General features: G+C 37.6%; 1 protein-coding gene and 1 long non-coding RNA gene across 2 annotated transcripts; one reads left to right on the plus strand and one right to left on the minus strand.

Moving 5' to 3' along the window:
• Positions 1-15,051: 15,051 nt before the first annotated feature.
• LOC128560385 (transmembrane protein 229A) lies at positions 15,052-19,878 on the minus strand. The gene has a single exon (XM_053553979.1). It carries the CDS (start codon positions 17,064-17,066, stop codon positions 15,960-15,962), a length of 1,107 nt encoding a protein of 368 aa, XP_053409954.1. The 5' UTR covers positions 17,067-19,878; the 3' UTR covers positions 15,052-15,959.
• A 2,641-nt stretch (positions 19,879-22,519) lies between these two features.
• Positions 22,520-73,164, plus strand: LOC128560386 (uncharacterized). The gene is made up of 4 exons (XR_008372945.1): positions 22,520-22,583; positions 23,067-23,189; positions 66,900-67,076; positions 72,660-73,164. It is a non-coding gene; the product is annotated as an uncharacterized LOC128560386 (long non-coding RNA).
• The last annotated feature ends 71,015 nt before the right edge of the window (positions 73,165-144,179 follow it).

Raw genomic sequence — 144,179 nt, forward strand, 5'->3', positions numbered from 1 at the left:
ACATTCATACCATAGCACAGAGACACATAGAGAAAAGGTGATGGAAGCAGAGATTGGAGTGACACATCTGCAGATCAAGAAATATTAAAGGTAGCTGACAAACACCAGGGGCTAGAAGAGGCGAGAAAGGATTCCTCCTGCAGGTTTTAGAAGGAGCATTATACTACTGACATCTTGATTTCAGACTACTAGCCTCTACAACTGTGAGATAATAAATTTCCAGTGTTTTAACCCACCCATTTCGTGTCACTTTTTACAATAGTCCTAGCAAACAATTAATAATATATATGGAGTATAGAGTTGTGGAACTCCATATAGTAGCCACATGTTACAATTTCACTTTATATTAATTAAAATTAAATGTAATTTTTGATTTATCTCCTCGGGTACACTAGTCTGCATTCCTGCTGTTTAGTCATCACATGTGTTTAGTCATCACATGTGTTTAGTGGATGTTAGGTAGTACAGGCACAGAATATTTCTCACTGCAGAATGTTCTATTGGACAGAACTGGTATGAAGTTGATCTTCAAATTATTTATCAACATTTAACTAGGTTAGTGAATGGGCCTATTTAAAGAAGATTGGTATTGGAAAATAAAGTAGTTTTTCAGAAGGGTAATTTTGAATAATTTCAATTGCTGACCTTTTCCCATATTAGAAGTTTTTGCTTTTGTTTTTTAATCAAGCTCCTTAAACTATTTAGGGGCAGCATGTTGGCACCTGCAGAATCCCTTATCATTAAGGTACCCATACTACCTCAAAGACATAATTTTTGGGCTAAAGTTTAAAAGTATACAATTAATATATTTTCATAAAATTCACCTCCCTGCTTCAGCAGAAAGTTGTCACTCAGATTATTTTTATTGTTTATCAGAGGCTAATGATTTCTAATATAAAGAGAGATACAAGAGATGTGCCCCTTTACTGTGTTGTGCTTTAAGTGGGATGAGGAACACAGTAAACATTTAAATTAAAAATGGTTGTTCCTTAGGAGACCCTCATCTTCTGACATTGCATCTAATTGCCTGATATGCAATTTGCACACAATTTCCAAAGTCAATAAGATTATCTGGATTCGAAAAAAAGTCTTTCATTTTGCTAAGAAAGCCAAATACCTTGTTATCTATGTTAACTACTTTATGCACCCAAGAGCAAAACATTGATAAACATATTTGGTGTTATAATTAGGAATTCATGCTGTTGAAATGGAAATATACCACCCTATAAACTTAATGGAAATGTAATTATTGATTTATAATACAGGTTTTATAATACATTGAAAATTGATTTTGTACCCTTAAATATCACTGGTCAAATATTTTAAACCCTTTTCTCAAAACCATGTGCCATGAAATTAAGTGAATTGGTTCTAAGTATAGTTGCCTTTCACAGTCTATGTTTCAGCTCTCAGAAAGGCCTGGAGACAGTGTCTGTGATCAGATGTTTTGCAGAGAGCTAATTTTCTGATAACAAAGTAGACAGTTGTAGAAGAAAAAGATAAAAATGGGGAGGGGAATGACTTAGAAATCTGTGTACAAATTCTAAGAAACGTTAAAAGCAGGCATAGAGCTCTTCCTCAGAGAGAATTTGAAAACAGTAACAATTGAATTATGTAACATCAGCAGGATAAAAATAGCTGGATGCTCCATCTTTCTTTTTTTGGAAACTCTTCTCTGTCCAATGACACAGCCCTGAACTTTTTGAGAGATAATATTACCTAAAAAGAATATTGAAAGGAAGTGCTGTTACTGTCCCTTACAGATGATGTCTCAATGACTTCATCTATGAGCTGTAAGACAAAAATAATACCATCAGAGTTTTTGTAGGAATTAAAAGATAGTAAGTGCAATAGATTGAATTGTAGTCCCCCCAGATTCGTATGTTGAAGCCCTCATACTCAGTGTGACTTAATGTGGAGATACAGGCCCTTCAGATGTAATTAAAGTTAACTAGTTTGAGGCCAGGCCCTGATCGGATAGGATTAGTGTCCTTAGAAGAACAGACACCAAGGAGCTCAGCCTCAACATGTGGGAATTCAGTGGAAGGTTGGCTGTCAGCAAGGCAAGAGGAGTGCCATTACCAGAAATCATCTCTGCTGGACTTCATCTGCGACTTAATTCCTGTTGTTTCAGCCAGTCTGGTGCTGCAGCTGAAGCTGACAAGTGCAATCAGGCAGGGTATCAAGATAGTCAGACTTGCTCATTTTTTATTCCTAGAGCATTTTTAGTATCAGCTACTTAGTAAGTGCTCAATAAATCATTGTTAGATAAATGATTGAATAAAAATACAAAAGTGAGTCATTGCATACAAATTTAAATTTTCTTTGAGTAGAGCTGAATTCAGAAGCTTTCTCTGGGTTCTTTCTTCATTTATACTATATATAAGAAGGGCAGCAGGCATATTTTAGTACAGCTAGCCCCAGGTCCTTCCCCCTTTCTATCCTATGTCTCTTTGACCTTTCTTTCACTCTACCTGTCAGTGTAGTTGTTTATTAGTTTATTTATTTATTTATTTTTTAATTTTTTTGAGACAGAATCACCCTTGGTAGAGTCATAGCTCACTGCAATCTCAAACTCTTGGGCTCAAGCAAGATCCTCTTGCCTTAACCTCTCAAGTAGCTGAGACTATAGGCACTTGTCACAACACCCGGCCACTGTTTTTGTTTTTTTTTTTTAAGAGATGGTGTCGCACTCTTGCTTAGGTTGGTCTCAAACTCCTGACCTCTGGCATTCCAACCACCTTGTCCTCCCAGAGTGCTAGGATTACAGGTATGAGCCACCACAGTGTAGATGTTTAGAGAATGCAGCTTGGGATCCAGATGGCCTGAATCCTGCCTCTACCACTCTGGCTTTGGGAAAGATGGTCAATTCTCCTGTGTCCAAGTTACGGCATCTATAAAAATAGAGGTAATAGCACCTATCTCATCAGGTTGCTCTGAGAATTAAATAAACTGATACATGTTATGCTTAGAAGCCAAAATATGAGCCCTCAATAATGTTAGTAGTTATCGACTGTTCCTAATTACAGTTTAACTAGGAGTTTTTATATCTTCTTTTTATCATGTATCTTCATTTTCTATATTGGGTTGCATTCTTTCCCACCAACATCTATATTTGCACAAATTTCTAAAATTAGAATAAAGAGGTCTTTTTTTTTTTGACTCCACACCCATATCTATGTATAGGGCAGTTTTTTCCCTACATTTTTTAGTCAGACTTTTCAAACAAGTTATTTGTGCCATTGTCTCCATTTTCTTAGATCATACCTCTCAATATATTTTAGTCTAATACCCTCCCATTGCTGTCTACACTGTGACTTTCTAACTATCCTGAAATATGTTGGTCACTGGTCCTTCTCTGAGCTGAATTTGATGACACTGAATACATGCTCTTCCTTCTCTTCTTGCTGTGGTCTGAAATTTGGGTCCCTCAAACTTCATATCTCACAAATGAAGTTAGTGTCTTTCTAAGCGAGGCCTGAGGGAGTTTGTTTGACTCTTCTACCATAGGAGGATGCAAGGAGAAGGTGCCATTTATAAATCAGGAAATGGGCCCTCAACAGACACCAAATCTGATGGTGCCTTGATCTTGAACTTCTCAGCCTCCCAAATAGTGAAAAATAAGTTTTTGGTGTTTTTTAAGCTACCTAGTTTATGGTATTTTGTTACAGTAGCCTTAGATGCACTAAGACATTTATGTTGTCAGTGAAGCCACACTCACTGGGGTTCTTGCCCATCTGACTATCCCTTGGAGGCTTCTTCTTTTCACTTACTATAAAGTCCTCAAGGCTCTGAGTCTATGATCACTGACATTGATTCCAGGAGACTCAAAATGTCACTATGGCCCTCAGTCAAAGGGGCTTCAGGAGGTCAGGCGATGGAGTTTTAGCTCGGGTCAGTCTCCCATTGGGTGCCAAAGTCATCCTGTAGTTATTTTCTCAGTTACAGAATGCATCACTAGCATAGACATCCTGACCAACTGGTAGAATCCCCAGTGATTCCCTGACCTGTGGAGTGACGGCTACTATGGTGGGAAAGACTGATTGGATGTCATTAGAACTGCATTTACCTGGAAAAATGGTGAAATCAAAAGCAATCTGTATCCCTGGAGGGACTGTAGAGATTAATGTCATTTCTGAGGACTTGAAGGATGCATGGGTGGTGATTCCCACCACATCCACCTTCAATTCTTCTGTCTGGCCTAAGAAACAGATAGATTTCAGTGAGTGACACTGGAGTATTGTAAATTTAGCCAAGAGGTAACTGCAGTCACAGCTTTACCAGATGTGGTTTTATTGCTTGAGCAGATTAACACATACCTTGCCACCTGTTTTGTAGCTATTGATCAGGCAGAACCCAGGAGCATTGAGGAGGGTATTATTGGGGGTATACCCCATTTGCAAACTTAGAACTGCCCATGCCTCTGCTCATCCACACTAACAGGTCATGCTTGGGTGCAGAGGCAGCTATGTCTTCAGCATTGGATGGTTAGAAGAGGGGAGGGCCCCATCTCCATGTTTCTTCCTGGGCTGTGCAACTTTAATATTCTAAAATGGTTCCTGGGCCTGTGATCTGAGAGTGTGAGTCCTCTTTCAGGCAAAGAACATGAGCAAGATGCTAGGTAGATTTCTTTTCACTCCTATCTCATTTCACTGCAGCGTACAGCAGGGTGGGAGGGAATTGTCCTAGTAGGTGTAGGAGATGTTGGTCTCCATATCCCTTCTTATCTGGGTAGGGCTTCATTCACCCAAATAAGCCTGAGGGTGGGGTGCTGCCATCTTCAAACTCTCAAAATGGTTCCCCGGCCTATGACCAGACAGGGGGCCCCTCCTCAGATGTGCTGTGCTGGCTGGGGAGTGCAGGTTGTTGGAAGCTTGGTCCTACAGCAGCCAGCTGGAGGATGGTGAGCACCACGCCCAGTGCATGCTTGAGTGCCTGTTTTTTCTGCCCCTCCCCAGCCAGACAGGGGAGGCAGTTTTGTCAAATCCAAATATATCCCTAAGGGGGATTTGACAGCCCAATGTCAAACTCTCAAAATGGTGCAAACAGAAAGGCTGAGCCCCCACCCAGGCAGGTATCCTGGTGAGAAACTTAGAACATGCTGTCTTCTTGAGTCTCAGTCTCAATAGCAGCATCTGGCTCCTCTGTCCCTCTTTGGAGCCCTGCAGTGGCCAGAGCTGCCCAAGGCTCCTTGCTATCTAGGCTCTTAGCACAGCCACCAGCTCTAACTGCACTAGGCTCAGATGCCTGTGGGATTCTGCATGCGTCCCTTTCTGGAACAATGTTTCTGTGCACTCTCCGAGCAGCTCCCTGCGTTAGGCCCAAGACCTGCATGGTCACAGGGTTCTCTTGTAGTCAAGATTGTAAATGCTCATCTTGGAGAATGGAGCTCTGGGAGCTTCTCTCTTACTACGTCACCACATCCAGAGCTTCTTCCAGCTGTTAGCCAGCCCCAGGCTAGGCAAGTTGCCCTGAATTCTCTCCTAACCCACTTTTGGTGCTTTTCAATGCCTGCCAGGTGAATCCCAGTGTTCTCTCCTAGAAGATCTGTTTGAAATATGAGAATCTTCTTATTATGGTTCCTTTCTGTGAAGGAGGCACATACTATTTGTGTCTAGTTGGCCATCTTGATCCTATTCTCCCTGGAATGGCCTTTAGAAGATTCAGTTATAGCACAAGTGAGGTGGTAATGCCTTGCAGGGCTGGAACAAGATTCAGCATCATATGAACCATATGGCTATTTATCCCATAGCCAGGATTCACAGGTCCAGGAATGAAAGGGTGGACCTGGGAATGGCACCAGTTCCCATTACCCATAGTGACCTACTAGCAAGTTTTTGCTTCCTGTTCCCATGACCTTATTCTCTGCTGACTTAGAGGTCTTAGTTCCAATGGGAAGAATGCTTCCACTAGGAGATATAACAATGATTCTATTGAACTCTTAAGTTACGACTCCAGTGAGTTACTTTGAACTCCTCATATCTTTGAATCAATAGGCAAAGAAGGGAGTCACTGTGCTAGCTGGGGTAAGTAATCCTAAATAACAAGGGGAAATTGGACTACTGCTTCACAGTGGAGGTAAGAAGAGCATGTCTGAAATACAGGAGATTCCTTAGGAAGTCTCTTAATGTTACTATGAGCTGTGATTAAAGGCAATCGACAACTAGCTACAACAACGTAATCCAGACAGGACTACTGACTGTCAGACCTTTCAAGAATGAAGGCTTGGTTCAGCTCATCAGGGAAAGAACGATGACCAGCTGAGATGTTTACTAAAATCAAAGAGAATACAAAATGTATAGTGGAAGAAGGTACTTAAAAATACCAGCTATGACCACGCGACCAATCCCACTATAATTGTCATGTGTATTTTCTCCTTATTTTGTTATGAGTATGTACATGTATGTATAGTATTTCTGTACAGCAAACAGCTTTGTTTTCTTCATTTTTCCTTTATCATGTAGCATCAGATGTATTGATTTTTATATCATAATATTTAAGTATTGTTAATTTTACATCATAGTTTTTAAGTTACAGGTTATCAAGGGGAAGAGTGAATATTCAAGGGCTTTACTTCCTCTTCTGGGAAAGGGATTAGCATATTTTGGGTTACAAATAGGATAGTTATGTCACAGTAGGTGGAATTATGACTTTTTTATTGTTTTCATTTAGACATTCAGTATAGTTTAAGATGTTTTGGGGTGCCAAATTAACAAGGGGTGACTTGTGATAGTTAATTTTGTGTGTCAACTGACGGACCATAGAGTGCCCCCATATTTGGTCAAACATTATTCGGGCTTTTCCAGTGTTAAGTGTTTTTTGATGAATTTAGCAATGATATTGATAGACTGAGTAAAGCAGATTGTTCTCTCCAGTGTGGGTGGACCTCATTTAATCAGTTGAAGGCTTGAATAGTACAAAAAGGCTAACATCTCCCACATAAGAGGGGATTTTTTCTTCCTGTCTTTGAGCTGGGACGACATGCTTTTCCTGTTTTCATACTCTAAGACATAAGTCCTTCCTAGGTCTTGAGCCTGTTGGACTTTGGATTGGAACTATAACATTGGTTCACTTGATTCTTAGACTATCAGACTTGGACTTCGGACACTGATAGCTCTCATCGCTCTCTCTTCTGGCTTACTGATTGTAGAACTTGAGATCTGTAAGCTATAATTATGTAAGTCAATTTCATATAATAAAATTTTCTCTCTCTCTCACACACACACACACATAAAATTGGTTCTGTTTCTTCAAAGAACCCAAACACAATCTGCCAATAATAATTGGGATTGGAATATCAAGAAATGAATTAGATTCATAGACAATAAAACATAAATATTTATCATGTGGAATTCCAAGCAGTTTTTTAAAATTCACTGATTTTGAATTTATTTTTATTTTTCTATTCAAAAGTTGCCAAAATCCAGAAGGCTATCATCAAAAAAAAGAAAAAAAAATGGTGAAAAATCAACAGACATCAACAAGCTGCAAACTGAGCAAATCAGTCTTTAGAGAAGAATCATGTAGTAAACATACATTTGCCACTGGTTCACATCAATATCAGTTTTCCTTTTAAAATTCATAGTTTGGAAATAATATTTTAAAGAATGGTTAGGTTATCTGACTAACCTATAAATTAAAAACCCCACAATGTAGCTAAACCGTCTTAGAGAACTAACTGAGCCCTGTGCCTGGGGAAAGAACCTGCTGAGCAGAGAACAGAAGAACATGAATATGGAAACCTGTTTTCTAGGTACAGGTGATTCTGTGTATATTCCATAAATAAATGTGCTGTTGAAAACTCATGTTGCCATTTTGTGATATTCCCAATTCCTACTTTCATTATTGAATTATGTCTGACATAAAAGTTCAGATAAGTTCATCAACCAAAAGTTATTTGAGCATCTATTCTTGGCTAGATTCTTTGCCAAGTGTTGAGAAAACAGAAAATGATTCTATGCCTACTCATAAAAAACAAAACAGAGAACAGGAAAATAAAAGAAACAAAGAAATGAAGAGTAAATTCAATGGCAACTTACCTGTTCTTCAGTGTACTTGCTTTCATTTCTAACTTACTTTGAGGTCCTAGTCATGCGGTATGAGAATAATGCAGCTCCATGCCCATTATCCTGATATGAATGGGTAAGTGCACAAGGAGGACCATCTGGGTTAGTTCATAGGGAAGAGACTGAGGGTATGTAGACAAATGAAAGTTCAATTGAAACAACGATGTGATTGAGCCGCATAAAAAGCTAACCCTTTGTAAAGTTGTTTCCGTATTTGCAGAAATGTTTACATGAAGGTAGGGAGTAGTTTCATTGGTGTGTATTTCTTATATTTCACTGAATGATTACAGAATATTTAGGAGTTAGATAATTAAGCTACACCTGGAAACTTTCTTCCAACCTTTGATTCTTGGTTTGTCTATGGATGGAAAACTTGAAAAAATAAGTGGAAATTATAGATGTGGTCTCACTATTAGCAACTTTCTAGAAACCTAAGCTATAGAATAAAGAAATGGGTTGGTCTGGGAGATATCAGTAAGTACAATGATCTCTAGTATCAGAAGTGTACAGAAAGAGGATGGACAGACAACTATCCAAGATGATTTAAAAGGAATTACTCTATTAGTTGAGGGTTGAAGTAAATATCTCCTCAAGCTCTAAGTTTCTATTATTTTATTCTATTTATTTATTTATTTTTTTTTTTGAGAGAGTCTCACTTTTTGCCCTCGGTAGAGTTTCCTGGCATCACAGTTCACAGCAACCTCAAACTCCTAGGCTTAAGCACTTCTCCTGCCTCAGCCTCCCAAGTAGCTGGAACTACAGGTGCCCACAACAACACTCGGCTATTTGTTTTAGAGACGGAGTCTTGCTCTTGCTCAAGCTGGTCTCGAACCTGTGAGCTCAAGCAATAAACCCACCTCAGCATCCCAGAGTATTCAGATTACAGGCATGAGCCACCGTGCTGGGCCAGAGGTTCAATTATTCTAGATTTTTAATAAGTTGTGGTCTGTTTACCTGTGCATTGGGTAGACATTTCAATATACTATTATCAGAACTTTTATATTGTGTTCAGTAAAATCATCACACACAAAAAAATCCCAGAAATTCCACTTATTCCATATTGACAAAATAAAGTATATAAATATTTTCATACTCAATCAAACCTAGGGCTATGTAGTGTTTTCTGAACATAAAATTTTCTTTAGAATTCTTGCATGATGTAAAGACCTAGAATAACATTTGTATATTTGTATTATTAATATTTTAGCCATAGAAAAATAACACAGGTACTCTAAAGGTTATTGAACACTATCTTTTTCAATATATATTCAATTTCTGACTTTTTGTTTCTGTTTGTTTGTTTACTGGAAGCATAATCCTTAAAAGTAAGTACCATGATAAATTTTGTTAAACTCTTGTTTTTAAATATTGGGAATCTGAGTACTTGGCTTGATCTACTGTACTCCAGGGAACAATTTTATTTATTTTTCTTCCTATCCATTCATTGTTTCTAATAAAAGGTCAAGGCTGAAATAGTTATCCTTTAGAAATGTACAAAATAATAGCTTAGTTTGTTCCTAAAAGTTAGTGGGTAAACAGAACAAATGATATAAAATTCTTGCATGCTCTCAATATTAACAATAACTTTTCAAATATTTGAAGTTGTGAATCTGAGATTCTGTAAGACAATTTTTATTTTCAGCATGGATACTAAAGGTATGATATTTTAATAAAATATCTTGTATGTAGTATAAATATTTATTGAAATCAAAAGTTATCTCCTTAATATGATAAGAACATTGGCTTGGCGCCCTTAGCACAGTGGTTACGGGGGCACAAGCCACATGCACCTAGGCTGGCAGGTTTGAACCCAACCCGGGCCAGCTAAACAACCATGACAAGTGCAACAAAAATATAGCTGGGCATTGTGGTGGGTGCCTGTAGTCCCATCTACTTGGGAGGCTGAGGCAAGAGAATCACTGAAGCCCAAGAGTTTGAGGTTGCTGTGAGCTGTGATGCCATGGCACTCTACTGAGGGTGACATAGTGAGATTCTGTCTCAAAAATACAAATATAATATGGTAAGAACACTTTTCTTGGACGGGTATGTTGATTTATGGCAACTTTCACCCTTCTTGGCTAGGCTACTTGTCTCTGCAACACCATACATCTCAATTTCTTTCTTGGTGCAGCTGTTTAGGTCTAGGGGGGAAAGTTACCTGGAAACTCCACAAGTTGATATTTTGTAGGTTGACCAAAGCAGCTACCCAAAGGCTTCTCCTGAGTTAGAGCAGGTTGAGAATCCAGTGACTCAAGCACAGTGTCTATTATTTAATCTCCTATGCCTTCTGCCAATGCATTGTTGTTGTTGTTGCAGTTTTGGCTGGGGCCGGGTTCCAATCTGCCACCCTCGGTATATGGGGCTGACGCCCTACTCACTGAGCCACAGGCACTGCACTGCCAATGCAGTTTTTTTCTGAGGTAATTGTAATTACTGTCAAAGATCTCAAAGCTCTGTTCCTTAGAGTAGTTGAATGAAGTATAATTTAAAAAGATATGATCAGCAGACCATAGGCATCATAAAAATAACTGTTGGGACCAAAAGGAAAACAGAACCCTCCAAAGGTATGCTGAAAAATCATAATGAGTACTTATGGCAATTAATTGGAGAAAAGGCCTACAAAAATTATTTAATATGTACATGGCAGCCTTCAGAATAAGGACCCAAAGGTAAATGGGAATTGTCCACTATTATGCTTAGGTTCAACAAAGCATGGACAGTTGCTGGATGACAAAAAGGGTATAGTCTAATGACAATAGACTAAGTTGGGGAACCTGGTATGACAGTAAGGCTCTGTCTAGATTCTTCTTAGCCTCTCTGAACACACATTCATTCCGTCTGGGCATGGAGTAAAACCCTGTCTGGGATGGGAGTCTTGTGACCTATAGTCAACCAAGGTAAGTCAAATAATTTCTTAATGGCAGCTTTTACAAAGAAAGGTGAAGGGAAAGTTATTGTAAATATTTTTAGGTTTTATGACTGGCTTTGGGGAAAAGGTTTTCTGGTTTCTATGACCTGCCTTACAGAAGGATTCTAGTTTTTTATGGCTAGCCTCAGGGGAGGATGGGCCTGAGAGACAGAAGAGCCAGAGAAGGTCAATGCTGATTTTTTTAATTGAAAATAATTTCTTAAGAAAATGTTTTCTGGTAACAAACCATCATGATAAATGGTATGTATTAGCTCCTGAAAGCTTTGGAAGCATTCTTATTCGTTGGTGGACAGTGGGGTTTGTCACCTCAGTTGCTCACAGCTTTCCTCCATTTAGTCTTCCCAAAAAAAAACACAGTTAAAGCCACCTTGAAGTACAAGCTGAGCTGAGAAAGCGTCTTTCAGAGACAGAAACTCCTGCCTTGTGTGGAAGGCTGTATGTCATTAACTTTCGTGGTTTCATTCAAATTTTCATTCTCCTTAATCATGGTAAAGATATAAAGATATACTTTGTTCTAGTTGGGAAAGTTGATCTGCATGACTTTTGCATTTTAATAGAATTATTAAGAAGTAAGATGAGGATTAAACCTTTCTCTGTGTCAAGTACCAATCTCTATATTTCAGTTGTCTGCCAACTTACTTGACAATTTTTGTGAAGATAATTGTGAAATTAAGGAAATAATTCTCTATTTTATATATCTTTATGTGAGAGAGAAAAAAATCTCTAAGGAAAAATTTCTCTAACTATATCACAGGTTAATTCACAATTTGGGTTGCTAGTGACTGGAAGCCACTGCCTGAGTGCTAGCCTGATGCCCCTCAGTGTTAAAAATTAGAATGAGGCTAATTCCAGTGAATAGATGGCCACACAGACAATTGCATCTTTGTTGGTTCCTCTGGTACCAAGCCTAAGAATAGGAAAAAAAAAAAAAAAATCAATGCAACACAACTATCTTTGACTTCCATTTTTCCCTTCAGCATAAACTGAGGCATGTTTTTCTTGGAGGGAGGTGGGAGGGACTTTGTCCCCTCTTCCTTCCTTCAGTAAAGGAGTTTAACTCCATTAAGCACTGGTAGAGAGAGAGTTTTTAAATTTAATTTAAAAGGTAAAACACTTTTAATATAAGGAGAGATTGATTTTATTAAAATGCTTTCAGATTCTACAAGACAATGACTTATTTATTACCCTAATTCTAAATTCTGAGCATAACTTCCTTTCCAAGAATATGGATGTTTTATGTGTTTGGAAGTGGAAAAAGAACCAAAGAAGTCTACTAAAATTCTCCTTCACCATCCTTTTAAAACGGAACTGGTCCATCACGCCAACAGAAACCTTTTCAAGAGTAGAAATTCTTCCTGCCCCCAAAAGGAGCAAGATTATGTACTTAGAGATGTTTCTTACCAATAAAGGACAGGTTATGTTTTCCTAAACTGTCTTTTGCTGAGTTGAAGCAAGAAATGCCAAATATTTATAATAAAGTATTTATACTTAAGTACACTGAAACATTAAAATGTTTGAAATACCGAAAAGGATTATTAGCCTTGTTGGAGTCTTGTATGTCATAGGAACTTTGTTTTTATTGTTAACACAAAAAACTCAAAAAGTAATATTCCTTTTTAGATTCAAAGCCCACATAAGATTGATTGAAAATATAAAGCACTTCCAATCAGAAATTTTAATACTGTATAATTAAAACATTACATTTATAATTATTGTATAATTAAAATATTACATTTGTCATTAGTTTTTTTCTAATTTTTTTTACTAAGAAATTTTTTTAGAGTCTGATGTGCTTGGTAAAACTCAGAATAAACATCTGTAAAAATTTAAGTTTTGGTTGTTTTAAACTCTTTCAATGACACTTATTCTGAGGACTATATTAAATGTATAGCAATAGTTATATATTTTTCCTACATCATGGTATGCAGTACCTTAGTTTTTGACATATTATTCTGATACTTTTATGCTGAAGATTACCTGACTCTGTTTCAGAGCCCCAGTTAATATTAATGCAAAGACGCATCATGTAGGGATTAGAACTAGGCTCATTGTCAGTTATGCATCCTGCTATTAGCTCCCTTGTTATTTACCATGGAACAAAAAGACAACAGGAAAGTCTTTTTGCTGCGAGTGTCTGGCATTTATGTAGCTACCGCTCCACGTGTAGTAGTGGAAGGGAAGAACAGTACAGGTTGTAAAGTAAAATCCCTAAAAGATCCAAAATCACTGTAGTTAGTAGAATGAGGCATGACCACATTGCTGTTAAGAATAGACCCTGGAGCCCAGAATACTTTGATTCAGATCTAAATGCTTAACAGCTGCATAACTTGGACAGTTACTTAATCTATTTAGGCTTCAGTTTCCTTGCCTTCACCTGTAAAAAGAGGACTGTTGGAGGTTTAAGTAAATATATGTATATCCATATAAATATCTAGCTCCTTAAGATATATTCATGATATATACACATAGGTAAGATATATATTCAGTTAAGATGTATGAACATGTTATTCACTTAATTATATATACATATACATACACAGCTTGCCAAAGCTCCTGGGAGGTGGTAAGAGCGACCTAAATGTTAACTATCATGATACTGCCTTCTGTATTTGAATAACTAATGAATAAAAAAATTAAGAGATCTGATGATTCCTTTTTTCCTCACTTTTTCCTTAAAGATCAAAAGTTGCAGCAAATAATCACTTTTAAGAAGTTGAGTATACACAGCATGAGAAGGCTTAAAGCAAGGTTCTGAGTTAATAGACAGGCTACTCACTTCCTGAATTCGGAAGAACTAGTTCTTTGTAGAACTAGCAAAGGGATTGTTAATAGGCTTTTGTTTTAGAGGTGATGGATTCCAGGTATTCCCCCTGGAATTGCCTCTCATAGGCAATAACAATTGCCTCTCACAGCCTATTACTAAAACAGCAGCTTTGCAAATACCTGTAACCTCATGTAAATCAAAACACTAAAATGTGAGCTTCTCAAGGACAGAGATTTTGTGTTAGTTCATTGTTGTACCCACAGAGTTCACGTCAATCCTGGCAAATAGTGGAGGCTCCATAACTATGTCTTGAGTGAACTAAATGAATGAAAGCCTTGACCTTTCTTTATAAAATTAAGCATTCTTTCCTACTTCCTCTGATGGATTTCTGACCTTGAGAACGCTAGTGGGCAAGTCAGCAGGGCCAAGGAGGGGCATGTGAGGTGATTGCACAAATGTGTACATTTAGCAAGTATTTCAGAAGTCATGAATTTGGTTAAGTATTCACAGGAATGTGGCCTGGGAAGTGTTATCATATTTATCTCAGATTCATGGGCACATTTGAGTTACAAATATTTTTGTCCAGCATCTGCCTAACTTTAGTGTCTATACTTATTCTTTTTTTCTCCCCCAGGTTTTCAGAAATCTTCATTCTATTACCAAATGTCATAAAGAACTTTTCTTAAGTGAAATTGTCTGCAAATAGCATACTGCTAAGTTTCTACTTAGCTTGTCTGGCTAAAATAATGTTCGACATGATCCATTTCACAGGAGGGGTTCCTTATATAGCATTACTCATAATTTAGCTCAGAATCTCAAATAGTAGATTAAAATAATACCATACTCATAGAACTATACCTAACTTAATCAAATTTAAATACATATCCTTTTCTACTGCCATAGCAAACATTTTTTTAAAACGGAACAATGATCCTTTTTTTCTAGCCTAGGCAGGCTGATGATTGATAGGATACTACTCATTTCTACACACCATTAAGTTTTCCTAATTATAAATGAGACATTATTAGTCATCCTTTGCCAAATCATCCTATCTTTTATAAATATAATTAAAAAAGCAAACAACATTATTGGTGGTTTATACATCTCATTTTTTAGAGCTTCCAGACATTCATAAGTCACCAAAAGATACCATGGATTTATAATGCACATGACCACCTCAGAGTTGGCCCAGGAACTCTGGGCCCAGAAGGAGAAAGAGAAATGTTTACAAGTAAGCCACGCAGAGATATGATGAAGACATATCTGCATTTACAGAAAACAAGTAAGCCTAATGTAATTAGAGTGAACATTCAGGTTCATTTTATTCCAATGTATTTTTCCTGCCCTTGAAACTCCATGTTGAAAAGGGTCCTTACAGTTAGAACACTATTAAAAGTTACACAATTTCACTTGGCCCTTGGACAGGACATATAGGGTAAACATTTTATATTATTGCACAATAAGAAAAATTTACAGCCATGGATAACACAGGATCTGATCAACATTAACACACTTGGTTTTTAAGGCTATGCCACATTGGAAAGCAATCATTTCCAGGATGGAGATCAAATATCTTAACACAGTGTCACCTGTCTGAGTTGCTAGAAGAGATTTCTCATTTAAAAATTTGCCAGCTTCTTTTCACTTGTGTACTAGACAGAGGCACTTTAAGAGCTATTAACTGTGGTTTCAGGAGTACTATTCATAGAGTTCCAGCAGTCATTGGTAAATATGGCCATGAATTAAAATGAAACTTGATTAAAAAGAAAGTAAACAAATCATTAAATCAGAAAATTTCACCAAATCTTCTAAAAATCACTGTTCTCTGATTTAAAGAACTTCCTTTTAAATTATTTTTGAATTAGTAGCTATCACTTATCTATGTCCAGATAAGTAAATACTACAGCTTTCTGGTGTTAAGGTATGATGGTTTTGCTGTTTGGGCTTGTAAAACTTTTGAAATATTGACAAGTTAAGTGCTTTGAGTTATGTTTTTAGTAATTTTTCAAAGTTTTGTATTATATATAGGTTCCTAACAGTCAGAAGAACTAAAATGTAGAGGAAAATATGTCGGAAGTGTTTAGTAAAGTGTATAAAAATTAAAAGATTAAAAAACCCACTCTGCTTTAAATGTGTAAAAATAAATCACATTCCTTTGGGGGAATCAGTGACTTTTTTCTTTTCTTTTCTTTTTTTGGCTTTAGTTAGTCGGTACGTACTGTACCTGCCACAACACGTTGGAAAGTAGGTCCTGGTACACACTAAGGAATATCCAACCGGGTAAATACATCAGAGTGATGAGGCCCAGGAAGTTGAGCGGGTAGTGAGAATAGTCCCAGGAACAGGCCCCGCACGTGCGGAGTCCCAGACCCCAGGACAACTCCCACACGTAGATGAAGATCACGTAGATGGGCACGCGCTTCCAGGCGCTCCAACCGCGCCTGCAGTGAAGATGGAAGTACAGCTTTTCCACCACGAAACTGCAGCTGCCGTACATCAAGAAGGACCAGAGCGACGTGTGGCCGCCGGTTGCTCCGTCCCCCTGCCCCAGCACGTTAAAGAAGAAGGTGAAGAATATCTCATCTAGAAAACCATGCATTCCGAAGAACAGAAAGCGGAGCAGGTCCGGCAGCCCGGGACCGGGAGCTCCTCCGGCGCCCTTAGGCCCTCGGGGTCGTCGGCGCCGGGCACTGGCCGCGGGGGCCCGGGCGCCGGGAGGGGCGGGGAGCGCGCTCCTCCGCTGTTGCTGCCGCTGCCGCCCGTACCGCAAGCGCAGGAAGCGCTTGAGGAACACTTGGCAGTGGTAGAGCGCCAGCACGTACTGCAGCGCCAGGTCCAGCGCCCCTGGCGCTGCTGCGCCCCCCGGACCCCCGCCCAGACTGAGCAGTACCGCCTGGCCGGTCAGGGTCTGCAGCCCCACGTGAGCCGACGGGTAGAGGAGGAAATTGAAGACAAAGGCGCTGGGACAGCGCCGCTGCTGCAGGTAGACCTTCTCCAAGGCGAAGTGGGTGAGCGAGTGCAGCAGGCAGCGGTAGGGTGAGGAGAAGCCGAGCATCCGGGGGTCCGGGCTGCGAACGAAGCTCCGAGCTGAGGACACCAGCACGTCCAGAGTGATCCCGTGCATCCCATAGAAGTAAAGGCGCATCCAGGCGGGTAGCTTGGCACCCTCGGCCGGCGCTTCAGCAGTGGACAGCGGCTCCGGGCAGCCCGCGGCCGCTTCGCTTCCTGACCCGCCGGTCGCCCCCGGTCGCCTCGCCGCGCCGCCTCTCCGTGCCGGCCCCTCGCTGTCCATGTCGCTACCCGCCATGGGCTCGCAGGCTGCCCAGCGCCTGAGCCCACGTCACCGCTGCAGTGCTGGCTGAGCTGCCAGGCCGAGCGGCCGAGCCCGCGCCGGTTCCCAGCCGCTACCGGCCCCCGGGGGGCGCGCAGGGAGCTCCGTCCCGGCCGCGATTCCTGCGGCAGTGGGAGCTGGTGCGCCCTGGCGACGCGCGGGCCGTCCGGCTCCGGGAGTGTCCCCACCGTGGCCCCGCCGGGCCCTGCCCTTCCGGGCGAGGTGTAGCCCGCCAGCACCCGCGCTCACCGTGCACGGCCTAACGGGCGCCAAGGCCAGACGAGGGGAGGTGGCGCCGGGGCTGCGAGGAGCAACGCAGGGGCTGGTACAAGCCCCATCCCCTCCACGGCTCAGCCCTGCGTCTCTGCCGTAGGCTCTGGAAGCGTAACGCGAGCAGCCGCCGCCCTTCCCCTTGCCCTCCGCATACCCCTCGCTGCCTTTATTGATCTCTCCCGCCTTCACCGGCCCCGGTCCCCGCCCCGGCCCTCTGCATTGAGTCCTGCGGGGGTCTGTTCGGGAAACCCGGCCCGGCTTCAGCCACCCACTTCACGCGCTCAGCACCCGGGGCTCCAACCGTGTGTGTGTGTGTGTGTGTGTGTGTGTGTGGGAGGCTTGCAGGGCGGAGGCAGCGAGTGGAGAAACACCTAACAGGTGTAACCGCCAGCTGATGGGCATTCCCTGTATCGCGCAAGCCAGGGCCAGGGCCTGGCCGGCGGGGACGAGTGGCTGGGTGCCACTAGCCGGCGGCCGGGCGAGAGACCAAATGTAGTGCATTTAGTGTTCTTATTCAAAGCCAGCTGTGTCCTAGTCACAGGGAGCGGAGAGTCCAAGCCTGCCCGCCCCAGCGTCACCCTGCATCTGAATTGCTGATGCACTTTTTCAATCTCTTGTTCTGGCCGGGTCTGCTTTCCTCGTTTAGTTTACTCAAGTCCAAGGAGAGAGATTCGAAGTCCCCCAGAATTTATAAAAGAGTTTGAGGCCAGTTGGGTTGGAGTGGGGTGTGGAGAAGAAGTGCCTTGCTCTGGCTGCCCTGGGTCTCAGGAGGAGAGCGGGACCTTTCTCATACCCACACACCCCAGCGCTGGATTTCTCTTAGAAGAACTGGGTCATCTCAGGAATGGAGAGTGAAATGGAGGACCAGGATTTTCTTTTCTACCTTGTGTTCGTTTCTTCGTTTCTTCCCTCCCTCCCATTCTCCTTTTTTTTTTTTGTATGTAAGGGAAGAGGTTGGAGGGGCTTCAGAATTTGGGGGTGTTGGGCTCCACCATTTTCTCCAATTTTCAACCAGTCTTGGAATTGCAAAGAGTCTTAAAGGTAAATTGCACTGATAAACTCGGTCTTTCCTCTGCTCCCAAATTAATGTCTAGGCAGAAACTAAGTAACAGTTCTCATCTGTAAGGAGTTCAGAGACCTCCTGGATGAAAGGCTTTCTGGGGATTTTTTTTTTTTTTTTTCTTTCTGGAAATAAACATTCTGAGGCCGATCCTCCCTCTCTAAGGCAACCTCCTCCCCACCCTCTCCCTTATGTTACAATCTCCAGGAGCTAAATTGTTTGTGAATTTGCTAAGAGAAATCAGTTTGGTGACTAGAAAAATTTTTACTGTGAAACCAACATTTGTATAGTCAAAGTACTGATTTATTTATTTTTAAACCTAGTTAGCATGTTTTCTATTTGCAGACTTTCTTTGGCAACTGTCAAAAATCAGTGGGTGGAAGTTGTCATGTCAGGGACAGAAAAATGCCAGGTGACAGGGTGGTCAAACCTGTTGGGAAACAAAGACAGGGCTGGTTGCCCAAGGGCTTGAACAAATGATGATGAAGAAAAAGTAAACATTTTTATGAGCACCTGTTAGGTAAAAGATGCTGTGTCTACACCTGGAGAAAAATGATGCAGTCTCTCTTTAAGAGGTGTATAATCTGGTTGAAATCATATGATAATTTGTTATTCCTATATAAAACCTGCTTATGATTGTTATTAATAACTATAATCAGTTAGTAGGACAAAGTAAAATATTCATTTTGAATTATTAATTTATTAAATAAACTCAATCCTGGGCCCAATTTATCAGCTGTTATAAACAAATGCACTCTTCCTTTTTTTTTCTTTTTTGCAGTTTTTGGTAGAGGCTGGGTTTGAACCTGCCACCTCTGGCATATGGGACCCACCCCCTGCTCCTTTGAGCCACAGGCACCGCCCAAATGCACTCTTCCTTAATGATAGCAATTCAGGCGAGAGAGCATGTAATCATAATAGCACAGATAACAGTCATTCAAGCATACATACACTAGCAGTCAACTTTGAATTGTTTTCAAGTGATAAATTAAACTTCAAGAGCCTAAGTCTTTTGTTTGTTATAACTTTTTGTAAGGATGCAAGGAAAATCTTAAAAGATCTAATTCTATAGTTCAGTTTCAAATTCATCCCAGGGAGAATAGAAAATTCTTTTGGATTAAAAACAATTAGCTTCTATTTTTATATTTTTAATTTTAGCATTTTAAAAATTGCTGTTTTATGTACTTTATGTATGTTTTAAAAATTACAACAATATAATAGAACATGTATAAAATTTATATGTGTGTATGTATACCTATGAAACATGCCAAAATTTTTAATAAGTGATTTACAATAAAATGTTTGGGCTCCACACTCCTTGATGTAGCACTCTAGCAAGTATGACAAACTACTAAAAAAAATCTCACTCTTCTAGGTCCCTTTCTGAAATTGTTCACTGTTTTTCTTAGGAGAAATGATACAAACTGTAATTGAGCAGTTATAAAACCATGGTAGAAAATGAAGCTATTGTCTGTCACTTTCTTCATGTTTTTTTTTTAATATTCTCATTGTGGCCTTTCTTAGTTATACCACTTCAGAACTTGGGATAACTTAAAAAAAAATTGTTGAGGCCAGGTGCAGTGGCTCACACCTGTAATCCTAACACTCTGGGAGGCCAAGGTAGGTGGACTGCAACTCCAGGAGTTGGAGACCAGCCTGAGCAAGAGCAGGATCCTGTCTCTAAAAATAGAAGGTGCTGTGTCAGGAGGCCTGTAGTCTCAGCTACCTGGGAGGCTAAGGCAAGAGAATCACTTGAACCCAAGAAGGTTGCTGTGAGCTATGACACCAGAGCACTCTACGGAGGGTGATAAAGTGAGACTCTGTCTCAAAAAAAAAAAAAAAATTGTTGAATGTATTCTTCCTGAAAATAACACCAAAGTAACTGATTGATAAGACAAAGCTGAGTTTGTGCCTTACTGTGATAAGGGTGTTTTCTACCTTGATGAAGTTTTAATAGCCTCTTGGAAAGAGGGCAAAGTTGGGTTGAGGTTTTTGATGACTGGTTTAAGATAGATCTTTCAACATAAGGGCTTGATTAGAGTTAGGTAAGATTATCATATAATAGTTCGCAACTTGTGGACACAGTAAGAAGAGAGTTGTGAGGTGAGAGTTTCAAAAAGAGAGTTGAGAATAAATGGTGAACTTTTACCTCCCTGAGTCAGGTATTCCTGGAATATAGTAAAGTTGTGTTGATGAAGACATTGTAATAGTGAAGTCATGTTAAGAAACATGGACATTTGTAATGTAGCATTTCTGTAGACAAGCTTTGTGGGTATAGGTGTTTGCTCAGTCTACTGGCAAGACCAGTTTGGGTCTCACGAGGAGAATAATTTGAGTAAGGACAGGTACGGTTAATGAAGAAGCAAGACTGACACTCTGGGATTAGCTAAATTGATGTTTATCCCCGGTGTGTATCTGGGAGGTTAGAAGTGGGATGGGAAGGGAGGGAGATTGACTGACAATTCAGTAAAACCGTCCCTATGTGCTATATATGTAAAATGTTTGTATGCATATACCTATAGCTTCATTTACTTTGTCTATACTCTTCTTTCTTAATTTCTTTTGTTAATCTGCTAAAGTTTCAAATTAAAGAACTTCTACATGTTGCTTAAACATCAGAGCAAATGCAATCAGGGTGTGACTATTAATACCCCTTGCCAAAGGCAGAAAGATTATGTAGGAGCATGCCGATGTGTTTGAATATGACACTGTCAGGGTATCATCTTGTAAACCTGCCCTGTCATTCTTATTGTATGTCTTTACAGAACTTCTTTTTACTATATTCCTTTTATTCTTCCTTCTGATCTGATTAATGGGGAGTCACATAACTCCCTAAGGATAACAGAAGTTTCTTTTCTTTTCTTTTTGTTCCTATTACTTATGGCTTTTTATGCTTCTTTATTTAGTTAATTTTAATTCTGACCTTCTTTTTCATCCCTGAATTTTTTTTTTTTTTTTGTAGAGACAGAGTCTCACTGTACCGCCCTCGGGTAGAGTGCCGTGGCGTCACACGGCTCACAGCAACCTCCAACTCTTGGGCTTACGTGATTCTCCTGCCTCAGCCTCCCGAGCAGCTGGGACTACAGGCGCCTGCCACAATGCCCGGCTATTTTTTTGTTGCAGTTTGGCCGGGGCTGGGTTTGAACCCGCCACCCTCGGCATATGGGGCCGGCGCCCTACTCACTGAGCCACAGGCACTGCCCGATCCCTGAAATTTTTTAGAGCTCATAGTTTTCAGCAGGAATGCTGTCTTAGCTGATGATTATTTCTGTGATTTTACTGAGTGGGGCTCCTAAGAAACAGAATTCGAATAAATTCTTTTAGTTCATGAAGCTTATAAAAAAGAAAAGTAGGAAGTTACTTTGGAGAGGCTACTTAAAAACAAAATTTCACCTTGCAAAATATTCAAATTAGGAACACGCCCTTTGTGTGATCTTTGCCTTCCAGTGCATCACCCAGAGTCTGCAAGTGGGATTATTTTCCCCATCCCAGTTAACTCCATTGTGTTTCCAAAGGAAGTAGCTTATTTTAAATAATTATCCTCCCTGACATTGGTTAGGGCTTTACTGATAACCTAGGAACTTACTGAAGAGAAGCTATTCCAGTTAGTAGATACAACTTACTGAATACCTACCTATCAGTAGTGCACTCCACATACACTATCAGCAATTCATATAACTGCTTTCTCTCTCTTTGAAGATGTTGAAACAGAGGCTCAGAAAGGTTACTTACTCAAGGTCTTGTAGCTAACCAATCCAAAGCCACGCTGTGAAGCCATTTTCACTTGATACCAAAGCCCTTTGTGGTTTGCTGGGCTACCTCTGCACATCATATTGAAGCCATCTTCAACGAGTTATAGTTGCAGATTCAACAAGAAAAGACATCAGGTATGTTTATAGTTCTTCTAGGGGTATTCACATAACCCCTAAGCCAGCCCCAGTCACCCCCTCTCTTTTTCTATCCTGCATTTTATTTTAATCAACGCTCTATGCTGTCAGGTCATTTTGTATCTTTGTTGTTGTTCTCACATTTACTTATTTTATCTCATATTTCCTTCTAGGTTTCTTTATAAATCAGTAAATTGCTATTTATTTGTAGAACTGTGGCTACGTGGAAGGCCTTGCTGTCTGGCACTGTTGTAAGAAGAGGTTGGAAATTAGGTAATAGGAAAAGCAGCACAAAATGCAACATGTATTCCTGTCAACTGTCAGCACATGTTACTAGATACACTCTGCTATTCCAGTTTTTAACACCTCTATTTGTAGTTATCATAATTGAAAAAGCTCAGCTTGATTGAGTGCAGTAACTTAACAAATAAATTTGCATATGCACATCTGTTTAACAATCCATTTGTACCTGGTGAATCTCCAAAGCCTTAGAGCATGTTATATTTTAATATATTCAGTATAGAAAATAATGCAAGTCACTAAACATGATTGCTATTCTGAGACTTTGGAAAGTCCATTTGACTTTTCAAAGCTGCCTTATAGTGAAGTGTGATGGCAGGTGGATCAAGGTAGCTGAACAAACATCTCAGTTAAAGAACAGTTACGAAATTGAAATCAAATATCGTGAATCTTGCCTTGTTTCTTTTCATTTTATTTTATTTCACTTTATTTTGTTATTTATTTATTTTTTTTAAGAGAGAGGAGCTCCGTTACTAAGTCTGGAGTGCAGTGGCCCACAGACACAGATTACTATAGCCTGGGACCCTTGGGCTCAGCAGTCTTCCTGCCTCGCCCCGCTCCCAACTGCTGGGAATATAGGTATGAGTAATTGAGTACGGCCTGTACCATCTTGTTTCATGCATTTGTTAAGCCCCTACTGCATTCTATGTATTCTGCTGTGAATTGAAGATATGAAACTGAACACCACATGGATCTTGTCCTCATTGAAATCACAGATTAGGCTAAAGTGTTAATTTTTAATCATTACTAGCGAGGCGAGAAGTTCCAGATAGAGAGAGCTGTACACAGCACAGGAGCTGTGTAGCTCTGGAGGGATCTGATTGGGTGCTAGCATGCAAGGGCTACCAGGGGCCATCCTCATAAACAAGAACCCCACAGCTGATGTCCTTTAAGATGCAGGCTGGGGCAGTGCACTTGTTGGTTGTTTGTTCACCTTAACCCTGGTCTCCTGTAGTCTCCTACAGAGGTACGGAGGTAGGATGTAGGGGGTGAATGGGATTTGTTTTATGTTTCAGGTGCAACTACATTAAGACCATAATGAAAGATTTTTTCCTCTTGCACTCCAGTGATACAAGACTATTTAATCTCTTCTGGAAACTGACCTTGTAGTAAAACTTTCAATCAATCACCAGGAGTAAAGCTGACACATGTAAAGTTTAACACTTAGTTATTGTACTACTTAATTCATTTTTTCTCAGTCTTTCATTTTATCCTCAATCTTGTGATGACAGCGCTATTTTTATAATTCATGCATTCAAAATGCAACTTACTTAATGCACACATGCGGTTAGTGGCAGAAGTGTTTCTCATCCCAAATCTGAAAGCTCCTTCCACCAGCAGCACTGATGCTCTTAAAAAATGTCTCCTGTCCAATGAAGGGTTCTCAATGCTCCCCTTGGCTGTCTGAAACAAGCTCTACCATCAGGGCTATCTTAGTTTATTCAAGCTGCTATTTCAAAATACTGTGAATGAGATGTCTTATGTACAACAGAAATTTATTTCTCACAGCGTTGGAACCTAGGAATGTCAAGAACAAGGGGCTAGCAGATTTGATATCTAGTGAGGGCACATTTCTTAGTTCATAGATGTCACTTCCTAGATGAGTTCTTCCATGGAAGAAAGGGCTAAGGAAGCTCTCTGGGGTCTCATATAAAAGGACACTTAATCCCAAACCTTCATGATCTAATCACTTCCCCGCCTTCTAATATCATCACCTTGGGGGTTAAGATTTTAATGTATGAATTTTGGGGGGGTGGACACAAATATTCCAACAATAGCAAGGACTCAGAAGAGAAGAATTATTTTCATTTAATAATTTAATAATAAAAACACAGGTGAAGGATGGCTGGGTCGGCCTGGTTGGTCCATAGCCAGACTCAGCCCCCTTAGGTGAGGATGCAGCTCCTCCTACACAGTATACTCACTGCCTTCCTTGGCTAAGCTGCTGGCTGTGTTTCCAGCCACCTAGAGATGAGGTCGTTTGCTTCGTCTGTAAGTTATTAGGCTGCACCTGTTTGACCATGTTTCTTCAGAGACTGGTCACGTTGGTGACATTGCCACTGTCTGTGATTATAATTGCCATAACCATTGCTTTATATATTTATTATACTTTTATCACATATAAATTATATTTAACTTATAATACCTAAATATTAACATAAGTTTGATATAATGCATCTAATTCATTCAGCAGTTATTGAACAGTTTTGGGCAATGCTTAGTACTGTGCCCTGGACATACAAAAGTGAATATAAAGTCTGTGTCCTCTACCAAAGACATATTTGTTTATTGAAGAAATTGGAAATACATAAAAGTAAAGAGGAAAACAAGTATATATCACCCAATATATCACAACTTATAGATACCTATTGTTTTTATTAATTTAAGTTTTATTTTTTGTAGAGACAGAGTCTCAATGTTGCCCAAACTGGTCTCAAACTCCTGGTCTCAAGGAACCCTCCTGCTTCAGCCTGCCCAAGGGCTAGGGTTACAAGCATGACCCACTGTGCTTGGCGTCACTCTTAATATTTTATTATAAGTCCTTTTGACAGTATCATAATAGCACCAGAAGGAAATTGTGTTATGTACTCCATTTGTAATTTGGTCCTCTCATGGTTAGAGAGCATGTTTTCTTTCATTGTACAGCCTATACCATCATTTGTAATGAGTACAAACCATTCCTTTGTATGGATATTCTGTAATTCAGTTACTCAAGCCCAAGAAACTTCTGTTATTATGAACTCCTATATGATAAGTATTCCCTTACTGATCTTTTTCATGCAACCATGTTTATTCACCTAGAATACACTCCTTAAATTTCAGTTGGAAGATCAAAGTGATACACATCTAAGGCTTTGGTTCTTTTACTAAATAGCTGGTTCTCCAGAAGCCATCCTGAAACCTTTTGTTAAATAAATACAGATTGGATATCTCTTACTCAAAATGCTTAGGATTGGAAGTGTTTTTGGATTTTGGATTTTATCAGGCTTTGGAATATTTTGTGTTATACTTACCCTTTGAGCATGCCTAATATAAAGATCTGAAACCCAAATGCTCCAACAAGCATTTTCCTAGAGTATCGTGTCAAAAAGTTTCAGATTTTGGAGAATTTTGGCTTTTGGAATTTTGGAGTATGGATAGTCAACCTTTATATCCCTCTGAGGGAACCAGGGAGTTATAGATGGAGAAAGATGGCCTTGCAGTAGAATCTTGGTTTTGAGAATGTGTGTGGTGTGCTGTAGCATAGGTTGCACTGAGGGTGTAGTAATAAAGATAACCTTTGAAAAAGTATAGTTAAATAAAATATAAATGTATTATTTTGAATGATATACTGTTACTTCCACCTCTCCAGGTATAAAATTTCAGTCCTCGTCTTCTCTAAAGCAGATTTTTCCTTCCTTTCCTTTCTCTCTCCTTTTCTTCCATTTCACACACACTAACATTTTTGTACCAGTTATGATCTTTACTCTCCAGCAGCTCGCAGTGACCACAACTGAATAAATCTTATGGCACAAAAAAAGCACCGAGTGGGGCAGCGCCTGTGGCTCAGCGAGTAGGGCGCCGGCCCCATATGCCAAGGGTGGTGGGTTCAAACCCGGCCCTGGCCAAACGGCAACAAAAAAAATAGCTGGGCGTTGTGGCGGGCACCTGTAGTCCCAGCTGCTCGGGAGGCTGAGGCAAGAGAATCGCGTAAGCCCGAGAGTCAGAGGTTACTGTGAGCCGTGTCACACCATGGCACTCTACCCAAGGGCGGTACAGTGAGACTCTGTCTCTACAAAAAAAAAAAAAAAAAAAAAAGCACCGAGTGTATTTGTGCAGGACTTGACTCCAACTAGAAGTCAGGGTCTTTCTATTCTTCCAGTATTTTTTCCTTGACTCTTTAATATCTCTCACTTAACCCCCATATTCAGCAGTTGCTGTGTCCTGCCTGTTTTTACTCTCCAATATTTCTTTAAATACATTTTCATAATCCATTATCTCCTTTCCATTTCCAGAGCTGTCATCCTTATTCAGATCTTTTTTTTAACTAAGCCTGGACTATTCTAGTGTCACTCTGATGTCCCCAGCACAAGTTTCTTGGCCCTCCTCCAAACTGTCCACACATTGCTATCTGTGTAACCTCCATAAAACATGACTTTGAAGATTTCATTACCCTGGTCAAAAATCTTCCAAGGTGTTTTATTACTTATAGCAGAAAGCCCAAGTTCTTTACCTTGGTAACCAAGATCAAATAGTGACCTATTTTTCCAACCTTATTTTTTCCACTTATCTTTAGTAGCCTCCACTGAGCTCCTCTGACTTGGGTAGATCCTGTCTATTCTCCAAAAACTGTTCATACTGGTACTCTCCTGAGCTGGGCCTGAGGTCATGTGCAGGGACTCACACCTGTAATCCCAGCACTTCAGGAGACCAAAGTGGGAGGATCACTTGAGCATAGGAGTTTAAGGTTGCAGTGAACTATGATGATGACTCTGCACTCTAGCCCAGGCAACAGAGAGAGAAAAATTCTCTTTCAAAATTTATGAAAGAAAAAGAAAAAAAAAAAAAAAGCTGGGGCTGACTATACTGGGTTGAAGTATTTCAGTTCTGATATGTCACCTTTAACAGTTGAACACTTACTACTTCTATTGCTATTCTGGATTTTTCACAATGTCTCATGCTTATGTTTAGTTGTATTGAAAACTCATTTGAGTCCCAGAGACTGTTGGAGTATATTGTAGCTCCTAGCACAAAAACTTGCACCCAGGGATCATTCAACTTCTGTAGAATCTGATGTTTAAAATGAGCTGCTGCTCCTGGATGTGGGATACAACTATGACAGGGACTCTACCTAACAAGTACAAACATTGTAACCAAATTATACTCTCACATTAATCTGAAATATAAATAAATAAATAAATAAAATGAGCTGCTGTTTGGACAGGTATCAAGCTTCCCTGATTAGATTACGTGTAACTACGGTCTGGTAATATTAACATTTATTAACTAGTGTTATTTTTCCTACCCTTCCACATTTCAGTTTCATAACCAGTGCTGAAAACATTTAACCAGCTCAACCAGACAAGTTTTCTTTCATTCCTTCATCCTTTCCTCCTGCTAGGGAACTGTAGGGAGGGGCACGCCTCTTTCTTTCCTGATAAGAGGTTGCATAAATCATTCTATCATGTAATTCTTTTTCTTAAGAATATTGTATAAAAAAAACTATGGCAAGGAAGGGCAGAAAGGAAGAAGGAAGGAAAAATGTGTGCGGGGACATGTGAAACAGGTGTGGCTGTTCCGGCTTCTCTCAGCCTTCCTCACTCCCATGTGGCAAACATAACGATTGCAGTGTTTTGCCCACAAGGCCCAGCCTTCGCCTCAGAGCCCTATTTAACAGAGTGGTCCCAGCAGATACCAATAACCAACAGGAACTGGTAAGACAAATGAATCCTCCTTAGTCAAATTCCCATCTGGAAGGTATATGAGTATTTCTCTCTCTTTGGGGAAATGAAATGTATGGAAATTTGCATTTACTGTGTACAGATATACTCAGATAATGGGGATAACTGTTTATTTTATAAAGGTTTTCTTCCTTGGAAGCAAATACAGTAGAGTTCTTTGAGATTACAAACTTTCTTAGTACATTAAATGTATTATTTGATTTACACATAATTTTTTTTTAATATTGAATGACACGAAGAGAGTTTCTGTTGGTGTTTAAGGCTAAACATCACTTTTAGGAGCCATAATAAGCAACTAGCTAATAAATGGGTTAGAATTTATGTAACATTCTCAAATGTTCAGCCTTCAACATTGACTTTCAACGAAAGTATTAACGTAGTAGGTCTATATTTCATAGCAGGGATCTGGCTTGGTCAACGCTGGTCACATAGACACAGTTTTCTGTTAAATCTATATAGGACTTTGTTGTTTACAAAGTGGTTTATTGATTATCTCGTTTCTCTGCACTATGTGGTATATTAAGAAGTATTATTTACTGGTAGAGAAAATCTAAAATAGGGAAATTGTATTTCATGAGTTAAAATAACTTGAAGGAAGACTGGGAACAACTGTAGCTGGTTTTTGAATTTAGTCTTTAATTTTGAAAATATGAAATATTTTCATATTTCAGTATTTATGAGGTACAAAAGCTATGCAGAGAAAAATATCTCTCTGTTATCTCTCTCCCATCCACTCATGTTCCCTCTGGGATACTTTTAGTATAATATTTGTTCTAGTTCCTTGGCTGTCCATTCAGAGACATCCTACACAACATACTCTTATATCTTTTCTGTATACAAGTAAATAGAAGCTTCCTCTACCATATTCTATGCCAATATTAATTTGTTGCACATTGTGACATTGTATTCTGCACCTTTTTTCACTTATTAATTTTGTTGTTGTTTTTCACTTATTAATTTTGTTTTTTCACTTATTAATTTTGTTTCATTCCAGATCATAAAGAACTCCTAAGTACAGAAAGAACTCATCTTCCATTAAAAAACAGTGTTAAATAATATTGCATTGTTTGAATGAATCATTTTTTACCTAAGTAGGCCCATACTAAAAGCATTGAAATGATTTTAAATCTTTTGTGATGATAAAAAAAAAATGCTACAATATAGAAACCTTGAACACAAGTCATTTCACCCATGTAGGAGTATCTATGTTAAAGGTAAATCTCAAGAAAACATGCCATTAGATGAAATCGTGTATGAATTTGTATTTGTAATAGATATTGCCACATTATCCTCCAAAGAAATTGGATCAATTTTGTACTCCCACCAGCAATTATGAAATGATCTATTTCCACACACACTTGCCAAAGATATTTTAATATACTTTTTGATATTTGCCAATCTGGTAGGGTGAAAAATAGCACCTCATTGTAGTCTTCATTTTCAATTATCTCCTGATATTATGAGTGCAGTGGGGCATTATGGAAAGTTCTTATAAACAGAACTATTTGTCTTTCCTCTTTTGTGAACTATCTGTTCATCCCCTTCCATTGGGTTGGTATCTTTTTAAATTTATTGGCAGCAGCTACTATTAGAGAAATTTGTTCCTTATATAAAGCAAAGACTTCTGAATCTAAATTTCATGTTCTCACCACTATATTAAGCAAATAAGCAAAGCATAATTTCTAATAATGGTGTCTCTAGAACTTGCAAATCATTTGCATTATTTATCTGTTTACTTGTAATGATACTCCCTATTGTTTCTTTACCCCTAGAGTTATTTCTTCCCTGTAATTAGTTTACAATGTTAATAAATTTCAACTTCTCTCTAATTTTCCTTATTTTTGGAACCTTCCAAAAACAGACTAAAAATAATCCTACCAGTAAGACTACTTATTCATACCAAGAGGCAATTCTTTCTTTCTGAAACTTTTTGCCAGAGTATTCAGAAATAAATGGATTTCTCCTCAACCACCTCTAGGATATCAATAACATTTGGGCTCCCGGATTTCTTCAGAGATAGCAAGCTGTATTTCCTGAGCTCATCCCTCAGATCTAAGCTGTGGTAATCATCCTGTTCTGAATTTACCTCTTTAGGATGACAAACCTCTCCCTCTCCCAGAAAGAAAACTACTGCCCTACTCTGTCCCATACTCTCCTTGTCCAGAGATGAATTTTAGGGGATTAGGGCTAGCCAAACACAAATTCTGAAAACATAAAGAACAGATTGTAATTGGCAAACCCTTTGTTTTGAAGTTATTCATGTGGGCTTTTAGCAGTAAGACAAAGCTCTCTTTGTCCTGGAGAAACAGAAAGAACCACTTAATTCATCAAGTATTTAAATCTACTTAAATATGGTGGGTGGGCTAATGCCTGAGTGCTGGCTGGTACAAAGAAAAGGCTGTGAAAAACTCATTCTCAAGCCATATATCCCAGAATTTTGCAACCACAACAAGTACTGAGGTGAGACATTGAGAAGCATTAAAGAATTTTGAGAGATTTGTACAGTGGGACTAATTCTAGGGTTTGGGATATTAGGACTATGAAAAAAAAGCATAAGGACTCAGGGTTATGTTTAGCCTGCAAAAAAGTTTTCAGAGTTATTTATTTATTTATTTTATTATTTTTTTTTTCAGAGACAGAGTCTGACTTTGTTGCCCTTGGTAGAGTGCTGTAGCATCACAGCTCACAGCAACCTCCAGCTCTTGGGCTTAGGTGATTCTCTTGCCTCAGCCTCCCGAGTAGCTGGGAATATAGGTGCCTGCCACAGTGCTCCAGTATTTTTTGTGGCAGTTTGGCCCAGGCCGGGTTCAAACCCGCTACCTTTGGTATATGTTGGTATATGGGGTCAGCGCCCTACTCACTGAGCCACAGGTGCTGCCCCTCAGAGTAATTTAATAATACATTTCTGTGAAAAAGATGGTGCCCAAGTGGTCTTTATCTGGGGAAACGGGAAAATGCATTCATAAAACATGAAGAATTTAGTTTAGAAACAAGATAACATTTTGATTGAATATGTTTTATTTAATAATATAAGCATACATGTATCTACATACATATATGATACTTTAAAAAAATTAAAGAAAAACTTATTTTCCTATGCGTGGGATTGCTTTGCAATGGTCAGAGAGCTAAATGGTTTCCTAACAGTGATCATGGGTATGGCCTCTGACATCAGATTACATCCTAATGTCACTGCTTTCCCATTTGGATGAACTTGGGCAAACCTCTGTCTTAGCTTCTTCCAGCCTTGTTTCTCATTTCTAAAAAGGGATAATGAGAGTATCTATCAACTGGTGTTGTTATGAGGATTAGATAACATATGTGCCCTAGTTATGATTGGTTTTGTTTTGAAAGGCAGAACATCCAAATATGAGTGATGTGAAAAGGAGACAAACTATTTTTCTCTCATGCATAATTTCCAGTAGATGTCTTTGGCAGGTACAGCATCCAAATTCTACCTTACCCAGTTGCTCTATTGAATATAACTTACAAGCCTAAGTACACATGTGTCTATTATACTCATCTAGTTATTGTCTGCATTGTAGTCATCAAGAATGGTAAGAAGATTCTTTCTTGAAAACGCTACCTGAAAGTTGCACTTCCATTCCCAGGCCACTGGTCAGAATTTGAGCAATGGTGACATCTAGCTAAAAGGGAGGCTAGGAAGCATAGTGTTTATGCCAGGTAGAAAGATATCTAGCCACAAACAGTGGTTCTATTAGTATAGATAAAAGGGATTACCATAAATGAATATAGTTGTTGAGGGACAACTTCTACAGTGTGCAAAACACTTAGCCCAAAAATCTGGCAGCAAGTGAAACTTCTGTGTTTCCATTAAACCGCATTTAGTGTTAAGGTACTGAGATCAGATAAATTTGTTGAAAACAGTACAAATCTCTCAAATCTTTTGTTATCACAGCAGATTCAGATTCAGCTGAGCTGTTTTCAGCTGGATGTTCCACAGGCACTACCAAGTGAACATTTTAAAAAATGGAGTCTTTATATCACCATTTATTCCCTCTCTTCCGTGGTTTGCCTAATAAGAGGACATTTGCTCAGCCTTTTGGATTCTTAGTCTGGGGTAATGGCTTCATTACCCTTCCCCTTGGGAGTTTTTCTCTCTGGTCCCTTTTGCTTCACTTGGAACATCTAGTCAGTTTCAAAGCCCATTCATTCTCCTTAGGCTATGTCCTGCAAACACAACGTCTCTCTACCCTTATTGTCCATTAGCTCAACTTCACAACTCTTTAGAATAGTTCACAAGGCCCTTTATCTTCTGATTCCAATTTATTATTTAGCTCAACACATCTTCTACTCCTGGCTATTCCATTTAAAAAGATATTTACATTTCAGTTTTATGGAAAAATTTGAACAAAATATCCTTATATAATAAAAAATATTATTTTTAACAGATTGTGAAGAAAAAGCTAGATAAAACCATTAGTTTTATGTTGCTATACTCAATGCAAAATCAAAAGCTATTTTCTGAATGGGACACCTCTATGTGTGTCCTAAAAAATCAAAAAGTTTCCAAGGAAATATAAACCATGCACATTCCCTTCATTTGGGTCACTTATAATCCTCCACATAAGGCTAATATGCTCTAAAGAAAGCGAGAACATTTCAGTTAGCTTGTTCTGTTCCAATTTTCCTCCTATACTCTGTAAAAGTTTTGCAAATGACTCATAAATTAACTCATCTCTTATAATAAAAATACTCTTGTTTTGTAAGCAGTTGAGACTTAACTATCTGGTTGTAAGTTTTCAGTTATTTTTCTGTCTGATTTATTAAATGTTCAGTCTCTTTTTCTTTGACATTAAAGAAAAATATCTGTATACGAAAACAGACATGTACAGAAAAATCTGTACAAGATTTGTAAGTAAAGTTATAAGTGAAATTTGGCTAATTTTTATAGACCCATTTTAGTTGAATGTTTTACCTATTTCAACTTTAAAGTATGCTTAAGTTAATATAATTATATTATGTAATGATAAACTTTGAACTGATTTATTTCCATTCAGATTTCCACTATTTACAATTTCAATCTCTTGATATTAAGTATCATGTAAGACATAGGTAAGTAAACATACATCTTTGTTGGCTAAGAGATTAGATTTAAAGAAAACATGAGTTTCCTAAACAATTGTTTTATAAGCCACTAACAGAGACAGGTATCTTTTCCCTTATGATAAATGGAGGAATTTCTCAGTATATTCATTAAACTTTAGTATGAAATTTAAGGTACTGAGACCAGATAAATTTGTTGAAAACAGTACAAATCTTTGGATGCCTGGACCACCATCTTTTTATAGTCTTTACTGTACTTTAGATTATTCTTTTGAAAAATTTTTGGGAGAATAAATTGGGGATTTATTGGGACAATAACATGTGAATGTTACTTTTTTTTGCATTATTATTATTATTACTGCTCAATATTTCATTGCAGCAATCATCTGATTTCTTTTCGGAATGTATTTATCTTTGTTCGGTCTTTACGAGGTTTTTGTTTCTAGTCCTTATCGTAAACATTGTTATTGTTGTTAAATTTTAAGCCTTTTTAATTTTGTGAAGGCAAAAAGTGGAAACCAAACAAACACATGTATATGTATAGAGAAAATTGAAAAAAATATTAAAGGATACAAAAAAATTTTATTTGGAGATAAACTCTTTCCATTGTAATTAGAGGACAGTGGAACAAACCATTTTGTTACTAGTGTTCTCTGAAACTCTCTTGTTCAGGTGGAATATACAGCTGACCTCTGAACAATATAGGGGTTAAGAGTTTCAAATTGAAGGATAACTTTTAATTCCCCCCAAATTTAGCTGCAAATAGTCCGGAAAGCATTATTGATAATACAAAGAGTCAGTGAACACATTCAGAGTAGTATTTTCACGTATTTTATGCATTCATGATATAACTAACTTTTCTTGATTTCCCCCCATATTTCTAGGCTACAAGTTTTATGTGAGAGTTTTTTCAAATTGTTGCAAATCCCTCCAAAATTTTCCAGTATATTTCTTTAAAAAATTATGTCAAACCTGTGCTCTTCACTGGACAAACTGTAGTATTTGAAATGATAGCTTGTATTTCTGCTTAAAAAACTAAAAAGGAAAGGCTATATAGGAGATAAATTATTTTTCCTTGAGTTCTGCTTCAGCACTCTCCTATTAATTCCTTCGTGTCATCAATTAAGGGCTGAATGGAATCAAGCTAAAGATCTTACCTTAGTCTAAGAATTGTCATAGGAATTGGATTTTTTCTGTAGTTAAATGTTTCCTTGCTTTTCTTATGTAATATATGGATGGGGGAATGTGATTCTAAATTTATCTAATTATTTTCTTAAATACAAGTAAGATTATTCCAGAGTTGCAAGATTTAAAGGGAATATGTCAGTACATTTTAAAGGCCATTTGCAGTTTGAGATTATTTTCAGAAGCCCCTTTCTCAAAGGGCAATAACTTAATTAATTTAATAAAGAAAATGAATTTTAAACTGTTTCTTTTTCAACGACTTGCTAAGTCACTTAAATGTTTGCATTGGAAGATCATGATACAACAACATAATTCTTTGCGTATTTAAGTGTATACATATATGGATATATACAAACATACACGTATGGATATATACAAACATATGCACACATGTATGTACGTATATTTAATCTGTATATTAAAACTCAACAGAAATGTTATTCAACAAATCGAAATATCCATGAAATACCCCCATACTTATTATAAGTGTAATAAAATGAATTTAGGTCATTTTTTTTTTTTTTTTGAGGCAGAGTCTCACATTATCACCCTTGGTAGAGTGCCCTGGTGTCATAGCCCACAGCAACCTCAAATTCTAGAGCTCAAGTGATTCTCTTGCCTCAGCTTCTCAAGTAGCTGGGACTATAGGTGCACAATGCCCAGCTATTTTTAGAGATGGGGGTCTCACTCTTGCTCAGGCTGGTCTTGAAATCCTGAGGTCAGGCAATCCACCGGCCTCTGCTTCCCAGAATGCTTGGATTACAGGCGTGAGACACCACACCTGGCCCTCAGGTCACTTTTAAACAGAAGATTACTAACTGTGGATAACTTAGAATTTCTGTAACTATCATCTAAACATTTTTTCTATTTTTTTGTGATCTGAAGAATTAAAATTCTGTTCTCTACCTCTTGCTCTCTCTCTCTTTTTTTTTTTTTAACATGGAGCAATCTAAATCATGAAAGCTAATTATTGGAAAGACAATGTCTGCTTTTACTGCAGCAATAACAATCTTATGGAATAAACAAGTCATATGCAAGTAAGTGACAGTTGTCCAGATGAATCATGATGTTCACAAGGTTACCCTTTTATTAAGCTCTTTCCATGTAAATGCCCAGTCCTTTTCTAGTGGGTTCTAAGTTTTGATCCCCTAAATTTATACCTAAATGCATTTTCAAGGAACTACTTGACCACCTTATTTGAGATGTGGTTTTTAACTTTTTTCTATTTCTTTTTTTTTTACCAGAACTCTTGGAACTCCCACATTTCTATAAGCAGAAAATTTTAGGTTGTCGATAATCTATATAGTATATAAACAGAAGAAAGAAGAGAAAATATTAATTTATATAGATGATATGATTGTCTCTTGGGAAACTTTATGGAATGAATTTTTAAAATGTAATTATAATTTAAGACTATTCAATATAGTGAACTGCTATTAAATAGATACCTTTTTTACATGTCAGCAATAACTACTTAAAATGTAACTTAAAAAAATCCCATGTAAAATTCTAACAAAATATATATCTTGGAATAATCTCAACTAACAAGAACTGTGCAGAAAAGGTCCATAGTAGAAAAACTACAAAATTTAATTAAAGGACAGGAGGAATATTTGAATAACCTATGAATAAATAGTGAGCTATAACTGTTTATAGATGTTGGTACTATCATGCCAATATGGCAATGTAATAATACCATTATCTCTAAATTAATCTATAAATATTTTCCCAGAACTTGACAAGATTATATTTAAATGTAAGATCTAGTGGAAAAACAATAAAAACGGATAACTGACCAAACCGAATATTAAAATATATTAGAAAACAGAAGTATTTAAAACTCCTCAGAATAGATTATCAGTGGAAAACCAATAACAATAAACTCAAATGTATATGAAATTAATGGTGGTCTAAAAGGACCTAGGTGCAACCACACTTCTGTAGCAATGAGCACCCCTACCAATCCCACCCACAAGAACTACGAATTCATGAAGAAATATTTGATTCCAGGAGTGCTTGGGACATCCAGCACCTGAAGGCAAGGAGGCCCTTAAAAGGAGCTGGTTTGATGAGTGAGTCCCCCTGACCACCTGTGGGACAATGTGAGCATCAAAAAGAATATTGGCAATGGATTATGACTAAATAAGTAATAATAATCATGGTGCTTAAAAGAAGAGAAAGGACTGGTGAGCTCTTCTTACAGAAGAGTGCGAGTGAATATGTGCTAACATATTGATGGAATTAGAAATCCTCAGTATAATAATTGATTCAGATGTGAATTACCAGTGGGTACTAAAACTCTTTGGTGAAAAGAGAGGAACAGAGCATTCACATGGTATTAAAAATATCACAGCATGGAGTTACTTATGAATTATGAAGGGCAAAATGTATTTTTAAGTGGAGCAATCTATCTTGCTTACATGCCCGAACTTAACACCACGGACAATGGGGCAATCAGTTATGATTGGCTGTCTTAATGGGATGCAATCAGAACACACAGTGTTACCAATGTGCTGTGTTTGCCAGTGTTTATCCTGAATCTAATCTACAAGACACTAGCATAGACATTAAAAAAATCAAAGTAATGAAAAAAATGGTAGGGGGGAAGTGTTCCAAATTAAAAGAATTTATATGTGCATATCAAGTAAGTGCAATGTATGAGAGTTGACTACACCATGATTTTTTTGAAAGCATCCTTTAATGGCATTTTGGAGACCATTTGGCAAATTTGAATACAGATAGCATATTAGATGATATTATTTAGTTATTGTTACATTTCCTTCAGCATGATAAAGATGTGATTATTTAAGAGAATGTATTTAATTTTGGAAATTCACGTTTAAGTATTTAGGAGTAATTAGAAAGGGGAAGGAAAGAGGGTGAAAATATGACAAACTGTTAATTGGTGAATGTAGCAAAGGGCACCTGAGTGCTTATTGTAAGAAAACTTATTCTTATAAGTTTTCTGTGGATCTACAAGAGCTCAAAATGGGAGAATTCTGTTTGACAACTATCGTATTTTGAATAAATAAGAAAAACAGATGCATTTTGGCATCTGGAAATTTAGAAAAATGGAAGTTTCATATTCCTAATTGCTCTCTCCTTCCAGCTGGAGTGTTGAATGCCAGTTCGAGGAATGACTGAACTCGACGATAATGGCCTTTGGAAACCATTGCTGCCGGAAAGGAGGAATGAGATTGTAGGAGTTGCTAGGAAGGAAAGGATGAGGAGAAAAAAAGAGGAGGGAGGATTTTATAATAATTATGTGAGAGCAAAATGTTACACAGTAATGCATTGCTTAATGACAGGGATACATTATGCGAAACGTGTTGTTAGGTAATTTGGTGGTTACGTGAGCATCGTAGAGTTTATCTACACAAACGCAGGTGGGATAGCGGACTACACACCTGGGTAGTAGCCTGTTGCTACTTGGCTACAAGTCGGTACCACAGGTTACTGCATTGAGTATTGTAGGTTATTGTAACACGGTGGTATGTTTATATCTAAATATATCTAAACATAGAAAAAGCACAGTAAAACAGTCCAAAAGATAAAAAAAATACAATGTTTAGAGAAGGTGAAGATATATACCTGATACAGTTTTGGATGTTTGGCCCCTCCACATCTCAAGTTGAAATTTGATCCCCAGTATTGAATGGGGGGCCTGCTGGGAGGTGTTTGGGTCATGCAGGCAGCTATCTCATGAGTGGCTCAGTGAGTTTTCACGTTATCAGTTCATAGGAAGAGCTAGTTCTTTAAAAAACCCAGGCACTGCGTCATCTTTCTTCCCCTCTCACCATGTGTGCCGCCTGCTCCCCCTTCCCCTTCCGTCTTCAATACAGGCTCCCCGAACCCTCATCAGAAGCAGATATGGGTGTGATGCTTCTTATAGAGTCTGCAGAACTGAGAGACAAACCTCTTCTCTTTATAAATTACCAAGCCTCAGGTACATCCTTTATGGCAATGCAGATGGGCTAATCCAATATCCAAACCATTAGTCATTCTAAAGGATAATTAAATGAAAACCTATCACGGTCAAACACATATGGAGTGCTTAGCAAATGTTTATGACCTTGCTGTGATGCTGGGAGTTGATGTCTAGAGTACTTGATATAGAAAAGTAAAAATTTAATTATGATAGAAAAAGTAGAATCATTTTTCTTACATTTAATCAATTCATTTTTATGTTTCTGAAAAATATTAATTATTGTATGTTAAATCTTAGAAAAAAGACATAGGCAATCGGATAAAATTATTCAGGCTTCTGGAAAGAGGATCATCAATAAATGTTCCAGCAAGATTTCAGTAAAACTAGGCATATTGTAATAAAACCAAAATTGATACCCAGAGAGATTTGATGTTATATGTGTTAAACAGCCTGAAATGCCACACAATCTTTTAAATGAGTTAATTGCAGTTTAGAAAATATAAATAGAGCATTTGCCTTATTAAAAATCATGACTGCCTGCTTACTAAGCTTACTTTAAAGGGATCTCTTAGCATTTTATTCCCTCTTCAGCTAAATATAATGTACTGGGGGATATATTTAAAATCTTATATACATCACATGTAAGAGCCTCAATATTTTAGATTTTTTTCAATGAAGAGGAAATAATACTCCTCAGAGCCCTTTAATAGTATTTCTATATAGGTCTTCCACAGTATACAGTGGCAGAACATGGCCATCCATCCATATGTACAGAAAATGAGGGACAAATCAGACCTTACTCACGTAAGGGGCACAGGCGGAATGGTGATATTTATGAATTTAAGGTATGATGTATCTTTAAAAATGATGTATTTGGAACAAGAATACTTATTCCAAGTGTAATCCCTAGCTCTACCTGGATAGTTTACGGTGAACCTACCAAGCATTTATAGGAAATCAGAAAACTCACCTTTCAGAACATTTACCAAACATCATAATTTTTGTTAATGATATGTTTCTTTTAGACTGTGAGCTGTGTGAGAGCAGGGTCTAGCTCTAATTTTTGCTATATTAGATACTTACTTCGTGAATTCCTTGAGGTACTGGATTTTTCTTTTTAGGTAAAGGGAGTTTATCTAGTTAAAAGAGATCTGAAGATAATAAAAAAGAGCATCTGGATTGGGGAGTAGGTATGCGTGTAGTAATGTGCGTATGGAGTAGTAATTTTAGTACACAGAGAAATGGAAACTGAGAAAATGGAAGAGAAAGGACATAGACTGAATTTGGAAATGAACTAAAAAAGCTGCAGATAGATTCTCACGAAGCATTAGTGAACAGAACATAAGAAAAAAGAAAAAGGACCTCTTTGAAAATATTTTTGAACTAACAAAAGTTCATAGAATAAAAGATGAACTGGGATACCCAGCCCTTCCTTTTCCTCTGCGTGGGTTGTACTCTTCTCTCCTCCTCTAGTTGGGTGTGCTCAAGAAAAAGAGATTATTTTGGCCATTTGAGGATCACTTTCACCACACCTTTTCATTTTGGAGCAAGTGCACCTAGAATGTAACCAGTTGTTTGGGGCAGGTTTTGGTAGCTTCCAGTAATTGTGTTATAACATTTTATTTCATACAATTTGATCATTTATTTATGGTATATTACTAGAATAATCCAGTACTTCGAAGCAATATGAAGAGCACAAAAGCCTAAAACCTGATAGTCTGCATTACATTTCACTTGCAAAATTAGTTCAGTGAGCAAATACGCACTTGGAAGTTCCAAAAAATGTGAGCGGGGAAGGCAAACTGTAATGCCTGAGTTTAATCGGAACATCTCCATATCATCCTGAGCAGCACGTTGGAGCAGTCTGAGAAATTGCTTTTTCTGGCTGACTGCTGTTTGGGTTTGGAGAGAACAAAATGTGTCCAAGAAAATATGGTAGCAGCAATGGCTGCTTGTTAAAGAACATAATGAGGACTAAACACAGTTGTTGCTGAGTTATGAAGGATACAAGGACCCGGTGGCTGGTTAATTCCCTTGGTCGAATTTTGGTGTAAGAGCAAGCTCTTCTCTGCTTCAGACTTGCCATTGGCTACTGTGGGTATCAGAATTTGGAAACCGCTGCTCTTGTCAAACTTTATGTTGCTTAAAAAAAGTGTGTGTTCTGGAGTTAGGAAGTGACTTGTCCAAGGTTGTTCAGTTGATTATTTGCTCAGATTGACCTAAATGTGAGCTTAGATGTTTTGTTACTCTTTTTTTTTTGTTGCAGTTTGGCCAGGGCTGGGTTTGAACCCACCACCCTCGGCATATGGGGCCGGCGCCCTACTCACTGAGCCACAGGTGCTGCCCAGTGAGCTCAGATGTTTTGACACCCAGTTTAGTCCTCTCACTGCTGCCCTGTGCTGCCTCTATGAAGTGCCAAAGACTAATGGACAGAGGACACAAGGTGACAAACGTATGAATTCATTCTCACTCTGAGGCTACAAGCCAAAGCATCTGTTTTTGTGCACTACTAAGAACCCACCTTTAAAAAACAAAACAAATTGGTCTGGGATTTTGAATCTAGACCCAGGTAAGATTTAAAATTCAATAAACTTTGTTAGTAACATGTCCTAAAATAATAGACTAAGCTTTTAATGGTTTCTAAATTCTGATACCCCCAGTAGCCAATGTCACATCTGTGGTCATGACTAAGCTTTGTACCAATAGCATGATTAGGTGTAGGTGACATAATTTAAAGAACAAACATTTTTACTTAGTATAGCTAAGGATTTAGTATATGTGCTGCTGAAGTGGGCACATAGGGAATTTAAATACCATGTAACTCAACAAAGAGTAGTCTCTAGAAATATTTTGAAATATTGAAGCAACAAGGCTTCTGAGTACCTCATCATTATCCCTTAATATGCCCAGGTATAACTGAATTGAGCCTTGGAATAGGAAATATATGAAACATCAGGAGGAGGATTAATTTTAAAATCCACGTAACGGTTTTCTCTTGCTGCTGTAAAAAGTCACTACACTTGATAACTTAAAGTAAAAATTTATCATTGTACCGTTCTGCAGCACAGAAGTGTCACCTGGGTCTTTCTGGGCTAAAATCAAGGTGTTAACAGGACTGAATTTCTGGAATCTCAGAGAAGAATCCATTTTCTTCCTTTTTCCAGTTTCTAGAAAGTGACCACTTTTGTTGGGTATCTTCTTTCAAAGCCAGCAACACTGGATCCCTCTGGCTTTCTTCTTCTGCCTCCCTCTTCCGCTTTTCAGGATCTTGTAATTACCTTGGATCTCTATCTGGATGAGCCAGGATAATCGCCCCGTATCAAGGTCTTTAACCTTAATCATATTGACAAAGTTTCTTTTGCTACGTAAAATAACAGATTCACAGAATGTGGACACTATTCTGCCTACATATTCCATAGGTATTTTTTATAACTATGTGGAGCTAACCACCTAATAAAGAAAATAGGGTATGGGGTAAATACATTAGTACTACTTAATTTTTATAACTATTCCATATGAAAAATTACTTCAAATTAATATATGCACATAGTTATAAAAATTAGGCTGAAAAGTTCTTCATCATGTCCTCTCATTTAATTAATGATTTTGCTAGTGCTATGTTTGATGGTGTCCCCTACAGTTCAGGTGCTGGAAATTTAATCCCCGAGGCAACAGTGTTGCCAGGTGGGACTTTACATGATTAGTTCATGAGGCCTCTTGCATCATGAATGTATTAATGCCATTATGGTGGGAGTGGTTTGGTTATCTTCAGAGTGGCTTCCTGATGGAATGGGCAAGTCTGGCCCCTTCTCTTGCTCTCTCTTCCATGGCCTCCTGCTGCTCTGCCTTCTGCCAATAGATGATGCAGTAAAAGGCTCTCTTTATCACATGCTTCAACCACAGAATGCTCAGACTCAAAAACTGTGAGCCAAATAAACTTCTATTATTATAAATTATCCAGCCTCGGGTCCTGGAGGCTGTGGCAGCAGCAGAAAGTGGCCTAAGACAGCTGTTTTTGTAGAAAATTCTAAAGTTGAATAAAAAGCTTCCCATAGAACTTTGAAGACACTGCTCTTTGGTGTTGTTAATAAAACAGACAAGAAAGAACAGGATGTTTCTGATTCTAATTCCTGCGCATGCATTCTGCTTTTTCTAGACTTCTCTGGAATTTTTTTACAAACATTTAGCCCTTGGAGCTCTGAAGTATCATAATAATGTGCCCTGGTATGGTTTTAAATTCATCCTGCTTGAGGGTGATGCCTGTGGCTCAAGGAGTAGGGTGCCAGTCCCATATGCCAGAGGTGGTGGGTTCAAACCCAGCCCTGGCCAAAAAAAAAAAAAAAAAAAAAAAATTCATCCTGCTTGAGAGCAGGTGGGACTACTATACTAAACTAGAGGTAGATACCTCTTTTTTTTTTTTTTTTTTTTTTGGCCAGGGCTGGGTTTGAACCCGCCACCTCCAGCATATGGGACTGGTGCCCTACTCCTTGAGCCACAGGCACCACTCGGTAGATACCTCTTTTGATCTTGAAATAATTTTCTTATTTTAGTTCTTTGTTAATTCTCTCTTCTCTCTTAAGAATTCCTAATGACTAGACCTAGGATGGATTCTTAATTCCATATTTTTTTCTTCTTTTTAAAAATCAATTTATTAAAACAGTTGACTTAAGCATCTGTAATGGTAACTTCAACCTCAACTCTTGGCTCAATACTGGTGGAGGTAATCTACTTAGCAGTCTCAGAAGGACTGTGTGAGTCAGTGACTTGCTTGTGGATTCTCATCTGAAAGCGATCTCGAGTCTTAGAACCTTCACCACGAGGAATTTTTCTTGTACTGATTCTCAAACTCTTGGTGGGCATCCAAACTGGTCCTTTCATTTTGAGACTTTCTTTTTTTTTTTTTGCTTTGCTTTTGTTTTTACCCTCTTAAAAAGTACCTAAACTTTATCTTTCAAACTGGCAATTACTTTTTTGATTTGGTAAATGATTTACTTTCCAAAAGGATCCTCTTGTTTCCTGTTTTTTCTTTTTCCACAACTTCATATTCTTAGTCTTTGGGTGTAATGTTTTCTACTTAAGGACACTAATTAAATTTGTTCTTAAGATTCTTTTCTGCTTCCTGCATATTATCTCTATCTTTCTATTTACCTTGGTCTTGTTTTATAATGCAGCGGCCTTCATTCCATCATCTGGTGACCATTCATTGTCTGTTTATATCTAAGACTAAGGGAATTATAAAGTTGACAGTGTGCTCTGCTTGTGAAAGAGATCTGTGACCTGGAGGTTTGACATTACAGTTCGAAGGAAGTGAGCCTGTTGGCTTTTCTTTTGGCAAAGATCAGAAAGAGGAAGGCTTTCTTTCTTGACTCAGTGTGAAATGCCTGACTACAGGTTATCCTGCATGAGAAGATAGGAGTCTGACCTTTTCATCTGCAAGCCCCAGTGAATCTCCCTATTTTTAGTTCCACTTTCTCTCCTCCTTTACTCTACCTGCAGTCTCTGATCTGAAGCATCTTCAGATCTCTGTTGGGCAAGCTGTTTCTTACATCTAGGGTAGTAGTTCCTTTTTCTCTAATTCAGCTTCAGCAGACAACATTCTCTCTCAATTTCCAATTCCAGAAATTTGTTGAAGTGACTGTCTTGAAATATTTCTACTTCTTCCTTTAATTATTGTGTTTTTTAAAATTTTCTTTTTAGCTCAACTCACAGAAGCCTTTAATATTTGTGTTTTTATAATACTTACTAATACTTCATTATAGTCTTATTGATATCCACAGACCAAGAGATTGTGAATAAATTTACTCAATCCGCCATTTTGAATTGAAATCTTATACAAAGCTTGCTTGGAGGTGATGAAGAAAGTACCACGCCAGCTGGTCATGAATTGTTTATGATTCTATTTATTCCCACCCATTTCAATTATCTTGGATCCCTGTCTCTTAGGTTTTATGTGCAAAGAAGAGAAAGGGATGAGAATAATTATAAATGCCATCCTGATAAGGTTTATAATCATTTAAATTTGTGAATGTCACCTTGTTTTTTGTTTTAGCTATTTTACCCACTTCCGATCAAATCAGAAGTTTTTGAACACATCCAAAAATATAAAAATCTTCTCTGATTCAGACTCATTTGCTTTTTAGGACTTTTTTTCCCTAAAAAAAAAAAAACTGAGAATTTTGGTCATATCTTCAAATCTGGGCTCTCAGTTATAGTAGTTTGATTAAGGAATGCCAATCATTATGGCATGGAATAGAAGATTTATTATAGGGATTAGACTTCATGTAACTGTGGGAGAATTTGAGTACAAATTCTCAAAGAAGTGATGGTTGGAGATCAGAAAAAAGTTGTGAAACATCATGAACAGGAACTGCGAAAGGTAGGGGACCCCACATCACTGTAGGTCAGCAGGACAGCTGCAGTTGGGAAAGAAACCTGGGCATGAAGTGTGGGAGACAAGCACGGATGAACCCATGAGACAAAACGTGACCTGAGGAAACAAACTGGAGCCCATGTGGGCAAAGTGAAACCCTGTTTGACACTCCCGGGATCTAACCTTGACAGCACGGGTGACGTGAAGATGAACTTGGTGCCTTCACGTGCTGTTTCTCAGCAGTCAGAGCCTTTGCAGGAGGTCAGGTGGGGACTGAAGGAGCTGTGGCCTGCAGTCAGGGACATGGTGCACTGGCTGTGAAAATGCCTGGGGTCCTGCACCAATTTAATGAGCAAAATGTCTGCTTTTCCCTCTTATCTTCTAAATTATATACAAAATTTCCAGTCTTCAGCTGGAAACGCCATAAGAAGGCAATTCTTGGGAACACAGGACCTGCCTGCTGAGCTGACAAAATACAAAAACCATTGTACTTTGGGAATACCATGTAAAAGGCATTTCTAAATCATTGAAACAAGAACCTCAGTTCTTTCAAACTGTGTAGAGACACGATCATAATTGTCAGGTGAATAAGTATTACTGAACACTTCTATGTGCGAGGCACTTTTCTAGGTAGAGGATAAAGGACAATTTGCTCTCACATAGTTTACAGTAAACAGGGACATGGAAGAAAACCCTAGGTACGTGAATGCCTTACACCCATTCAGAGGATGTTAATAGGTAGTCACACTGAGTATGCTTATTGAGTGAGCATTTCATATTCTCATGGAGCTTATATTCTAGAACCAGTATATATCTGTTGGATAAAGGAAGGGAAGGATGACGGGTAAATGTATGAGTTGATGTGGATGCAAAATAAAGATGTACTTAATGGTCTAAGGAAGACTCCCTAGTGGAGCTGAATTTTGAAGGGTCGATAGTAACTGATATAAAAGTGATGGAAAAGGAATAGCTTGGACAAATTCAGAGATACACACACACACACACACACACACACAAACACACACCCTGGTTAGTAAATCCAGGGAATTGTAGATTACTCATGAAAAAGAAGGAAGGGGTCAGAGGAAGCTGGTGAGGTAATCATGAATGAGATCATGAAGAGATCAATACGCCCTTGTTTATTGTGAAAACAATGAAAGTCACTGACAGGCCTTAAAAATGTTAAAGATATAGATGAATATACACTTAAAATTGAATATTTTGTTATTATAGAAAATATATAATTTGTTTATAATGCACTTTATGAGGTAAACACTTTAAATTGTTTTAACTCTTTCTTAGTCATTATTACAAATGAAATATTTATAATTTTGAATTTAAGTTTAGATATTATCTATTTACTTCCTAAGCTGATGACTTGTAGTTTTTGGAGTACTTCCACCTGCCATCCTTCCCCTATCCTCTCAATATAGTTATACCATTTTGTCAGTTAAATGACGAAACAGCATTTAAATGATTGTAGAGAGTTAGTTAACTTCCCTGGTTGGACATTAGTGGGGTGCAGAGCCAGAAATGCCGATATTTTGGATTTGTGTTTTGCAAGTACAGCCTTCCAACTCATCCCCATGTGTTTCACTTCTTCCTTCTACCATGACTGACAGTTCCTTCCCTGAGCTCTTAGGGATGCTGGGGAGGCAAAAAGATTCCCTCCTCCTTCTTCTTTTTTAAATCATCTCAAAAGTTTTATTAAAAGCATTTGACAAAATTAAATACTTTTCATAATTAAAAACTTAAAATGGTATGCATCTCAACACAATAAGGTCATGTACACAACCTCTCAGATACCATTATACTCAACAGTGAAACCGTTCCGGTGTTTCCCCTAGTGGAACAAGATAAGGGAGACTAATCTCACCAATTTATTCAATATAGTACTGAAAGACTGAGCCCAAGAAATTAGGTAACAGTAAAGGACATTCAAATCAGAGATGGAGAAGAAAAATTCTCCCTACTTGCACATGAGGGGGTCTTATATATTAAACCCCCCCCCAATGGTTATACCAAATAATAATAATAAAAAGGATTTCCTTCTTATCCAGAAACTATTTTGTTTACTGAAGTTTCTATTACATTCACTATTCCTTCTTTTAGTTTCCACTTTCCAAAATTATGTTAAAATCTCTCCTTGGCTTCTTTTCTCCTTTATCCATCTCATAGTGGGTTCATTCTTTGGAAGACAATCACTTGCTGTTATTTTTCCATGTGATTGTCAGAGAGGATATAATGACATATTTTGAAATCTGGATCTTTAAATACTAGTCTAGGTGTATTTCAGGAATTTTTTTCTGTTAACACAGTGGGAAGTGGATTGACAGGAGGTGAGATGGAGACCATGGTAGAAATCTAGTTGATAATTGGTTAGGGCCTGAACTAGGACTACCTTTTGTGGGGCGGAATGAAGGAAGTGGGGGATGAAACAGCTTCTAGTGAGGTGGGGGCCGTAAACTAGGTTCCTTTTCTCATTTGGGGGTGGGAAGAAAGGAGTCAAAATAATTTCTGAGCTCCTTCCCTCAGCATTTGGGAATGTTTCCTTCCTTAAAAAAAAAAGGCAGAAATACAATAAAAGAGTAGGATATTTTTAAAATCTTATTTTAGGGGAGATGAGTTAACTTTTGGGCATCTTGTGCTTGGTGTTTCTGCTGGATGTCCAGGTGCACACACTGTTGTGAAATTGAAGGTTGTGCCTAGAGAGTATGGAATTAGAATCCTAAGGTTTTGAAGTGAAAGAGTTCTGTGCTTGATAAGAATTAGATAACAGAGAGCAATTAAAAATCACTAGATTTTAGGGCATTAGGGAACTATAAATCTAGGATTTTTATCTATTTGATTTAACATTTGGATGTCCTTGGAAGTTTATAGGAGGATCATGGAATATTATGAATGATTGATCATATTATGAAATGTAGATGTGAAAACCAGCCAAGATGTTAAAACCATCTTGATCAATGGCAGTATAGGGAAGAGAATAGGTGTCTCAAAAGAGAGGTCTGTTTGACTTTATCAGAGGGTAGAGAAGAAATGATTCAAAACTGGAATGGGGTGCTAGGGGAATGCCATTTCTCTTCTAATAGATATTATATTTTGTCTTCTATTGGAGAGCTGAACTTTATGTGATTTTGGAGAAGTAATAAATTTTAGTGTCTAGCCTCTTCCATCAGTAGGGTGTTTATCATATTCCACGCTGGGCTGCTGGTACAGTATTCCCCACAGATAATGATTGAACCAAAGAACAGTTTTGTAACTCAAGCTATTTAGACTAGAGCCCTTTTTCATTGTACATGTACTCTTCAAGAAGAGGACAAAGGTGATGTTACTCTCAGGTTATCAGTTGCCATATTTCTTACTGTCTAGCTGCCTAGAACAGTGGTTCTCAACCTTCCTAATATTGTGATGTATTTCAGATTTTATTTCTGCTGGCCTAGAAGATTGCAAAAGAATCTTGAGAAAATTAATTCAAGCAGTGACAAGTGGAAATAGTTGCTGGAAGTTGGACAGATAATTATTGTATTTGTTTTTGTCTTTCAGAATACCTCTCTTTCTTCTCTCCAGTTGTGTGAATCTAAAAGAAATCTTTCAATAATATTTTTCTTAAGCTAGATTTGAATTTGAATCTCTATAACTATTACCAAACGACTATTAAATAATATATCTCTTTCTCCATCCTACTACCATGAACTTGGGTCACGTGAGTGCTAAAAGAACAAATAGCTTCTATTAGAGGACTACACAGAGAGATGTATCTTCCAAAAATGTAAAATTTTAGTTAAGAGAAGGAACTGTAGTGGGCTTGTTTACAATAAAATAGGGCTTGAGAGGTGGTGATGAAAGGGAATGGAAGAGTGAGAAGTGTGAGAACAAGGGTGACAAGAGAGAAAACTCCAAATATATATATTACTCTCTCTCTCTCTCTCTCTATATATATATATATGCATACATACATACATACATATATAGTAATCCCATCTTTCTCTGTGTGTGTATATATGCATATATGCATATATGTAATGTACAAAATGATCATTGTCATTTTTTCTATGTACATACACAATAAAAATGTAGTTCAGATTTTATTTAAAATACCACTTATAAAAGAGATCTAGAGTGGTCACGTTCACAGAGATAGAAAGTAGAATGTTGGTCACCAGGGTCTTGGGGAGGGAAAAATGTTAAATTGTTGTTTAATGAGTGTTGAGTTTCAGTTTTGTAAGATGAAAAAGTTTGGGAGATCTGTCGTATAATGATATGAATATAATACAACTGAACTGTATACTTTAAAATAGTTAAGGTGATAAATTTTATCCTATTTTTTAACACAAATTTTAAAAAATAATTATTTTGGCTAACAGAATTTATATAACACTATGAAGATTTAAAATATGGAGTGTACCTGGACATAAATAAAATAATCAATCTTAGGAAAAATACCAGTGACAAGATGTTATGTTTTCAGAGCAAGCAGAGTTTGTTACTGAATATCAAGTTGTAGGTTTCGTTTTTGCCTCAGAAAGCTAAAGTCTAAATTAGAGATGGAGATAGATCAACAGTCAGGACGGAGACTAGAGAGAAAATATCCATAAGTGACTGAGGCTTAAACAGTATAGAACAGGGAACTGGAAACAAAGAAGTTGGACCCGTTCTGGAATTTCAATGAAGGGGAAAGGAATAAATGATTAAATGGATTTTATTTATATATTTATTTATTTTATTTATTATTAAATCATAGCTGTGTACATTAATGCAATCATGGAGCACCATACACTGGTTTTACATACCATTTGACATGTTTTCATCACACTGGTTAACATAGCCTTCCTGGCATTTTCTTAGTTATTGTGTTAAGACATTTATATTCTATATTTAGTAAGTTTCACATGTACCCTTGTAAGATGCAACATAGGTGTGATCCCACCAATCACCCTCCCTCCGCACATCCTCTCCCCTCCCCTCTCTCTGCCCCTTCCTCATATTCTTAGGTTATAACTGGGTTATAGTTTTCATATGAAAGCCATAAATTAGTTTCATAGTAGGGCTGAGTACATTGGATACTTTTTCTTCCATTCTTGAGATACTTTACTAAGAAGAATATGTTCCAGCTCCATACATGTAAACATGCAAGAGGTAAAGTCTCCATCTTTCTTTAAGGCTGCAGAATATTCCATGGTGTACATGTACCACAATTTATTCCTCCATTCATGGATCAATGGGCACTTGGGCTTTTTCCATGACTTAGCAATTATGAATTGGGCTGCAATAAACATTCTGGTACAAATATCTTTGTTATAATGTGATTTTTGGTCTTCTGGGTATATACCAGTAGAGGAATTATAGGATCGAATGGCAGGTCTATTTTTAGATCTCTAAGTGTTCTCCAAACATCTTTCCAAAAGGAATGTATTAATTTGCATTCCCAAAGCTTCTGCACAGCCTAGAACACAGTAAGTAAAGCAAGCAGACAGCCATCAGAATGGGAGAAGATATTTGCAGGTTATGTCTCCAACAAAGGTTTAATAACTAGAATCCACAGAGAACTCAAACATATTAGCAAGAAAAGAACAAGTGATCCCATCTCAGGCTGAGCAAGGGACTTGAAGAGAAACTTCTCTGAAGAAGACAGGCACACAGCCTACAGACATATGAAAAAATGCTCATCATATTTAATCATCAGAGAAATGCAAATCAACACTGCTTTGAGATATTATCTAACTCCAGTAAGATTAGCCCATATCACAAAATCCCAAGACCAGAGATGTTGGCGTGTATATAAATGGATTTTTTAAAAAGAAGCTCTTGAACAGAGAATGATGCATCTTTAGTATAATTCTCTCTGATGGAGAGGCTCCTTAGCAAAGCCTAAGATGAATTTTTTGACGTCCTGGATATGAAGGGGACTGATTGCATTTTTGCTCAAGACCAGACAATATATATGTATTTTACTTATACCGTTGTAATAGGCTTCAAGAAATTGCTAGATTTTATGAGGTGGATTTACTACCAAAGGTCCTTCTTCATATTTTACTAGGTTCTTGACTTGCCTTGAACTGCCTTTGATTTGTTCAAGGTCACATAGTTGATGGATGGCATAGTTCAATCCCAAGTCTTGTTTGTTTGTTTTTAGTATTTTTCCCAAGTAAGAGTTTGGCTATCTGCCACGTTGGAATAACTAGAAGCCATTGTCTGTTCATTTTCCCTCATTAACAGCAACAGTAGCAGCAGCAGCAGTATTGTAACATTGTTATTAACATTTGTCAGCAAATGGTACAGGGGTTATTATCAGAGCTATAAGTAAACTTACCCAAAATTACATAATACTCCATCTTTTAACTTGCATATTTTCTTCTATTACAAGAAAGCATTTTATGAGGGGAATGACACTGATCAAAATGATGAGTGTGGAATATAGCATCAATAAATTGTCCCCCAAATCCTCACAAATGTGTGTCCCAATTTCACCCAGTTTTAAATGTAATCTTACTCTATATGTTATTTGATTTTTGGAAAATATGCCTTATGTTACTGAACTGTTAGATTACGAGTAGGCATGAGTAGGCTGAGTAATAATATAGACTTTCCAACAGAATGGTCACAAATGACCATTTTGAGCAAGAGACCAAATATTCTTTCTGCCCTTTTTATCTCTTTCCTGACACTTATTATCTTCTCCTCCTAAGAACCCACATTGTTTGAGTTTGAGGTAGAGTAGAAATATCATTCCAATTTTTAGGTTGACTCTAAATTAACCTAACAGATAACGTGATCATGTAGTTTTTCACTTAAATTAGGACATTTGAGAGAAATTGGGGTACTATTTTTTTATTTCAAAATATTAAGAGAATAAGAATGGTTTGGATCACATGAATCACTTTTGTAATGCATATATCATGGCTGTAAGTATACTCATCACACAAATAGTATTCACTGTACCAATAGGTACAGCTTTTGGCCTATCCTGTCCTCCCTCCATCCCTGTTTGATTTCCACTGAGTTTTACTTCCCTTTGTGAACATATGTGCTCATTGGTTAGTTTCAATTTAATACAGAGTACATGTGGTGTTTATTTTTCCATTCTTTAGATAATTCATTTGGGATAATGGTCTCTAGTTTCATCCAAATTGTTCCAAAAGGCATTGATTCACTCTTTTATGGCAGAATAGTACTCCATAGTATACACAAGTCACATTTTGTTAATTGACCGGTGAATTCATGGGCACTTAGATTTATTCCACATATTTGCAACTGTGAGTTGTGCTGCAATAAACATTCAAGAGCAGGTGCCCTTTTGATAAAATGACTTCTTTCCCTTTAGGTAGATAGCCAGTAGTGGCATTTCTGGATTGAATAGTAGGTCTATTTTCAGTTCTCGGAGAAATTTTCACACAATTTTCCATAGAGATTGTGCTTCCCACCAACAGTGTGTAAACATTCCTTTCTCTCTGCATCCACACCAGTTTCTATAGTTTTTTGGTCTTTTTAATAATAGCCATTCTATCTGGGGTAAGGTGACATCTCATCATGGTTTTAATTTGTATTTCCCTGATGACTAGTGACATTGAGCTTATCTTCATATGTTTATTGACCATTGTCTACCTTTTTTGGAAAAGCTTCTGTTCATATTTTTACCCAGTTTATAATGGTTTTTTTTTTGTTTTCTTCTTGGTGATTTGTTTGGGTTATTTGTAGATTCTGGATATTGGCCCTTTATCAGATATATAATTTGCCAATATTTTCTCCCATTTTACAGGTTACCTATTTGCTCTGCTGATTATTTCCTAGCTATGCAGCAGCTTTTTAATTTAATCAAGTCACATTCATTTATTTTTTTTGTTGCTGAAATTGCTCTTGGGGTGTTAGTAATAAATTCTTTGCCTAGACCAATGTCTACAAGTTTTTCCTATATTTTCTTCTAGAATTTTTATGGTTTTGTGCCTTATATTTAAATCTTTTATCCATCTTGAATTAGTTTTTCTGAGTGGTAAGAGACATGGCTTCTGTAGCTATCCAGTTTTCCTTGCACCATTTATTGAACAGGGCTTCTTTTCCCCAGGGCACACTGTTGTCTACTTTTGTTGAAGATCCATTGCCTTGTATGGGCATGGTTCTATATCTGGATTCTCTGTTGTGCTCCATTGGTCTATATAGAGATAACACATTATTTTGGCTACTACAGTTTCTTTCTCTTGCCTAATTTCTCTAGCTTAAGACTTCTAGCACTATGTTGAATAGAAGTGGTGACACTGGGCACCCTTGTCTTGTTCCAGTTCTTAGAGGAAATGCTTTCATCTTTCCCCCATTCAGTATGATGTTGGCTATGGGTTTGTCATCTATGGTGTTTATAATTTTGATATACGTTCCTTCTATACCTACTTTGTTGGAGGTATGTATCATGGTGCTGAATTTTGTAGAATACTTTCTGCATTTATTAACACAATCATATTGTCTTTGTTTGCTTCTATTTATGTGGTGAATAACATTTATTGATTTATGTATGTTGAACCATGCTTGCATCCATGGGATGAAGCTCACTTGGTCATAGTGGGTCATTTTTTTATGTGGTGTTGAGTTTGGTTTGCTTGTAATTTAGCAAGGATTTTTGCATGTGTACTCATAAAAGATATTCATCTGGAGTTTTCCTTTCTTGTGTCCTTTTCTGTTTTCAGTATCTAGGTGATACTGGCTTCATAGACTGCCTTCTTGATGTTATGAAATAATATCTGCAGTATGGGTTTCAGCTCTTCTTTGTAGGCCTGGTAAAATTCATCTGTGAATCCATGTGGTCTGGGGCTTTCTATTTTTGGAATATTTTCTATTACTGCTTTGATTTTGCTGTTTGTTTTATTCTGTTCAGAAGTTCTATTTCTTCCTGAGTCTTGAGAAGGTTTGTGTTTCCAAGAATTTGTCCATTTTTTCATAGTATTCACAGAGATGTTTTGTATTTCTAGGGTATGAGTTGTGGTATCTCTTTTTTCATTTATGATTGAGGTTATTTTGGTCTTCTCTTTTCTATTTTTGGTTAATCTAGCAAAAAGTTAATCAATTTTGTTTATCTTTTCAAAGAATCAACTTTTTCTTTTAGTGATCCTTCTTATTGATTTTTTGTTTTTCCTTTTGTTTAGTTCTTCTCTGACCTTGGTTATTTCTTTTTTTTTTTTTCTACTGGATTTGGGTTTGAGTTGCTCTTCCTATTTTTATCCCTTGATACATGTCATTATATTGTTGATTTATGATTTTTCTGTCTTTTTTGATGTAGGCATTTAAGGCTATGAGTTTTCCACTTAGAATTGCTATTTTGTCTGAATCACATAGATTTTGATAGCTTGTGTCCCTTTGTCATTCAGTTCAAGGAATCTTACGATTTCCATCTTCATTCCAGTATTGATCCAATAATCATTCAGCAGCAGATTATTTAATTTCTATGACTTTGTATAGAATTGAGTGTTGATATCAATTCTAGTTTTATACCACTGGGGTCTGAGAAGGTACATGGCATTTCTATGTTTTTAATTTGTTGAGACATGTTTTGTGACTTACGATATGGTCAGTCTTGGACAATGTTCTACGTACTGATGAGAAAAACTTATATTTAGTAGTTGGGGGTAAAATAGTCTATAAATGTCTGCAAATCCTCCCTTTTTTAGAGTCCCATTTAAGTCCAGTGTTTATTTATTTATTTTCTGCCTGAATGATCTGTCCAGCTCTGTCAGTGAGATGAAGTCCCCAGAAATTATGATGTTGTTGTTTATCTGTTTGCTTAGATCTAGTTGCATTTGCTTTATGAATCTGGGTGCTCCTGTATTAGGTGCATAAAAATTTAGGATTGTTATGTCTTCTTGTTGAATTTCTTGATATTGAGGCACCATTAAAATTGCACTGTGATAACATAAACAGGGATTACACTGGACAAATTGAAATATATGGTCACTCTATTTATACAGAAGGATAAGGTTCATTCCATCTCTGAAACAAACTTCTTAGATCAAATCTAATAATCTATAAAAAATAAAACAAAATAATCTGATAATGTTCAACATTCTAAGAGGGAAACTATTCAAATATTTGGCCCTGGATCTGTGAACTCAATTGTGAGTATTTTAGAGCCACCATCACTTCATGGAGAGCTCAGTGAAGTTATAGTGAAGATGATTAGGTAAAGTTTTCAAATGTATGTTTTAGATGAGCATGTAGATGTTTATTAAATATTATTATTCTATTTTTGTATTGAAAATAGAGAAAATAATTTAGAAATATGTGGTAGCATACATAAACAAGCAATACTTCTGATTCTGGTATGGATTTATATCAGAAAATCTGGACATTATCACTAAACTTTATGCTTATTATATTTACCTGAAAAATCAGTTTTTCAAATATCATTCAGAAATCAAATTACATCAGAATTATCCTTGGAAATGATAATCTAGACATTATTTTTGCTTTTGAACCTACAGAGAGAATAAATTCAGTTTTGTTAATAATTCCTGACTTTAATCTTTTGAAATAGGAGATCAAATATTTTCAATATATTATAATGTACCATATATTTTATCCACTATGGTGCCAGAAGAATTATACTTTAATCTTCAGGACCTAATTTGATATTTTAATTTAGGGCATCCTTGGTTGGTATGCAGAGAAGAAAGTCTTTCTGGGATCAAAAAGTCTGCCCAGGATCAGGATCAAATAAAACTTTTGGCTTTATTTTATTTTATAGACATACCAAAAAATTTGTGGGAAGAGATTTTTCTATTTAGTATAAAATTATAACACCTTGCTAATATGCTGAACCCTTTGTGACAGAATTCTGAATTGGGATTATGTAGAAAATGCTTCTAAGTACTCTAAGTAGTGGTCACAAAATTTCTGCATTAATTTCATGCCCTTAAGAATTACTGATTCTACAATGATGAATTTAATGACTTTTGATTTAATGTGTGTGTGTGTCTTTATATACATGGTTATAAAAAAAACTTTATATACTTTGTCTATGAATAGCAAGTTAGGAATAAAAAACTAGAAGGTAGGCAGAAAGAGCAAATAATTAAGGAGACAGACCTAATCTATATATGTTCTTAATGATATATATTCTTGATGAAGAGTCTGTTCAGCAAGGATAGTTTAAATGATATCCATTAGCCACTGTTTAATAGTGTAAGATGTGATTTCTTTTAGGAAGAATTCTGTACAAAAATTATATATGAATTTTAAAAGTTGCTGGTATTTGAAGTGGTAGATTTTATTTTTTGGTGAAATTCACAGACATTGAATACCTTTCTTCCTATTTTTATAATATGTGAAAGATAATATTAAATTCTGCATGTTATATGATTAATGAATATATAAATACCCCTTTGGTGTAATTCACCCCCACAGCAGGCCTTTCTGTACTTGAAACTTTAAGGCTGTGAACCTGGTGAGAGAATGGGAAAAGATGGGATAATTCTGATTCTGTTGCCCCAGTTTTATAAAACTGCTCTCCGTTGTGGCTTATTTCATGTGCTTTGTCATGTCATTCTGTATTATAAGTGCTGTTCCAACCTTAAGTCCAAGTCCATTTCCTCAGGAAGTTGATGTGGTTGGACTGCAGAGCAGCTGCAGGTGTGAGGAGGGCCTGCTGGGCTGGCTGTTAAAAGGCTGAGGGTCTGATGATTCCTCTGTATCTCAGTTAAGAAAACAATACAGTCTCCAGGAACAAAGAAAACAAACTGTTTTGTAAGAAGTAACACATTACTCTGCTATCCTCCCTATTGACTAATTGGTGTATTGTTGAAACTGAGTTTATTAAAAAAGTTAATCTTTGAGATCATGGAAGAGGTAAAGACACTAATGAAATAACTCCAGCCTGGGGCTTACACTGCCAGCATTCTCTACATTATGATGAACATGTTGCACTTGAAAAATTCCTTTTCCCACCCAAATTATGAATGAACCATTGAGTTGTTGATATCACCTCTGAGTCATTTTGCTAGCTTGGAAATATGTTCTATGGAGTTGTTTACATTCTCTCTGTTCATTTCTTTTGAAGATATAAGCAAGCTGGATTAGGTCGGAAGGAGCCAGTGGCCAAGGATTTCTTTCCCTCTGCTGAAGCTAAAATAGGGTCACTCCTGGCTTTTACTGAGACTGGGATCTTAACAACAGATTTTCCTGGCCAGGTGATTGTGGTTAGTGAGCAATATTTACAACTACAAGGAAATTTCTCATTTCAGGCACGTCAAGACCTATATGTAAAATAAGCACCAGACCTTAATTTCTGATGTAGAAATTGTGGTAATTCACTGATGTTAACCCAAGCTCTTAGCACTTATTTCATGTTTTAGGTCACAAAGCAGGTGCTGTGAACCTCCCATGTGTCCTGAGTGAGACTCTTGCCATCATTTGTCTTTTATCTGCAGGACATACCAAAGGGGAGTGATGGGGAGGAACTTGTAAGGATATAAAACAGAATATTCTTCTCTGATCTGAATCATAATATAGTTGGGGGGAGATAAACTTAAGGATTTGTTGGGAGACCTGTTTTCAAATGCCATACCCATGACTCAAGTGTCTGTCATATGATAAAGTATTGCTTTGTAGATAATTTTTTTTTATGGTAGAATATACTATTCTAATAATAACCTCCTTCTCACTTGCTTTAATTTGATTATGATTATGAAGAAGAAAAGAGTATAGTATGATTAGTATGATGGGAATTTCACACATCGTATCTCACCATGACACAACTAATTCTTCAGTGACTTAACATTATATAACTCTGCCTGAAATGTCCTGTCCCCCAACCACCCATCTAGAAAAAAATACATCTACTTATCCTTCAACACAGACATCAAGTGTCACTTCCATTGTAAAGCCTGTCCTCTCAACCAATAGCTCCCCTCCCCAACCCAGCAGAACTTTGCTACCTTTCTTAGCACTTTATAGCACATGGTGCTGCCAGTGTGATGCTTATCACATTGTATTTTAGGTACATTTCTCCATCTTACTAGAGGATAAGCTGCTTTATTTATTTGTGTATCACAGGGCTTTGTGAGATATCTGGTGTTTAGTAATGCCTAGTAGATGTTGGTGGCAGAAATAGAACTGGTGCTTTGTCAAATCCTCTTAACCCCACACCAAGTTACTGTATTTCTGAGATAAAAACCAACCAAACACGATGTCTTATTTCTTTTCTCAAACTGTATCCATGAATCATTTTGATAGAACAGTGGGATAACTATAGTTTACAATAATCTATTGTGTATTTGAAAATAGCTAGAAGAGAATAATTCAAATGTTTCTAGTGTGAGGAAAAGATAAATATTTAAACTAATGGACATTATCATTTCACTGATTTGATCTTTAAAAATTATATTGCTGTATTAAATTATCACAGGTACCCCCCAAATGTGTGCTTGTATTGTGTATCAATAAAAGAAAAAAATAAAAAAAGTCAGACAAGTGATAAAAACACCCCAAATACCCAATAAAACAAAAACCAAACAATAGGCTCGGTGTCTGTAGCTCAGTGGTTGGGGCACCGGCCACATGCACCAGGGCTGGCAGGTTCGAACCCAGCCTGGGCCTGCTAAACAACAATGACAACTACAATAACAGCAACAACAAAAATGCCTGGAGTTGTGATGGGCACCTGTAGTCTCGGCTACTTGGGAGGTTGAGGCAAGAGAATCTCTTAAGCTCAAGAGTTTGAGGTTGCTGTGAACTGTGGCACTCTACTAAGGGCAACATAGTGAGACTCTGTCTCAAAAAAACAAAAACAAACAAACAAAAAACCCAAACAAATAATTATTGTCCTCCTACTCACCTAATCTAAATCCTTAAATTAAGCCTGGTTATGGATGAGTAGAGGATGCATGGAGTGAGATGGGATTAGAATGTGGTTCTGAGTTTATTTTCCGATTGACTATTTCCCAGACTTCAGGGTAAGACCTTAAGTCATGGACACTTGTGCCATGGGTACCATGTAAACTTTAAAAGAAAAAAAAAAAACCAACAGGAGTTTCAAGTGAAAGGCATGAGCTGTTGTTGAGACATCCTGGATACGTGAAATGCATATTGAAGGTATTTAACCTGTTTTAAAACCCTGACTAAAAGACCCAGAAGGAATTTCTCTCTTTTTGTGTGTGTGTACAACTGTCTTTGCAATGTTATGTCTTCCCTTTCTTCCCTTCTACCTTTTCTTCCTCTTGGACTCCCCTGTTTCTCCTTCCTCTCCTCTTCCTCCTTCTCCTGACCTTTCTCTTATTCTTTCTCCTTCTTTTCTTCTTCCTCTCCTTTCTTGCCCCTCCCTCCCTCCCTCCCTCTCTCCCTCCCTTCCTTCCTTCCTACCTTCCCTCCTTCCCCCCCCCTTCCTGTTTGGGATTCACTGAGGGTGCGAACACTTAGATTGCACTGATTGTATGTGTTAGGTACAGTCCCTCTTATAATTGTGTCCCACCCCAAGAGGTGTGCCATAAACCTTAAGTCATGGACAAGAAGCTTCCCTCCATCCCCCTCTCTACTCCCCTGTCCCTGCTTCTTTGTTCCCTTGCCTCCCTCCTTGAATTGATTTGAGTTTTTCTCCTGGGTGGGTGTGTATTAGATCATCTACTGCCTTCAAATTGAATTGAGTACACTGGATTCTTGCTTCTCCATTCTTGTGATGCTTTACTAAGAAGAATGTGTTCCAACTCCATCCATGTTAATTCAAAAGATGTAAAGTCTCCATATTTTTTAATGGCTGAATAGTATTATGTCTATTTTCTATGTTCTCTTTTACTTCCTTTTTATTTCTAGGGGTTTATTTTTAAGGTCTTCGCAATGGTGATGGCAAGTCAGGAAATCAAATGAGGAAATGATAAGGGAGAAATTAGTGTAATCTAGACCATAGAAAGAAAATATTTTCACTGGTTTTATTTTACAATGCATTTATTTATCTTAGCTAGGTAATATAATCCACAAGGTTCAAAATCCAAAACTAGAAAAGAAATTATAGAGTATATATAGAAAATATAGAGAAATATATATGTCTATCCCCTGCCCACTTGGTATCCTCTGGACAGCAAGGCAAGATCAAGATTCTTCTGTGTATTTCCAGAGATATTTTATTCGTATGTATAAATAAACATATACATAGATACCTTTCTCTCCTTTTTTATGTAAAGTACGTATTTTACAGCCTAATTCCACCTTAATTGTCTGCACATTACTTATTTTTCTTTAATGGGCATGTTAGTAGTCTCCATGTGGAGGTTTTCTCCCAGTTTCTTGGTTATTTTGAAGAGAAAAGAATTTCAGAACACGCCACCTAAGCCAAGCCAGCAATAGCTTTTTTAATTGAAAGTGAAGGTGAACTCTCAGGAGAAAGGGACTGGGTAGCTTCTAAAAGAGCAGCTTTACTAGAAGGAAGTGGCTTTTGGTCTTTTTTGTTTGCTTGTTGCTTTTGATCTTTTGAAAACTTACTAATTGAGGGCAGAAATATTCAAGGTTAAGGAGTCGGTGTTTACCAAAATTTGCGTAGTAATTCCTAGATTTGGGTTCCCTCCCATTTTTATCCTTCATATGGTTGTCTTAGAACATGGAGATTTCAAGAGAGGAGAAATTTTAAAACTTCAACATAAATGATATTCTAATTTGCCCAAGTTTATGTAAGGCAACAGAGACAGCCAACAAGGTGGTTGAAGCTGGTTCCTGCCTGTGATTATCAACCCTCTACTTAGTTTCTGCTTGAGCCATCCACTTTAATCCTTGCCTCCAATAGCCCAGCCTCTGCATCTGGTCTGAGTTCTGTCCCTCACAGAGAGACACCAAACACCGCCCTACTCTAACAGCTGGAAGATATTTCACTAAATGTATTTATTGTCATAAATTTAATCGTTTACTTATCAATATTATTTCCAATATTGTGTTGTTAAAACTTATGTTAAATAAATTACCTTGTACATGTATCATTTTACACGTGGTTAAACATTTCTGCATTCATAGATGACAAATGTATAGGTCAAAGGGAAAGTGTGTTAGTGATTTTGATGGGTATTGCCACATTACCCTTTGTTCCTCCACACCTCACAAATAGTAGATTTTTAAACTTTTTCATAATTAATAGGGATTCTTTGAAGTATGAGTATAGTTTTTTGTCTATTAAATATTTCATTATCCAGCTACTGAGACAAAAAAGCCTTATGGTGTACTTTTATAATATTTATTACATTTTAACAAAGCCCATGAATGAAAGAACTGGATCTATGTTGGGGACCGTGTCCAAAGAACTGGTTGAAAAGCAAAAAAGATAGTATTAAACTAGGTATTTTGTTTACATAATAGTGCACTACTGATTAGAAAGTTTTATTTTATTGACTTTTGTAGAATTATTAGTTTATACTGAAGTTCTTTATAGTATTCCAGGAATAAAATAATGTTTTATACAAGCTTGTTTTCATGTCACTTTCTGTTTAATTCAGCAAACATTAGCTACCTAAAATTTACTAAACGCTATAAGGTTTGGAGATTCAAAGACAAATATGAGAGTTCTCAAAATTAGTGTCTCACAATTTAATAAATGACATTTAAACAGACTTTAAAAACTCATTTTATTTGGCAGTATTGCAAGCCTTGCTTGTATTTTTCAAGATGACTATTAAGGAAATCAGTATCATAAGGAAATGAAGAAAACATCAACCAGAAAACCATCTTTTTGTTTCAATCAACCAATTGACAATTATTCACAATCTTCTCTCCGGCATTGATGCAAATTGAATCAGCTCTTTCAATAGAACAACACGAAATGTTAACTATACAGCTCTCCACTCCTTTTGACCTGGTAATTGCTACAATTAGGCAAATTTTTTATAATTTAGAAATAGCCAGTTGATTTAGCCTTGTGAAAGAAATTATCTACTTTATCTTTTTTTAGATGAAGCAACAAGTTGAAATCAGTGTTTTTAACTTCCATGTTTTGTCTTTGTATTGATCCTGCCCTTGTTGTGCCCCTGCATTGATTAAATGCAATAAATAAATTAATATTTATCATATGGTAAGATTATAAACAAAATCCATAGACAATTTAAATTTATATATTAATGTAAGTTGCATGATATTGGTCAACTTAATGAACTTTTTTGGAAACGTCTTCCTCTTGATTAGATAACAGATCTTAGCTTCTTATTCAATGACCTATTTCAAAATCGGCATCAATTTTGTTTCAACAATTACACTTAAAATAGAAATTATAATTTCGTGATTTTGTTTGTCTGCCATCACTAATGTCTTGCAAGTTTGATTTGAATATTGTGATCTACGTCAGCCTTCTTATTTCATAATTAATTCAAACATTGAACAAATAATAATTAGAACCTATTATATGTCAAAATAATATCTGGATATTGAGATAATAGCTGGATTCTGGGATATAGAGCTTTAATTATATTAAGGAAGACAAAAGAAACAACAAAATAAGATAATTACAGATTTGGGTAACTATTATAAAAGAAATAGCTAAGAGATGAGAGAATAAGTACCCAAGAAAGCCACAAAGATGTCAGAGAAGGCCTCTGAGAAGTTCACGGTTGTTCACAAACCAGGAGTGTGAGAATGAATGAGTTCTATAATGAAATAATAATTACTGGGAAGAGCAGTTTAATTAGAGTCAATAAATATTAAGGCAGGCAGGAAAAAGAGCCTGGGTTTTCTTTGGGGAAAAAGAAGAAAGTAAACGATATATGTAATGACACACAACTAGTTAGTGTTAAAAGTCATGCCTTACTATGTAATGTCTAAAGTATCTGATAGATTGTAGAAGGAATTTGTCATTCATTCACTTCTTTAACATCTTCCACTGAAAATACAAAAATCAGAACAGCAAAATCGCCTGCTTGACATCTGGTATTTTCAATAGTTAAATTAATTTTTTCAGCTTATATTTTTATTATTTGCTTGATATTGAAACATTTCCTTCCCAAAGAATAAGACACAAAATAAAATATTTGGCTTTTGAAGAGCATTTTTTCCTGGTACTAAGAAGACTCCAATTGCCAATACGTCATCAACTCTTACTTTGAAAAAGATTAATGCATAAATCTGGCATTCCACTAGGTATTTTGCTTTTCTTGGCTTCAGCTAAATCAAAGTTGAACCAATTGAAAATCTAATTGAATCTGAGCCAGTCTGGACCAATCAGATTTTTTTCCCCCTGGGAATCTGGAGTAAGAAAGCTGGAAGACCAAGCCCATTGCAATAAGGATGGAAGATTAAACTGAAAGATTTAATAGAGTAGGGTCAGAGTCATGGCATGGCGAAGAAATGATCTAGCTGAAATTTTTTTGGTTAGCAGAAAAATGACATAAAGCAAGGAAAGTTAGTTTATGGAAAGAAGCATGAAAATGGAGCAAATATGCAGAGAAGCAGACTGAGACCACAAGGCTCATTGGGAAAGAAAGTCGTGTTTTTCCAGATCCCAAGTTTTATGTGCAGAATCACTTTTAAACTTTTAGGCAAATCCTGCCCTATTCACTTTAAAGCACAAAATAACACAGGAAAATCAATTTACTAAAGAGCACCTGGGTCCCTCTGTCATTAGAAAGTTAGTACTCTACACTGGCACAGAAAGACCCCAGAGTTTGAACATCCATTTCTGTGACTCCCGTGATTCAATCCAGAGAAAAATGCTTCTCCAGTTCTCCTGCTTTATGTTCTTGAAACAAAAAGCAGCTGGGTCCAGTTGAGGTTGTGCTTTTTATTTTTTTATGTCAGAGGCAGGGATTGCTTCAGAGTTCAGGATGGGTTTGTATAAGTAGAAGCTCTTGGATAAGAGAAAAGATGAACACACTAGTCTAATGTTTTCTCTCAGACAGCATGAGTGCAAGGGATTATTGCACAATAAAATGCAATTTCCACTGGTTGCAGGTTATGTATTTTCTTGCTTTTCTTCAATAATTCAATTTATGATTCCAGAGGTATCCGCAAATTAGTATAGTATTTGGAAACATTGTGCGTAGTAGTGAAGGTTAATTTTGCAATATTAAATAATTCATATTATTTATAAATATATAAAAGGTGAGTTATAACATGCAAGGTACTGGTTCTTTACACAACTGAGAGGTGCTAGGTAATTTTTTCAGGGAAGATAAAAATAGAAACAAATTTTATGGATTGATATAAAATCAACACATTTTATACTATTTTCTGTGAAATGATAGATTTCATGTGCAATCTCATTAAATTTTAGATTCTCGTAAATAAATTTCTTGTTTCATTTCTTATTAACATGTCCTATTGCCACTGCCTCATAAGAATAAAATGTATCCAAATTGAAATATATGAATAAATTATTTAATAACAATGACAACAGTGACTTAAGAGTGGTTGTCTAATTTGGCATTACTGCTGACAAAACACGAATTTAATTAACTTTTTTATTATAACCACTTTAGTTTTGCTAAAATGAAAACAGGACTTAATTGTACAGAATAAAATGTTACTTAAGCTTCTGTATGTCGGTCATACAAACATGGATAAGCAAAATATTCAGATATTTAGAGTGATAATTAAACTTTTTATAAATGACAGTTGATCAACTTTTAGTCATCATAAACCATAGTTTTAGATTTAAAAAAATTGTTGCTATCAAGTTTGTCAAGTAGGGGGATCCAATATTTAATTGGTCATGTGGTCTGCTAGTCTCCATGATACTTTTGTGCCATGCACCACAGATATCAGGGTGGGTCTGTTTCTGTGACTGATTTTCTTTGCTTACTAGTTGAAATACCTGTTGTGTTATTTCCGTTAGATTTCTATTGTAACCTTTTAGCAATAACCCATTCTTTTAAATTGATTTGGGATAACTTTAGTCGATTTCTATTTTTTGAACTGAAGAATCTTCCCTAAGAAAATAGTGGAGACACATATCATTTCCCATGTGGATGAAAAATACATGGATTCTTGTTTTACTTAAAAATTATGGAAACCATAACTTACCAAATTCTGATTATTTATACTGATCTTTTTTATCAGTGATAATCAGAATATTTGAATGTGCCTGATGATCCTATCACGTTTGTCAATACTTCTGTCTCTGAAGTTTTTGACTGGTTTTGAGTATACTATAGGAATGGAAAAAGTACAGCAAGAAATTATTTTATTTTGATGGATAAGACTTGTAGTTCTGGCCTCATGAATTAGACTCTGCCATTGTAATAGAAGAAAACATAATCGGCTTGCAATATTAACTATATTAAGGATAAAAGTGATGCTAATGATATTTGACTAGCACACTAGATCAAAAATTAAACATTAATAGAAGACAACTTCATGTAAAATATTAATGTTATTAAAAAGGGAAATTTTAGGCTTGGCACCTGTAGCTCAGCCACATACACCAGGGCTGGAGGATTCAAACCTGGCCTGGGCCTGCCAAACAATAATGACAACTACAACAAAAAAATAGCTGGGCGTTGAGGCAGGCACCTGTAGTCTCAGCTACTTGGGAGGCCGAGGCAAGAAAATCACTTCACCCCAAGAGTTTGAAGTTGCTGTGAGCTGTGACACCACAGCACTCTACCCAGGGTGATAGCTTGAGACTCTGTCTAAAAAAAAAAAAAAAAAAAAAGAATATTTCAACTCTGCTTTTTTTTTTTTTATTTAAGCATTGTTTTCAAGATGAAAATTGAAGAAAAATATTTCCTTTATTTTCCTGGTTAAATAATTTCTTTATTTTCCTGATTAAAACCAGTTTGCTCACTATTTGGAAAATATTCCTAATTTAGAACAAAGAATTCTTAGGTCTGAATTGATCTTTATACAATTCTTAAGGTCACCTCGGATGAGAAAAACTGAGAAAGTGTAGGCTGCTATACTGATTTGTCCAAAGCCTCCCAGACCATGAGTCACCCCTTAAACTACCCTTGCAATTGTATTATTTGTTGTCAACTGTTCTTTCCTATAAAAATACTCTCTGTGTAGTTTCTTTAAGGTAAAATCTATACAGGGGGTGATTATAATACAGAAGAAAGTTAATGGCCAATTTTAGAATGTATTTCTGATTTTGTTATTCATGAGGACATCAATTGCAGAGAAGGGCACATTTGAACCTAGATACCTGGCATGAAATTCAGGTCAGGCAGATTTCGATTCTGCCTCACTGTATGCATTCATTCATACGTGACACAGGCATTCAGACTCTGTTGTTTGGTGCCTGGAAGTGCAGAGAGACAATCTTTATTTTTAAAAAAGCATATACATTTTGAAGTTCCATAAAGTTTTATTTTTCCATGGAGCCACTATTTCAACCTATCTTTTCCCTTCCTACCCAGAGGAGTCAACCATTTTTCTCAACTGTTTCCCCACTTACTTCTCTCCAATGTAAATCCTCACACGTATGCTTTGAAACCCACCCACTTCTATCTCTTCAGCGATCTACCTATTTATAAAAGGTCTCCCTATGGTCCCATCAACATGTTAATCAACCTAAGTTTCTCCTATCATTTAATGTAAGCAAGCAACACATCTCTTCTGTCCCAACAAATGGATCCTCTCATTTGTTCATCCTCAGCCTCTCCTTCCCCTCAGCCAGGCTACTTTAAAGATTAGTGCCCAGTTCTCCACTTGTCATCCCTCACTCCTTCCTTAATGAATCATCTCAACTTGTCTTTCCCTTACTCACTTAACCCTATTATCTTGTCCTAAATTTCTTCATAGAAAGGGTACTCTACAAAGTTATCATTGGCTGTTTACTTAATAAATCCAGAAAATATTTTTTAGTCCTTATCTTTCTTGATCTGTAGAATATCTGTAAATCTAGAAAAAAGTCTATATTATTGATTCTAAGCCTCCTCGGATTACAGATGTGAAAACTGGAGATCAGAGAATCAAGACATTCTTCTCATTCTCAGCACTGTTTCCACAGTCATTGAATGGAAATAAAATGTCGTTTTGGTGAAAGATTCTTCACTATTCATCTGACCATTTCTCTACCATGATAAAGAAATTAAAATTCATGATACTGAAAATTAAATGTTTTTTAATAAGAGTTCAGGTGAAAAATGACTTGTGTTTTACATATCTAATGAGCCTCATTCATGAACTTCTTGGTAGCTCATTTTTTAAAAGTACATCAGGAAGTTTAGAATTTTGTACTTATTTATTTAACAAAGACAAAGAGTTAAAGAGCCAAGAAAGGTTTGGCAGGAATAATGTCCCCCTCAGTACTGGTGAACTTCTTAAGTGGGCAGTGCTGATACAGCTGTGTGAGTGAATTTTAATTACTTGTAAAGAAGTAAAAAAATAGTCTCATACTGAAGATATAATCTCTCTTCCAGCTTGACAGATTTATACTAGAAGAGGAAGAAACTCGTTCTTTGCTTCCTTCCTCTATCCTGCAAAGAAGAGAGATGCTATCTTTAAACTTTTACTCTGGCCAACCTGGAGCTCTTCCTGTTAAAACTCAAGGACTTTACTTTCACACTCATCTGGTGTTTCTCAGCCTCAGGAATCAGGTCAGTATTTAAATATAGAGCGATGGATTATTTTAAAAGTTGAGAAGCTTTGGAACAATGTCAAGCCTCATCTCCAGGAAGCATTTTTATTAGTTTTACTAACACTAGTCTCTTAATATTATTTAAAATTTTCTCTGTGCTTTTGCACTTGACCATATATCAGTTTGACCATATATCAAAGATATGCTCATGGGCTATCTTAGAACTATTTTCTAGTCTTCCTTCCTTCCTTCCTTCCTTCCTTCCTTCCTTCCTTCCTTCCTTCCTTCCTTCCTTCCTTCCTTCCTTCCTCCCTCCCTCCCTCCCTCCCTCCATTTCTTTGACCACTTAGCTGGTCATTTCTGTGTAGAATTTGTAGTCTTTCCAACTAGATTAATGAATGTGGGTAATTTGTTTACTTTTCCTAATACCTCATTCTCTTCCTCTCTGTGATGGGGATACTACCAACACAGGCCCCACAGAGCGGTCCTGAGGATGGCATTTTCTCACCATGCTGCTTGGCACTTGATAGGCATCAGACACATATCAATTTCTCTTCCCATCTCCCTCATTTTCCCCCTCCCCTCCCATTCCCCTGCACAGCACCTATAGCTGAGTCAGCTTTTACAGATACTTTTCTTTATATTCTCATTAAATGAATGGATTTTATGACAGACATATTAAAATGGAGATTTGCCTTGCCTGCTAACATTGAAAACTACGGATGTCACTTGGGATGAGTTGCTTTTATAGTTCAGCTGACTAGGTATATTATAGTCCTTTCAGATAATACAATGAATTATTAATCCAAATTAGAGCGTGGTAAGATGGAGCCCTGGATTTGAGCCCAGAGAATGGCTCTGCCACATTATAGGCATATGGTTGCCTGGCTGGAATAATGGCTTTTTGTACGGGTGCCAGAGAAAACTTTACAATGTGTGTTGACACTCTGTCCTTCCTTTGTTTCTCTATTGTTGGATGACTAGGCTGCTCTTCCCCTCCTACCTCCACCCTCAGGTACATTTTATTTTAACTTAAGCCTAATAAAACATTACTGGGAAAATGATCAACCTAAAGGAGTCACTGTGCCTTATGAAATGATTTCACTATTTGTTAAAGCTAAAGCCTTCAAAGGACTATACATAAATAGATCTTCACAGCTATTTACTAAAGGCCTTGTTTTGTCTCTGTTCATGTTTACAGAATATGAAATATCCAGGAAGGCAGACCCTCTGTATGTATTAAGCAAGTAGTCTCATGGATTCAGGAAGACTCTACCTTTTTTCTTAGATGACAGAGGTCTACCAGTTAGCTGCCGTAGAACTGCCCTCCGTATGTGTCTGGAGAAATTGCTTGAAATTGTTAATTCTGAATTTCTCTTTAAGCAATTTGTATTGCTAGTGCTTTCTGATGTCAAGACATTATTAATGACCTAATTTTAGGATTAAAGATTAGGAAGCTGTATTAATTTCTCAAATGTGCTGAGATATGAATATGTGGCTTAAAAATTAATGCCACTTTCCCCCCAAATATTACCTATTAGTAAAGTAGGTAACAGGATCTAAATAATAACCATATACTTTTTAACCATTAAAGTTAATTCAGGTATTTTTAGAATAAAGCAAAAAATAGAGGAACCGTGTCAGTGTTTTTTGTTTTAAATTGTTCCTCATGCTTGCCATGGAGTTCAATAACAAGAGGCTGGGGATAAGTTTAGGAAGGCTACAAACTATCAACGCGTAGGAGAATATACAGAGGGTGCCAAAAGCATGTGCACACAACCTAAGAAAGGAAATAAAAAAAGACCTATCTAAGATTGTTTTCTAAGAACAATCTAAGAAAAAAAAGGAAAAATATTAAAATTGTAATACTCAGTATATACTGATAATATCTGTTATCTTGTATGTTGTATCTCGTATCTCCTATAATTGCAGAAGTCAAACATGACTTGAGCATTGCAATTCTTTATTTTTTTTTGCAGTTTTTGGCCAGGGCTGGGATTGAACCCACCACCTCCGGCATATGGGGCTGGCGCCCTGCTCGGCTGAGCCACAGGTGCTGCCCGAGCATTGCAATTCTAATACAGATTTTTCCTTTCTTAAATCGTATATACATGTGTTTGGTACTTTCTGTATTTAGATTCCTTTCTGAGCACATTGGCTGAGTTAGTGGCTCAGACCCATGAACTGCCACTTAGGACTAACAGTAGATCAGGTAAAGAATTGCTAAGCTTCAGTGGGGGAGGGAGTGAGCAGGACCATAGCTGGGAAGGGCTTAGGTGGTAAAAGCCTGGGAAGGCTGCCTGTAAGGAAGAAGAGATAAGTAAGACCGACTTTACTCATTATAGTTATGCAAAGACCTGACCCCTGCATCAGAGGAGCCCCAGCTGCTGGACATTGGCAGATGGTGGTATACTAGCACAGTAGAAGGAAACATCTGGGAGCCACGAATTATGGTTTGGTTTGGGCTCTGCATAAATCAGCTGTGTGATTTTAGATAATCTGCTATTTGGGATAAGGCCTCCATTTCCTTGGTTATAAAATAATGAAGTCAGATCATTTAAACCATCTGTTGTACTGGTAGCATTCTCTGATTCTAAGATTAGCTAATCCTTGTACTATACTCTCTATGTCATGGACCATTTCTCAAATTTCTAGGCAGTTGTGAGAAAATATTCATTGTGTCTTCTGGAAACTGATCAAATTCACTCTCAACTTCTGATTTTGTGTTTCTAAATCGACTGGTTCTTCTGTGCCCATTTGACTTGCAATTTTGACTTGCAATTTTATCCATTGATGAGAATTGATTCAAGAACATTAAATGTAATTTATAATTATTATCAGAAATGTAATACAAAACTTTAAAACCTACATAATTAGAAAATGCATAGCCAGACCACATTTTTTTTTGCCAGACCACTTTTAACAATTACAGATTTTATACAAACATTCTCAAAAAAGTCTAAGTCATTCTTATTGTGCATTATTTTATACTTAAAAAAAAACTCCTTGTAACTCTTGTTTTCATCCAATATGTTGATAGAGAACAAGTGGTACAATGTTTTGTAAACAATTTCACCATACGCCTTTTTCTTATGGTTGTAAATTGCTTGTTCTTTCTGAATGGTTTGAATGGTTTTATTAAATAAATGCTACCTATATTAAAAATTCATACACAGTCATGTGTCAATGAGGGGGAGTTTTTCTGAGAAACGTGTTCTTAGGTGATTTTGTCATTGTGCAAACATCATAAAGTATACTTTAGTGATGAGGTGCATATCATTCAAATAGAGAATTGAATCAAAAGGATCTGAAATAGATGTGGAAATCTACATGAAGTGACATATGGAAGATGCTAGAGAAAAATGCCATAGTTTTCTGCACAGAAAGGAATACCAGCAGCTGACTGAGCTGCTGGCACAGATGGGAAAAAGATGAGATGTTTTCTAATAGATTAAAATGTTCAAAGGCATAGAAACTTCCAACAGACTAAGGACATTTTTTAATTCATCACCTAAATTTGATTAGAAATTTTACAGAGCATTGAGAAAGAAAATGCAAATGACATTGGTTATGAAGAGTTACAGGACCATTTATGCACAAGTCTAGGCCCCATGGAAGATGTTTCCTCTGGCCACACTCCTGAACATGAGTGCTATTTGAGGTTTCAACTGAAATTGAGCTCTACCAAGGGAATGCAAGTGAGAGTAGGTCAGAGTTCTGATCAGTTCAGTTCTCTTTTCTCTGTGGAATTAAGAAAAGGAAATTGCGAGTGACCTGAAATTTAATGAGGCAATGTAACAGTTTCAGTGAAAAAGTTCATCCAGTTCACAATGGAAAAAAACTGAAATGGGCTCTTTGCTGAAATAAGCAAATATATATATAACCAATATTGGTTATATATATATATTTGTTATATATATATATTTTGATTATATACATCAAAAACAATAGAAAGCATCCAAAGTAAGTCTGTAAAAAACAAGAAGTAGCCAGAAAATCATCGCAATTCTTTGTATTTTCCTCCTCAGTATCAGAGTTGTATTACAGCTAAGAAAAGGACTGCTGCAAAGTGTGGAATTCCTGAGGCCACTGCTTGTTTCATGACCCAGGATTCTGCAGTCTGGAAGACAAATAGAGAAGAATGGGGAGCCAGTCGGCTCAGCTGGCAATGTCTTTAGAAACAGAAATGATAATAAGGAGACACTATTACTTTAAGCCCCCTTAATCTAAACTCTCAGATCAGATAGCAAGGTTTTGTGTGTTTGAGTAAGGCACTTCCAATATGTTTAGAAACTGGAAATTAGAGTTCTGAGAGATTTAAAAACAAAAAAAAAGTTCCAACAGTCTACTTAACATGATGGAGTTATCTGCAAAACCAGTTTTTAAATAATTTTTAGAGTAACTTTGATATTAACTGGTAAGTAGGGAAGTGGGTATTTAAACCAGGTGGTTTGGCTTCAAAAGCCACTATTTATTCTTCCTACCTTTTACTGACAGTTATGTTCTGAATGTCCCCCCAATTCAGGAGTTGAAACTTAACCCCTACTGCGGTGCTGTTGAGGTGGAGAGGCTTTTGGGAAGTGATTAAGTCATGAAGACTCTCCTTATTCTGGACAGTGCCTTGTAAAAGCACTGGAGGGAATTAATTTAGTCTCATTCTTTGCCCTTCTACCTTATGCCACCATGTGAGGATGCAAAATTTGTCCCCTCCAGAGAAGGCAGCCACAAAGCATCATCTTGGAAGCAGAGACAGGGCCTTCTCCAGATACTAAGCTTGATGATACCTTGATCTTGAACTATAAGCCTCCAGAATTATGAGAAATAAATGCCTGTTGATTATAAATTACCCATCTCAGGTATTTTGTTACAGCAGCACAGATAAACTAAGACAGTGACCATCATTTAAATGTCGACATTCCCCAGGGTTTTGTACTGGGCCCTGTTTTCCTCTTCTAACTCGTTTCAGGAGCTCCTATGCAGCCCGTCACTTCAGTGACCACGAGCTGATGAGTTACAGATCTCTATCTCTCTGCCAGGTCTTTTGTGATCTTTAGATTTATGCACTTAGCTACATACTTGACAGCTCCACACAGATGTCTTACAGGCAACTCAAACTTAACATATAATAAACTTGTCATCTAACCCATCCCAAACCCTTCACTTAATGTACAGCTCCTTCTTCACTGCTCTGTAGGGACTACCAATATTTCATTTCTTCTTCTTCTCATTCTATAACTTCCTTTTCAGTATGTATTTCTCTTATTCCCATGTTTATAAATTTAGTATTTTCTATTGTTTGTTTATTTTGGGAGCTACTGTAACTCTATTATGGACAAATTATAAATAATCGAACTAACAAATAAAACAGGATAAAAACTAAATACCATATACGGCAATGAGGGAGGGGCACATCTCCACAGTTGTCACAATCTCCCCAGGAGATGGCGCTCATAGTGTACTTTTGCTTTTTTATATTGAGAAATAAATTTCATGCAACTTTATATAGGTAGTTAATTCAAAGCCATATATTTCATGTTTAATTATTTTGGGTCCTCTGGGCTACTAATACTTTACCTAATTACTCTGTGTTCTTATTTTACAGATGGAGGCAGAGTTTGGGGAGTGAAGTTGCTATTCACACTGCCTGTGCTGCTCCAGTTTTACTTCCGATTTCTACCCACTTTCATTTTCAATTCATCCTGTGCTTTGGTTGAACTTTCTGGTTCAGCTGAATAATGAAAGCAGTTTACTGGAGTTCAGGAACTGGGATTCCTGACCCCAACAGGGATAAATAATATTTTAATTTCTGGTGAAAGGCATAAGCATAAGCCTGAAGAGGGAAAATATGCAAAAGGACAAAGTAAATGAAGAAAAAGTGGAAGATACAGAGCACAAGTCTGGAAAGAAAAACACAGGACAACTGAGGATCACAAAGTAGGGATACCTAAACCCACGTTGTCATTGCCTTTGGAAAGTTTAATCAAATTAAGATGATTGCTCTGTTAAAAAAAGTTTGTTTTTTTTTTTTTCTTCACTTTTCATTTCATGACTTCAACTCCATTTTTCACTACTGGGAAATGAAAACCCTGAAAATAGGAAATGTTGAGTGTAAGAAATAACGCAATCTCAGTTTTATGACATATCAACTTATTTGGAATCTCTTGTCTCTTTCCAGATGGAAAAGGCTACATTGAACGCATCTTTATGCAGGGAGCCTACTCTTGACATCTACCAATCTTTTCTTTATTGAATTCTGTGTCGAATTAGATTGCAGGTGCCATTTAGGGTATTCTACTTGATTTTAGTGTTTGCGTTTTTTGTCACAAATAATCTGCAAATCCTTTTGAGTAAAAGGATTATTCTTATATCACCTTCTATAATCTAATTCTGGATGGGGAGGAATTATTTGTAGCTTGGTTCATTGAAATTTGAAGGAGAGAGAGGTATCTATGTTTCTTTCTTTGAAAACATAGGATTGCTATTGGGGAATCTTCTAGTCTAAAAAGTCTGTATCTGAGTAAAAATGCAAAGGAAAACTATGATGATCTCTCAGAGAAAACAAGACAAAACAAAAATTCAATTTAAACAACACACAAACACACACATAGATGGAGAAAGTTTTATACATAATTTAAGGAATTTATTATGTTCTTGATGCCCATCCATGGATTTCTATCAAGTCATGTGTCACAGGCTGTATCTTAGAGGAGTCTGGATTAGATATATGAATGAGTTTGGTTGGTGTTTGGGTTAAATAAATCTACCCATAAATGGTATACATTGAGGTGTGATGTCTTACCTATTAGTTCTGGTAAAGAAATATTTTTTTAAAGGTATGACAGCATAGTTAGTTGGCCAGACAATATGCAAACAGGATGCGTACACTAGTGCTGTTGTCTCCAGGAAAGAAATTTGGCAATTTCTAACAAAATTATATATATCCTTGACTTTTTGACTGATGAACTCCATTATTAGGAATTTACTCTGAATACATATTTCCAACATTAATAAGGTACATACATATGTGCAGGTTATTAATTATAGCATTGTTCACAATTACCCAACATGGGCATATAGTTGAATAAACTGTATTCTATGAATGTGCACCACACAGCTGTATAAAAAAGGAAAAACTCTACGGAATGATATTGAATGATTTCCAGGGTACATTTAAGTGTAAAAAGCAAAGTGCAAGACTTTACATAGTATGTGTTAAAAGAAAAACTTTTGACAAATTAAATTTAACAGAGTTTATTTGAATTATTTGAAAATTGGGCAGCTCTCAGAACCAGAGCCTGAGGAGATTCAGAGAGTTCCACTCCATAACATGGGCAGGTAAAGGAAGAGAAAGGAAGTGAGCAGACTCAGCTTGATGGATCACAGCTAGGTGTTTGCCTTATTTGGACATGGTCTGATCTATTGGCAGCCTGTGATTTGCTGAAGGTCAGCTGCTGAGATTAGCTAACACCTAAGTATTTGTTACAAAATATAGTGCAGGTTGCAGTTGCAGTTTGTTATTTAGGAATTCAAAGTATAGTATTTAGTATTTAGTATAGTATTTAGGTTAGAGTTTGTTATTTAGGAATTCAAAGTATAGAGGCAGCCTGGGGCCAAATTTAATACAATTAAGCATATGCTACCCTTTATGATAGAAATAAGAAGAAATGAAAAAAATATTTCGGTATCTTCTCATTTTTGCAAAGACAAAAATACATAAGCAGGATAAATCAGAAACTGAGATTGGTTATCTATAGGGGCTAAGTGGGCATGGGTGTATAGGATTCCACAGCAAAGATGGGCAGAATTGGTATTTTTCTGCATATATGTCTGTGCCTTTACATGTAAGAGTAGTCAGTAATCCTATGGTATCCATAGGAAATTGGTTCTATAATCTCTCCTCACATACCAAAATCTGAGGATCCTCAATTTCTTATTTAAAAAATGGCGTAGTATTTGCACATAATTTATACAATCTTCCTATATATTTAAAATTTTCTCTATGTTAATTATAGTACCTAATACAATGTAAATATTATGTAAATAGCTGTTATACTGTATTGCTTAGGGAATAACAACAAGGAAAAAGTATGTACATATTTAGCACGAACACAATAATCCATTTTTTTTTCTCAAATAATTTTGGGCTTTGGTTGGTTGAATCTGAGAATGTGAAATCCATGGCTACAGAGGATTGACCGTACTTTTATTTAACCATATTTACTTACATTTTCACATGTAAATTGACTTTTGGAACCATGTTAATGTTTCAAAGACTCAAAAAAAATTAAAAGTTAACAAACATGGAGGAGCAAAAGAGAATATTAGCAGAAACAAATGAACCTAGCTATATTACAAATGAATAAGCACAGTGGAGGAAGGAAAAGAAAAGAACTAATCTAAGTGACTTGCAAAAGAACTATTCTAAGTTTTTCAATAATATGCTTTAAGCCTAATGACAAAAAGGACTATAAATATTATGCTAGTTATTGTGTTTGTTTATCAAGAGGCATAAAACTGCTTTTAGAATTAAATAAGTAACTAAATGTATTTTTGAGAATGAGAGTCAGATGTCTCATTCTTGGGAAGAGGAGTTATAAATACGTGTGATTGTTAATTATAGGTATCGTCTTGACTGAAGGGATTCCTAGGGAGCTGCTAAAGCATTATTTCTAGGTGTGTCTGTGCAGGTGTTTCCAGGGGAGACTGGCCTGTGAGTCAGCGGACTGAGTGGGATAGATTCACCCTCATTGTGGGTGGGCACCATTCAGTTGTCTGGGGACCAAGACAGAACTAAAAGGTAGCGAAAAAGCTAATGTTCTTACTCTCTTCTGGAGTTGGGAGAACTTCCTTCTCCTATCCTTGGACATCAGACTCCAGGTTCTCTGGCCTTTGGATTCCAGGACTTGAACCAGAAATCTCTCCATCCATATGTTTTCAGAGCTTTGCCCTAGAACTGGGAGTTACTTTCCTGGTTTTGAGGCTTCCAAAGTTGAGCTGAGTTAAGAAAACAGCTTCCCTGGTCTCTAGCATGTAGACAGCATACTGTGGGACTTCCTACCCTCTATAATTTCATGAGGCAGTTCCTCGAATCTACATATCTATCTATTTTTTTTTTGGCGGAGCTGGGTTTGAACCCACCACCTCTGGTATATGGGGCTGGCGTCCTACTCCTTGAGCCACAGGTGCCGCCCCATATCTATTAATCTATCTATTTCCTATGGTTATTTATCTCTGGAAAACTCTGACTAATACAATAAGCAAAAGTGTTAGGATAGAATGAATTTTGTGGTGTTGGATTGAAATTGGAGGTATCAGTATGAACTCAGGGCCATATATATATTTCCTAGCTTTGTCCCTGAGAGACCCTAGAAGCAATGAGACCCCAGGACTAACAAGCATACTCATTGCCTAGGTATTGGTTTTTAAATATCATTTTCCAATAAAAGGAACCATGACTCTGGAAAAATGGTTGATTCCTCGTATGGAGCAATGTGCGTGAAGGCCTCAAGACCACCCCACCATTGGTGATTTTCTTGAAACATTCACAGATTCAGCTTTTACTCATACTCCCAACTATGATTTATTGCCACAAAAAGAGGCAAAATAAAATCAGCAAAGCAAAAAGGACCTGGGTGATGGCAGGGAAACTAGGTGCAAGCTTCCGAGAGTCTTCTCCTAGTGGAATCAGGATGCGCTGGATCCCTCCAGCATCAAATTGTGACAACACATGTGAAGTGCTGTCTCCCAGGGAAGCTCATTAGAGATTCAGTGTCCAGGGTTTTATTAAAGTTTGGTCACGTTGGGACCCCTATGCCTAGAATGTACCAAATCTTAGACTCTCAGAAGGAAGGCAGGTGCTTGACAAAAACCACATTGTCTGCCCAAAATGTTTAGGCACAGTGAACTATTTTTGTTAGGATAATAGTGGGAATCCTTCAGAAATCAAAGTTCCCAGATTCCAGACAAGGTCTAATCTTGCAAAGCAAGCCTTTCTGAAATATCAGCCTCATGTCATTTTAATGATGTTGCTTCTACCAATCTATAAGCATGGGATGTTTGTTTGTGTCATCTACAATTCCTTCCTTCCTTCCTTTCTTCCTTCCTTCTTTCTTCCTTCCTTCTTTCTTTCTTCAGAGTCTCACTTTATTACCCTTGGTAGAGTACCATGGCATCATAGCTCACAGCAACCTCAAGCACTTGGGTCAAGCGATTCTCTTGCCTCAGCCTCTTGAGTAGCTGGGACTACAGGCACCTGCCGCAACATCCAGCTATTTTTAGAGACCACTGTCTCAGGCTGGTCTCAAACCTGTGAATTCAGGCAATCCACTCTCCTTGGCCTGGCCTCCCAGAGTGCTGAAATTACAGGTGTGAGCCACTGCACCCAGCCCGTCATCTATTGTTTCCTTCATCACTGTTCCATAGTGTCCTTGTACAGATCTTTCACATCCTCAGTTAGTAGTTACGAAGGAAATAAAATATTTAGCAATATTTTATTTTCTTTGTAGCTATTGTAAATGGCAATGAGTCTTTCATTTGACTGTTATTAGTATATAGAAATGTTACTGATTTGTGTACATTGATTTTGTAACCCAAGAGTTTGCTGAATTTATCTATCATTTCTTCGTGTCTTCAGGATTGTTTAATACAAAATCATTATCCTTGGCAAACAGAGATAGTTTGATCTCCCTTTTCCTGATTTGGATGCCCTTTCTTTCTTTTTTTTTTTCAATTTTTTTTTTAATTTTTTTTCATTTATTATTATTTTTTATTAAATCATAGCTGTGTACATTGATATGATCATGGGGCATCATACACTAGTTTCATAGACCGTTTGACACATTATTATCACAATAGTTAACATAGCCTTCCTGGCATTTTCTTAATTATTGTGCTAAGACATTTACATTCCACATTTACTAATTTTCGCATATACCCTTGTAAGATGCACCACAGGTGTAATCCCACCAATCCTCCTCCCTCCGCCCCCCTCCCCCCTCCCTCCCCTCCCTTTCCCCCTTCGGCCTTGTTTTTCTTTTTTTTTTAATTTTTTTATTGTTGCGGTTTGGCTGGCGTTGGGTTTGAACTCACCACCCTCAGTATATGGGGCCAGCACCGTACTCACTGAACCACAGGCACCACCCGCCCTTTATTTCTTTCTCTTGGCTGATTGCTCTGTCAATAGGAAGTCATAGGACTACCAATATTATGTTCCACAGAAGCAGTGACAGTGGGCACATTTGTCTTGTTCCAGTTGTTAGGGGGAAATACTTTTACTCTTTCCTCATTTAGTATATGTTGGCTATGGGCTTGTCATATATATATATATATATATATCATGATGTATTCCTTCTATGCCTGGTTTGCTGGAGTATCCTGAAAGGGTGCTGGATTTTGTCGAGTTATTCTACATCTATTGAGATAATCATATTCTGCATCTACTGAGATGATCATATGGTTTTTGGTTTTGCATATGTTTATGTGGTAAACCCTGTTTATTAATTTTCTCACCCCTCCCATCTATTTGAATTTGATGAGTGTTACTTCCATTTGTTTATATAAGTGTTAATCTCAGTCCAGTCAACATCGGTGTGATGTAAACCTTATTATTTGTCCTTAGGAATGAGAAATTAAAACTTAATGAGGTTAAATAACTTGCCCAGTAAAAATGGTACACTTGGGTCTGAACCAAAATTATTTCAAAGTCCCAACATTAATCATATCACTATTCTATATCAGGTGCTGTTAAAGGCAAAAACTGAGCTGGGCATTTATTAAAAATGGCAAGGGAAGCTGTACTTAAGACTATTGCAATAGAGGTTGAGACTACTGAAACAGAGGAGAAAGATGGAAGCCAACTCTGAATACAATAGAGACAAGTGGGAATAGCCAGTGGATAGGGTGAGGAAGTGGTTGGAAAATCACTAACAGGAACTTGGTTAGGAATCAAGGGTGAAGGGGAAATGGAATTTGAGTAGATATCAAGGACAGAGGAAGAGGAGCTTGATTGGATATTAGGGATAAACTGTATTAACAGGATTCCTTAGTAAAACTGAGCTCAGCAGCCCAAGGAAGGAGAACAAGGATGAAGCTTAGTTAAAAAAAAAAGTACTCCTAAATAAGTAAATAAAATAAAAGAGAGAGCAAAATAGAGAAAAACTGCTTCTCCCCCTGTTTACCTGGAATAAATAATATTGAAATATAAAATTACAAAAAATGACTCTGAGGGGCCTGATTTTATCAAGGAGAGAGTCCTTGCAAATACAGCAGTGGATTAAATAGCTGAAGATACTGGAGTTCAGATTGGGTAAGTGAATGTGCAATTGTTTGTGAGATTATTTGGAAAAGAAGTTTGGTCCATTTGTACTTTCTTGTTTATGATGATAGATACTGGAGAACTCTAGGGCCTCATTTCCCTAGTGGTCCTTCTGTTCTGATTGAATTGCTCCTCCTTACAACAGACCCTGACTTGTCAATGTTCACTCTTAGTATGTAGGGAGGAGATAAGGAGAAATAATGTGGAAGTGTTCTGACTTTTTTCATTGCATAGTTGAATATCTATTTCTTTTATTTAAATACAACCTAATTCTCTGGATTTTGTTTCTCTTACACTTTCCACTGTCTCATCTAATGTAGTCCTTTTCTTTTTATGCTGTCTTCACTTCCAAAGACAGAAAAAAAAATGCTGTTGTTTGTTTTTCTTTTTATGTATAGAGTCCTACTTTCAATTCATGTCTTTTTAAATATTATAAGTTCTTAAAATGTCGTTAGTCCCCCTGCTTTCCTAAAATGCAAGTGCTATGGTAAGAGCTAAACATACTGAACTATTTTAGGGTATGTACGACCTTAAGTTATCTGTGAAAACCAGATGCCTTTTGGAGACATTGGTATGCAACAGCACGCGCTTGAGAGGATTTGGTTTCCAGAGTTCCTTTATAGCATCCAGTCTTGAAACAACAAACATCCTTTTGCTCTTGAAACTGGTTCAGAACAGAATAGAAAGAACAAGGCCTGCTGGTTGAGCATTGGAGGTAAGCCGACCATTTGCTTCACAAAGCAAGGCTTCACTCTACCTCTTCAAAGAGCTTTCATCTGAAAACTGGGTTTGGAACAGAGCAGAAACAAACTCTCTTCCAGTGGGATTCATCACTTCCTGATTTCAGATGGACACCAAGAATAGACTCTTTTGTATTTCTTGCTATTCACATTTTTAGTCAGGTCTGAAACTGGAGGTATGCTTAAATAATGAAGGCTATGCACATTTCCTTTTGTCAAACTGGAGACTCTTATTTTCCTAAAGAAAGGCGAAACTGCTTTTCAGCTCAGCACACTAAAAGCTAATGCCAAATAATATGAAGGAAAATCTTTTATTATGAGACAGGCAATTGGAAGCATGCAGTCTCTGTTGTCCTTTTGAATGCCCTTGATTTTATTTTATTTTATTTTTTTGTCTTTCAGAGCTATGAGTTTCTTTTCTCTGGGCAGGGGTTACAGGAGAGAGCTTTTTAGCTGTCCAGATATGAATCAGATTGTTCTGACTAATGTAATTCTCAGCAAGCCACTTGTTTCCTATATTTCCATTTTTGTGTAATCATGAGAACTGCATCGGTTTATATCTGTACACACTAGAAGTGTGAATGCAGCACTAATTATCAGTATGACACAACTTCATCTCTATTACCTTTTAAGAATGGTCAGTCTCTTTTGAAGTGGAAATAAAAATGCACACTAAAACTAAAAGCAGACTATAGTAAGTACTGTTCTTGCCTCCAAATGCTCTTAACTGTAAAACTCCATTTATGGATCTGACTCATCGTTTCAACAAATCCTGGATGTTACAACCACAAATGCACGAATGTTCTTGCCCACGAGGGAATCTGGTCAATTGTCCCCTTTTCAGCTGCCTACTCTCCTGCAGAAGATGTCTGTGGATAAAAAGCTAAAAGCATCAAATTACCAATGTTTTGGGCCAGCTCATGTCAGAATACTTTTAAAGTCCATCATGTTATTTATTTATTTATTTATTTTGCAGTATAAGAGCACATAAAAACAATATTCTCCTCTCTTTGAAAGTTCTTTTAAAGGCAATAGTAGAACGAAAAGAGGTACTAATTTTGTAGGTGGGTATTCACTTTTTTTTTTAAATTGTTTTGGGTTCATTGAGGGTACAAAGAATAGGTTACACTGATTGTGGTTGTTAGGTAAAATTCCTCTTGTAATTGTGTCCCGCCCCCAAGAGGTGTGCCATACACTATAACCTCCTTTCCTCCACCTGCTTCCCTCTGCCTCCTCCCTCGTTCCCTACTCCTCACCTGAATTAGATCCTCTACTGTCTTCATATTAGAATTGGGTCCATTGGATTCTTGCTTCTCCATTCTTGTGCTTTACCAAAAAGAATGCGTTCCAACTCAATCCAGGTTAGTATCCATCTTTTTAAATGGCTGAATAATATTCCATGGTATATACTGCAGCTTGTTAATCCATTTCTGCGTTGATGTGCATTTAGGTTGTCTCAACATTTTGGCAATTGTAAATTGAGCTGTGATAAACAGACTAGCACAAATGTCTTTATAATAAAAGGATTTTTTTTTTCTTCTGGGAATGAAAAAAGAATGAAAATTCTTTTTCATTCCCCTAGTAATGGGATTGCAGGATCAAATGGGAGGTCTGATTTGAGTTTTTTGAGGATTCTCCATACTTTTTCCAAAAAAGGTAGTGTTAGTTTGCAGTCCCAACAGCAGTTTAAAAGTGTTCCCTTCTCTCCATATCCACGCCAGCACCTATAGCTTAATGACTTTGTAATGTCAGCTATTCACCCTGGGTGTAGGTGATATCTCAAAGTGGTTTTGATTTGCATTTCTCTGATGATCAGGGAAGGTGAACATTTTAAAAAATGTTTGTTAGCCATTTGTCTGTCTTTATCAGAGAAGGTTCTGCTCATATCTCTTGCCCAGTGGTAGTTGGGACTGTTTACTCTTTTTTTGTTGTTGTTGATTCATTTGAGTTCTCTGTAGATTCTAATGATCAACTCTTTGTCAGATTTATACCCTGCAAGTATCATTTCCCCTTCTGAAGGTTGTCTTTTTGCTTTACTTGTTGTGTCCTTAGCTATGCAGAAGCTTTTCAGCTTAATTAAGTCCCATTTGTTAATTTTTGTCATTGCTGTGATGGCCACTGAAGTCTTTGTCATAAAATCTTTCCCAGGTCCAACATCATCAAGAGTTTTCCCCACACGTTTTTCTAAGATTTGTATTGTTTTGTGTCCTAGATTTAAATCTCTTATCCATCTTGGGTCAATTTTGATAAGTGGTGAAAGGTGTGGGTCGAGTTTCAGTTTTTTACATATGGTTATCCAGTTCTGCCAGCACCATTTGTTGAATAGGCATTCTTTCCCCCCACTGGATGCTTTTGTTAGGTTTATCAAAGATCAGATGGCAAGTAGAGATTGGTTTCATCACTTGGTTTTCTATTCTGTTCCATATGCCAATACCATGCTGTTTTGATTACTGTGGACTTGCTTGTAATATAACCTAAAGTCTGGTAGGGTGATGCCTCCAGCTTTGTTTTTATTACTAACAATAGCCTTAGCTATCTGAGGTTTTTTGGTCCCATAGAAAACGAAGTACTATTTTTTCCAGTTCTTTAAAATATGATGTTGGTACTTTAATAGGGGATTGCATTGAATCAATAGATTACTTTGGGTAGAATAGGCATTTTGACAATGTTGATTCTTCCCAGCCAAGAGCATGGTATGTTCTTCCATTTGTTCGTGTCTTCTGCAATTTCTTTCCTTGGGGTTTCATAATTCCCTTTGAAAAAATCTTTCACCTCTTTTGTTTGGTATATTTCTAAATATTTTATTTTCTTTAAAGCTACTGTGAAGAAACTGTGTCCTTGATTTACTTCTCAACTTGGCTGTTATTGGCATATGCAAGGGCTACTGATTTGTGGACATTGATTTTATACCCTGAGATGTTACTCTATTTACTGATCACTTCCAGGAATTTTGTGGTTGAGTCTCTGGGGTTTTCTAAGTATAAGATCACATCTTCAGCAAAGAGTGAGATTTTGACCTCCTCTGTCCCCATTTGGATGCTCTTTATATCCTCTTTTGCCTGATTGCATTGACCAGAACTTCCGGCATGATGTTGAATAATTGTGCTGATAGAGGACAACCTTGTCTGGTTCCAGTTCTAAGTGGAAAAGTTTTCAGTTTTACACAATTCAGTACAATGTTAGCTGTAAGTTTATCATAGATGGCTTCAAACAGCTTAAGAAATGTGACATCTTTCTCTATTTCCTTAAGTGTTCTAGTTAGAAAAGGATGCTAGACTTTGTCAAATGCTTTTTCTGCTTCTATTGGGAGGATCATATGGTCTTTGTTTTTGCTTCTATTGATTATGATGTATTACATTTATGGATTTGCATATATTAAATCAGCCTTGCATCCCATGGGTGAAGCCTACTTGATTGTGATGTCTAATTTTTTGTGATGTATAATTTTTTACTGTGCAGCTGCAATCTATTAGCTAAGATTTTGTTGAGTAATTTTGCATTGATATTCATTAGTGAAATTGGTCTGTAATTCTTCTTTTTGTTTGAATTTTTTCCTGGTTTTGGAATCAAGGTGATGTTTGCTTCATAGAATGTGCTGGGGAAAGTTTCTCTCTCTTTTTCTCTCTCTCTCTCTTTTTTTTATTGTTAAATCATAGCTATGTACATTAGTGCACATTAGTGCAATCAAGGGGTACAATGTGCTGGTTTCATATACACTCTGAAGTATTCTCATCAAACTGTTCAACGTAGCCTTCATGGCATTTTCTTAGTTATTGTATGTAGACATTTGTATTCTGCCTTTAGTAAGTTTTGTCTGTACCCATTCTAAGATGCACCGTAGGTGTGGCCCCACCAATTCCCCTCCCTCCACCTTAACCTCCCCCCTCCCTTCCCCTTCCTTGGCCCTTGCCTCATAGTCTTGTGCTATAGTTGGGTTATAGCCTTCATGTGAAAGCTCAAGAGCTTTATACTCTACCTCTGGGATTCTTCCTTCTGCATGGTCTAATCTATTGTTAATGCTTTCTACTGCAACTTTAAGTTCCCTAATTGACTGCTTCAATTCCTTAAGCTCTGCTACATACTTTCTATATTCTTCATATCATTCATCTCTTATTTGAGTCTGTTTCTGGATTTCCTTTTGTTTATTTTCCACCTTCTCAGCAATTTCCTTCATTGTTTTTACCATCTATATTTTAAATTCCCTTTCTGTCATTTCTAACATTTATTTATAGGTAGAGTACTCTGCAGTAGCTACCTAATGATCCCTTGAGGAGGTTGGTCTGTTGTGTTTTTTCATGATGCCAGGATTTCTCTGCTGTTTCTTCCTCTTGAGTGCATCTCCTAAATTTTTAAAGAAAAAACATATATCTTGCTGTATATTGCCTGGGAAGCATATGATCTTCTGGGGTATGAGATGATACAACTGTATATAAGTTATATAACTAATATAACTGTTTAAGACAGAGACTGGAAGCCTCTGCCTTGCTGAGGAGACCATGTTCTGTCTTCCTGACTTCCTTGCCCTACTTTTTCCTTTCACTTCCTCCTGCTGTTTAAGTTACCATGCCTCTGACCTAAGGAGTTGAGATATCCTTTTGGTAAGGGACTGAAAGGAAGAGAAGAGTGAAGAGAAAGAAGGGATAAAAGATTAAAAAAGGAGAAAAGAGAAAGGAAAGGGGCAGAGTTTAAGGGCAGATTGACAAAAAGAAGAGAGGAACAGAAAGAAAGAGACAGGAGTAATAGTGGTGTATAGCAGGGTACTTGAACTACACCCACAAATCCCAACCTCTGGGGGGTGGGTTGGGAGGGTCGCTTGAGGACTAGAGCTCTTCGCTAGCCTGAGTAGACACAAGACCCCACTTCCACCAAATACAGAATAAAAACAAAAATACTCTAAATCAAAGTAAAACCAAGAAACAAAATCTTTCAGGGATACAATTGGGGGAAAAAGAATAACAGAGCAGAAAAACTACTATAAGGAAACCACTTATTATTAAAGAAGGAAACAGTGAAAAATTATAATCACACAGAAAAAAGAAGAAAAAAAAAGAAGAAGAAGAAAAATCCAGGGGGAAAAGTTGAAAAAAAAATTTTTTTAAAGAAAAAAACATCTATCTTGCTGTATATTGCCTGGGAAGCATATGATCTTCTGGGGTATGAGATGATACAACTGTATATAAGTTATATAACTAATATAACTGTTTAAGACAGAGACTGGAAGCCTCTGCCTTGCTGAGGAGACTATGTTCTGTCTTCCTGACTTCTTTACCCTCAAACCCCACAGGGTTGGGAATCTGAAGCTCTCCTCAGCCCACTTAATAGATACTCCTTGACCATTCCAAACCATGTTTCTTGACTATCCAGTCACTTTCCCAGGCAAGCGTGTGTTGCTCAAATCTTCCCAAGCGTGGCTACTCCACTTACCAGGTGCACCAGAACTGGCCTCACTCTAGGATGCTGTGGACCAAGCCTGCAAGGCAGGGTGTGCATGGCCTGCAGCCGAACTATGAGAGCTCTGTTCTGTCTGGGTGGCTCAGTCCTGACCCATAGGCACTGTTCAAAATCACTTGCTGGCTCTCCAAAGCTCACCCAGCGTAACTCAACCAAGTGCCTAGGTCCAAAAAGAACTGACAGAGTAGGCCTTCTCTGTCTTCAAACTGTTTTGGCTGAAACCATAGCTGACCAGGCGGCTTCCTCCTGAGCACAAGTATTTGTCACTTCTTTGCTGCTTTTGTCCTTGTCTTGGGGTCCTGAAGTGTCCCACTGCCTCCCTGTGGCCCTGAGGGATGTTTCTGGGCAAAACCCACAAGCCAGAGGTGTCTGGAGTCTTTTCTCACCAATATCACCACACATGGCTGCAAAGACACTGTCTCTAGTCAGCCATCTTTCTAAAGAAGCATAAGAACTTATTAAATAGGACTTATGTAGGGCAATGTTGTAATGTCCTTTCAAGTCTTTCTGATTTACTTTTTCATGCATTTCTCCTTTTGCCTCATAGAGTGTTCTATCCAGTCCTTGAGGAGATCTCATGCTATTTCTCCTTCCCATTACCTGAAAGGTATACTAGACATTTATGTCTTAAATTGCTATGTTAGGATCCCTCTCCAACTCCAAATCAACAAGGTGGCTTTTACCATAATTAAAGGAACGTAAATCACTATTGGATGAGTTGGGGGGTTTGAGACTCTTAAATATCTCTTCATAGGCTAAGAAGAAGGTGATCCTTAATTAAATATTACATCACTTCAAAAATAATCTCAGAGGTAGCATTTTAATGATGTCCCTGTTTGATTTATGGGTCTAAGATATTTTATTTATCAAGGAGTTTGGTAAAGAACACCAAAGAAAAACATTTTAATTTTTTTTTTTTTTTTTGTAGAGACAGAGTGTCACTTTATGGCCCTCGGTAGAGTGCCGTGGCCTCACACAGCTCACAGCAACCTCCAACTCCTGGGCTTAAGCGATTCTCTTGCCTCAGCCTCCCGAGTAGCTGGGACTACAGGCGCCCACCACAACATTTTAATTTTTTAATGGCAGCATAGACTTCGCAGATTTCCCCATTCCCAAGTTTGACTGTACTTGATTGCTTAACTTTCTACTTGGAAAGATCAAGCCTTGTTGACAAACATTTGCACTTCGGGTTTGTAAATATGCTACATGACTGTTTGCAGATATTTTCGAGGGCTAAACAATCTAACATTTAATTCACAAATAGGAAGTGGTGAAAAATACTTCTATGTAAATCAAAGATACAATTATAAGGTGTCTCAGTTTCTACAAGGGTTGCCACTGCCTTAACATAACCATTCTAGGCTTGAGATACAGTATGTATTTATTTAGGGTCCATAACTCCATTGGTGACACCTGTGACTTCTTTGATAGCTTCTTAATATACTTGAACTATTTGGTAAACTAACTGGTGGAAACTATTTTCTTCTTATCCATCTAAGTCCACATGATGAATCTTTCAAAATGGCATCTTTAAAGCCATATTTTATAAGAATTTAAATTTCCAAGTTCACAACTCTTATTATTGTATATAATCAATCAATTAAGTTCCAAGAAGGTAACTTAAAAGGAGAGATGATGATATTAAAAAGGGAGTTAGACAACTGACTCCACTAACTTTTAACATTTGCGTGAAGATAATACCCCTGTATTAAAGTGTGCTTTCTCAGTGGTGATGGTTCTTTCTATAAGAATTTACTGAAACCTATCAAGAAAGTACACTCATTAGTCTCATATCCTTATTTGGTAAAATGTACATTGAGATTCTAAACATAAGTAGTCTGGAATTCTTCTAAGTAACAAAAAGTCATTAAGAAAATGTGTTCATTTTTCCATTCTTGTGATACTTCACTCACTACTAAATTGGAACTAATTGATCAACATTTATGTGTACAAATGGAAATAACACTCATTGAAGTCAAGCAGGTGAGAAGGGGGTGGTGGGAATGGGTAAATTCACACTGAATGGGTAGGGTGCACTCTTATCTGGGTGATGGGACATTTATAACTTTGACTTAAACTGTACAAAAGCAATTTATATAACCAAAACAATGGTACTACTGTAATATTCTGAAATTTAAAAAAAGAAAAAGTGAAGCTGGGTGCATTGGCTCATGCCTGTAATCCTAGCACTCTGTGAGACCAAGGTGGGTAGATTGCCTGAGCTCACAGGTTCGAGACCAGCCTGAGCCAGAGTAAGATCTCATTTCTAAAAAATAGCTGGGTGTTGTGGGGGGTGCCTGTAGTCTCAGTTACTTGGGAAGCTGAGGCAGAAGAATCGCTTGAGCCCAAGAGTTTGGGGTCGCTGTGAGCTATGACGCCATGGCCCTCTACCAAGGGCAACAAAGTGAGACTCTGTCTAAATAAATAAATAAATAAATAAATAAATGTTTATATGTTAGCATACTTTTTTTTTCTTGGACATGAGCCTCACTCTGTTGCTCAGGCTAGAGTGCTGTGGCATCTGCCTACCTCACAGCAACCTCCAGCTCCTGGATTCAAACTATCCTCCTGCCTCAGCCTCCTGAGAGCTGGGACTACAAGCACATTCCACAATGATTATTTTTTCTATTTTTTATGTCTCTTTATTCAAAAGCTTCCTTTACTTTTTAAATAAAGATTTTATTATTAAAAGCAGTTTCATGTTAACAGACAAATAAGAGGAGAGGTACAGAGATTATCCCTATAACCACCCCAGCCTATGCATATGTACACTACCCTAAAAAAATCCTTGATGCTTGGCCTATTCGTTTCTTCCTTCACTTCAACCCCTGGAAACCACTAATCTTTATACTCTCTTCATGGTTTTGTCTTTTCCAGAATGTCATATAGCTCTGTGGTCAGTCTCCAACTCCCAGGCTGCAGAGCAGTGTGGACGAACTCCCCCAGCCCGCTGCCCGTTCAGTTGTTTACTTGTAGTTGCTGTCTTTGGTGTTGATTCTAAAATTCATCACTGTATCAAGGTCATTTAGGCTCTCTTTTATGTTATGTGTAAGGGTTTTATAGTTTTGGATTTTACATTTATATCTGTGATACATTAAGTTAATTTTTGTGAAGAGTGTGAAGTCTGTATCTAAACCATGTTGGTGCTGGTAGATGTTTAGTTGTTCCAGCAACACTTACTGAAAAGCCTAATTTTGTATTGTCTTTGCAAAAATCAATTGACTAAGCTCAGCTCCCGTAGCTCAGTGAGTGGGGCACCAGCCACATACACCAAGGCTGGTGGGTTTGAGCCTGACCCAGGTGTGCTAAACAACAATGACAACTGCAACCAAAAAATAGCCAGGCGTTATGGTGGGTGCCTGTAGTCGCAGCTTCTTGGGAAGCTAAGGCAAGAGAATCGCTTACGCCCAAGAGTTTGAGGTTGCTGTGAGCTGTGATGCTACAGCACTCTACCAAGGGCGACATAGTGAGACTCTGCCACACACACACACACACGCACACAGAAAGATCAATTGACTATATTTGTGCAGGTCTATTCCTGAAATCTCTATTTTGGTCTATTAATTCATTTGTCTATTCTTTCAACAAAACCATGCTCCCTTGATTATTGTATCTTTAACATAAGTACAAAAGTCAGATTGTCCTTTACTTTTAGAATAACAATTACTCATTTGTGAAACCAAGATGCCAGATTAATGTCTCCGAGATGGAGAACTTCTCTCTTAACATCAGGAGTGGGCAGATTACTTTTTCTTAGTACTCTTCTCTCAGAGTGTCTCACTTTCTAGCTGGTAGGAGGTCTGTAGCTAAGTAGCTGTTACAAGAAACAGAAATGTGATGAAATTACACTAATCAAAGGGGGTTTGAGTTGACAACTTAGAATAAAGGGACTTTTATGAGACCAAGTTATAAGAAGTGCTGTGCATCACGGAGTCTGGAAAGGAAAAAGCAAGCAAGCTTCTCTCTCTTGCACACACATACATCCTTCATCTCAGTTGGACATTTGCTTCATTTTTTCCTTTTCTGTTTTTAGATTGGCTACGTGTGCTTAATCCCCAAGTCCATCTGGTCTTTTAGTTCAAGTTCTCATAGTGGCTAATGCAATCTGTGTGACCCTATTTTTAGATTCCAGGAAGAGAGAATCATCTGGCCCTAGATCTGATATCCAGGCTGAATCCAGAGTCCATGCGTCTGTAGCAAAAAACAACCACCACCAACAACAAAAACCTGACTTCTGGGACAGATGACCCACTCTGAAGTCTTGAATATGTCACTGCATGTTTCTGGGTTGCAGTTTCAGGATCCAGGCATGGGGAAAAGTAGCCAAATCTGAGGCAGAGGCCTGAATCAAATGGGGCAGAGTATATAGCAGCAGGCAGAGACCAACAAGCAGATTCTCTGTCTTTATTCTTGTTCAGAACTTTATTGGAACTTTGTGTTCAGCATCACCTTCAGAGATTACACCAGACTTACAAGAGACATAATTTTATGTTCTCTTTGTATACCTTCTTCCAACTCGTTACCTTTTTAAAAACCATTCAATTTGTTTCTTTTCCCTTTTTCCTTCATCTGCCCATTAAACAATAGTCTGAAAAAATACCAAAGATAGAATCTGGTGCATGCCTCAGAAGCCATGAGGAAAGGCTGAGGGCAGGAGGAGGGGGCGTGAGACCAGCCCAGGCCTGGAAGTCTGACTCTCAGTATTGGGGAATCAGCCTCATTGTTCATTTCTGTATGAACTATTCTTAGACTTACAAAAATTGGCAGATGTCATTTTTTACCAACTCTGCTTTGTTTATAAACTGTGCAAATGGAGGTTTCTAAAAGAACAAACCTGAGTTATTAATCAAAAGGAATAATGAGGCTCAGTGCCTGTAGCACAGTGGTTATGGCGCCAGCCACATGCATCAGGGCTGCTGGGTTTGAACCCAGCTCAGTCCAGCTGAAACAACAATGACAACTACAACAAAAAAGTAGCCGGGTGTTGTGGCAGGCACCCATAGTCCCAGCTATTTGGGAGGCTGAGGCAAGAGAATCGTTTAATCCCAAGAGTTTAAGGTTGCTGTGAGTTGTGATGCTACAGCACTCTACTGAGGGTGACATAGTGAGACTGTCTCAGAAGAGACAGAGAAAAAAAGGAATAATGAAATACATAACTCCTTATTGTTTTAAAAATATGGTAACTCAAAATGATAATATGGTAACTTTTCAGAATACTGTTAATGTCAAATTATAAGAATTCACATAACTAAGAAGTAAAGGCTGCCTGTAGTCTGAGGGACCAAAGCATCTGTATGTATATTCTTTGATACTCTTGTTTTAAAAAATCCATCTCATTCTTTTATGATCATGCTCTATACCTGTTGTCCTGGGATAGAATCAGTGTTGAAGATCCAAGCTTTGTCTAACCGAAGTGATTCCAAAAGTGGAACTCACCAAGGAGTCAGGGAATAACAGAAACATTTGGATTTGTGTCTTGGCTCTTGAATGTCTAAGAAGTTTATACTTTAATGCCTATTTTAACATTCTGGCTCAGGTCTATGTTTTCAGAGCCATTTTCCTACTTGTGTTCAAATCCATTCAAATGTCCTTTCTGTTCCCTTGGAATTATTCCTCTTTGTGTTTACATGTCCAGTGAAGACCCTCTTGGTGGGAAGGGAAATGAAATGGTAGAGATTTTTAATGGGAGTTTGAGTCCTTGTCAGTGTCCTTTTGCAGCATAGAAAAGGCCAAAGGAGCCTCCCAAAATGCTTTGGATTAAATAAAGAAGTAAGAACCCTGGGCTTGACTTCTGCTCTTCAAACTTTCTGGATCTGTCCTGTGCTTGGTTCTGTTCCTCTGCCTGGCTGGTTTCAGTTGAACTGTGCTTGCCTCCACCCTCGCTGTTGCCCCACAATCTCTCTTTCTATGTTGTAGCTATTTCAGAGTTGTCGTCTGTTGCTGGACGCACTGTGGCCCAGCCTCCTTTTCACTGTGCTCTCTGTGACCCCATGTCTGGGTATCATGAGTTTGGGCCTGAAGCTGACAGAACCTTGGTTTATTTTTCAAATGAACATTTCCTTTCTTTGGTTTTAATGCTTTTTGTTTGTTTTTTATTTGTGCTTTTGACTCTAACTTACCCATTAAATAATATACTTTTTTTTTTTTTAACAGGAATGGGTGATGATCCAAGTTTATACAACTTAGGTTTATAGTCCTGAATGTAGAGATTCATTGGCATATATTCAGTAGAACAGAAATGAATGAAATGTCTATGGATCATCTGAACATTTTTTTCCTAAAAAATGTCCGATTGAATTTAATGATATCATATAAACATTTGATTTGACTTCTTATTAGAATAAAACTTCAATGGTACCTCTTTAGAACTCGTAGCTTGACAACTTATTACTCAGTTAAAGAAATAAAAAAGCTAGTTTCATTTATCTGTTTTCATTAGACTAATAAGGACTCAATTTACACTACCTTCTATAACATGTTGAATTATGTACTAGTGAGATTGCCATACTTTATCAAGCTTTGATAAGTTGTTTGTAATAAATTAGCATTTGTATCACAAGAGTTGATGTCCTAGCTAAATCTAGGAGGCAAAATGATGGTGATTTTAGTATTTTATTTTTAAGGTAGGATATAATAATTAGTAGGTGGTGTTATAACCTGTTTTGTAAGCAGAAACTCAGAGAAAACTGGGTCAGGTATCCTTTTTGCTACTGCATTCATCCATGTAGAAGGTGGAATTAGCTTTAATGTTTCATATTTATTCATTTATTTCAAATTAAAAAGAAAACAGCAATCAAATCTTGGACAGCCCTGTTAAAGGGGTAAATAACTTTAAAAAAAAACAACAACAAAACTAGCAATCTTGCCAAAGAAACGAAACAAGTTTCTCCTTGACAGGGACTGAATTACAGTAAATTTATTTTATGATAACGGCTTCCAGTTTGCTTGTAGCCAAGTCATTCACAGCATAGACTCTCCAATAATTTGAGCTTTTTAATAGCCAGAATGTAAATTGCCACTTTGTAACACTAGAGCAGGCGTCCTCAGACTTTTTAAACAGGGGGCAAATTCACTGTCCCTCAGACCGTTCGAGGGCCAGACTATAGTTAAAAAAAAATATGTATGAACAAATTCCTATGCACACTGCACATATCTTATTTTGAAGTAAAAAACAAAACGGGAACAAATAGAATTCAGACCGCTTCATGTGGCCTGTGGCCTGCAGTTTGAGGACGCCTGCACTAGAGGGTAGTGTTTGTAAAGCCATTTAGCACTAGGGTGGTGCAGACTTGAATGTATTCTGTGAGATTATTTGTTCAAATTGTCCTTGAATGAGAACAATGCAAATGAATATTTTTTTAGCATCTATGAGACATAGAACTATAAACAGCAATGTAAGTGCAATTAGTTTGACTTTTAAAAAAGTGAATCTATCTGTATTAACTTTGGGGACAAAAATAAACAACTTTATTTTTATAATTTACAGTAAGAATTCAATCTCAGTGCCAATAGCAAACGATATTTCCAATTGGTAAAGGAAAATATTCAGTGTAAATTTCTTACTGTTTCAATACACCACAAAGGACCAAAGAAGCTCAGGAATATAAATATCTTCATATCCCTTTCTTGTAAAATGAAGGAGCTGGGCTTGTAGATGGTCCTGAAGGCCTTACCAGATGCCATTTCTGTCTAAGGTCTACAAAGATGGGCTGCTTGGGAGGCGTCTCTGGTGGGCTTCCCTGAGTCAGTTCTAAGAAAGGTTGCAAAGAATTGGAGCAAAAAAAAGTCTGGCTTTAAAAGCTTTAGTCCAAAAAAGTAAAATAAAATATAAAGAACCAAAAAAGCCTGATTTTTTTCCCCCTTTGCTTGGCAATCTGATGTGATAGACTCTGGCTTACAGCATTGTAAACTTGTTCTTTGAGAACTTTCCAGAACGCATTTGCTTCCATTAGTGTTTCAATACAAGCAGCACGTGAGTATCATCAGATTATTAACTAAATAAAGTCAGCTTCCTAAGCGGGCTGCCATCTACTTTGCCTACTAGTCCTGGAGGAGTTGAGCATGTAAAATCATGTAGTGAGTAACATCAGAGAAAATGTGACAAAAAACAGCTGATCATAGAAAGTAAACTATCTACGTCATACCTGAAATACTAATGTACAAGTTTCTTTGCTTTTAAACCTTTAAAAATAATTTTTAAAATATTGAAAAACAAAACAACATTTAATTTTTAATCTGACAAGATATGGATTTCATACTTTGTTAGCACAGAAAAAATAGAATAAAACCATTCTTTTTTTTTTGTAGAGACAGAGTCTCACCCTATGGCCCTCGGTGGAGTGCCGTGGCCTCACACAGCTCACAGCAACCTCCAACTCCTGGGCTCAAGCGACTCTCTTGCTTCAGCCTCCCGAGTAGCTGGGACCACAGGCACCTGCCACAATGCCCGGCTATTTTTTAGTTGCAGTTTGGCTGGGGCTGGGTCTGAACCCGCCACCCTCAGCATATGGGGCCGGCGCCCCACCGACTGAGCCACAGGCGCCGCCCATAAAACCATTCTTGACTATAGTTTTTCTCCCCTGGCTTTTGAGCCTTCTGCAATACCAGAGGATGGGGTTTTTACTCAATATTGTAAATAGCCTCCCAGAGCTGCCACCGAAAGGAAGCACAACGTGAGAATAAAGCACTTTGTGAATATGGATGCTATCCAAGGACTGAAAACCTATAGCCAAAAAAAGAATAATTATAAAGATTGGACTCCAAATGGTAAGCTCATTATTTTAATAATTTAGTAAAGCTGTAACAAATAAGTAAACATATTACTTCTCTAATTTGTTGATGGTCAGATAGCAGATATCTGATAGGAATGGATGATTTATGCGTTCATAAATTATTCTTCTGCCTATCCTTTAATTCTTGAAACTAATTCTTTAGCCTTTTACTTTGGGTGTTATATGAAGACTCTTCCTTCCAGCTTAAAAACTTAAATGAAATATATTTTGAATGCATAATCCATTTTCATTATTATTATTATTATTATTTTTGACAAGAGTCTCAAACTGTCACCCTGGGTAGAATGCTGTGGCATCATAGCTTACAGCAACCTCCAACTCTTGGACTCAAGTGATCGTCTTGCCTCAGTTTTTTTTATTTTTAGTAGAGACAGGGTCTCGCTTTTTGCTCAGGCTGATTTTGAACTTGTGAGTTCAAGCTGTCCATCCATGTTGGCCTCCCAGAATGCTAAGATTACAGGTGTGAACCACTGCACTCAGCATACACAACCCACCAGTGTTTCAAGTACAACTTGCTATTTAAATGCACACTTAAATATGCATAATTTGTTATTTGAATAGGAGAGTTATATGTTACTATGAGGAAACTACCGTCAGATTCTAGTCTACCGAACTTCACCTTTCTTGGAAATATGTCTTTCTACATTTTTGTGATATGATTGTTTTATATAAATGATCACATCTAGTAAACAGCAGTTTTTCGGTGATTTAAAGTCACTCACTTGCATGGCATTTTTAAGTCACGGACACTGTGGTGTTCATTTTGTAGAGGAACACACTTTGCGAACTGCTCCTTCGTTACCGTTTAATCAATCAGTGGTTATGTTAGTCTCTGTTCTGTACTAAATTGTGTGTCTCTCATTCATCTGTTGAAGCCCTAACTCCCAATGGTAATTAAGGTTGAAAGTAGTCATCAGGGTTGGTTGGCTTTAATCAGATAGAACTGGGGTCCTTATAAGAAAAGGAAGACATGCCATAGGGCTCTCTCTCTCTCTGTCTTTCTCTCTCTCTGCATGTGCACAGAGAAGAGGTCTTGTGATGACATAGTGATAAGGTGACCTTCTGGGAGCCAGAAGGAAAGGCTTCATCATAAACCAAATATTCCAGCACCTTGATATTGAACTTTAAGACTCCAGAACTGTGAGAAAAGAATTTTCTGTTTTTGAAGCCACTCAGTCTGTGCTAATTTGTTATGTCAGCATTAGGCGAACACACACATTATCACTCTCTATTGTCAACTAGCGCTTATACAGTTCCTGACAGAAGATGGGGTTCAGATTTTTATTGTGTGAATGAAGAAACAAAAGGCAGCAGAAAGAGGGACGGAGGGAGGGGGGTGGGGCCTTGGTGTGTGTCACACTTTATGGGGGCAAGACATGATTGCAAGAGGGACTTTACCTAACAATTGCAATCAGTGTAACCTGGCTTATTGTACCCTCAATGAATCCCCCACAATAAAAAAAAAAAAATGGATTGTATGCTTTCCTAAGGTCAAAAACACTTTCCGCCTGTTATGCCTGGATACTCTGCTAGTATTCTGAGGGGTGCTCTCCCTTCTGACCCCTCTGCTGGTGCTGACCTCTGTTGACTAGACACTTTCCGCTCTCATCACAGATTCCTGTACCTCATCCTTTCCACTGCAATGAATTAAAGACTGCTGCAGGATTCTTCATTAAGTTGAAACTCAGGTGCCAAGTTGATGTATGCCATGCAATACAGCTGTGTATTACTTAATGGCAGGGTTACATGCTGAGAAGTGCATTAGGTGATTTTGCCTTTGTGTGAACACACAAAGTGTAGTTACACAAGCCCACATGATCCAGCCTACTACACACGCAGTCCATATAATACAGCCCATTATGACCCCTAGGCTACAAACCTGAACCGTAAGTTACTATACTGAATAGTGTAGGTATTTGTAACACAATGGTAAACATTTGTGTATCTAAACATAGAAATGCTACAGTAAAGAGATAACATGAAAGATTAAAAAAAGATATGCCTGTACAGGGCACTTACCATGAATGAAGCTTGCAGGACTAGAAGTTGCCCTGTGTGAGTCAGTGAGTGAGTGCTGAGTGAATGTGAGAGCCTAGGATTACTGTGCACTACTGTAGACTTTACGAAAACAACACTAAATTTATATTACACCTTTTTCTTTCTTTGACAATAAATTAACTTAGCTTACTATACTATTTTTACTTTATAAAATTTAAAATATCTTTTAGACTCTTTTGTAATAACACTTAGCTTAAAACACAAACATGCACATCTGTACAAAAGTCTCTGTTGGGGCCCTGCCCCAGGGCCATGATCTGCTACGACCTGTGGAAACTGGTGACGACCAACTGAAGAAATATAGAGTTAGAAACTATGGTAAAGAAAGAGACAAGAGGGTGGTGCCTGTGGCTCAGTCAGTAAGGCGCCAGCCCCATATACCGAGGGTGGCGGGTTCAAGCCTGGCCCCGGCCAAACTGCAACCAAAAAATAGCCGGGCGTTGTGGCGGGCGCCTGTAATCCCAGCTACTCGGGAGGCTGAGGCAAGAGAATCGCTTAAGCCCAGGAGTTGGAGGTTGCTGTGAGCTGTGTGACACCACGGCACTCTACCGAGGGCCATAAAGTGAGACTCTGTCTCTACAAAAAAAAAGAAAGAGACAAGAGACATAGAGTAGAGTTAAAAGTGGGAGCTCAGAGGTCCATTGCCCAGCTGGGATTCTGGCAATGGCACCGAGTGTTTGCTCCACTCTGCTTTTATTGAAGTCTATTTGCTCAGAGGGTAAGATGAGGAAGGGAACAAAGATGCCAGCAGTTTCTCTGATTGAGTATATCAGCTCCTATTGTTATTATTAACCTTAAGGGTAGACTTAAGAAATCTGAAATCTGAGCCTTGTATTCGGAGAGCCTCCTGCTAGAGATCACACACACAGATTTCTAGGGGAGTGTTAAACTCTGCTAGTTCCCTGTGGAGTAAAACCCCATGGGTGTTAATCTCCTCTGAGGAATTGGTGGGAGAGAGGAATTTTCCTCCCATAACCACCACAGAGGATCTTCCTCTGTGGGATAAGGGATATAAGCTCTTCTGCTCATATCTCAGGGCTCGAGCTACTCCCCTGATCTCTGTCCAAGGCAAATGAAAATCTCCACAATGAGTATCTGCTTTGCCTGTTTACTGTTTACCAGTATTTTTTAGGTCTTGTCATAGCTTCTTCTATGACGATTTTTCCTCAGAGTGCTCACAGACCCAGCAGGGGTGTTTGTAAGCTGTATCCCCAATAGGCTAGAATTTCAGAAAAGGCAGGAAGCTTGCTAGCAATGGCTAGCTTAAATGTAAACTAGCTGACTTTTCTTTGTTCCAACTCACTCAGCTTACTTTTTAATTTTCCTCTTTTTCTGGGGGTGCTTTTCCTTGGCAAGAATGGGGTCTTTGGTTCCCAATTCTCCCTGAAAGTACCTTCTCTCTTTATATTCTTATTCTATAAGCTTTATTCTATTTTTTAAATTTTTAGTAATTGTTTTCTTACCTTTTAAATTCTTTTGTTAAAAACTAACATACAAACACATTACGCTAGGATTTCTACAGAGCCAGGGTCATCAACGTCACTGTCTTCGAAGTCCGTATCTTGTCATATTGAGTACATACTGTCCCCCTGGAGGACAGGATGGAGCTATCATCTCCTAGGATGGTAATGCTTTTATTTGGACTACTGCCTGAATGACCTACTTCTGTTATGAGGTGATTTCTTTTCTAGTAAGAGATGACTAGCAAGAATCCAATGCACTAAATTCTAATATGAAGGCAGTAGATGAGCTAATACAAGGAGTGAGGTACAGGAATGAGAGATGGGGAGAGGGGAGGTAGGAGGGGAATGGAGGGTCATGGTGTATGGCACACCTCTTGGTGGCAGGACATAATTACAAGAAGGACTTTACCTAACAACCACAGTCAGTGTAACCTAATTCTTTGTACCCTCAATGAATCTCAAACAATGAAAAAAAAAAAAAAAAGATGACTCTAGTGGTCTTGTCTGCTAGAACCCAATTGTAATAATGAGCCTTAAAGTGATTCATCTGTGCAAAGGTACATTAGTTTTCTAGAGTTGTCATAACAATACCACAGACTAAGTGGCTGACAATAGACATTTATTTTTTCACAATTCTGGAGGCTGGAAATCTGAGATCAGGATACTGGAAGGGTCGATTTCTGTCCTTGGCCTAGAGATGGCTTTCTTCTTCTTTGTCTACACATGGTCTTTTCTCTGCATGTGTTGTCTGTGACCTAGTCTTCCCTTTCTACAAGGACACCCAATTTCCTGGATTAGGGCCCATCTGTATGACATCACATTACCCTAATTACCTCTTTAAAGGCTAAAGTGCAGTCAAATTTGGAGACACTGGGGTTAGGATTACAACATATGAGTTTTTGGAATACACAATTCAGCCCATAACAAATGGTAATAACCACAACATTCCTACAACATAGACAGCCTCTTTTTATAATATCCTCCAAGACTTGTAGTGTCAAGTATCTCGGGGAAATGGTGGCAACATTTTCAATGCAAAAATTTTAACTACAATTCACCTTACCTGGGAGAAACATATGCTCAGAATTGATCAGTCATGCTTTTATAAACAAAATCTATTTGTTGAATCTGCACTCACTCTGCCTTTCAGGTTACTAAGTAACTGCAGATAAGAAATGAGATTATAGTTTTTAAATATTCTTATCTTCTAGGACAAATTATTCCTCAGAAACCCAAGTGAGTATCACTTCTTAGCAGAGTTAATAATGAACAGAGCTCTAAGAGAACTAAGAAAGGAGATTAGAATCTGGCTCATTAGCTTGTTACTCTGAAGATTCTTCATTTAAAAAGAGCTCAGAGTCTTAGCCCCATTTTGGGGAGTTTCACTAAAGCTTATTCTGTTCTGCTATCCTACAGAACTCCTCCTTGATTTTTAAGGTTTTTAAAAATATATATAATTTTCTTGGCAGGATTTGCTAGAATTTCTCTTAATATTCTTATCTTCTTAATATCCAGTTTTGAAGTTTTTCCTGATAACTGTTTTTCACAACTGATAATTGTAAACACCATATGTCTAATTTTATTTAATTCCTTTCTTGCTTCCACAAATCCACATTTTTACTTTAAATAATAAAAGCACTATGAAATTTACACTTAAAGAAATATGATGTTTTTTTAGAATCTAGGCTCTATAGCCATACTTTCTTTCTGGGTTTGAAAATCTGGCTCCCCAATTAATAAACAACATGCCTTGGGGAAGTTATTTAATTTCCATATGTTGTGGCTTCCTTGTCTGTAAAATGGGGGTAAATAAAATGTTGCAAGAAATTATTTATTAAAAGGGCCTATTTATGTCTATGAAAAAGAAGTCAGAATCAGTAAAATGGTTTAAAGATGTTTATTCTGAGCCAAATTTGAGGACCATGACCTGGAGCCATGTCTAAGGAGCCTTAAGCAAGTGGACTTGAGGTGGGTTTACAGTTTCTTTTATACATTTTGGGAGACAAGAATTACGGGTGAGGTCATAAATCAATATGTGAAAAAATACACTGGTTTGGCCCCAAAAGGTGGGACATCTAGCTCTTACAGGTTTAAAGATTCTTTATCTGACAATTGGCTGAAAGAATTAGGCTCTGTCTAAAAGACCAGGAGTTGATGAAAAGGAATGCTTAAGATAAAAGGTCTGTTAATTACAAAGTACCTAACAGACTCAAGTGGTTTGTTATGTATATTGGGACCAGGAGGTAGGTCTTGATTAGCCCTAGGCCTATTAGAGAGTCACAGAGGATGTCTCTAAAAAGGGGATGGGGCATGATGAGGCATGTCTAATCTCCTTTCTCATGGCCAGCAACTTAGTTTAGGGATTCTCTTGGCCAACAGGGGGTCCAGTCAGTCAGCCACTTAGGGGCAGACTTAAGACTTAAGTTCACATTTTAGAACATTGCTTGGCACAGAGAAACACTTTAATAAATGATGCTATTATTATTGTTGCTGCTTTTCCTGAACTATATGGGTGTTTTAGGGGGCTATTCAGGAACTCCATTTTCTCTTTTCATTATTCAGTGTCAGGGAAATTTATAGCTAGGTTCCAGGCAGATGAGACCTCTGGAGGGTGTGCTGGCTGACTGTGCTCTTAGCCTTGTCCTTGTCTATCTGAACCATCCACCTAGAGACTTGAGGGGGGTTAGATCATTAGTATAATGGCGAGTAAACAAAACAAACAAACACAAAAGATCACCTTGCAAATCCTCACTTACCCCAACTCTATCCTCATCCCCACCCCAGCTGGTAATTAAGTCCCTGAACTGGGAATTTTACTTTCTCTTCAAGTCTAGGAATGTGCCTTCTTTGCATAACACTGAGAAGCCATTAAGGCTTATTTTAACTAATGTTCCCTCCTTTCCTTCAACACTTTGCAACAAGAAAATCCTTAAATTCTCTTAACACCCTCTGCCCTCTGGTGCTAATAGCCATCCTGGGAGAATCTTCCTGGGCTGCTCTCGTCAATAGGTCAGAAATTATAGTAAATTTTTAAATTGGAAGACAGAAATGAGGGTGGGAAGACAAATGAAAATAAGGAATAAAACCAGAGGAGTAGGGACAGATTTGAGAAGATAAGTAAATATGCCAGGGAGAGTCTAGCATTAGAGCTGAAGATTCAGGATTCACTGTTGACAGCCCAGACTTGGTCTAAATTAGAAGGATTTGAATCACTGGGCATGTTGCTCAACTTTGCTAAGCTTCAATTTTCTGATAAAAAGTAATTAATTATGTTTCTACATTACAGATTTGTTGTTGTGAAGATTTATTCTCTCTTCCTCTCTTCTCTTTCTAGGCATATCTTCCCTATCTGAGGCTTAGCAAGGTGTAAGTATTTAATAAATATTCCGGAAAAAATTAAGAAAAAAAAGTATTTCTACATATCTCCACTTAAAGCATCTAGGTTGGCCTTTCTCTCCTTTCTTTCTACTTGAACTAAATGCCAAAGACTTTTGGGCCTATATCAAACTATGAGGTTGGAGAGACGCGTAGCATCCTGATGCTGACAACTGCTACTTAAGGGCAGGCTTTAGTCTCAGGAAAGGAAGCAAGTGGCATGGAGGAGGATGAAGGCAAAAATTTGTGCCCACAGGTGATGATTAGATAGTGGTTTGCAGGATTCATTTTGCACTCCCTAGGAAGATATGAATGTTTATAAGGAGGAGATTATACCACTGTTAAGATTCAGATTTATTCAAGAGAATCGCATGAACCTCTAGAGCCAAGTGTTTGGTACAATATTAGTCAGGAGTCTCCAGAGAAACAGAAGCAATAGGATATATATAAAAAGATGCATTATTAGGAATTGGCTCTTGTGATTTTGGAGCCTGAGAAGTCCCACAAGCTGCTATCTGCAGGCTGAAGACCCCAAAAAGCTGATGGTGTAATTCAGAAGGCCTGAGAAACGGGGGAACTAATGCTCCTAACTGCAATTTGAGGGCAGAAGATCATTGTCCTTCCTCAAGTAGTCAGACAGAAAAAAGGGCAAATTCCTGTTTCCTCTGCCTTTGTTTCTATCCAGGACCCCACACTGTTGGAGAATGGGGACCAAAGGACTCATTCTTGGTAAGGGAAAAATACCCCCAGAAAACAGAGAAATAAGCTGAGCAAGGTGGAATAAAAACAGTTTAGCTAGCTTACTTTTAAACTAATAGTTTAATTATTTGTCTGGGCAGTTTCTGCTTTTACTGGAAGCCTGGCCTGTGAGGGATACAGCTTGCAAACACCCCTGCTGTGTCTGTAAGCACTCTGAAGAACAGGGGCCATAGCAGAAGCCATGTGCCAGGCCTGGTAAGAAACATTAACCAGGCTGACCCCTGCCCAGTCATCAGCCAAAGCAAATACCCATAGTGAGGATTTGTATAATGGCTAGGGCAGAGATCCAGGGAATAGCTCAAGCCCTGAGATGGGGCCAGGAGGACTTGTACCCTAACCATAGGGGGAAACACCTCCCAGTGGAGAATTTATCTTGTCATTAGATTATGTAACTGATTCTGGCCAATGGGCTACGAGTGGCAGTGGTGACATTTAGATGTCTATGTACATCCCATGTGTTTTCTTTTTTAGCCATGGCATCTTCAAGGCTGTCTTAGTCCCATGTGTGGCTGCATGAAGATGGAACCCTCTTACCCTGGATCCCACAGTGAATCAGTAAAGCAGATTCTCTTTGTGACTGTTGTTGGTTATGTAGTTTCAGTGAGAAACAGACCTTAATAACAAGGTTAAGCCACTCAGTTTTGGGGGTTGATGCATTCCTTCAATATAACAGACTATTCTAAATAACAACTGCACAGATTTATCACTTTTCATGTATCTCAGACTTTCCATCTAAGGTTCCTTTTCTTTCTCCTGAAGTACATCTGTTATTCCCTTTGATACATGTTTACTGGCACTACATTGATCCTCCCTCATCCACAGAGGTATGCTCCATTCTGAGACTCCCAGTGGATGCCTAAATCACAGATAGTACTGGACCTTGTATATAAAAGGGTGCCAAAATTATCTGCACATTTTGAGAAAGGAAACACTGTTTTAAAATTATAATTCTCAAGTCACATTTCACTTCTGCAATTACAAAAAGTGCTCAAACATGACTTGTAGACATCTTATTGGTATAAATTGAGTAGTACAGTTTTAATAAAGTTTTTTCTTTCTTAAAATGTGTATACTTTTTTTGGCACTCTTTGTAAGTATACAAACTAAGCTTTTCCTTACACATACACACCTATGATAAAGTTTAATTTATAAATTAGGCTCAGTAAGAAATTAATGGCAATAACTATAACAAAATAAAACAAGTGTAACAATATATTGTAATAAAAGTATGTGAATTTGGTGTCTTTCTTTTTTTTGAGACAGAGTCTCACTATGTGGCACTTTCACAACTCACAGCAACCTCTAACTCTTGGGCTTAAGCAATTCTCTTGCCTCAGCCTCCCAAGTAGCCGGGACTACAGGCATGTGCTACAATGCCTGGCTATTTTTTTGTTGTAGTTGTCATTGTTGTTTAGCAAGCCTGGGCCAGGTTCAAACCCACCAGCCTTGGCGTATGTGGCCAGCGCCCTAGCCAAATATAGTGTCTCTCTCTCTTGATACCTTTTAGTATTGTCCTTAGTCACCATTCTTCATATGATATGTGAAATGATAAAATACCCACATGATTGAAATGAAGTGATGGTGCAGGATAGCATGAGACTTCATCATGCTACTCAAAATGACATACAATTAAACATGTGTGAATGGAGAAAATCATCTGGTTTTTGTTTTTTATTTTATTTATGTGGTGAATTATATTTATGGATTTATGGATGCTGAACCAACCTTATATCTTTGATTGCAAACAAATGCAACTTGTATGGAAAGAAGTATGGAGAATTCTCAAAGAACTAGAAGTTGATCTTCCATGTGATCCTGCAATCACATTGCTAGGTATCTCCCCAGAAGAAAAAAACCCATCTTACCACAAGGACATTTGCATTAGAATGTCTATTGTAGCTCATTTCACAAGACCTGGAAGCAACTGAAATCCCCATCAACCCATGAATGGATTAATGAACTGTGGTATATGTACACCATGGGATAATATTCAGTCATTAAAAAGATGGAGATTTTCTTGTTTACCTGGTTGGAATCGAAACACATCCTTCTTAGTAAAGTATGACAAGAATGGGGGAAAAGTATCCAATGTACTCAATACTAATATAAAACCAATATGTAAACTACTACATGCCCACAGGAAAGAAAAAACACAAGTATATTCTAGTGAGGGGGAGGGGTAAGGGGAAGAGGAAGGGTGACCGACAGATTCTCACCTAATGTACACACAGTGTGAGGGTGTTCAGCATACTCCCTGGTTGAAGGGCTCAACTACAACTTAATGTTTACCTTAGAAATGAAAACAATGTAATCTAAACATTTATACCTCATAGTAATCTGAAATTTAAAAAAAGAAAAAAACTTATTAATTTTTTATTTCTGTAAATTTTCACTTAATATTTTCTGACTATAGTTGACTGCAGATAACGAAAACCACAAAAGTGAAAGTGAAACATTGGGTAAGTGGGACTACTGTGTATATTTTGCTAATATTTATATGTAGAAAACCCATTTGACTAAACTGAGGGACAGCCCAATAGCACCTGTGGTTGCTTTTGCTGGGGCCTGGGGCACTTTTCTGAAGCTATTCCAGAACCTGCTGTCATCACTGATTCAATCCTAAAATTTTAGCTTCAGCATTTTCAACTGAGGTGATTTTATCAGCATTTATGTCAGGGTAACTGCTCTCCTTGCAGGTTCTCAAAGTTTACCTCTTTGATTTCAGTTCTTAAGTTGTGTTTGCTTGGTTGTACTTACGTGATTTTTATTTCTCGTGAAAAAATCAAACTTATGTTTTATCCTAGATCTAGCTGTTTAAAAATGAAATATTTCACAGAAGCATCCATTTTTCGTAATGTTTTAAACACTTCTAATAATTTTCTGATTTTTAAAAAATATGTTTGATCTTATATCTTTGGTGCACCTGCAACATATCAGATGTAAACTTGTACTTTTACTCTAGTGATCCAGCACTCCATCCCCCCACCCCACCCCCGTCTCTGTAAGCCACTGATATTTTATACTTCCACCTGTACAACACTTGGATTTTAGAGAGTGGCTGTGTGTATTTTTTGTGTTTTCCAACCAACAGCTTGTGTTGTGCATGTACATTCATTTGTAACACGTGCTAGGTGACTGTCACAGCAGTAATGAGATTTGAAATCTAAACCGACTGGAACATTTTTAATGAGCCACGTGGTTGCTGTCAGGGAAACTCTTTTCTAAACCACAGAAAGATATGCCTTTGTGTCCTATGTGTATATATTTTAAAATCCTAAAAATGTTCCAGAATTCCAAGAAGTATGGATGAGGTCTGATTTATAGCTGACAAACTGAGATATTTCTAAAACCTATTAAGTGTCAGAACTGAGATGTGACACATGTGGTGTCAGCTCTGTGGTGCTAAGTAAGGCTGTTTTTGGATTTTGTTTTGGTGCCTACATAGGAATGTGTAAAGCACTATTTTGGGCATAATTTCTTCCTCCTCCCTATTGTTTAGCACCTAACAATAGGCAACAACTTAACAATTTCCCATTTTATGCCAACATAATATTTAAAAGAAAATGTATAATTATTTTAGAGACCTTAAAAAAAAAAACGGTTTAAAATTCAACAAGTCAACCTTATTGGAGTTTGCTGGACAGATGTACACTGAGGCGTTACTAGACAGACTGCCCGGGGTTCTTGGTCCCTGCTTTTCATTTTCTCTCCCCCTTCCTTCCCCATTTCACCTTGCTCGGTCCACTGACTTTCACCGATTCAACCCACCTGAAGCTTTTAGTCCAATTCTAACTTGAGGCATTAAAACTGGGTGCCCCTCCTCACCTTCTTCAGGTGAGTTAGGGCACGCTGACTCCCGCACACCGAAATGATGCCTGATGCATCCTTGTTGACACTCTGAGCAATTGCAGTGAGTCTCAGTGCTCAAAACTCAGAGCCTACCTTCTTTTCCAAACCATAGCTAGGGCTTCTCCCTCCTTGGACCCTGTAAGATTGCTGTTAAACACTGAGGAGGCCTTTCAATTGGCAAAGGCTTTAGTATTATCACCTAAGAAACTGGAAAACATGTGTTACTCTTAGATTGATGTTATTTGTCTTATAGTTTCTAAATCATGTTCTAATTTGAGAAGCTTCTCAGAACCCCTCCAAGGACTGCTCCATGTTTCTTTGGGACAGGTTTCTCCAACATTGGCACTACATGGATTCCTGAACAGTGCCAACAAATGCCCATCACCAACCTCCCACCATGTATCCAGTATGCCTCCATTATTTATCTTGGAACCATCATGCCAGCTTTTCATAGGGCTTGAACTAGAGTTGCCGAACCTTTGGTACTCAGTTTTTATCACATTAGTGGCTAGATCAAGTACCAGGCCCTAGTCCCTCTCTCTAAGCACTTCGACTTGTGGCTCTGTATCCTTGAGGAGTGTTATCTCTGGAGCTCACTGGAAAAAACCTTGCTTCAAAATTCAGGAAACATATGAGATTCTAAAATCTCAGAACTGAAAACTTAGGAATTTTTATCTGTCCAGTGCAATATTACATATCGGTTTTGGTATATTAATTCCCGTGATTATTTCTTACTTGAAAAATTCACAATCTGTTAAATGGAGAACTCAGAGATCATTTTGTAAAATAAGTCCCATTTACAGATGAGGAAAAGTGGGTTTGTTGTGTTAACGTGGCTTCCCTGAGAGCACATGTAAAGAAACGCAGACCTGAAATGTCTTACCCGAGAGAAGGTTACGGAGACTGATGGAGACCTAAGACTTTATTTACTGACGAGTAGCTGCCTCTTTGTTCCTATTAATCTATTAATATCTGAACGATTCCAGTAGCCTTTAAATATTAAGGATTGGGCCATTGAATTAAGTCAATGCTGGAAACAAGCTTCAGAGAGAATTTCAATTTTACAGAATCAGTGAATTCAAAAACCAAGAGAATTCATCAGCTTGTAGACTCACATATTAGTGGTGGCTACAACAATGTCAGCAGGGGGCAGTCAGCTACTACAATTTGGGAAACCTGCTTCCTTCTTGTCTTTTGTATTTGTTTTAAAGTGTTCAAATCAGGTTTTATAAAATTAGGTTTCATAATATACACTATAAAATAGTGATAATGTTTGATTAACTATAAGAAGCTATTCTGCTTCAACTCCATTTCAGAGTTTTGGTATATTAATTTCAGAGCTAACTTAAATATGTCAGATTTTACACATTTGAACCAAGATCTCCAAGACCACCTACACTTTAGATGTCAGTCACAAGTTCAGTATCCACATAGGCCTCTTATACTTCTTACTGTGTGTGACGTTAGGGGTCCCCAGGACCCTGCTAGGTGTGATAATTCACCAGAATGACTCCCAAAACTCAGAGAAGGACTATACTTAAAATTACAGTTTTGTTACAAAGTATATAAATCAGAATGACCAAGCGAATGAAGAGATGTATAAAACAAAATTGGGAAAAAATGCAGATCTTCTTCTGTGTTTTCTCCTCATGGAGTCAGGGTATGTCACCACCCTGGGACATCAGTGTGTTCACCAACCAAAATGTTCCATTGAGCTTTGGTGTCTAGAGATTTTCTTGGGGTTTCATCACAGGTATGATTGACTGAGTTACTGAGCACATATTTGAACACAGTATCTAGCTCCCTTTACCCTCTCCAGAGATTGTATGTTTGGGCTATCATGTGGCTCAGGGTTCTAATCCTCTTATCACATGACTGTTTTTTCCAACGTGACCATCCCTTATTCTGAAGCTGTCCAGAGTCCCACCAGGAGGTGTCTCAGTAGTATTGATAAGCAAGGTATTAATAGAACTCTAGAAATTTCTAGGATTTAGAGTTTCCTATTCAGGACTCAGTCAAATTGTTTATTTTACAATAGAATCAAACAACTATCCATATACCTGCCTTCTCCAATGACCATCGGTAATTAGTCATAATCTTCCAATTCTCATTATTTTTATTATTTGTTGCTGTTTATTACTAAAAACTTTTTAAAAAGTCAGTGATACATGGCACAAATTTTTATACTGAAAATATATACCAAGAGAAATTCTCAAAGAAAATATTTTGCTATTTAGACTCTACAGGAACACTTTGTCCCTGATTAAATATTTTGAAGTTTGTAAATTGTAAGAGAGCATGTTCTAAAAATGCCTAGGCTTATACTCAGCTCATGTTGATGATAAGCTTTGGGGAAAAGTGAACAAATTATAGACAAACCAATAGGGAACATAAGAGTGAAACTGCTGAGGGATTAATAATGTGGTGTGTTTAATTAAGCATGAAAAAACCATATTTGTGTCTGTTTGGCTCTGCCCCTAGTTAGCTTTGTTATCTTAAAGATCTGGCTGCTCTCAATTTTCCTCTTCCATTTCCAATGTGTACGAATCACATATAATTATTTTTATTATAATTAAAATACATATTCTTATTTAAAAGATATAAAAGTCTTTCATAAGAAATGGCCAAGCCAATTGTATGAACATGGGACTAAGGCCTCGCAGGGTACTGGCTCCTAAAGTCAGCAATGGAGTTCTGCATTTCAGTGTCTTAGGTAAGAGTAGACTGTAGAAACAGACTGTTGTAGACTAAAGAAGAGACTGTATTTCCCTATCTGTATATGAAACCTGTATGATCTCTGTTTTTATGTTTAAGGTTGCATCCAGAAACATTCTCAGGTACGTGAAAGGAGAAAACACACACACACACACACACACACACACATGCACAAAACTAAATAATTAACAACCAGTCAAATACTGTATATTGGCTCCAGTTCTTAAGATGTAAAATTTCTGAAAAGGCATAAAACATGTTTCTGATTTGTGGATCTCTAGGTGATGAGCTGTGACTACCTAAATATTGCCCAGGAGGAAAGGAGAAGTGGATACGAGAAAGAAAAATAAATCTATGGAAAATAAATACACCAACAAAAAATACTAATACAAAGAATCTTAGGAAATCCAATTCCATGATATGGATTCCTTCCCATTGTAAATGAACACATAAAAATTTTAAAAAAGAAACAGAAGAAAATAATTCACCCATGAAAATATAGCACATGAAAATACAAATAATCTAGAAAATACTTTAAATAAGTATGTTTAAAATCCTTGAAGAAATAAAAGAGAAAATAATATACATTAAAACAAAAATAGGGAGTACTGAAACAAAAACAAGTACTACTGAGTCGTGAATCAATTAAAGTTGTGTAATTAAAACATAATTAAAATGGAAATCACAATAAATATTATACTTGAGACAGTGGAGAAGAAAAGTTATAATGGAGAACTTTGAAAATTATCTGGAATACAGTTCAATAAGATAAAATTAAAAAAAAAAAAACAAACGTAAAATACCAGTTTGTAAATTTGCCACCGTGAGGTTATGTTAGAGGCATTGTACAAAGAACTCATAAGGTTTCATAACTTTGGTATAGCAGGGAACACCCTCCCTACTCACCTGATCTGGCCCCTAATTACTTTTTTCTTTACTTGAGATAGAGGAAGTATTGAAACGGAGACACTTTGGTAACATTCAGGACATCTGATGTCTATTTGATGGACATTCCCAGAAAAAGAGTTCCAAAATTGCTTTTAAGTGTGGACCAGGTGCTGGTGTTGGTAAATAGCTTCTCAATGGGAGTACTCTGAAGATGACTGTAGTCACATTCAACAAGGAAGTATGTAGCACTTTTTGAAGTACGAGTTCTAAACTTAATTGTCATACCTCATATAAAAGTCAGTTCAGAAAAATAGAATGTAAAATTAGATGCTATAGAAAAATTTGAGTTTTAAAGAGAAAGAGAAACTAATGATATCCAGAACTGAAAAGTGATACAAGTCCTTATACTGAAAGACTACCCTAAATATCATATTTAATAAACAAATAAAAGATCACTTAGATTGGTTAAGTTGCACCTTTCATCATTAAGATTGCAAAATCTATACCCAGCCAAACTATTCAATAAAATGATGGCTTAAAAACATACAGGGTGGCCATAAAGTTTGTGTGAAATTTAAAATAGTTGTCCATGTGCAATAAATAGCTCAACTTGTTATGTCTTCCCTGAGAGAAAGTTTCTGACTTCATTAATATGGATAAAGTTAAATAAGAATATTAAGAAAATTTAAGAGAAATCTCAATAAAGAATAAAAATAGAAATCTTCTTAATTCCAAAGCTAGTAAGAAAGAAAAAAACATGAAAAGGTATAATATGTGAATAGAAAATACAAAATAATAGGGTTAAAACAAGTCCAACTACCAGTAATCACAATAAATATAAGATTTCTTACAAGAAGCACTGTAGAAACTAACAACTATAACCTATTTATACTTATAGTTGGTATACCCCTAATAAGTGGCACAGTAGTATGGATGGGAAGTTTCCCCCACAAATCCCTGTATTGGGGCCTAAATCACCAATGTGATGCTATTTGGAGATGGGGCCCTTAGAAGGCGTCTTACACTGGGTTTCTGTGACAAAATACCATAGACTAGAGTAGTTCTGGAGGCTGGCAGGTCTAAGAACAAGCTGTTAACAGATCTTGTATCTGGTGATGGTCTGCTTTCTAGTTCAGAGATGATGCCTCCACAGCAGAAGGGGCAAGGCAGTTCTTTCTCTGTGGCCTCCTTTATAAGGCCACTAATTCCATTCATAAGGGTTCTGCCCTCATTACCTCATCACCTTCCAATGGCTTTACCTTCTAATATCTAATCACAGTGATTAGGTATTCAAATATGAATTTTGGGAGACACAAACCTTCAGACCAGAGCAGGTGGTCATGGGGTTGGAGCCCTCATGAATGGAATTAGTACCCTTCTAGGCAGAGACACAAAAGAGAGAATTACTTTCTTCTCTCCAGTGTGTGTGAAGATACAACAAGAATATGATTATCTGCAAACCAGGAATTAGAACTTCAACAGACACTAGATATGCAGGCACCTTGTCTTTGGACTGTCTAGACTCAAGACTGTGAGAAATAAATGTTGTATACACCACCAGTATATATGGTATTCTGTTATGACAGCCTAAACTGACTAAGCACATGGGAAGATTTAGAGAATAGAAAATAATCACAACTACACCTCCATGGTACTCTTGCCTCTTTCATGGTCATAAGCAACATTTCTGGAGCACTTCCTTTGTTCTAAACCAAGGGTCCTCAAACTTTTTAAACAGGGGTCCAGTTCACTGTCCCTCAGACTGTTGGAGGGCTGGACTATAGTTTAAAAAAACAAACAAACTATGAACAAATTCCTATGCACACTGCACATATCTTATTTTGAAGTAAAAAAAACAAAACGGGAACAAATACAATATTTAAAATGAAGAACAAGTAAAGTTAAATCAACAAACTTACCAGTATTTCAATGGGAACTATGGGCCTGCTTTTGGCTAATGAGATGGTCAATGTCCAGTTCCATATTTGTCACTGCTAGTCATAACAAGTAATGCAAGTGTGCATCAGTTAGTCTAGATCTGGTTGGGATTTCACATGTTTCATTCTGGAAAAAGTCTGTTCACAGACATAAGTGCTGCCAAAGATGGTTGCCATTTTGAGTACATGGTTCCTGAGGTTAGGATATGTCTCAGAGGGGAGAGATGCATAGAAATTAGGAAGGATGCTTGACTTGAATATGTCTTTCAGAGAGTCACAATTCTGCAGTTTAGCCAGTTCCATTTGGTAAATCATATCCACATTTTCAATGTCAATAGAAAATGGGGTACAGAAAAGCTGCTGTTCATGAGATGAAGCTCTTTAAATCTAAATTGGAACTCCTTTTGCAACTTTTCCAGTGAATCCACACATGTTTTATTTGGGAATGCAACTGATGGTTTTTCTGCTAACAGATTTTGAGTTGTGGGGAGATGGCAGAAATTTTCCTCCTTCACTTGTTTGATGAGGAGGCCCAATTTTACTTCAAATGCTTTCACATGTGCTTGCATATCACAGATGAGCTTCCCTTTTCCTTGAAGTTGCACATTGAAACTGTTGAGTAGCTCTGTTATATTTCTCAGAAAGGCAAGGTGCCATTTCCATTCTGCATCTTTGAGCTCTGGTACTTGTTTGTTTTTTGAAAGCAGAAAAGCTGTAATCTGTCGAAGTAAGTCATAGAAACGTTTCAAAACTCTCCCTCAACTCAGCCAATGGACTTCTGTGTGGTATGGAACATTTTCACAGGCAACATTTAGCTCAGACAGAAATTCATGAAATTGTCTGTGGTTTAGTGCATCACTTCTGATGATACCACAGTTTTCATAACAGTGATTTATTTATTAGTACTTCAGTGATTTATTATACAGTGCTTGTTGGTGGATGAGGCAGTGTATGGCTATTGGATGAGAATGGTTATGTTTATCCATCTCTTGGTTAATGCGAGCAATTACTCCTTTCTTAGACCCCACCATGATAGGAGCACCATATGGCAGTTGTCACACTGGCTAGTTTTGCCCAGTCCAGCTCCAAATTATTCACAGTTTGATAAACCTTTTCATAGATATCCTCTCCTGTAGTTGTTCCTTTGATGCTTTGCAGTGCAGCAAGCTCTTCTGTGACTTCGAAATAGTCATTCGTCCCACAAATAAAAATTAGAAGTTGTGCAGAATCATGAACATCATTACTTTCGTCGAGTGCCAAGGAAAAATAGGAAAGTTTTTTGCAGAGTTTTGCAAGTGCTGATGCAAATTGTCTCCCATTTCTTCGATCCTTCGTGTAATTGAGGGTCCTAAAAGACTCACTGTACTAAATAAATCAGCCTTCTCTGGACACATATCTTTGGCAATAGAAAGAAGGCATTCTTTAACAAATTCTCCCTCCACAAATGTGTCAGTGCACACTATTAGCTTGGCAACTTGAAAACTTGCTCACAGTGATGAAGTATTTAGCTGTTTCTGCTTCACAAAAGTATTTTGCTGGGTTGTCAATGTATATTTCAGTTTTAATATTTTATCTTTTCTCACTTCTCTGACCAAACAATCATATTTATCTTTATGTTGAGTTTGATAGTGTCGATGCAAATTGTATTCTTTGAAAACAGACACTATATTCTGGCATATCAAACACACAGCTCTTTCCTTGTACTGCATGAAAAAGTAATCATAAGTCCACTGTTCTTTGACTATCCTACACTCCGAGTCAATTTTTCTCTTTCTTGATACCATTGTTTCCTAGGGATTCCAAATTGCTATTAGTAAAATACCAATATATATATACAGTGCTCCAAAAACAATATACCAGCAATAACTTTGCCCACATAGAGACATATAGACTGCACTGCCCAGTCTGATCAGTGTCCATCAATGCAGACTTGCCAGATCACATCATTTCAGACTCACCAGTGCTCATATGGTGGAACTCCGTTTTTTACCTCAGGCTCACACTGGTGCGGTGTGGGAACAGGCACGATTACAGAGCTGGTTCCTCCACCGCCATTCCAGTTCACACTACCCTGTGCAAACTGCAATGCGATCTGTGAACTCTCACAGGAATCTGATTGCATGGGTGAGAAGACCCAGGTGATCAGATTCCACCGCAGGAAAAAAGAAGGCATGTATGCCTTTTTTTCTTCTGAATCTAATGCGAGTTCAGCCATATGGTTGTATGGCTGAACTCGCACTGCTCAGAGATCGCAACAGTGTGAACCGGGGCTTACACAGCGCACAACATACATCATACACAACTGAATAGCAGTCAGAATATAAATGCACTTACTGTATAATTAAATTGGATTTCCTACTCCTTGGCTGTCTGCAGACCCGGATTAAGTTCCCATGGTGCCCTAAGCAGATTACCAGTTTGGGATCCCCAGTGATAACACTGACCACTGACCATTTGCGATAACACTGACTGCTGACAATTTGCATTAATATTGAGCGCTAACAATTTGCATCAACACTGAGAACTTACAATTATCATTACCTCTGAGCACTGACAATTTGCATTAGCACTGAGTGCTGACTATTTGCATTATCACTGTGATGCAACCCCCCCAGAAACCACTCCCAACCAACTAACCAACTTCAAAAAAAAAGGCTCTTCTAACTTTAAAACAAAAGCTGCCACCTATCTTCAAAAAAAAAAAGACCTCCTAACATCAGAAAAAAAAAGCCCCCCTTAACTGCAAAAAAAAGGCCCTACTAACTGCAAAATTAAAAAAGAAATAGACCTCCTAACTTCAAAAAAGAAAATAAATCCTAACTTGTTCGTACGTAGGCAGCAGCAGGCTTTGCACAGGCAACCTGGTGACTCCTCCAATTATACCAGAGACTGAGAAGAGGAGGCAGAGAGTGTGGGGCACATTCCATACATGTGCATTGGAGGCCCAGGCGAGTGGGCTGCTAAGCAGGATGGCAAAGATACCTGGTGGGGAGAGACAGAGAGAAGGAGGGGTGGGGAGAGACAGAAGGAGTGGACTCGGAGAGTTGGTGCACATTCCACACATGCGCACTGTGGCCCAGGATGAATCAGCTGCTAAGTAGGACCGGCAGGGCGGCAAAAACACCCAGCAGGCCAGATAAATGTCCTTGGTGGGCCACATGTGGCCTGCGGGCCATAGTTTGAGGACCCCTGTTCTAAACATTATTGCAGGATTTTCAGGAATTTTATGTATTCTATCTTATTCTTTCTTTTTTTTTTTTATTGTTGGGGATTCATTGAGGGTACAATAAGCCAGGTTACACTGATTGCAATCATGTCTTGCCCCCATAAAGTGTGACACACACCAAGGCCCCACCCACCTCCCTCCTTCCCTCTTTCTGTTTCCCCCCCATAACCATAATTGTCATTAATTGTCCTCATATCAAAATTGAGTACATAGGATTCATACTTCTCCATTCTTGTGATGCTTTACTAAGAATAATGTCTTCCACTTCCATCCAGGTTAATACAAAGGATGTAAAGTCTCCATTTTTTTAAATAGCTGAATAGTATTCCATGGTGTACATATACCACAGCTTGTTAATCCATTCCTGGGTTGGTGGGCATTTCGACTGTTTCCACATTTTGGCGATTGTAAATTGAGCTGCAATAAACAGTCTAGTACAAGTGTCCTTATGATAAAAGGATTTTTTTCCTTCTGGGTAGATGCCCAGTAATGGGATTGCAGGATCAAATGGGAGGTCTAGCTTGAGTGCTTTGAGGTTTCTCCATACTTCCTTCCAGAAAGGTTGTACTAGTTTGCAGTCCCACCAGCAGTGTAAAAGTGTTCCCTTCTCTCCACATCCACGCCAGCATCTGCAGTTTTGAGATTTTGTGATGTGGGCCATTCTCACTGGGGTTAGATGATATCTCAGGGTTGTTTTGATTTGCATTTCTCTAACATATAGAGATGATGAACATTTTTTCATGTGTTCGTTAGCCATTTGTCTGTCATCTTTAGAGAAGGTTCTATTCATGTCTCTTGCCCATTGAATTTAAGGCATGAAACAATAAAAATCCTCAAAGATAGCATAGGAAAAACACTGGAAGATATTGGCCTGGGGAAAGACTTCATGAAGAAGACTGCCATGGCAATCGCAACAACAACAAAAATAAACAAATGGGACTTCATTAAACTGAAAAGCTTCTGTACAGCTAAGGAGACAATAATCAAAGCAAAGAGACAACCTACACAATGGGAAAGGATATTTGCATATTTTCAATCAGACAAAAGCTTGATAACTAGGATCTATAGAGAACTCAAATTAATCCACATGAAAAAAGCCAACAATCCCATATATCAATGGGCAAGAGACATGAATAGAACCTTCTCTCTCTTTTTTTTTTTGAACTTAAAGAAAAAAAGAAAAGTAATACAGTCATATTAATATCAGGTAAACAGAGTTTATGAAAATAGCAATTTGTCCTTAGCCCATTCTAATACCACTGAAGAATAGATAAATATCAAAGAGATTTTTCTGGGATGCAAGTCCAACCATGTCAGTTACATTCTTCAAGGGTTTAATTTTCTACATAATAAATAATAAAGGCAGTTAAATTTCTGACCACTTTATAAGTGTATGGAACGTGTTTAACCCTCAGACAACATTCTGAGGTGGGAAATATTTTAATCTCATTCCGAAGATGATAAAATGAGGAATCCAAACGTCATTTATCCAAGGTGACACAGCCATTAAATAGCAGAACTCTGATTTGAACCCAGGAGCACATGACTCTAGGGGTCATGCTTTTACCCATGACATTATGCCCCCTACCTTAACAAACACTTTGACTTCCAAAACTTTATTGTTTTAACTCCTTTGTATTATTTCATTGCATTTCTTTATCAAATTCCAACACATGGAGTAATTTATTCACAACAAACTACTTATAATTTCTGAAATTTCAGCCTTAGTGCCTTTACTGGTCCCATTTTCTTAGACTGATTTTTTATTTTTTATTTTTATTTTTTTTAATCTGGGCTGCTTATGAACACCTTTCAAGATTCAGCTCAGGAATTACTTTCTCTGAAGAATTCTCTGGTGTTTTGGGTGAGGATTAAAATGTTCAATAACAGGAAGAGTGAGGCACACCACCCAATCAGAATGAATGCTTTGATCAATTTGAGGCAGTGATGGGCACAAATGGTGTGACTCTACAACAGTGCAGGCAGAATATCCACCAGCCTGACATCCTGCACCTCCCTTCAGGGAGAAGTGGCTCATGTGTGTCTGCTGGGTCTATCACTTCGTACAGAGGTGACAAGTGGTGTCACTTTCCCAGAGGCTATGAACTTCTTCAGGACAAGTACATTGTCTTATTCATATTTATATTACCAGCAACACACACCATACTTGACATGTACTTAGTGCTCAATAAATATTTGACGGCCTGGTAGAAAGAACGAGAACACTTCGCTTTTCTGGGATCTCTTTTTCCTTAGTTGATACATTAAGAAATTGGAAGTAATTGAACTACAAGGTTCTTCCCCCACAAATTAATAAAGCATACATTTTATAAATTATACCAGTTGACAAATAGCGATTAGATGGTGAAATAAAAGAAACACAAAGAAGATGCTATTTAGTGGGACATTCTAAAATATTTATATTTTCAGCAGAACCTTTAACCTTTATCAAATATCTACTAAAGACTCTGCTCCGTAAAAGGCATACGCTATCCCTCTCCTCAGCTTGTATCTTATTTCTTGAAAGAAAAAGCTTGTGGGAGAACATACCACAAAAAATATTTGGCTGGCATTTCATAAAACAAACTTATTCCACTTTAGTAGACTTTGAAAAATTATTGTTTAATTAAGATGTCAAGAAGAGTGAGAGAAAAAGTGCTTCTAATTGAGTTATTCATATCCATAGCAGCTGGAATAAATGAGCAGATCATGAAAACTGTTTTGCCTTTTCCTTTTTGAGTCTCACTCATTTGTCAGTTTAATGAGAGGATCATCTCAACATTTGATTTCCAGGAATGCCAAGAATCAGAACTTAAAAAGGGAAGGAAAGATGGAAGAAGAGAAAGTGATAAGAAACAGACAAAAGCTATATACTAAACAGAGTTGGGGTAGGTACAAAAAAGAGCCAGAATGTGTCTATGATTGGATCTAAAAGTAAGGAAGGACTATGGAAGTTAATTCTTACCTGAAAACGTGCAGAAGAGTTGTTTTCACCGTGGGGCAGGGTTACAGGGGAGGGCACAGATGAAAAGAAGGGCACAGCTTTCACAGCAGGGATAGAATATCTCCTATCATGTGTAAGTGAGAATCTAGCTTTTTTCACATAAGCCAGTTGTTAAATATGCCAGTAAAATTGAATACGGCAAATTTTAAAACATAAAAAGCTTTGGCCAGGAAATATTTCCCCATCTACCCTGTTTTCCCCAAAATAAGACATCCTCCGAAAATAAGACCTACGTATAGGAAAGATGAGATGTCCCCTGAAAATAAGACCTAGCGCATCTTTGGGAGCACAGCTTAAAATAAGACACTGTCGGGGAAACAGGGTACCTTTGTTTGACTGAAAGTATAATGAGAAAAAAATCTTTCCAAAGACATAACTGTTGACCACTACTTAGAGTTATATTCTTTGTCATCCTACACAAAGGAAGGAGAAATCCTGAGAAGAAACTAAACAGAATGATGATCATTCAACTTTTTATAGAGTAATCTGATTTTGCAAAATTAAATTTTTGGATCCATGACATTTTTGTTTTTGCTTTATGATTAGATCTCTTAAAGTTCTCTTTTAAATACTAAATTATTAATCTAAGTCTTAATTGCCTGAGCCAAAATTTAGTTACATAATTAGCTATGGTAATTAAAGGTTAGATTAATAATTTGATTCTTGGATTATTATCTTGAACTTCAATTTGCTACTTAGACTATTATGCTGAAGCTATTAAACTCTAAGTTTTTTCTTTAAATATTATTATTAACTAGAAGCTGTTGAATGCATTCTGTGGCATATAGTCTACCTTGAAAAAATTTAATTTAGATCAGCAATCTTTTTTCTTTCTTTCACATTTAGAATAAAATAAAGAGTTGAAAGTTGAGTATCTAGTTCTTTGAATTTTGTACCTTTAACTGCCACAGTGATTACAAGAATCATTTAATCACATAGTGATTACACAAATCATGTGTCTTTTTCTTCTTAACATAATTAGTTCCCGTCACATTAATATTTTCAACGTGCTATATAAAACATAAGTTGAGAACAATAGAGATTAGTGACACATTTATGTTAATTTCCAACCTGAGTATACTCAAATCTGAGATGTGAATTAAACAGGATACAGAGTTTATTTACATTTGACAAAGCCACTATTTCTTTTGTTTTTTTGGTGTTTAAAGGACATAACTGGTCTATTTAGTCTATTAAATAAGACTATTATTTGAATAGTAACTAGGAGATGCTGTGGTCAATCTTTATTTTTTTAATCTTATTATATGAATGCCATTAATTTTCTTCAATGGAAAATTAAAATCTACACAAATTGATAATGAATTTCTGTGCTAATTAATCAAATGATTCACTTTTCCATTACATGAGTTGATTGCTAAGTTGCCATAAAGCTTTGAACAGAAACCCTGTAATATTCATATCCTATACCACAGAGGAACGTCATGATAACATTATTTAACTTACATTTAGCCATAGGGTGCAATTCTTTTTTTTTTTTTTTGTAGAGACAGAGTCTCACTGCACCGCCCTCGGGTAGAGTGCTGTGGAGTCACACGGCTCACAGCAACCTCTAACTCTTGGGCTTACGCGATTCTCTTGCCTCAGCCTCCCGAGTAGCTGGGACTACAGGCGCCCGCCACAACGCCCGGCTATTTTTTGGTTGCAGTTTGGCCGGGGCTGGGTTTGAACCCGCCACCCTCAGCATATGGGGCTGGCGCCCTACTCACTGAGCCACAGGCGCCGCCCCATAGGGTGCAATTCTAAGAATGGCTGTGGCTTTCTTTGTGATGCTTCTAGGTGTGAAGCAGTGATATCCTCGTAGCTGTCAGTGGTAGAAGATTGGAAGCTGTTTACTTCCTAGATGTTCCGGTTTGCATTTTATTTTAAACAGTAATCTGCTTGCTTCGTCTAATTAAGATGCCATCACCAAGGGCAATTTGGGAAAAGCAAATTGTGTTCCCGTGAGTTGTCTTGTGCAACGGCTACAGTGTAATTAAAAGAAAAACAGGTTTTTTATTATTAGCTTCAAGTGCAACAAATTAATGGACTAAAACAGAGATAGTTTTGCATTTGCCAAGACAGAGCAGGCTTTGCTGTCATAATAGATATGACCTTGAGATATTTTCCATGTGTTCATATTCTGGGAAATCATATATTGAATAAATCATATGTAAAATATGTTGTAAGCACAAAACAATGAAAGCTCAACAGAAAATTCCTGAATTGTAGAATTTCTTAATATTGTAGCATGGAAGAATTAAAGTAATACAGTTATATTGTAGGATGAGATAATTAAAGGAAATTTCAGGGATACTACTTTGGAATGGAATGTGTGCAACAAATTGTGAAGTGGACAGATTAGAATCAGGGAGGTAAAGAAGAAACTGTAAAAATTTTCACTATGGAGTGATGCAATTCATGTGGGTATGTTTTAGGCTGAGAAAAAGTTTAGTAATAACCTAAGGAGGTCCTCATCTGTAGAGGAGAAGAAAGCCCAAAGAAACTGACTTGACTAAAGTTAATTAGAGGCAGCATGATTTATAAATTTCTAACATCATTTTTGTCTAGCACATATTTTTATTACAATATGCTGCTTCGAATGTTTATTTCTGAAATCCTAAAACTCCAATATTTTACACACTTGGGACTGGTAGAGAAAAAGACTTGTACATTGAAGAAATTGCTTGCTTTTCTTGAGATTTTAGCAAAAGGTCTAAGAAAAACTATTAAAATTATAATACTCAATATACATTGATAACATTTCCTATCTTGTATATTGTATGTCTTGTAATTACAAATGTCAAATATGACTTGAATATTAACAATTTTAATACAGTGTTTTTCTTTCTTAAAATTTGTATCCGTGGAATAGAAGTTAAGCCACTTGGATTGAGTCTCAGTTTTTACCAAAAACTTGCTGATATTTGGCAGAAGTTTCACCATCGTTTACCATAAAGTTGACAAAACTTAAGCTTCAGGAACTGTATTTCCACAGGCAATTTCAAGGGAAATGTTAGTGTATTTGTAAATACCACAGGCTCTATTTTCTGAACCCCATTTGGTCACAATCTGTTAGAGTCACCATGGGCATCTCTTAGCACCCTGAACAGAAGTTGATTATACATTTGAGTTTGAGTTTAATGGAATTATACTTAATTGGTCTGTCGTCACATTGGGCACAGGTGTTTCTTAGCTGTTCAGGTGAAGGAAAGGCTTCCAAGAATTCTTCTGCACCCCACTGAGCCGACAGACTCAATGACTGTCAACAACCAACTGGTTATGAGCACTGCCAACTTAAAGAGCATTTGAGTAGTTACAACACAACAAAACTTGACATGCCCTGAAATATGATAGCTTATACATATTTTAAAATCTTATTGCTCATCTGCGAAAGAAACTTGATCACGATGCCCCAATTTTGACAATTAAAAAAAATTTACATAACATAACAAATGGTGAAGCTGAATTGTCAATAATAAATAATGAATTTTCCTCAACTATGCTAGAGAAAAAGCTGACTTACCTTCTTTTTCTTAGTATAGCACATATTAAATTGATGTATACAAAGAGGTAACCAGAGTGTGTGTGTATATATATATATATTTTTTGTTTTTTTGAGACAGAGTCTCACTTTGTCACCCTTGGTAGACTGCTGTAGTATCATAGCTTACAACAACCTCAAACTCTTGGGCTCAAGCGATTCTCTGTCTCAGCCTCCCGAGGAGCTGGAACTACAGGCACTTACCACAACGCCCAGCTATTTTTTAGAGATGTGGTGTTGGGCTTGCTGATCTTGAACTTGTGAGCTCAGGCAATCCACTGCTTTGGCCTTCCAGAGTGCTGGGATTACTGGTGTGAGCCACTGCTCCCCGCCCAGAGCATGTATTAAAAAACATAACCTAAAAATATGTAAAGCATTTAATTAATAAAAATGCTATGGGGGGGGTTGTAATGATTGTCAGCTTTTAAAATTTATAATTTTTTTCTGATTTATTTTTCTAAATACATATACTTTTATTCCAAGACTCAATTTTGTTTTATTTTTTCCAAAAACATCTGCAAATTGTACATGATTAAGTCATACCAAACCTGAATTTTTCTCCATTAGATGAGTTTTTAGGGATCCAGATGAAGATAATTTAAAAAGAGACAGGAGATATAGGGTAATTCACCATCTCATTCCTTTGAGGAGTGTTCTCAGATAATGGTTTACATGGATGACTATGTACAAGATTACCATTGAAGCATAGGGAAGAAGAGTTCGACTTCTGTATATAATTTTTCTTATGAAGCTTTAATTTATTTATATATTTTTCTATACAAAATTTTGCACAAATTTAATGTTTTTCTGGTAGTCATTGTTTTACCTGCTTCTAAGATCTTTAGCCAATTTCTATTTCTGGGCATCATATCAATTAGGCATGAGTTAAAGTTTGATCAGGGAAGCAGAACAACCATAAGTGATATAGAAAAGGGATTTATCGTAGTGATCAGGCCCAATGTATTTGTGGAAGCTGGTGAAAAATGGAGGGCTGGGACCTCTGCATGTGGTATGAATCATTAGTTCATGTAGGCCAGGGGGCCAGTAGTTAGGGTGAAAAGCTGGAAGTGAAGCAGGGGTGAGTAAGGAGCATCGCACACTGTGAAGACCAAATAGGACAGCGATGTGGAACTGCAACCCATATCTGCCTTTTGCTGCCTCTAACTTTGGTTATATGTTTGACCTAGAAGAAAAGGCTGATGACCTTTGCCATGGAGTTGCACAATGCCTGTCTCAGGAGTCAGAGACGCTGAAGAGTATCTAGCAGCTGCCCCAGGCGAGCAAAGTGAACTTGTAGATCAACTCCACTGTGCGTACAAGCTAGAATGGGGTAATGAATTGTAGTGGCATCTGGCCACTTAGACCAACCTCAGCATGTAATGGCTACTGCTCCACTTTTGCCTTTCAAGTCTTGGCCAGTTTTATCTTGTGATTAATATGGTCTATGTTTGAGTTTAATGGAATTATATTTACTTGGTAAAGTAAACCATAAAATTACCCAATTTTATGGCTGTTCTAATGTGCAACCATATTGGGAAGGGAATTCTGGAAAATGACTTTTCAGCTTATGTAAATCAAGATAGTATTCCATTGACTAGAGATTATTGTTATTTTTACTGTTGGCACTAAGAATAATACAGGAATAAATACTAATAAAATATGTTCTTATGCACTGATAGTTTTATTTTTGTAGAATAGTCCGTAAGTGACTGGAGCAACTAGTAAATGTATTTCCAGTTTTAATAGTTGTTAAAAGATTATTTTTCCAAAATAGGTTGTATAAGTTACATTTTACCTTAAGTTTCTTATACTTTAATGATTTTCCTATATTCCTGCCAATAAGAGAAATGATAGTTTTTTAAAATGTATACCAATCCAATGGATGAATGTATCTTATTTTTAATTCATATTTCTCCATTTAATAGAAACTTTGAGTATGTTTTTATAATGGAGATCTTTAGTGTATTTTCATAAGTATGGGCCATTCAGCAATGTTCTTTTGTTAACTGTCAATTCACATTTTGTTTATTTTCCTATTTTTGTCTTTCTGTCAATTTATGCCGTGTTATTTTTAATTGTGTTAGGACTTCCAGTTGCAAAATTATTTGTAGAAATAATATGATATTTAATATGTCATCATCTCTCTCCAGAGGAGATTAATATTTGCTTCTTCCCAGTTCTTGCTTCATAGTGGTTCTATCAATGTTGAATTTATTTCATTTCTAGAATTGAAATAAATGATTTGAATCTCAGATGCAAGCTGTGCAGAAGCCTAACTACTTATGATTTATACTTACTCCTAGGGCACAGTATTTGTTCCCTTTCTCAATTCTTAAAGATTTTAACTCTAATTTTGAAACCCCTGTTCTGAGAAAGCCTTCAAAAGGTGCAATTAAATTTCTTATCTTCTCTGACATTTCATTTGGAGTCTTCAAGGGAAAAGCATCTCCCAACTTCTGGGCTCATCTTCCTGAGCTTCTGGGTAATTATTCACTGTTTTATTAACTTAGGGAGATTTAAAAATATGTGGTAATGAGCTTTTCTACTCAAAGTTAGGGTCAGAGGCCTCAATTCCAGAATTTGACATCAGCACCTCGTATTTTTATGTCATTTACATTTAGAATGAAATTATTGTTATAGCACTGGTATTTCTGAGTGGATCATCAATAAATAGCATGCTTCTTCTCTATCATCTTGAAAATTAAGGCAAAGAGTAAAAACAGTATGCAAGATATTTCTTTTATTAATAATAGAGTCAAAGTTTCAGAGATAGTTTAGCAGTAGAGTCACTTGAACTGTTAACCAAAAGCCGGCATAAGACAGATGTCTCCAGCCAGAATAGGCCATGCTGTAAGGCAAGCCAGCCTCCTCCTGAAGTAGCTCTGACCATATGGCTGAACAGTAGAAAACCACAGCTTCCTACGTGCCAGCCTGCTTTCCAGTCTTCAGTCTGTCACCTGCTGAAGAGGAGCAAAGGGCTGACAGAGGCTTGATGGTGCCTAGGGAAGACACCTCATGGACCCCCAGAAAAAAGGCATTCCTTCCTACAGATGTAATTACAGCAATTTAACTTGTTAATTGAGAAAGACCTTCAAGAAGGCTAATATTCGATATTTATATGTAGTTTAGTATAAAGAAATGTGTGCTTTTGAAGTGTTCAATGTTCTTAGATTCTGAATACATTAATACTCTGCTTCAACTTTATGAATTACATGTTGTTGGACAAATGTTTCTTTATTAGTATACGGGAAATAATAGCCTCCTTTTATCCGATTTTTTTAAAAGCTCAAATGAGGTGATATGTTTAAAGTACTATACACAAGTAAGGAAATGCTCACAGCATTATTTTCTTGTGTGTGTGTTTGGTATTTTCAAAGCTTTGGGAGAACGGCCTCCCGTGGGGCTGCTTTTCATTAGGATGCTGGTTCATCCGCCCTCTGCCCTCCTGCCAATGCTGCAGGGGCCTCCTTCAGCTAAGCATAGTGAGCCATGCCACCGTCTGCACGTGGCACAGGCTCTCCCACTTTTATTACCTAGCTTTTTATTTTTTCCCCAAGCACAGATGAATGACAGGTATTGGAGATCTTTTCTAACTTAATATTATGTTTCTGATGAAAAATGCTTTCCATCTGAAAACTTCTCCCAGACTTCGAAGGTTACTTCCTTTTATCAGAATATATTCTTTTGTTCTCTGACACGCTGGCTTATGAAATTGCTGCTCAGCTCCGGGTGCTTCAATGGAGAACTACCTGCAGCTTTTATTTTCTCTAGCGATGTGCTATGTCAGAGGCTTTAACCAAGATATAAGCAGAGAGGTATTGGAAAATCTTATATGTACATATGGTATACGTAAATTTGTATGACCCTCTACCCCAACCACACGAGACATTTCCTCCTTATGCTTCTGTGAATGTCACAGAAAATTCTGAAACGTGATTGAGTCTGAGACTCAGTTATGCCTAGCAGAGGTGGTTTTTAATTTTCCTAAGAAATTATTTTGCCATTACAATGTAAGACTTAACAGAAAGCTTTTGTATGCTAGCTCTCTTTGCTTATAAATTATGGAAAGAAAACATTGAAAATGCAAGCATACATGTTTAAAAATGTTATTGCTTCAAGTTAAAATACTTTCTCTTAATACCCTAATGGTAAACTTATTGGCTTTTGAGATGTTTTACAAAGCCCGCCTATGAAATGGATATGCAGAATATTCATTATTTATTTATTTATTTATTTTTATTAAATCATAGCTGTGTACATTAGTATGATCATAGGGCACCATACACTTGGTTCATAGATCATTTGACACATTTTCATCACACTAGTTAACATAGTTTTTGTAGCATTTTCTTAGTTATTTTGCTAAGACCTTTACATTCCACATTTACTAGGATTCACATATACCCTTGTAAAATGCACCACAGGTGTAATCCCATTAATCCCCCTCCCTCCCCCTCCCTCCCCCCTCCCTCCCCTCCCTTATGCAGAATATTCAATTTTCCCTTTATGCCGGCTAAGTGTCCTCTCAAGACCATCTCAGGCTTGGCAAGCCTCTGCTTCCAAACCCTCTTTCTTCGATCGATGCCTGAGGCCTCTGGACTTTTGTACTCCAGAGATACATGTAGCCTCACTCTGGGATAGAGGCCATATTTTTCATCTTGTTCCACCAGTGACATCTGTGTCAATTCAGTAGCTGAGAATGCTTTCTCCATTGTAACTGGAAGTGCAGCGTAGATTAGCTTCTCTCTGAGTGTCTCCCAGAATTCTTGAATCCCCTATTTGCAAAAGGAACTCTGACCTCAGATTTAAGAATTGTTCTCTATTTATAATTGTTCTCCCTTAAGGAAGAAGTCTGTTGGAAATCTTTTAGATTTGGGTTGCTTGGGGATTTATCTTCTTGGGTAGTATAAATTTCCTTTTAATTTTTATTCTCTAAACCATTTATTTCTCTTTGGCTGAGGCAGCATGGAGCCAGAATATAATGGTTTTCTAAAGAGGAAGTGTCTTTTGGACAACTGATTGTGTCAGTTTAGAACAAAATAAACACCAACACCTATGCCTCTTAATAGTCATGGCATCCGGAAACATCAGCTGAACTTTTTTGTCTGTCTCTTGTCAGCTTAAGAACAAAGTTTCACTTTAATATCTGTGTTTCATAGACAAGGGCTGCAGCTTATGTATCTTTTGTTTGCTTGACATACTTTATATATTATGTGAGGCTGTCCGTCTAATCACAGAAGAATAATGAAGTGATGTGAAAAAACCCTGTGTATACTTTGCTTTGTTAGAAAGACATTATTCTTAGTAAAGCATCTAAAGAATGGAGAAGCATGAATCCTATGTACTCAATCTTGATATGAGGACAATTAATGACAATTAAGGTCATGGGGGGGAAGCAGAAAGAGGGATGGAGGGAGGGGGGTGGGGCCTCAGTGTGTGTCACACTTTATGGGGGCAAGACATGATTGCAAGAGGGACTTTACCTAACAATTGTAATCAGTGTAACTGGCTTATTGTACCCTCAATGAATCCCCAACAATAAAAAAAAAAAAAATTAAAAAAAAAAAAAAAAAAAAAGAAGATACATGAGGATTTGGGGGATGCTTTTCTTTAAAGTTACTTTTCCCTAGAATGATGAAGTTATTGGGGAATTGAAAAGTTATATGCACATTTTCAACTGCGTCTGTGTGTGTACTGGGAGGGGGGTCAGTGTCTCAACCCCTGTATTGTTCAATGTTGTGTAGGCAAATGTGCAATTTTAAAATGTAGTTTTCTAATTTTTTATAATGCATATCTGGTTAGGGATAAAAATTCTAGGTTAGATTTGAGTTTAGATCAACAACTTCCAGCTGTGATTCAGAAAAAAAAATGTAATAGATGTCCTCTTTAAAAAATTTTATATGAAATAAATGGGGATGCCAGGTGAAACCAAACTAATAGCTTTCTTTATTTTAGAGGTTTTCAGTATCATTGTCTTAATAACAAACAGGAAGTGTGAATCCCCTAGAAGGGATAGAATACTCGGTGTTTTTCAAGCTCATTTATCCAGGAGCTTTTTTTTTTTTTTTAATAAAATATGCTATAACAGCTGTGTGACCTCTGCGGTGTTAAGAAGGTTAGGACCAGTTCCATAGCTTTAAACTCTGCCTGAATGCTCATGATGTTTGTCCTTTTATTTCTGGCTCTTATTTCTCCCCTGAGGTCCAGAATCACATAGTTGTCTTCACATCTCCATTTTGATATCCAATAGACATTTCAGACCCACCCCAATCAGGCTCTTTATGTACACCCCTTGCATTCGTGCACACAGCCCTATTTCCCCAAAGTAATTCCCTTCTCACTAAATGGTATCACCATCCACACAGTTGCTGAAGCTGGGATTGAAGCCAGTTGCCATCCTGGCGTTGTGTCCTTTGGTCATAGGTTGGATTCTCTGTGCAAGACACTTACTAAAGATCAGTACCTGTGAGAAGAAGGGGGGAGGGGGCAAGATTGGGCAGAGGGAAGGGCCAATGGCCCAGTGCAACCCCAACCAGGCTTCAAGCAACCAGGCAGGAGGTTGTGAGGTGAATAACGTTCTTCAGAGTTCTACTACCTTAGGATGAAGTAGTCGCTCCTGCAGACTCCTGCCTCACTCCCATCAGTCACCCTGCAAGGCTGTTTGGAACACGGGATAGCTCAGCTTCAGGAAGATTCCTCACAAGCATGTTCTGAAAGGTTTTCTGCTGAATTCTTGAGGCAGACCGGACCTGTTTTCTCCCCACTGATACTCTGCTTTGCAAACTCTGGCAGCTTTGTTCTCTCAAAACTTTCACCTCTATCTCCTCAATTTATAGTACATTCTTCCTGGGCTCCCTTTTCTTGAGCCACGACCTGGAAGTTTTTTCATCCTGTACCCTGGGGCAATGGTAGGCCGCCCTTAGTTTTCCCCATCTTTCAGGGATTATTTTCCTTTGTCGGATGATGCCAGTGTTTTAAAATCCATGGATTCATATATTTTGTCTGGTTTTAAATTATTTTTTTTTTTCTTGTTTCTGGAAAAAAGATGACTTGGTCTCTGTTACTTCATCTTGGCTAAAAGTGGAAGTACTTGGAGTTTATCTTTGGAACTCTTTTTTATAGTTTATTTTTCAAAGGAAGTGTTTCTTTGCAAGATCTTGCATCACTACCTTCATCCAAAATGATGCCTCTGGTAACTGCCCTTGTTATAGTTTGAAAGTCTCTTCTGAATCTTCCTTTTTTCTTTCCTTTAATTCATCCCTCTTCTCCTTTCAAGGAAGCACATTTCTCTCTCTCTCTTTCTGTCTCACACACACACACACACACACACAACTTTATTTTTTACTTTATTTTATTTATTTATTTTTTGAGACTGAGTCTCACTTTGTTTCCCTCAGTAGAGTGCTGTGGCATCACAGTTCACAGCAACCTCAAACTCTTGGGCTCAAGCGATTCTCTTGCCTCAGACTTCCAAATACCTGGGACTACAGGTGCCTGACACAATGCCTGGCTATTTTTAGAGGTGGGGTCTCTCTCTGGCTCAGGCTGGTATAGAACTTGTGAGCTCAGGCAATCTGCCTGCCTGGCCTCCCAGAGTGAGCCACCATGCCCAGCCTTGCTACAGGTCTTCAAAACTGAAGTTAAGAATATATTTTACTTTCATTCTATTGAAATTGTCAACTGCTGTACAATGGAAATTTGTAAGTGAACATGCAGATGGTAAAATTCAGTGAAGTAGCCAAGTTACTTTAGCCTCATGTGGCAATGGCTACCGTATTTGACAGTGAAAGCATAGAATTTGTTTCCTAGAGATAAATGGCAGTTTAGAATGGTTTGGTTCAAATCTATCTTCTCTCCCATTTTTTTTCCCAGAGGGAATTAATACTAATGATGCATTACAGCACCAGTTTGGAGTCAAAAGCATAGATTCCTCTATTTACTTTCTACTGTGAAGACTATACGTAATGATAACAGTTATGCTCTTTTTTTTTTGAGACAGAGTCTCACTATGTTGCCCTGGGCAGAGTGCTGTGTTGTCACAGTTCATAGCAACCTCAAACTCTTGGGCTTAAGTGATTCTCTTGCCTCAGCCTCCCAAGTAGCTGGGACTACAGGTGCCTGACACAACGTCTGGCTATTTTTGTTGTTGTTGTTGCAGTTGTCATTGTTGTTTTAGCAGGCCCAGGCTGGGTTCAAACCTGCCAGCCTCAGTGTATGTGGCTGGCACCCTACCCACTGAGCTATGGTCACCACCAATATTTAAGCTCTTTAAATTTCAGTTTTCTGGGCTAATGGGGCTGATGATAGCTTTAAATAGATTGTAAAATTTACATGAGATCATGTGTGTGGTACACAGTTGTTACTCAATAAATATTACTTTTTTCCTTCTTTGGATTTATCTCCTTTTAAAAATTAGTAATTATGAAGGTCAAAGAGTATTAATGTACTCACATGTTAGTATTATTATATTTAATGAATACGTTTCTTTTGATTTGGTTTGTGCGTAGGAAAATACTCTCCAAGAAGGAAGGAGAGAAGTAATGAGATTATCTTAGAGGAATTAGGATGTACTGAAGACAAACTTTATCAACTTGAAATGTCCACAGAGCAAAGGAGAAAGAGAAAACCAAAAATAGGTTAGCTTTAACAAAAGAACTAGGGTCCTTTTCACTCCCAGATTACATGGGCACTAGTGTAGCTGCTGGAAGTAAACAAAATTTCCCTCAACCTGTTTTCTCCTCAGAGCCCTCTGGTCACAACCATCATCACCTCCAACACTTCACATCCAGCTTAGCAGAGCTGCAACACTGCACTGACTCGGCAGCCTGCCACCGGGAGCACCAGAGATAACGTTCAGGTGGCCAGCAGTGAGACAATGACGACAAAAACACATTTAGCCTGTCTTGTAAAAATAACATCACAGTTACATGAGAGTCTTCATTTTCTTGTTCACTGTTGCTGGTGCTGCTGCTGTTAGTGGAACATGGCAGAGAGCTCTTAACTAACAAGGAGCTTTTCTTTTCATAACATGACCACTATTCAAGATTGTTTCTTTCAAGTGCAAAACCATTAAGACAAGCTTTCTGTTGGCAGTCATAAATGCGCATGATTATGAAAACCGAGGACTGCATGTTTGCAGAGTGCTAAGATGATCTTGGTAGCAGGATGGCGGGCAGCAGGGAGCAGGAGTTTCTGCTCTGCTTTGCTGCCCACGCGGCAGCTTGTGAATGACACTGGGAAAGCTAGGCGGCATCTCTTGGCTTCATATTATTTATTTGCTTTAAAAAAAAAAGAAAAAAGAAATGGAAGTGCGAAAATAGGGGCTATAGTGCTGTCCAGGATTGCTGTGCGAATAGAGGAAATCCTGACAGGGTGAGGGAAACTTTAATGGTTGCACAGTTCTTACGATCTCAAACGACGGCATTACTTAAATAGACTTCCCAGAATCTTAGCTGCTTTAGAATGTCTATAATGTCTGGTTTCATTGTTTAAAAATTCATTTTTCAACGATTTTAAAACCTTAATATAAATTTACATTTTCTAAAATAGGTTGTGTACCAATTTTTACACCTTGGAAATCACTAGTGTGTTAGGTTATGCCTTTCTGCCAACTCTAACAATTTGGGGGTTAATCGGAATTAAGGCCGACCGTCACTGAATTATGAAGATGGTAGTTGTCTTAGAAGGTTTATGGAGTCGAACCTCCACACAGCTGCTGACTTTGTATTAGCAGGTACCCAGTAGAGCACAGACAAACTAAACTTGTTAAAAATGTCAGACGAATGGCGGCGCCTGTGGCTCAGTGAGCAGGGCGCCGTCCCCATATGCCGAGGGTGGCGGGTTCAAACCCGGCCCCGGCCAAACTGCAACAAAAAATAGCCGGGCGTTGTGGCGGGCGCCTGTAGTCCCAGCTGCTCGGGAGGCTGAGGCAAGAGAATCGCATAAGCTCAAGAGTTAGAGGTTGCTGTGAGAAAAAAAAAAAAAAAAAAAATGTCAGACGAAGCTCAGGGGCATTTTGCAGCCCACGCATTCCTGCTCTTGTTACTCTCTGTAGACAGCAAGCAACGTGAGGAAACTTACACAAAGTCACTTGGAGATGAGAAAATACAATGGCATTTATATTTTATAGCAAAACCAAGTAAAACAAACCAAAACATAAAACTATATCACCCATTTTTCTCCATGTATTTTATACAGTGAAATTTTATAACATAGTTATATTATCCCTGCAAAGTTATAACAGCATCTCAAAACACAGCACAATAAGCATATAGATAAAGCTTTTCCATTACGTTTGAAGATAAAATTCACTGAGCTAAATTGAAACTTGCCAGTGAAAATTTACTTGTAGCCTAGTTGGAAGTTACCACTTGGTAAGCGACCAAAAGGATGCCATCAAAGAAAATCTTGTGAAAGTATATGCTAGTAAGAAAAATAAAAGTATATGCTACTGACATGTCTGCAAGTATGTTGCACGAGCTTTCATTGAACAATGATTACTGTTGTCTGATAGAGTTTAGAGAAGCATCTAAGCATGCCCGTTGTGGCATTGGTGGCAACATGTCTTTTATAATATTCCTTTCCTCATTCCTAAGAAAGGGAATCACGACCATTCACTGAGCACAGACTGTGCTTTTAGCTTGCTTTGCATTCTGTGTGTTTGTGTAAGCAGAAATGTTACATGGCAGATTCTGAGAATGACTCTGCCCATTTTTTGCTCCTTTTCTCTATCCATTAAATGAAACATGATGTGACTGCTGGAGCTCTTGCAGCAATTTTATTCAACTGAGAAAAGGTAGAGCAGTGTGTCTGCTGGGCTTGAGAATCCTCCTTCCTAGCTCTGGGCTGTTTATTCATAAATTCTTTTATACAAAGTAATATAAGCTTCTGTCTTGACAATTGTGGTTTTCTGTCATTTTTGGTAATATAAAATTGATATGTACATCTACTCACTTGAAGACAGAAATTATGAAACATTTTTGTATTCTACAGACAATAATTCCAAAGTGGTAGATTACTCCACTTGGCTGTTTCTATGTCACATATTTTGTTGGATGAATATGAGGAGGACTTGCTACTTTTAAAGCATATTTACACATAATAAAAGTAAATATAAATGTGCAAGTTTTTTTACACTTTATTAAATAAATTGGCAGTGATATCTATGCTGATAGAATAATTACAAAAGTAGAAAATTTTGCAGGGGAGGTAGGTCTTATAAAGTAATATTCAAGAAACTCTTGTAAAGTAGAGCTGTGTCCTGCACAAGGACTTTATCCTGAAGTTAGGACTTCTGGCAAAATCTCACATAGTGAATATTATCCCTTGAATAGTCTCAAAATTATCATAAAATTAAAATGTATATAGCTTTGTGCTACACCTCTATTTAGATTTCTAGACACTTCAAACATTCTTCATTTATATTTATGGCAAAATTCTTTTTTTTTTTTAGGGTAAATTTTCTTTTCTTTCTTTTTTTTATTGTTGGGGATTCATTGAGGGTACAAAAGTGGACTCCTGAGAAGAAAATTTTGAATGTTCCCTGTGTTTATGTAGGGTTTATTTCTGATTTATATAATAAACCTCTAAATCCCAACACAAATGAGCCGATTTGTTTATTTGATGAAGATGAAACAAGATAGGGGAATTGTATCTTAACTTATAGCTATTTTTTTTTTTTTTTTTTGAGACAGTCTCACTTTTGCCCTGAGTAGAGTGCGATGGCCTCATAGCTCACAGCAACCTCAAACTCCTGGGCTCCAGGAATCCTCTTACCTCAGCCCCCTGAGTAGCTGGGTCCATAGGCTCCTGCCTCAATATCGAGCTATTTTTAGAGATGGGATCTTGCTCTTGTTCATGCTGGTCTGAAACTCCTGAGCTCAAGCAATTCTCTTGACTCGGCCTCTCAGAGTGCTGGGATTATAGTCGTGAGCCCTTCCTATAGCTAAATTTTAAAGTGAGCTTGGGAAGTATATGTTTAGGGAATGTCAGTACTATGTGCTATTTATATATTCTCAGTCAGATACCAACATGTTTCAAAACTCCAGTGGTTAATTTCCATTTAAAATATCAATTTTCTCTTTGCTCAGCTTCTTGTTGGAGGATCTATCCAACACTGCCAAAGGAGTGTTGAAATCTCCCACTCAAGGGTACATGCGAAACTTAGTAAATGTAAAATAGAATTGTCTTAACACAATAACTAAGAAAATGCCAGGAAGGTTATGTCAACCAGTATAATGAAAATGTGTCAAACTGTTTATAAAACCAGTGTATGGTGCCCCACGATCGCATTAATGTACACAGCTATGATTTAATACTAATAAAATAAAATAAAATATCAATTTTCTTAGAGTTTTTAAATTATAAGCAATTATTTATAGTTATATGGGCAATGAGGGCAAAATCTTCTTAATGTTTAAGTTTATTAGGTGAATTATGAATAATTCATAAAATACATGACTGACAAAGACAGCATATTAGTTTGTTGTTTTTTAAACATACAATATGCTTGCACTGGGCTTTGTGTCTTGCTGGTGTTTTTAAACTACTGAACAAATTCAATTCGGTGGGGCAGGAATGTAGCTATACTGCATGAAAGAAATCTCAGGGACGAACTTCAAATTTTAAGTTTGGATTGAAGTAGTAAGCAAATATGGCACTTTTGTTGCTTTAAAGGTTTCACAGAGGTGAGCACTGAAGAATGTCTTAATTTTAAATTAATGTTTATTTGTATCAAAATATTGTGGAAAACAATTTAAAAACACTAGTCCCCTGTTTCCTTCAGATCCCTAAATGACTTCCCACAGGTAAAGATGTTCAATTCTTTAGTCGTTCTTTGTGATACTTATTTCTTTTTTTTTTTTTTGTAGAGACAGAGTCTCACCTTACCGCCTTCAGTAGAGTGCCATGATGTACACAGGACTCACAGCAACCTCTAGCTCTTGGGCTTCCGCGATTCTCCTGCCTCAGCCTCCCAAGCAGCTGGGATTACAGGCGCCTGCCACAACGCCCGGCTATTTTTTGGTTGCAGTTCAGCCGGGGCTGGGTTGTGAACCCGCCACCCTCGGTATATGGGGCTGGCGCCTTACTCACTGAGCCACAGGCACCACCCTGTGATACTTATTTCTAAAGATGTAAGTACCATTGTTTGTTGATTCATCAGTTTCTTAGACATTCTCTTTTGATTTCCTATTTTGAAAGATTAGGACTTGGACTTACTGAGGACTGTCTTTCCTAACTATCATTCTTTAAATAAAATTTGTTAAAACCCACACGTATTTTTTCTTGTTACAATATAAATATGGTTTCCTTCGAGCAAAATAATATTCTCTATGTTTTATTCCCAGAGCTACTTTCTGTATTTACCTAGAGACTATCTGTTAATACTTATTTTATTATCTTTGAATAGTTATGCTTTATGCAAGCTGTAGGTTATGTTTTCTGTGCAATCCAACCTCTCAGTTGGCTTATCAGCTGCTTTTTTGTTCTGGACAATCAGCTGCTTCAGCCCTTTGCCCTCCTGCTGCATCGGAATTCTTTACTTGCCAGGCCTGGCAACGCACTGGGATGACTTTGTTGCTATTCAGAGACTTCTCTTTGACTGCTCTCTTTATTAGATTCCCTTTTTTTTTTTTTTCCCCATGTCTTTCTCTTTTCTGGATTATTCCTACATTTTGATAACGTACATCTTCTAATGCCATTCTGAGAGATCATGCATGGGAGATAATATTTTTTGAGATTTTTGGCATATTTTAAAATAGGTTTATTCTACTCTCGTATTTGATCGATTGTCTTGTGGCTCTGTAATTCTAAGTTGAAAACAATTTTCTTGTAGAAATGTAAAGGGAATTCATTGTTTTATTGTCTTTTAGTTGCCAATGTTTGTGATGAGAAACCCAATGCTATTCTTACTCTTAATCTTTGTTAGTTGTTTTTCTTTTCTTTTCTGGAAACTTTTACTATTTTGCTTTTATTGGGGGGAATTAATATGTCACTCTTATCTGTTCCATACAAATAAAATTAACTGAGCTCATATAGGCCAATCTTTATTTGTTTCTATCAAAATTACCTGTCCAAAGAAAGACTTAAGTGACAGGAAGAGAGTGGGCAGGCTAATTACCTTTCCAAATTCATGTCATCTGTGTAGTCTGCGAGGCTCCATCCTTCTCAGTTGTACTCAAAGAAGTCCCCCATCTGCCTTGTACTAGGAAATAACCCCAGGGGAGAAGAGTTGTGACCTTGACTCCTTACTAAGGTGTTCAGGAGCCAGCCAGCTACTTTCCCTTTGCAATGAAAGGTTGCATGCATCTACCACAGCTTAATTTTGGTGACATTATGAAGATAAGCTATGCTCATCCTGGCTGAGCATTCTACCATGGAAGAATAAGCTTTGTTTTATTGTTTTGTTTATTTTAAATTATTTTTGAAAGTTGTTAAAATACATTTTAAATGTAGAAAGCGTAAGAAAGAGAAAATGTATTCACATTTCCAGAGATGATATTCACACTTAGACATGTGTTACAGACAAACGTGTGTTGTTTTATCCTTCAGCAGTGTACAGGGAACATGTCCCCAGGTAAATAAATACATGTGTATTATTGCACATATTATGCAGTTTGGAGTTTTTAATGCTTAGCACATTTTGTTTTTTAAATTAATAAACAAAATATATATATTCATGGTATACAAGATGAGGTTTTCATATTTGTATGCATTGTGCTAAACCGAGCTAATTAACACGTGTTATCTTACATACACATACACATACACACACACACATATATATATATCTTTTTGGTGGGAGGAAGAACACAAAATCTCTCTTACGAATTTTTGAATTTTAAATGCGTTGTTATTACTTATAGTCACTATGTTCGTATAACATGATTTTTGCTGGTTGCATAGTGTTCCATGGTATAAACTTGTCATAATATATACAACCATTCCCTTGAGATTTCTGGAATTTTTTTGTTTATTTTGCTACCCTAAATACTACAAAACCAAAAGTGGCTCAAGATTGATCAAACTACAGATAAAAATGGAGTCACAATCACCTTAATTTTCAACTCGTGTGTCGTAGCCCTTCTTTGCAATGTGCTCCTTTATCAATTTTGAGCTCGATTTTGTTCGCTAGACCCTAAGATAATGATGCTTATGTTCAGGGTCTTAACTGGCGTTTTATGAAAACAGTCCTCCAGCCTCTGGCTCTAACTATGCCTCTTAAAGGCAGTGGTACGCCTTCTCATTAGTTATTTCTGGAAGGCCCTAGGGATGTCTTATTTGTGTATAGGAGTCAGTCCCGGTGTCTTTTTCCCTCCTGTGCGGCTTCTAGGAAGCGGCAGACACGGTCACTGCGAGGAGGGGTCTGGACTCTGCGGCTCAGGCCGGCACCTTCCACCGGGACGCTGCTTCTCCCCAGGCTCCGCGCGCGGCACCTCTGCAAGTGCGCGGCAGTGTTCTCTGACCCTGTACCACTGTGCTCTGGCACAGGAATGGATGCCATGTGCTCCTTTATCAATTTTGAGCTGGATTTTGTTCGCTAGACCCTAAGATAATGATGCTTATGTTCAGGGTCTTAACTGGCGTTTTATGAAAACAGTCCTCCAGCCTCTGGCTCTAACTATGCCTCTTAAAGGCAGTGGTACGCCTTCTCCATCTCCTCAGAACTGGTTTGAAACACTTAGAAGATGCAGACGCCCAGGTCATACTTCAGATTTGCCAACGTAATCTGCTGGGCGGAGCCCTGGTATGGTGTTCTAGAAGTTCATCAGGTGGTTGGTTGTATGCAGCAGATCCTGTGTGTGCCCATGCAGACCCCCTCGCTGGTAGCGTATCCTTCTCCCTGCTCCCGCGGGTCTATGTTTAATAGATTGCACTTGCTATCTTTTCAAGAGGTTGCTACATTATCTAGAAAGGCAGGGAAACCACATTAAGACTACAGAGGTCTTTTTGCAGAGCTCTCTCTGGGTACATCCTATGCACCTGCACTGCTGGTGGGAATACAAATTAGTACAGCCACTATGGACAGCTGTGTGGGGGCTCCTCAAAATATTAAAAATAAAACTGCCATATTATCCCGCAATCACACTACTGGGTACATATTCCAAGGAAATGAAATCAGTATGTGAAGAGAGTATGTGCACTCACATTTATGGCAGCATTATTCACAATAGCCAAGACAGGGAATCAAGCTAAGTGTCCATCAACAGATGGAGGATTAGATAAAGAGAATATGGCTTATATACATGATGGAATACTATTCATCCATAAAAAAGAAAGAAATTATGTCATTGGGGACAACATGGATGAAACTGGAGGACTTTATGTAAAATAAGTCAGGTTCAGAAAGGCAAATACTGCATAATCTCACTTAGATGTGGAATCTTAAAAACTGGATCTCCCAGAGACAGAGCAGGATGGTGGTTACCAGAAGCTGGAACAGTTTGAGGTGAGGTCTGGGGAGATGCTGGTCCAAGAATGCAAACTTGTGGTTAAATATGAAAATAGGGTGAGGAGATCGATTGTACAGCATGGTGATTATGGTTAATCATAACATACTGTAAGCATGAAAAATGCTTAGAGAGTGAATATTAGGTTCTCACCACAAAAATAAGAACTAAATGAGGCAATGCCTATGTTAATTGGTTAGATTTAACCTTCCACAGGGCTTGTATACATATACTTCAAAACATGGTGCTATACATAATAAATATCTACAGTTTTATCCCCTAATAAAAAGTCAAATCCCACCTAAATCCCTGTAATGAGCTTTGCTTTGATGAAATGTGACCTAAAACAACAAAGAACCAGGTTACTATTCTAGAGGCTCATGCACAGTCCATGGAACTGGGTAGGGACGGACATCATGATATTTCAACCATAGATCTGATTTCCTCCTCTGGGGTACCTCTGTTCATGAACAATCATAGACGTGTACATGCGCCCATGCACACATACACATATACTCACGTGCACATGTACACACGCATGCACACACACAGAGCCATGTTCTCATCTCTTTAACAGGAAAATGAAAGTCACACGGATGCTAACTCATTCGCTTCTTCCTGCAGCTGCGTTTGTTGGCCTGTCTTTGGGCACATTGATTTTTATTTCCTAAGTATCAATGATCTCAACAGGAATTGTTGGACTTTTCATAAAGCTTTTGCATCATAGTTTTAGTAGTTTTTTTCTGAGAAATAAAAGGTTTCTCTTCCCAGACACTCTTACTACCACTGCCTAGCTTTCTGCCCTAGTTTTTCTGCGAAGAGGAGGAATCAGACATAAATGATGGTGATACTCTACGCTTAGTAAAGATGATGTTGACTATATTAATACATAAGGATTAACCTAGGGGTATGAGGAGAGGGTTTGGAATGAGATCACTTAGAGGCAGAAAGATAACATGTAAAATAAATAACAGATTCATAGCTTGAGAAAAAGAGACTTGTATATAATCTAAGCCAAGAAGAAGAATGTGTGGGTCTTTGAGGGGTGTTGCCTAGATTTCTTTCCGTCACCATATTCCATCTCTACAAGGTGGGAAGGCCTGATGTAGTTGAATCACATAGCAGTCACACTATTATAAAAATGCAGTGTATGCTCTTCCTTCCTTGGAATATTTTTCCCTGTATTTATTTTTCTTTAACAATAATCTATAGAGGTAACTATGAGGGCCTGCAGTAGAACCTTTCATAAGTTGACCACCCAAGAGATTATAACAAACTGGTCAACATATAGAAGTGGTCAATATAAGGAAGGAGGCCTACTGTACTAATATGTCCATGTGGAGCACTTTGGTCCATGAAAATTAGGTCAATCTAAGGAAGTGGTCCATGTAGGGAAGTGGTCAGCTATGGAGGCTCTAGTTTATTTGTGATTGGATGAGGTTTTGGTTCAGATATAGGAATAAACATACACAAACATTTTTCTTGCTCATTAATGACCAAAACAATTTTGAGCACCTATCTGCTAGTTACATGTATCTTCAAGGGAGATCAGGAGGTAAAGTAGGTTCTCTGGTATTAGGGGCTCTCTATTTCCATCACATTCTTCTGATTATCTAAAGATTATTTACAGACTTAGGGTTTTGAGAAGAGGAAGCATAATCTGGAACAAAACGGCATGATTTCTGGGTCGATGATACTAATTCTAATCATCATTGCCTTAATTCTCATAAGGGTGCAAATCTGGAAAGAGCCACATGGGAATTACTATTCTTCTAGGTCCTTGCCTTGAAGATACATGAATCAATTTATTAAAGTTTATCCTGGAAGTAGGTTAGCATAAAAAGGCTTTGCTTATTTGTATATTGTCCCTTTATGGTCTCTTCTTTCAAAACATCTTTTTAAAAGATTTAATATGACCTGGCTAAGAATCAGAGGGGACCCAGATGCATTTCCCCAGGTAACGCTGCCGGTCCAGAAGTGGCCACAATGAGGCATTGTGTACAGCAGAGACCACAGATTCTGGTGCACAAATAATGTTCACAAAGGTGCTGTATTGTCCTGGAAAACCAGAGAGGAGCTTTGTGCCAGCAACTCTCCTAAGCTCTTCTTTGAAACTGACCTTATTAAATTTCTGCTGGGATAATTTGCTCTGGAGATCTTCTGAGTTACTTGAATGAATAAAAATAAGCTGTCAGTCTTTGACCTAACTGTAGTTAGTAGAACAGGGTTCACGGGAGGTTAGCAGGGCTTCTGTTTCAGGCTACAGCAAAAGCTTGCCTGGTGTTTACTCAATGCTAAAGACTTCTGGTTCCTTCTGCCGGAGTCACAGACTCTTTTTTTGCTCTCTCTTGTTATCTCCTGTTCCCACTGAAAACCAAAGTTATGTTAATATAAATAAGAAAAAAAATGACTAATATATTATGGAGCTCATTTTGTGCTGAGGCAAGAATGGGCAGAAATTCTTTCCAAACCTAAGGGCTTGTGGCTGAGTTTCCCCTTTTAATTTGATCAAAGCATCACACTACTCAGGGCAGTGACTAGTGCCGAGACTTACATAGAATATTTCTAACCCTCAGTTACTGCCTTAATGCCAGCCCTTTTCTACGACACTCCTTTTTACCCTGTGCCTGTCAATGGCCATTGATGGACGCCTGGTGAGGCTGGTGCTCCCTGGAGTAATATACAAAATCTCAAATTAGATTTAGCTAAAAAAAGTGAACTGATTAAAAAACTACTAGTAATAAAAATAGTCCTAGCCAGATGAATAAGAATAAAATGCTAAAACAATGTGTGAGTACATAGCCCTTGGGCTGACATCTCCCGCTGGGTCGGGTAACGGCCACTGGTAGAGACTATGGCAGCCGTAAGTGTCATATCCTCCAAGGGTTGGGTTTCCCTACAGGGTTCCCTCTAGGGACACCTAGATGGCAGACCAGGTGAGGACACCTAGAAGGAGGATGAGGTGGAGAGTCGGGCTCGTTGCTCACTCCCGGCTTTTATGCATACGGTGTGTAAGAACATATGCAACTTTGCAAGCGTTTACATGAACTGTCCTCACACCACCCTAGACTCTGTGACACTCTACCTGAGAGCAGAACTATGGGGTTGAGGAAAGACTGCATCTCCTCATTTTTTCCTGCTTGCTGATGAGAGTATACGAATGCACGTAAATCAGCCAGGAAGCATGGAATACTGGGGAAGGGACCGGACTGATAATTATGTAGTTACTGAAAGTGGCATTAAATGAGGGAAAGAGAAAATAGCATGGCCATCATTCTGCTTATAATCCTGATGAGCCTTTCGTTCTAGAGGGACAAGTAAGAGGAAAGGAAATGAGGAGGGATGAAATAGCCAGGAGCTAAGAATAACTAAATGGTACAAAGTGAGATGATTTGTGGACAGGCTCCTTCCAGTCAGAAGATGCTGAGTAGGAAAACAGCCATTTAGCCCTGCCATCTAACCTTTTTGGATTTTGGGAAGTATTGGCACAAAATTCAATACAATTAACAGGACAAAAGGAAGTATACTGCATGCCATGATTTGTATCTGAGGGATAAGAAATGAAACAATCCTCCTGCCCTCCAGGGTTTTTGCAGTTTGGCAAGGAAAATGATATATGCACAAGAAGCAATGATTCATACCCCCCTGAAGGAAGATCTAAAATAAAGATGCAAGCAGTTAGCAGCATGGGAACCGGGGAGAAGAGAGAAATGCTGTCTTAGGAAAAGCCTCATGGAGTAGGTGTGATGCAAAGAATAGTCGGGACTTCAACAGAAATAAATGAGAGGAATGGCCTTCCAGACCTGGTCAGGCTGCCTGTGTTCACCGAAAGGTGAGCTCTGTCATGACCCAGAGCAAAGAGGTTAACAGTCAGTGTCAAGCCTGCAGGGAGAGGCTAGGCCAGGTTGTAGACAGCCCTGTAATGTGAGGTTAAAAAGTTTGATTTCATGTTATAAGAGATGAGGATACACTGACAACAATTAAAGATGAAGCTGACGAGATCACAGTTGATGCTGATGAGATCACAGCTGCGTTTTGGGAAGATGAATCTAGAGAACGCAGGATGCGTTAGAGAAAACAGAGACTGGATACAGGGAACGTTGCATGGCAATCCCCCATGTGTCTCTAGGGTTTATGTTGCCTTCCAATCAAAGTTACCAACTGCTTTTATTCAGAATTATTTTCCTAAGGATAGTTTTATGGTGAAAACTTTGGAATAAAGAGATAATACCATTCTCCAGAGTAAAACAGGGGAGCCTTTTGTCTAGTATAAAAGTTTCCCTAAAGTTCAGGGGGTTCTCTCCCCTATAATGCAATCCATCTTATAAATAGGTGCAGATATTCATCTGGGCCTATCTTCAGGACCCTGTGTAACTTGGATACACAAGAAACCACCACAAATATGTTGCTTGCTGTGCTGTGAGTAATAAAGTATTAATAATCTGTCTTTGGCCCAACAATCTCATGTCTACTGCTGTAATTGATGAAACCATGGCAAGCTAACTTGTTAACCTGTACATAGTGTAAAATCTCAAACTCTTCATAGATTTTGATGGGGAGATACCCTTTATAAACTAGTTCAATAATCTTGATAGTAAAGGTTTGTTTAGATATAGAATATTGTTTTATTTATTTTTGTATCCAGGAACCTGAACTTACATATGGCCAGTTTTTTAATGTGTAGAAAATACTGTGTTTATACAAATGTAATGTGGGCAGTAGAAATCTTGACTCAGTCCCACCCATGGTCATTAATTCATCTCTCTCCTTTGTGTTAAGTTTCATCCCCTAGTCTCAGAGAAGAAGCCTGGCTCCAAGTGAGGTTGCAGTTCAGGGATTCCTATCATGTACAATATTTTCACACTTTGATTTTGCTCTTTCAGTGTGCCTAAATAAAAACAAAATAGCTATCTCGCAGGGTCTTCTGTATAGTAACCATCTGAGTGTTTGGCCAGCAGCCTAACACATAGCAGATGATCAGTAAATATTTAGAACCCCAAAGAAAAAGTGAAATAAAGTAATTGAGTTTTAGTAGTAGAACTAGTTTGGAAATTCTTGTCTTACATTATATACCCAACTCCCAGAGATAGAGTCATGTTTAAATTATTTAATTCATATTCTTTATATAATATGACCAATGCTAGATATTTTTGAAAGTGCCTCTGCCCCTGAGTTATTTGCACGACCCTGAATTTTTACCTTGGACTGAGAGGATTGGACGTGACTGTCTTTTAGGTCCTTTCCAGCACTGGATTCCAAGAAGCCCAGTTCATTGAGCTGACTCATAATGTGATAATGTTATTTCCAAATTATCTTTTTTCCTTGAAAAGCATAGCCCTGAGAATTATGCCAATTGATAAGCAAGAAATGTGAGTATATGAATTTGTTAAATAAAGTTCTCAAGGTTTTCCATTTGTTTTCAATTAATAGCCTCTTGGTCCCTTTCTTCACTCTGAAGCCTAAGTACGAGAGTCACGATTCCTAAACTTTTGAGTAGATTCATTTTATCTTTAATGTTTTTCAAAGATGACAAAGAATGGATTTTGATAAGGCATAAAGATGGTGATTTTTTCCAAAAATACGTATGGAAATGTTATCTCAGTGCCGAAACCTTAGTCAGCTTTCTTTTTATTTGTAACTAGCAATTAGTTTGTTGCGTTTGCTAGAAGTGTGAAAAATCACATAAGAAAACTCTTCCCCATTTGAGGGAATGGGCCATTAGTCAAGATTGCACACAAAGATATTTGGATATTTGATGGTGCGGTTTCTGCTGTCCAGTGTAAAGATGAGCATATAGCTGGGCGAGCTTAATTGGTCACTGTTGTGTTAACAAGGCTAATGTCCCAGGTTAGAATCCAATGCGGGTCAGTCAGGTGTGCTCCCTGCTGCCCCGCCAACCACCTTACTAGCAGGAACCTGAGTGGAAGTCAGAATCTGTTGATGTCTTGTCAGTTGTGACTTCAGGCATGATGAATGGTGAAAAGTAGGTCACCAGGACCACTCTGGTTTGTCTGCTTTGCATTCACGACTTCCTTGTATGCAAGTGTAATTTAATTCAACAAATATTAATTGCCACAAGGTGCTAATAACTTGGTGCTGGGCAAAGAGAGTTTGGCTTGATAGTCTAATATAATACTTATTCCAGAGAAGCTTAAAGTCTTGAATGGAAAGAGAAATGTGAAATAGTATATCAAATCAAATCATATCAAAATAAAGGTGAAATAATAGATAGCAGCATATGGGTGTCAGAGCAGTAATTTATACCATATTTTCTTTAAATAATTTTATTCAGACTATTCATATGTATCTTCAACATCAATGGCTTTATCATGTCTAGGGCTACTTTTTGAATCAACCAGTATTTCTCTATAACAAATCATCTTCACTTCCAACTAAGCTGATGAAGTAAAATCTACGCAGAATTCTGTGCCTATAAATGTCTCCCTGAGCACAAATGCCTACTATATAACAACCGGACATTAGGCCAGTTCTCTTCCCTCTGGCTTTCCTTCTGTTTGTGGACAATTTTTATCTCCACAAAGCAATCTCTTACTGTATTGCTT

The sequence above is a fragment of the Nycticebus coucang genome, chromosome 11, assembly GCF_027406575.1.
Source record: "Nycticebus coucang isolate mNycCou1 chromosome 11, mNycCou1.pri, whole genome shotgun sequence".
Lineage (NCBI taxonomy): Eukaryota > Metazoa > Chordata > Mammalia > Primates > Lorisidae > Nycticebus > Nycticebus coucang.

What these genes read in the sequence shown, in the direction of transcription:
- LOC128560385 (XM_053553979.1), bottom strand. Translation starts at nt 17,066, where the DNA reads ATGGCGGGTAGCGACATGGACAGCGAGGGGCCGGCACGGAGAGGCGGC.